At 35.8% G+C, this 142,679-nt stretch overlaps 6 protein-coding genes and 1 pseudogene across 11 annotated transcripts; 4 read left to right on the top strand and 3 right to left on the bottom strand.

The window, feature by feature from the left end:
* Positions 1–22,656: 22,656 nt before the first annotated feature.
* Positions 22,657–28,170, top strand: LOC113044724 (lanC-like protein 1; annotated as a pseudogene).
* Positions 28,171–31,339: 3,169 nt separating this feature from the next.
* Positions 31,340–35,332, top strand: mylz3 (myosin, light polypeptide 3, skeletal muscle). Its single transcript, XM_026204668.1, has 6 exons — positions 31,340–31,547; positions 31,924–31,954; positions 33,409–33,552; positions 33,654–33,824; positions 34,556–34,633; positions 34,845–35,332. The coding sequence occupies exons 1-6, from the start codon at positions 31,545–31,547 to the stop codon at positions 34,871–34,873; spliced, it is 456 nt and encodes a 151-aa protein (XP_026060453.1). The 5' UTR covers positions 31,340–31,544; the 3' UTR covers positions 34,874–35,332.
* Positions 35,333–37,337: 2,005 nt separating this feature from the next.
* Positions 37,338–40,503, top strand: pcnp (PEST proteolytic signal containing nuclear protein). Of its 4 annotated transcripts, none has more exons than XM_026204664.1 (6): positions 37,365–37,442; positions 38,211–38,237; positions 38,306–38,514; positions 38,766–38,840; positions 39,851–39,906; positions 40,012–40,503. In XM_026204664.1, exons 1-6 carry the CDS (start codon positions 37,397–37,399, stop codon positions 40,118–40,120), a joined length of 522 nt encoding a protein of 173 aa, XP_026060449.1. In that variant the 5' UTR covers positions 37,365–37,396; the 3' UTR covers positions 40,121–40,503. The 4 variants fall into 4 exon arrangements, with proteins under 4 accessions (XP_026060452.1, XP_026060451.1, XP_026060449.1 ...); XM_026204665.1 differs by having other exon boundaries at positions 37,382–37,442; positions 38,309–38,514; XM_026204667.1 differs by lacking the exon at positions 38,211–38,237 and having other exon boundaries at positions 37,338–37,442; positions 38,309–38,514.
* Positions 40,504–41,817: 1,314 nt separating this feature from the next.
* On the bottom strand, positions 41,818–47,516 carry LOC113044571 (interferon-induced GTP-binding protein MxA). Its single transcript, XM_026204663.1, has 12 exons — positions 47,318–47,516; positions 46,688–46,825; positions 46,455–46,609; positions 46,205–46,343; positions 45,204–45,402; positions 44,837–44,915; positions 44,625–44,747; positions 44,391–44,532; positions 43,974–44,132; positions 43,535–43,611; positions 42,856–43,116; positions 41,818–42,766 (listed from the first exon to the last, which is right to left on the bottom strand). Exons 1-12 carry the CDS (start codon positions 47,514–47,516, stop codon positions 42,542–42,544), a joined length of 1,896 nt encoding a protein of 631 aa, XP_026060448.1. The 3' UTR covers positions 41,818–42,541.
* Positions 47,517–70,055: 22,539 nt separating this feature from the next.
* On the bottom strand, positions 70,056–80,412 carry efnb2b (ephrin-B2b). Of its 2 annotated transcripts, none has more exons than XM_026204661.1 (5): positions 79,844–80,412; positions 76,523–76,812; positions 71,990–72,082; positions 71,506–71,619; positions 70,056–70,781 (listed from the first exon to the last, which is right to left on the bottom strand). In XM_026204661.1, exons 1-5 carry the CDS (start codon positions 79,954–79,956, stop codon positions 70,384–70,386), a joined length of 1,008 nt encoding a protein of 335 aa, XP_026060446.1. In that variant the 5' UTR covers positions 79,957–80,412; the 3' UTR covers positions 70,056–70,383. The 2 variants fall into 2 exon arrangements, with proteins under 2 accessions (XP_026060446.1, XP_026060447.1); XM_026204662.1 differs by lacking the exon at positions 79,844–80,412 and adding an exon at positions 78,342–79,186.
* Positions 80,413–81,600: 1,188 nt separating this feature from the next.
* On the bottom strand, positions 81,601–87,508 carry LOC113044569 (arginine and glutamate-rich protein 1-B-like). Its single transcript, XM_026204660.1, has 4 exons — positions 86,885–87,508; positions 85,199–85,424; positions 84,189–84,272; positions 81,601–82,510 (listed from the first exon to the last, which is right to left on the bottom strand). Exons 1-4 carry the CDS (start codon positions 87,217–87,219, stop codon positions 82,346–82,348), a joined length of 810 nt encoding a protein of 269 aa, XP_026060445.1. The 5' UTR covers positions 87,220–87,508; the 3' UTR covers positions 81,601–82,345.
* Positions 87,509–93,462: 5,954 nt separating this feature from the next.
* On the top strand, positions 93,463–97,624 carry en1b (engrailed homeobox 1b). Of its 2 annotated transcripts, none has more exons than XM_026204657.1 (2): positions 93,463–94,249; positions 96,814–97,624. In XM_026204657.1, the coding sequence occupies exons 1-2, from the start codon at positions 93,745–93,747 to the stop codon at positions 97,143–97,145; spliced, it is 837 nt and encodes a 278-aa protein (XP_026060442.1). In that variant the 5' UTR covers positions 93,463–93,744; the 3' UTR covers positions 97,146–97,624. The 2 variants fall into 2 exon arrangements, with proteins under 2 accessions (XP_026060442.1, XP_026060443.1); XM_026204658.1 differs by having other exon boundaries at positions 93,466–94,249; positions 96,826–97,624.
* Positions 97,625–142,679: the final 45,055 nt, after the last annotated feature.

Below are 142,679 nucleotides of genomic sequence, written 5' to 3'. Positions count from 1 at the left end.
GTTCACGGTATCATGGACAGATAGTTTGATTAAACTGTTGCAGTCAGAATCACACCTCTTGCCATCAGTGAAATACTCCTCACACTGAGAATGCACCATAGGCTAAAAGAATCATTATTAAAGTGACAGTGATTCCACTTCCCCCTCAGGTCTCTGTAAAGACTCACTATCGACGCGCACAGATGATTTGCTCATCAGATAAGCGGCTCTGATTCATATTTGCTGACCTTGGGGGGTCTATTAAATCACTCCACTGCTTTTCAAATACTTTTTGTCAGTCCTTTGTTGCTGATTAATCATTATATTACAGAATTCAGAATTCTAGGCCATGTACACTGAAAAGAAAAAATGGTGTAGGATTCATTTTGAAACAATTTTCGTCCAGAAATTCCTAATAAATTCCACAAATAATTATAATAATCATAACTGCAAAAATAATTTAGTTGTGTGATTAAGTATTGTTAAACTTTAAATCTGAAAAAAAGCATTTAGAAATGACAATAACTGTAACTAAATAATTTAGAATAATCATCTATCTATCTCAGAATCAGAATCAGAATCAGAATGAGCTTTATTGCCAGGTATATTTACACATACGAGGAATTTGTTTTCGTGACAGAAGCTCCGCAGTACAACAGAATGACAGCGACAGAACATAAAACACATAATAAAAGAATAAAAAATACAAATATGTAGATAGTGAATGACAATATACAAATGACAATTGTAGGCAGGTATATTACAAAGTGAAGTTATGTATGTACATATATATTGTGTGCAAAATTTAAGTGTATACTAAGTATGTGTGTTAGATAAATAAAGTGTGTGTGTATATAAATATAAAGTGTAGTGTGTTCGCCATTATTGTCAGCTGTTCATAAGATGGATTGCCTGAGGGAAGAAACTGGTCCTGTGTCTGGTCGTTCTAGTGCTCAGTGCTCTGTAGCGTCGACCAGATGGCAACAGTTCAAAGAGGGAGTGTGCTGGATGTGAGGGGTCCAGAGTGATTTTGACAGCCCTTTTTCTCACTCTGGATAAGTACAGTTCTTGAATAGATGGGAGGGTTGAACCGATGATTCGCTCAGCAGTCCGGACTACTCTCTGTAGTCTTCTGAGGTCAGATTTAGAAGCTGAGCTGAACCAGACAGTTACTGAAGTGCAGAGGATGGATTCAATGATGGTGGAGTAGAACTGTTTCAGCAGCTCCTGTGGCAGGTTAAACTCTCTCAGCTGGCGGAGAAAGTACAACCTCTGCTGGGCCTTTTTTACGATGGAGTCAATGTGAATGTCCCACTTCAGGTCCTGAGAGATGGTGGTTCCCAGGAACCTGAATGACTCCACTGCAGTCACAGGGCTGTTCATGATGGTGAGTGGGGGGAGTGCAGGGGGGTCTCTCCTCTCGCTCCGGTGCTGATTGTACGGGTGCTGGATGTGTATTTTCCCAGCCTCACTAGCTGCTGCCTGTCTGTCAGGAAGCTGTTGATCCACTGACAGACGGAGGTGGGCACGGAGAGCTGATTTAGTTTGGGCAGGAGGAGGTTTGGGATGATCGTGTTGATCTACCTATCTATCCATCTAAACTATTATTTATTTATTTATTTATTTATTTATTTATTTATTTATTTATTTATTTATTTATTTATTTATTATTATTATAAAAAAAACCATTTGAAGGTTTGCCGATTAGTTTTGCTTACTATTGACTTCCACACGGACAAAAACAATTAATAATAATGAAAAAATAACTAAGTTTGAACTAACTAAATGATTTTTTTTTTAAAGAGATCAGTATATATATATATATATATATATATATATATATATATATATATATATATATATATATATTGAAGTTCTGCAGAAGAAAGTAAGTTATATACCTTTCGAATGACTTGAGATTGACTATCCATCTAAGTAAGGTTATGCCTTAGTTTTTTTTTTATGCCATTTTAAATATGAGCAATATTAAAATCAGCTAAATTAAATGAAGGAAAATAACAAAGTTTTTTACTAGATTTAAACAAACATGCAAAACCGCATACTGTAGATGTCTGCAAACTTAGCATGAATGCTGGGTGAAATTCTACTCCGTTTCTATACTCTTAGGGATTACAGGGAAGCCCTGGAAGGAAATCCTGCATCAGTTCCACTCCGATTAGCTGTCAACCCTGTTGAAGCACGGTCACTGTCACACAGAAGCCAGGGTAATTTGCTTTAATAGCGAGACAACCCTGGGTCTGTTTGGAGTAATGAATACACGGAGTGTGCCAGAGGCCAGGGAGCGTGAACAGCCTAGGAAACAGGCCAGAAGGATCTGTGAAATCAAGCTTGTAAATACAGACTAGCATCCACTTCCTATTCTGGAAAGGTTTTTTGTATTTAAAAAATGAAATACATTTAGAATATTCAATAGGAAATATGTTAAGCAATAGTCTATGACACGAGTGCATCAGTGAAATTGAAATTGTTTGTTTATTTGAAGATTAAAGAGGGGGTGAAATGCTCGTTTTCACTCAATATCCTGTTAATCTTGAGTACCTATAGAGTAGTACTGCATCCTTCATAACTCCAAAAAGTCTTTAGTTTTATTATATTTATAAGAGAAAGATAGTCTGTACCGTTTTTTCCCGGAAAAACACGACCGGCTGGAGGCGTGACGTGTGGGCGGAGCTAAAGAATCACGAGGGCGAGTAGGCTTTTGCGTTGAGAGCGTTTGGAAGCTGTGACTTTACCGTGAGGAAAAACAAAACAAACCATGGCTAACAGTCAGATTCAGCTGTTTATTTATGATCCAGAATCAGATCCAGAGGCTGAAATTTAACAAGAGCAGCATCAGCAACGATGTCTCTATGTGGTATGTATTGAAACTGTGTATATTTGCTTAGCGGTTTTGGAAAATGACTAAGTTCCACTTTATGTCGTCTTTTTTTTTTTTTTTTTTTTTTTTTTATGACAACATCGCATGTTGTTTACTTGATGTGCTTATGCGCCGATAGCTAAGTTAACAACACCGCCTGCGGTTCCAACACATGATCGTGACCCTTTTTCGTTGGGACTGTATTATCCTTAAGAAATAAATGATGTGCAAATCCAGCGTCAAACTGGGCCTTGTTTGTAAAACAAGCATCTTCGAAATGCAGAGAACAAACACAAACACTTGCACAACACCGTTGATGCTCTGTAAAAATAAACTCCATCCACTGGTCCCTTAATGCTGTTTCTCTTTTGGTAATCTGTGCAGGGTTGTCTTGCCCTGGAAACACACTTCTTTTGTGACATTTCGCGACGCTCTCGCTCTGATCAGTGAAGTCTGTTGTGCTCTCAGTGCTCTGCTATACGGGAGCGCGCGCTCTTCCGGCAGACGTGCCCTCAGGACCCATATAAGGAAATTCCACTCCATCTAACGTCACACAGAGCCATACTCGAAAAAAACTTTCCGAAACTTGTGACCAGTGTTGCGTTGACTAAATATTTTCGTCATTATTTTCCGTCACGAATATATTTTTGCGGACGAAAGCGAAACGAAAACTAAAAAAGAAGGCACTGATGGAGACTAAAACTATGACTAAATTGATTGACATTATTGTCAACGAATAAAGGACGAGACGAAAATAGACTGTGACGAAAATCAAATCAGCAGATGGGAGAGATGCGAGGAATGAACAAAGGAACCGGCAAAACGGAATAGGCGAGACTGCATGAGAGAAGAGAACCAATCCGAGCCTGACTTATTGAGATGTGAAGCGAAGGTTTTCAGTTTTTAAATGAGCTCCCGGGAAGTCGGCATTCGAAGAGGTGATGTCTAAAAGAGCGACAAAATGTCCACAGCTCACTTCACGTTTGACGACGAACAAAACAAAACAAAGTGTGAAGCACGCGGAGAGCTCATTCGTGGCAAGAACACAACATTTACAGACGAGCCACCTGGACATTTTCTCAAATGTAATTTCACAACGATGTTCTTTTGTTTATTGAGCTAAGCAAAATTGGAAGACTGCAGTGCGTAAATGTTGTAGCATTAAATATTACGAATTGAAAAGTACTGTAAAATAGCCCCTTCTTCAAGTTAGATGAGAGCACAATACTAATACGTAATATTATGATACATACATTTGATTAATACTAATGTTTAGTATATTTTATAATGTTCTACTTGTTGACAATATCACAAATATTTCTATATTAGTCATGTGAAACGTGAATGTTCACATCCTATCATTATACATACTAATCTAGCAATATTGTAGTGTTTAAAACATACAATATTGCTAGACAAATGAACACCTTATAAAATCTTGTTACTTTTTTTATCCACCCAACTTATTAAATATTTACTTTAAATGTATGCACTTATTGTTCAGCTCAGCTGTAAGCTTTAAGGTCCTGGACCTTACTTTATTTTTCTTTTATTGATGGTCAATTGGCAGCTAGTTATTGTTTACATTATCATGACAGTGTTTGTTGCTGCATAAAAGCTTTTGAATCGAAATAAAGACACAGTTGTGTTGAAATAAAGTTGAATTTGTGTTTTATATATTTTGGTTAAGTTTTTTTCCTATACCAGCTGTAAAAAATTGTAGTAAATCTGTTATTGATTTTAGTCTTATTTTAGTCGACTAAAATACAAAGCAATTTTAGTTGACTAAAATACCAAGCAATTTTAGTCGACTAAACTAAGACTAAAATTAAAACAAATCAGATGACTAAAACTTGACTAAAACTAAAAAGAATTATAGTCAAAAGACTAAGACTAAAACTAAATAAAAATTTTGTGTCAAAATTAACACTGCTTGTGACAAACCGGAAGAGGTATTTTTGGAACAGAAATACTCCTTCAAACGTACAACATAATTTTTGAAACTTTGTCCATGTTTAGCATGGGAATCCAACTCTTTAACATTGTAAAAAACTCAGTATGCATGAAATAGCATTTCACCCCCCATTTTACATTTTTCAATAATCTAACCTCTTTAGTAACTTTATTGCGTCTCCTGTTTTGCCTTCTTTGTTTGAATATAACTACATATTTTAATCCAACATAAATAAAAAAAGAATCCATGTAAACCAAATTGGTTATGCAAATACTCTGAATAGAATCTGGACACTGCAGCCACACTACAACAAATACATTTCATTGCATTAGATAACAAAATATCAAAGCACAGATGAATCTCAGAGGTAACTTCAATTTTCTAACCCTGTTTTTCAATCATCTATTGTTACAGTTCTTAGTATTTACATGTTTTCACAAGTGGAAATCTATCTATTTTGTTATGACAACAGTATTTTGTCTTTGGATAGTCCTCCACCTCTAAGCTTGGTCAATGCTTGTTTAAACTTACCAGTTTATATTCAAATATAATTTGAAATGTCTTTTTGTTTTCTCATACAATGTCACGGGGGGGAAACTATTACAATGATAATAATAATAATAATAATAATGATAATATAACGTTGTTGGCCCTCACAATAAAATGCTTCGGGGCAATAACATTCTGGTAAATGTTTATTTATTTCATTTGAAGAAAAAAACAGCTATCGATGAGCATGAGACATAATTACCATGCAACTACATTTATTCATTTGGCAGCTGCTTTAATCCAAATCAACAGTGCATTCTAGCCATCCATTTTATCTGCTTGAGTTCAGGGATCAAACCCTTGGCCCTGGCATTACTCGAAAATGCTCAAAAGTACAAAACAGCATAGAATAAACCACAGTCTATTTCAGCTGTTTGGGCCACTGTCAGAGAGCCTTGACTCATGGGTTTGTTGGTACTGGATGATGATTATGTTAATGCCGTCTCAGCAAGCCATTCACAGCCTCCAGCAAGGAAATTACACGCAATGAAATAATTAAAAGGAGTCTTTCTTCGATGCCAGTATTGGACTCACAAATTATACATGAAACATCAAGCTTGAAAAATGCTGTTTCAATAGATTTTAGGGCAAAAGCCACTGTGTGTCATCTAGCAACGGTATGACTTCAGTGTGAGTTTCAGAAGATTATTAAAATGGTGCAGACCTCTGTGAAATTGTAAGTAAATCTGTCTCTTGAGTCATTTATGTGCATACATTATATCTTTACTTTTTACATGCAACTAGGTTTGTGAAAACCTGGTGAAATGTTCAGGTTGCAATTCCCATTCATTTCAATGGCAGGTGCTTGACTATTGTTTGACCAGCCTTGAAGAACACAGTTTGCTGCTCATTGCCATGTCATTTTCAGTTCATTTTGAAACAATCATCTGAAATGGAAGTTATCATTAATCATTACTCCACAGATGTGAATACATTTCATACTTTTAATAGCCTTCCAAAAACCAAGAGCTAGTAAAACATCTAATATTAGATAAAGAAATTCAATTTTACATTAACATTTTACATCAATAATTACATCAACAACAGTGTGTGTCTGTGTGTCAAAATTAATTTTTAAGTAAATAATCATTATAACTAAATAAATAAATTTAAATATGCCGTCGCTGATTTCTGCATTTATTTGGAGATTTAATATGAAGATGTGCAATCAGGAATTATAATAAAATGCAAAACGTACTAAAATAATAATAATAATAATAAAGCCTAATAAAATGCAATTAACATTTATACAGTGTGTGTGTTTGTACACACACACACAAAGGAATTTTTTAAAGAATTTACTGTGTATTTCATAAAAAATGAATTTCGGGGAATTTCACAAACAATCGCATAGACAAGAAGATTCAAACAATTAAATTATATATGAAAATTTGAAGTAGAAAGGCTGAATTTATATATATATATATATATATATATATATATATATATATATATATATATATATATATATATATATATATATATATATATATATATAATCCATAACTTCCATAACATTTTTTTTCTTTCTTTCTTTCTTTCTTTCTTTCTTTCTTTCTTTCTTTCTTTCTTTATATATTTGTTTGTTTACATATTTATTTATAAAGCGTGATTATAATGTAAATCATATAGAGAATCACCATCTACCAGCAGGGTCTTACTGGACCATGCCAAAATCTAACCCCATTGAATAGAGGTTGAGAAGACTGACAAAATATTGACCAATGTGGATGTTTAATGACAGATTCTGAACTGAAAATGGGCCTTAAGGGCATCCCTTGTCATATTAATTGCATCGCTAATCTTTTAAAACATTGCATTACTGCGTGAGAACTGCCATCAGTACGCCGCTGTTGCTGATCAATACCTCTTCGCTCAGCATTTTATGAGGGAGATATTGTGGTAGATGAGCCATTCCCGAGAGCTAGATCATTGGAGATGCACAGGCAGCGTTCCTATTACAAACCATTGAAGCAGCTCAGCCACTATCCTGAGCCAGCTGACAACCACCTTATATATAGCAGTCACCCCAAACCGCACAGGCAAGCATTCAATTACAGTCTTAGTCAGGTCAGCAGAGTCGAGCGCCGCTGGTAAAGGCATGTCATTTAGACATACGGTGGTGGCATCCTACCATGTCCGACCTGTAAGACAAGTAGTGTAGCGTTCGCAGTTGTGGATAAGGATAAATGTGCTTCTCCAGAAGATGAGCTGTTTGTGAAACAAAATGAATTTGACACACACGTGTATTGTGACAGCATGTTCTTGCAAGTTCACTATTTGTCAAACACACACACACACATATATAACTGTATTACTTACAAACTGTAGTCTGTTACTAATTGCTAATTATATGACCTATAATAGTGGCTTGTGTGTGTATGCAGTTTCATGAAACTGGAAGACCTTCAAATATTTTAGGAAGAAAAATTTAAGGGAGAAAAAAATAATAATTAGGCTGAATCTAAATTATGAATATGTATATAAGTAAATACAAAACAAAGTAATCTTATTCAAAGTAATTTTAAAATGTAATATAACCTAATAAAAAGTACTTAATTTTGGAAATCTGATTACATAATCCAGATTACTTGTAATAAGTTACTGCCCTGCTTTTAATTATATCAGTCTGATACACACATGCATTGTAAAGTGAATGGTGACCGTATGCATTTACGAGTTCCCTTCTTTGTAAAAACTCACACTTTTATATCTTAATTGCACCATACAGAACAATTCACGTAGCTGCTCAGTTGAAAAATGACAAGTGCACTCACTTATCATTTCAAAAGCTTGCGTTAAGGTTACCAGCAATTGTTTTAGAGAGGGTAAAGCAGTGTGTGTGTTGGTATTCAGACTAAATCTGTGGAAAACATCTATTGGGAAGAATGGCTGCCTATTAGTATGCAAGCAGGGGACAGCTGCCTCATCTGCCAGGCCCTCAGAGGTGTCCCTCGGGCATGCTCATGGTCAGCATCCCCTCACAGGTGGAGAGGAAGCTGACACTCACTTCAGAATGGGCCAAAGCCCCTTTGGCTGTTCAACACATTCTGCAGCATTTATGCAGATTGGCTCTGAGATGTAGTTCAGGAAGGGTCTGCATGAGAATTGTTCATTAGTCGCCTACACAGACAAACCCAAAGTTTGAAAGTGAAAATTGTACCATACCAGTGGTTGTACATCCAAGAATTAAATGCAAGGAAAGTCCCTTATACTTGTGAGCAACCACCTATGAGGTGTTTCTCAGAGGTTATAGTACATAAAAAAAAAATATATAATTTAATTTTATGTATGCCATGTGACCTGTAAATGCAGGAAAAAACTATTTCCATTTCGGTTCTGCGATATATTCCTTTTTAAAATTGCCTGAAAAACCACCTCATGTGTAAAAAAAAAAATAATAATTACATACATGCGATAAATGTCGTGTTTCCATTAGGCATATTTTCAATTCACATTTTCAATTTGTGCAATTTGGAGGGTAATGGAAACGCGAGAAATTAGAAATTGTTTTGGTAGAAATACACTGTCCAAATGCAAATGACACCCATTATTGACGGCCAAGATAAAGACAAAAATCCACAAAGGTAAAGTTTTTTTTTTTGTGGGGGGGGGGGGGGGGGTTGAAAAACTAATAATTGGTCATAAAATTGTGAACTAAAATATTTTTTTAATAAAACATTCAAAAGGCAGAGAGAGAATTGTAAACATGCAAACATGTTTTTAAATATATATTTAACTATTACCTTAAATGATCAATTAAATTCTACTTCAAGTAAGTTCTGGTTGCGCCTCGCATCAAGTTCAAGACATTGATGCTTGCTTATAGAACAGCCACAGGCTCAGCACCCACCTACTTCCACTGACTATTACGAATCTAAATCCCCTCCAGATCCGCTAGTGAGCGACACCTCATGGTACCATCACAGAGAGGCTCAAAATCACTTTCCAGAACATTCGCGTTCACCATTCCTGGCTGGTGGAATGATCTTCCCATCCCATCCTATCTAACTTTCTCTTTATTTATTCTTTCTTTTTCTAGCTTGTACTTATTGGAATAATGTCTAAAACTTGGCATTACAAGCACTTCATTTGTCTGTTTGCTTCTTTAAGAAGAATTGCTTTATGTATCCTCCAATTGTAAGTCGCTTTTGGATAAAAGCATCTGCAAAATGACTAAATGTAAATGAAAATGTAAATATTTTAAGTCAAAGTGGTTGGGCAACACCTCAGATATGACTGGAGCCTCATGTGAGTGTGAATAATTTTAAAGTACTATTTGGCTGTAAAACTTCCTTAATGTGCACCTTTAAATACATCAAACTCAACTTCCTGAACCCAGAGCTTAAATCAAAGGAAGAAGAAAAAAGGAGAAGTTGATTGTGAGCAATGGCTGGAACACTTAGGAGCTAGACAGCCATGCTGGTTTGTGTCTCGCTTCTCTTCATCTCACCTCCTGTGGTGTTCCGTTACCATAATGCTCATCATGACGGGACCTCTTGACTGGGCACGGAAGACCAGCAGGAGAGTGAGGAACACTGCTGAGACCTCGACTCTGAGTCACCGCCACTTCTGTCCATAACAACAGCATCCACAGGGGCGGCTTCAACAAGAGCTACAAGGCTGAAGTAAACTGAAGAGTGGGACAGAGATTAAGTAAACATAACTGAGAGTCAGTGCCTGCTTGTTACCATCTAACCAATCAGTGGAGTTCCCTTTATGTAAGCGAGTTCTTGTGGACTTGGTTAAACAGGAAAGGACTACAGCAGAGTCGTTGGGTCCTGGGGTGTTTTATGTGAAGTTTGACTCTCTCGCTGTGAGCTGAGGTTCGTAATCAAGACTGTCGAGCTTTTCGGCCATCATCAGCTCTCCACCTGCTGTTTTACTGATTATTAGCAGACACATCAATATAGAATGTCCAGTCAATCAAAACCAGGCTGACGACAGAACCAAAGGCCAATTTTACCATAGAGACGGCCGGTAATTATCAATAATGGAGGCCAGAAGTATGAGATATTGAAAGAATATTAAAATATTAATTATGAATTTACATAAAGTGGATAGGAAGCTTATGCAATGTTTTTGAAAAGGTTGGGATTGGTAAGATTTTTTGGGGAAAAAAGTATCTTATGCTTACTAGGGCTGATACAATATGCAGTAAAATGCAGTAAAATCAGTAATATTGTGTAATATTATCACAATTTATTTAACTGTTCTCTATTTGAATAAAGTTTAACATTTAATTTATTACTGTAATGATAAAGATGAATTTTCAGTATCATTACTCCAGTTTTCAATGTCAAATGATCTTTCAGAAATCATCCGTAAGCACCGGCGGTGCCAGGGGGGGTCTTGGGGGGTCTCAAGACCCTGCCAAAAAAACGCCTTGACCACCCATTTAACTCCCCACCCTCTTCCTGATTAAAATATATATATATATATATCCAGGATAAAGATAAAAAAAAAATTCTCTGCAAACTACGCAGAACAATAATTAATCATTTATTCAACATTTATTCAAGATTCGAGAACCGAGTTGCTGATGAAACTGCGCATGTGTGATTCAGCGTGAAACAGACTGTTACACAGAGCGTCTGAACCAAACTGTTTTTTTGGTGATTGATTCTGAACTGATTCTGTGCTAATGTTATGAGCGCAGGTAAACCGAAGGCTTGAATCAAGGCCAATCATCGCCAATGACATTACGTCGAGCGCAAAAGAACCGGTGAACCGTTTTTTGTTTTTTTCAGCTGGTTTATTGAATCGAACTGTTCAAAAACCAGTTCACAGAATAGAACCAAGCTTCCCATCACTACTGGTGATCTGAAAACTGATGCAACTGGATCTGGATCTTTGTTCATTATCTGGCTCGGATCTGTGTTCATCTTCAGTTCTCTCTTCACAGCAGTTCAGTCAGTGTACTGTTTGAGTAAATGAATTACTCCGGGATATTGGTTTGTTTTAACTCAGAGGAAGTGTCAGCCACTTTAAAATAGTTAACAGCTTAAGTCATTTGTGGATTAATGCGTATTGGAGACGCGAACCGTTTGAAACGATTCAGTTCGATTTGGTGAACTTGTTCAAAAAGATCCAGTGATTCGTTTGCGAAGCGGATATCATACACTGCAGTGAATGCGCTCACAACAGACACAGAAGAGAAGACCATGCTGAATAAAGTCGTAGTTTTTGCTATTTTTGGACCAAAATGTATTTTCAATGCTTCAACAAATTCTTACTGACCCTCAGATGTCACATGGACTACTTTGATGATGTGGACATGGACAGTAGACCGTACACATGTTCAGTGGGGGGCCAGAAAGCTCTCGGACTAAGTCTATAATATCTTAAACTTTTTTCTGAAGATGAACGGAGGTCTCACGGGTTTGGAACGACATGTGGGTGAGTCATTAATGACATAATTTGAATTTTTGGGTGAACTAACACTTTAAAGTTTGAACACATTGTTTGCCAATTGCAATTGATTAATCAATTAAAAATAAAGTTAGTTGATATGCTAGGTTGTTTTTGTTGTTTAGTAGCAGTAGTATGCAGTTATTAGCCATGTCCACTGTATTTTTTTTTTTTTTTGGTTTTCATAAGACCCCCCTTGAAATGACCAGGATGTGCTGATTTGGTGCTCAAAAACATTTCTTATTATTATCATCAATGAAATAATTTTTAACTCCAAAGCTTGCTTTGTTTGTTTGTTTGTTTATCCATCATTTAATACATCCTTGCTGAATAAAAGTAAAAATAAAATAAAAAAAATCTTCTTAAAATAAAGGGGAAAAATCTTACTAACCTCAAGCGTTTTGTAAATCTATTGAAGCATGCCTCAGTTTTCCCAAATAATAGCAGTCTGTAATAGGAGAAGAAAAAAATAATACAACAATTTTAACTAGCTTAGAAATACACAATAAGCCACTGTCATTGCAAGCTCTAAAAATTATATCTAAAATATACAGTAATTTCAAACTTGAGAAGTATTTCTGTATTTTCCTGAATGTTAAACACATTCACTTGGCTTTTAAACATGCATTCTTGACCTTAAAGTAAAAATGAAATGCAGCAGCTGAAGGCTATATTTGTTTTACAGAATAAAGATCTCACCCGAACTGACTAAAGTCTGAAGAGTTCAGGGTTTGCTCTTATGTTGATGCTTTCTGTGTGACTACAAACAGCTTCAGACAGTTTGCACTGAAACATACCTTTGTTAAAGGCATCCATTAATACATTTTTTTATCTCCCAGGCTGCAGAATGTCCAGAGTATGAAAGATACACACCACCCACTTAAAGCTGGTTCTTTAACAGTGAAAAAGCACTGGTTTTATTGAAGAGGGGATATAGAGATTGCTTTCAAGTTTGGTTACATGAGAGAGTAAAAAGGCAAAATAAGGTTAAATAATAACTGGCAGTGTATTGCAGCCTAGCAAAATATTGGTAACTGCTAGTGAACGAAGCACATCTGAGGCATTTTTAAAAACTTGTGCGCTTACCTTTCTACACTTGAGTCTTTTGTCATGCTGTGTAAAGGGATATCAACCCAGAAACATGTAGGAGTCATGGCGTCTAAAGAAGAATCCTCAAATCGAATGAGCCTGATGAAACGAGAAAGATCCCGCTGAGATGTTCGGGTGGCTTGAAATTTTCAGTGCTTTTCTGTTTTCAACTATAGACAGCTAAACAGCCTGAGCAATGCACCAGTGCCCGTTCAGCCCAGCATAAGCAGGGCTAAATGATCAGTTTTTAAAGCCCACCACTAGCACTATATAGCTATTAATCAAGCACTGTAGCTGGAAACACAGAGAGGCGCCTAATAGGAATTTAAAACAGTGTGTTAAGTACCTGCAGCCAATAAAAGAAGCAACAGTCATCTTTCACACTGTGCGTTACATCCTTTCAGCTTCACACATTTCAGTTAAATCTGCTTGGGTTCACAAGGAAATAATGCTACAGTTGTATTCATGTCATGTGTCTTGCGTGTTTAACTTGTATGGAGAATAAATTCAGTCTAAGACAGCACGACTTTAAAAGATTTCAAACGTCTCTTTCAAAACTTCCACAACAATCCAAGAATTCTACTGCAAGAGTCTTTCTCTATTATTTGAAATATGATCATATTCTGACTATGCATTTGTCATACAAAGACATTAAGCAGCAAAACATTGTTTCTTGCCTCAGTTTATTTGGATTATGCTGTTTATATAGGAATATCATATTTATAAACACTGCGGTTAAGTCTGTTTTGCTCAAACTGTGCTGCATATATTTGATCAAAAATAAAGTGATATTGTGAAAAATTATTCATTGCTTTGTATTATAATATTCTTAAAAACTGCCATTTAATACTGTGATGCAAAGCTGATTTTTAAGCATCATTACTCCAATCTTCAATGTCAAATGATCCTTCAGAAATTATTCTAATATGCAGATTTTCAATGATTATCAATGTGTGCTCGAACTATTAATCAGAACTGGATCTTATTCCAATTATGTACGCATCTTATAAACATGTTAACTCGATTTAGCCAATATCGCAGTATTTAGAAACCTAAATAAGACATAGGCAGCAACGAAATATCAAGTCCAATCCATTACCTCTCATTATTACCCAGCTGACCAAAAACCTTCACATTTATATTCTAAGAAAAGTTAATGAAAATACAGTAATTCATTGTTAGTTCATGCTAATTCACAGTGCATTAACTAATGTTAACAAGCAACTTTTGATTTGAATAATGCAATTAGTAAATGTTGAAATTAACAATAAATGGAAGCTTTAGCCAAAGTTCTGCCAGGAAGACTCAATTACTTCGTCACTAATTACCTTCATCATTATCCTATCACGTCTTTTATACTTCGGTGTATAAAAGATCGTACTTACACATGTTTGAGTTTGCAGATGCCGACGCGACAACAACCTCCACCCTCCCCACCACAACCAGGATGGTCCTGTCCTTACCTTCCAGGGGGGTCGGCTGCGCCCCTGCCTTCGTCTTCAGGCAGGAAATGCAGATTCGCTACCCTCGGATTACGAACCATGGACGGGGCCTTCCGCCAAAGAAATTTATTATTATGCTCGCTGAGTTGTCAATAAATGTATGCTTCATACATTTTATCTCCCGAGTCTTTCTGGTAGGACTAAGATTAAACAAAATTTGTAGAAGCATTGTTCTTGCTTAGTTCATGTTAATTAAAGTAGTTAACTAACATTAACTAATGGAAACTTATTCTAAAGTATTAGCAAAGTGTCAAATTGCTAAGAATTCTGCTCGTTTACAAACACAATTCTAAAAAAAATTCTTAAACCATTTGCCATATTTCCCATCATGCCAATCGTTTTCAATTACTGCAGAGATTTAGATAACTATGTGAAGTGCTTTAGTACGCAGGCTGTGATGTAACACATCAAAACAGCGTTCAGAGCTGATCCCACCGATTCAGTGTTTGAACCAGGCTGACTTTCTTTAGAACAAGGGGAAAGTTGGACTAGTTCAAGAGTCACTTCTTCCCCCGGGATAAAGCAAACCTCAGTCATCTTGGGTTCATTGCAGTATTCCTGAGTGTGCTCCATATTTGCCTTATGAATGCATATGTATGAATCCATCCATATAATGACTACAAGAAATGGAAGCATAGGCATAGATCTCATGTTAAGGAATTGATCTTGCTTTAGACTTCAGACTGCATGCTTTTAATTTTTTCTCTTGAGAAAAAGGCCCTAATCTCACATTTGTATCCTCCAGAGTTTCAGAAGAGATCTTAAATGTCACAAACAGAGCTCAGATTTGTAAAGATGAAAGAGCAAGTTCTGAGCAGTAAAGTTTTCCTTGGGGTGAGTACATTCTGTGCAAATTTAACCAATAAGTTTTTAAGTATATTGGGCTATGATACAGGAACCATTGCACAGAACTGTGTCTCATGTTACTTTATAATTAAACTGTAAGGTGAACTGACAGCTGATGTTTTATTTCATTATTTGTGATGTTAATTTTAATTTGCAACCAAAGTAACTTTAGTTCAAATTGAAATTAGCTATGAATAGAAACACAATGCACCCGGATCTATCAATGTTCTGTCAGTGTTCCTGATAAACTCCAGAGCCATTCGGACGAGTATAAAACATGACAGTATTGGCAGGTCCCCAGATAGAGAAGTGCTTAGCTTTCACAAAGTAGGATTCATAATAGTCTTCTATACTTCTGTACCATGCCCATATTGAGCGCTTGTGACACATGAAACTGCCAGGCCATGATGAGAAATAACCACTGTCAGCTTTTATCCGAGCTTCAAGAGATTTAAACCCCAGTGGAGAGATTGGACGGAGAGCTGCAGCGGGGCAGAAGAGATCACGTTCAAGAGGGGTGGTCCGTTTTGTAATTCAGACTCATTGGTTTATCACTTCTCGGTTGCATACTGTATGAGCTGGCAAATACAAAGTTATTTGTAAATGTAATATCTATATATTTGTTTTTATATGAATGCGCATAATGAAAAGTATTTTAAAAGTATTCATTTTATATACATATTTTTTATTATTAATTGTTACTTTGTTTATTGAAGTTTACAATTATTTGCATAAAAATAGAGAAATAATAATAAAAAAGATAATAACAGCAAAGATTTAAGAAAAAAAAAATTGATGAATAAAATTGTTCATTAACAACATACCACAAATTATTATCCCTACACAATCATGACAAAAACAGTCAAATGTATGTATCTAAAAACAATGAAATATTTATTTTCTACTTTAAAATTCTGCATTTTTTTTAACCCATACATTAATTTAAAAAAAAAAAAATCTGTCATATTATAGTTATTATTCAAAATATATTTGTATTCTATAAATTCTCCTTCTTAAAATGTATTAATCTTTATTTTATACCAAAGCTTGCTTGTTTGTTTGTTTGTTTGTTTGTTTGTTTGTTTGTTCGTTCATTAATTAATTCATAAATACATACATATCAAAAACTGGTCCTTGTTTTTCAAGACATATTTTTAATGAGAAATATATTTTGTTAGAAATATATTTTATTAGAAATTTGGCTTTTTAACATTTACAAATCTTTATTTTGGACCAAATTTGTATTATTTATTTGTTTATTTATTTATGCATGCTATTTACATCCAGCCTCTAAAAACTGTAGTATAGGTATTATCCAAATACAATTTTGTTCTATGAAGTCCACATCTTAGCATGTATTTATTTATTTATTTATTTATTCTCTCATTCATTCATTCTTTCATTCATTCATTCATTCATTCATTCATTCTCTCTCAATCTTTGGTATTATATCTGCGGCATAGGTATTATTCGAAATAAATAAGATATTTCTGCTTCTTATTTTCATGATTAACTCTTTTTTTTCTATTAAAATTATTTCATGTATTAAAATATGTAAACTGTTAATATTTTATTTGAGCTAAGCATCAGTGTTATATATTGAAAAATGAAGCCCTCCATGACGTTATATTCTGAGGGGAAAAGGTACACTGCACCTCGCAATGTTTCCGTAATTAACTTCTAATTGATTTTCATTTTCCATCATGCGTGCAGCAGTCTGTGTCCATATTTTCACAGGGAAGTTTGTGGATAAGTTAGAGCTCCCTCTCTCTTTGTTCTCTGACTGACATGTCCTTTGCTCATATCATCTCTCATTCTACTTCACTGGGGCTTCCATCCAGTTGTTTTCTTTATCTGTTTTCCCTCTCTCTCTTTTCTTTCGGTGCATTCAGATTCAGGTGTCTGGTGTGGAACAATAAGTATGGCTTTACCCCTGATTAAGAGTTCTCCCAGCGGGACCCTAAGATGGGGAGGCTCAGCCCCCCCATGCAATTAAATCAAGTTCTTTTTTAATGAGGAGTGTGTTTATTAAGTCCATTCAGGGACTTGTCCACAGAGGCTGTTAGCATTGCTCTCTGATTAGGAAGGCTAAGCAGTCTCAAGTGCTGGTAGCAAGAAAGTAGCGAGTCCTTTTTTGTTTTGGGGGGCAGAAGTTGTTAATATGGTGTGGTACACAATCTATTTTTTAACCGTTAGCACATCGGCTAGAGCCAAGATTGACGGGGAGAGAGAGTGAAAGACACTTCAGAAGGGAGGGTGGATACCAGTCTGGTAAATGAGAACCCAAACTGTCTGGTTTAGAGGTGTGTGGTTCACTGATATCACAGGTGTAGTTTCAGAGAGGGAGACACTGTGTTGGGGGGAGACAAAGAAAATGAGTCAGACCAAATAAAGCGTGTTCCGCGCTGGCGGAGGGAGCTGATACGGTGCTTATGGCAATACTGCCACCTATAGGCCTCCTACGATACGACATCCAGAGCTCCAGAGCTGAGATCAGATCAGGGAAGCCGCATCACGAATTGCTACAAGAAGTTGGTTAAGGCTAGAAGGGACACCGCTGTGGCTACTGGACATGCGAACATCAATATTGCATAATATCAATATATATTGATATTTTATAACAATATTGTTTTTGCTTTGCAATGGGTATGTCTTTAACTTATTGCTAGCTTCCGGTTTTATCTGTATCCCGTCTAGCCACTACACAAGAGGTTTGGTCGTGACACCAGTCTGCAAAACTCGCAAGATTCAGGTGTAGGTCTACTCTGAGATTTTTCACTGAACAAAGGTTATCATGCCTTGAAGACACAGCAGAACATTTTAGATTATTTCTTTATTTAACTAACTAAAAGGAAAATAAAGAAATCAATGTATAAATAAAAGTGGTCTAGTAGCGTAATTTATTAACTATGCACGTCATAAAACCGTCTTTTTAGGCAAGTAACAGACATTTCATATAATATATTTAATCAAATATTAAAAAAGGAAAATGAAAACATTGGAAGTTACTAATTCTTTAATGAACATGGTTGTTTAGAAAACTAATAATTAAATATACAAAGCGAGCAAAAGAAAAAGATCACTGACTCAGTCTAGGGCCAGTTTAAGCGCTCTTAAACAAACTCCTGTTTTAATCAGTGACTCTGTCTACAGTGTGAAATCGCATGTACATCTGCGCTTTGTTGTTTATGAGAAGAGAATTAATGAGAGTACTGAATTCAGTCAGCGGCCACACACAATGAACAAAACGTCAGCGCATCAGCCATGACTAATCTAAACCCCTCTGATTGGCCATTGCATCCATTAACTCAACACAGCTCAGTGCTGTAAAAACTTAATTGACACTTTTCATTTTGTTTTCACTTCATTCATGGCAGACGTCATAGATTTAGTTTAATAGTGCAGGGAAGTTGTTGTCCAATTTGGTTGCAGTGTGTACAGCGTTTGATTCCTTTGCTTGTTGACAGGGCACAGCAGCACCATGCACATGCATTGTTTACATGCAGAGGAACACATGCATGTGTCATGTTACTCACGATAATTGCGGAAGATGCATGGTAACTCAATATTTTTGTTTTCTTTGCGCACAAAAAAAAAAATAGCTTTGTAAAATTAGGTTTGAACCACTGATGTCACATGGACTGTTTTAACTTTTCCTTACTACGTTTCTGGGCCCTTGCTGTCTATGGAGCGTCAGAAAGCTCTTGAATTTCATCAAAAATATTTTATGTTGCTTTACAAAGATGAACAAAGGTCGTCAGGTTTGGAAGTACAGGAGGGTGAGTAATTAATTACATAATTTTCATTTTTTGGGCGAACTATACATTTTAATCTAAATTTTTGCTCTAAATTTTATTTTATTTTCGCTTTATTTAAATTCCAAAAATTTAACTTGTAGTGAAAATTACTGTAATAGGTAGAGTTTGCCTTATAAGCAATATAGGCTGATTGTTTTGTAAAGGACTATTTTTAATATACTGTAAAGGTAAAAAAAAAAAAAAAAAAATCAAGAATTCTAATTCAATTGTGAAAGGTTAAATCATCACAATCATCTCAAAATATCTTTGATTTGGCATAGAACAATCTTAGAATTGCCTTTGTTGTATAACTGTATTCTGACTGATTTGTAATTGACTCAACAGCCAAGCGGACATACACCGGAGAAAAAGAAAAGTCTGATTTTCATCCTCTTAATATAATTAATGTCTTGCTCTCAAACCCAAATCCTTTGTTTGAAGGGACACACACTAAGGGCTTTTCAAAAACACTTAATATTCATCTCCAAGTGCGTCTATTGGATATTTAAAACTTTTCTGAGTGGTGAGAGACAGGGATTATATACCTGTGCAATTACCTCTTAGATCTAGCCATTGTTCCCAAACTGCACAGTAATTATACAGGTGATTGCCACCAGAGAAAAGCCATTGTTCACTCTACAAATTCCATACAGCATCGTCATTCACAGAGCTGGAGTTAGCCAATGACACCAACAGTAATCATCCTGTACATATTCAAGCATAATGACCACCCACACGCTCAAACCCATTCAGCGACACTGTAATCACAAACATAACAGAACTATTCTTTGTTAAACCCGCGTGCCGTACTGTAGGTCGTTACGCACAAAGAACATTGCTGAACTTTGTCCTTTGAGGGTTAGTGAAGAATAGAGAGGAGATCAGTATTCAGGCTGAGTTCTTGCCATGCTTCTATTAAGTAGGAGAGTGGCAGTCTGATTATCCACATTGTTGGCAGTAGTGGGAGTGGACTGTACTGGGCCATTTTTGCTTTAACGTTCTGATCAAATTTCCATTACTCAATTTGGCGGAGGTTTGCATGTTGAGGATTGAGCACACTGGTAAAGTTCTAGTGCCTTTGCCCATGCAATGCACCTTTCCAGTGACATTGTCGATCCCATCACAATATCGTGAGTGTTTTTGTACTTACTGTATGCTGTTTGCTAAGAAGTATGATATGTATGTAATAATAGCAGATATAGTAATAATAATCATGAGACTTCACAGACAGTTATGGAGTTATGCTGTCAAGCCTGACACACACAGTATATATATATATATATATATATATATATATATATATATATATATATATATATATATATATATATATATGCATTTAGCAGATGCTTGTTTCAGTCGAGTACGTTTTTTTTTTTGTCTCGAAATATTACTAACAATATATCTCATATCTCACTTGTGCTATTTACGTTCCTACAGGTTGAGAAGAAGTGAAGAAAAAGTGGATCACATTACATTGAATGGTTTTTAAAGGACCACAGGGAGATTTCGCAGTAGAAAAATCTAAACCTTATAAAAGTTATATAACAACTTGGGTTGTACAATCATAAAAGTGCTCTTTTATTGTCAGCTCTATATGCATCTCCATCATTTCATGACAGAGTGACCTTTCAGGTAAAAGCACTGAGGATATTCCACATCAAATGTGCTTCTTATGGACAAAAATAAAGCACTGCTTTCTAAAACTGAAAGATAATGAATGGTTTCTATAGTCAATGAACTATAATTTTATATGGAAAGGTCATGTAAATTAAAAAAAATGTAGTTGTTGAAACATCAGAAGTATATTGTGTGTGTGTGTGTGTGTGTGAGGGAGAGAGAGAGAGAGAGAGAGAGAGATTTCTCTTGGAGTTGCATTAAAATATGAGGATTTACTTCAGTGATTTCTGCCACATTTGAGACATTCAAACACTAACAATTGTTTAGATCTATTCTGTGAGTTTTAAAAATCACAGAATTAGAAAGTTCATGGAAAGTTTGGATACCATGAAACATGCATATGTTTTCTTGAGTCAAATGCATTACTGAACATCAGTCTATCAGAGCTCCATCGCCATGGCAGCAACATGATCACGCTCTTCAGTGTTTCAGGATCCATCACTATCATTCAGTCCCTCATAAATGATTTAAGTTCTGATGAGACTCTCAAAGAGGTTAGAGCAAATCAGATGATACATATTCAAAAGAAATCATCTCTTACCAGTTATTACTTTCTCAAAGTTTCTTTTAGGTAATTCCTTTGTTAGATGTCATGCTGATTTAAATATCTGAACTTTGTTTGTGTTTCTCTGCTTAATAATATTAATATTTATGAAATGTATGAATCATTGGTTATTTGTCGAGCTGTTGCCATATACTTGTCATTCAGTGTGATCTCATATATTTTATATTATTCAAATTACTATCCTATAAATGATTGCAATATTATTATCGTATTATTATCTCTTCCCACTTGAAGCTATATTGTAAACCAGTGTTTCCTTTTAAAATAATTACAATTATGCATTTGATGTCCAAAATGTATAAACAAATGCACATAATATTATAAGGCATTCTGGTTTCACTTCATTTATTGTCTATGGTGTTATTCTTAAATATTTGCTATTATATTCTTCTTCAATTCTTATTAAAGATCACCATAATAAGTTGAATTATTGATACATTTTCTAACTTTAACTTTGGTTTGCCACGTTATGCACTGGGGGAAAAAAATTCATATTCAATCTTAACTGTGAAGTAACAGCAGTATCATCTCATTCTGGCCTCTTATGAGCTAAATAGTGTAGTAAAGTAGTAACCCTTCTCAACACCAGATGGCTGCAGTGAGCTGTTCACAAACAGAGCGTCCTGCGATCAGACGAGAAGAATTCAACAGTGCAGCTCTACAACAGTGGTATGTTGACTATTATTAAAAATAAAATAAGCGTTGTTTATAAAGTTATTTAGCAGGGTTGCATTTGATTAGAAACACGTACTGTTGATTTGTAGCTTGTAACGTTATACTGTACTGCGTGCGCATCCTATCGCATGACGCAAAAGGGGGCGTGTGTTTATTGACCCCAGTTTCATATCCCTAAACTTTATAATTTATGCCAAATAAGTGATTTGCAGGTTTATAGAACATCTGATTAAGTAAAGATGGAATAGTTACTATTGTACTGGTTTATAACGGGACTTTGGGCCTGTGTGTGTTCATGCGAAATGCCCTAATCGTGAATCAAAACATAATAGGCTTTTGAGCACTTAGTCTATGAAGAACGTCCCAATGCGTCAATAATGGGACAGAAATATTCAGTTCGGTCTCCTAAAGACACCGATAAGGTGCAAATTCAAGCTGCCCTCAGATGTTCGATCCTACTGTGCTAACGATGCCCAAAGTGTTCAACTGACATGCTTAAATTGATCCCGAAAATTAACCTGTCATGATCAAATGTTGTAACTGAACGCGCCTGTGATGCTCCAAACATCTTTTTTTGTATGTACGTGTGTGTGTGTGTGTGTGTGTGTGTGTGTGTGTGTAAGCAGTCACCTAATAAGTATTGAATACAACCAGTATTGAATGCATCTAACCCTCTGTCAATTTAAAATCTCCTCTTGTTTTATAGACTTCATTTCATGTCACTCCAAAAAATGTCTGAACAACGAGCCTTAAAGAATCCCTATCCAGATTACTCCAGCCTGAATGTGCACAACACCCATTTGACATGCAGGGAAATGTGAGTGATTGTAAAACGGGACTTGGGACAAAGCCAACAACATATTTTTGTTGTATTTTTTCTTAGAACACATTTTCTAACTCCAACTCATCCTTGGGCTTCAAGCCCCAAACTTGGGGAGACTTGGGCCCTGATTGTGAGAAGTTTGCGATATCTTTTCAGACTGATCAGACTTACAGTTTTCCTATAAATAATTATAATAAATCATACTGTGCTGTTCTTAGAATATAATACACATTCATTACCCTACTGAATTAATATGTGTTTCATAACTTTAATCATCGTCATATCTTATTCATGAATCTTTTGCTCTGTGCAGTTGACCCAGCATTGTGCCAGTTGTATAAGCAGCAAGATCAGTGAGCTTCTGGCAATCATGGAGCATGGACTAAAAAACGCTGACCCCAGGGACTGTACTGGATACACGGGCTGGGCAGGTGAGAATACACATACAGTACATGTGTGTTAAAACTGAAATAATACTGCATAATTTACTCATCCCTATCTACCCCATCTTTCCAAACCTGTAAGATTTTTTTCTTCTGATGAACACAAAAGAAGATATTTCAAATGAAGTTGATAAAAAATTGTATTATTATCACATTAATGCTTCTCATGTTCATGGTTGTATGTCATAAATTTCCTTGGCCCATATTGCTAAGTCCCTCCTCCCCCTACTGCAGGCATTGCCCTGCTCTACCTGCACCTCCACAGCATCTTTGGAGACTTCTCTTTCCTCCAGAAGGCTCTGGACTATGTCAGCCACAGTCTGAGGAGGTTAACAAAGCTGAGTGACCTTCCTGTGAGGGGATGCAGGGCCGCTGCCTGTTTCTGCAGTGGTCTATCATCGACTCCAGAAACCTCAAGAGGCTGAGGAGTGTGTGAACAGGTCAGATGTTGTTTGACCCTGCTCCAGAGTCAGTGACATCACTCTTCAAAGAATAATAAATTATATATGAACTTTGTCCCTTTGTCATCATCTCAGACATCCTTATTTGTCACTGACCCACATAAACTTGATTTACATTTGGAATTTAGATTCTTTTTTTAATCAAGTAGTATAGTTAAATATCATTTAATTTGGTCAGAAAAGGGAAGTTATGGAAGGAACGGCTATCAAAATGTGTTGTCTGCTGTCGGCTGTCCACATTGAATCTAATTTCCTTTGGATTGTTGGCTTGTTTAGGACTTATTACCACTTTAATGAAATTGAGCTGGAATTCTCCCAAGAGCCGGTGTTCATTAGAAATCTCATACTACGATTCCAGAACAATTGTGAAATGTGGAAGATTTCTTGGTCTGTAGGGCAGCTCAGCTTCTGTTTCCTGTTTCTCTTTCTCAGTCTTGACTGCGTTTCATTCCCATGGGATCTTATTGTGATCTATTTGCTGCATTGTGTTCAGGCTGTTGCATTTGCACCAGTCAGTAGTGCAGGGGAAAGGCAGGCTTCCTGATGAGCTGCTCTATGGCAGAGTGGGCTACCTTTACTGCCTCATCTTCATTAACCAGCAATTTCAGCAGGAGAAGATCCCCATTCAATATATTCAACAGGGCAGCCACCATTCTTTTGGCCTCAGACCTGACAGAATGCACATGACCTTACATTTAAACACAGGATGCATGTCTAGAATGAGTTATGTATGATAAAGACAATATGTTGCACTCAATATGATCACGATCTGCCCTTTCTAAATGCCCTGCTCTTATTGTTTATCATTAAAATATGATATATTTCCCAATTTCTGGAATTGCTTCTGTCATCTGCTGATGTAACCAAGGACATGCAGACAGTGAAATATAATACATTGTAAATATTTGTTGTTTATAGACAAAAACAAAAGATGATATTGTAGTCTAACTTTCATAATCCAATCCCAATGGATGAAACCAAGACCTCCATTATTTCTAGTGTTAAAAAGATGTTCGTTTGTTTTCAGTGACTGTAATGTAATGAAAGCAGACCAGATGACCAGTTGACACCATTCAAAGTTTGTTGTCAGTGATATTTTTTGACAGAAATTAATGTTCTATTCAGCAAGGAGAACAATTGATCAAAATGTATTAAACTGAACAAAAGTGGTAGTAAAACATAATTATTTATATTTAATATATTAAATAGATTATATATGAACATAATGTTTCTATTTCAAATATATATATGTGTGTGTGTGTGTGTGTGTGTGTGTGTGTGTGTGTGTTTGTGGTGTGTGTGTGTGTGTGTGTGTGTGTGTGTGTGTGTGTGTGTGTGTGTGTGTGTGTGTGTGTGACCCAGGACCACAAAACAAGTCTTAAGCATATTTTTTTCTAAATTTTGATTTATACATCACCCAAAATCTGAATGAATAAGCTTTTCATTGATATATGGCTAATTAGGATCAGACAACATTCGGCCGAGATACAACTATTTGAAAATCTGGAATATGAGGGTGCAAAAAAATCTAAATACGAAAATCGCCTCCAAATGAATCCTTAGCAATGCATATTACTAATCAAATATTAAATTTTGATATATTTATGGTAGGAAATCTTTACTTTATATCCTAATGATTATTGGCATGAAAGAAAAATCGATTATTTTGACCCATACAATGTTCTATTTGCTATTGCTAAAAATATACCCCAGCGACAATAAGACTGGTTTTGTGGTCCAGGGTCACACACGCATATATATATATATATATATATATTGCATTTAGCAGACACTTTTATCCAAATAGACAGTGCATTCAGGCTATACATTTTTAGTTAATTTATTTTTTTTAAAGTGTGTGTGTTCCCTGGGAATTGAACCCACAACCTTTTGCGCTGCTAACACAATGCTCTACCACTGAGCCACAGAAGGTGTTTGGTTGTTTGTTTGTTTGTTTTTTGTTTGTTTGTTTTATGGTCATAGTTAACTATGATATCTCTTCTCTGAATCAAAACTTTGTTGATATCAATGTTATAAATTAATACAGTTTGTTTTTGTGTACATTTTCTTGTTGTTGTGGGGTTGAGACCAGCAGAAACTTTTTAAAGCTCTTTCTAGTTTTTAGCTCTTGGTATTACACTGCCATCAAGTGTGAGTAAACAACATTACACACAAGCAGACATACAGAAGCATCCAGAAAACATAAGATTTCTTCTCCAGGTGTTTGGTGTGAAGCAGTATGTGGAGGACGCGCTGCGCTGTGGAGAGGTGATCTGGCAGAGGGGTTTGCTGAAGAAGAGCTATGGCCTCTGTCATGGAGCCGCCGGAAACGCATACAGCTTCCTGGCTCTATACAAGATCCTTCACCCAGGATCCCAAACACCTCTACAGAGCCTGCATGGTGAGTCTGACCCCTCTCGACCTGACAATACATGTTGTGTTATAAATAAAGATTCAATAAGAATTAAGATTTTTAAAGATACAGTAGCAATAAATGGTCATGAAGTACTACATTATATTTTTGATTCAAAAGACCTTGACTAACATTATAAGTGGACTCCAGGGAAAGCTGCAGTCCCTACATGAAGCAAAGTGTTTGTTCACACATAAAGTATTTCTAATATTTTTCAAACCACTTCAATGAAATGACTTTGTCTCCGGGTTAATTTATGCATGTTCTGTGCAACACATGAAGGCCGTTATAAATCATTGTGCTGTCAAGAGGGACCTGTCATTACCTGTTGTGTGTGCAGAAGGATGATGGGATTTGATGTCTTCTCATCTGCAGTTTGCAGACTGGTGCATGAATTATGGAAAACATGGACTCCAGATACACGTTTGAAGGTAGAGCAAATATTACACATGTGTATCTAGACTACCGATTTGTATTTGTATTTTTTTAAGCTCATGCAAGAATTCTCTTAAGCTTACCAAAGCTGCATTTATTTGATCAAAAGAAGAAAAAAAAACTAAGATTGTGAAATATAATTACAATTTCATAGTTTTTTATTCCTGTGATGCAGATCTGAATTCTCAGCATCATTCCTCCATTCTTCAGTGTCACATGATCCTTCAGAAATCACTCTAATACGATTTACTGCTCAATACATCCATCTGTCTGTCTGTCTGATCTATCTGATAGATGAACAGGTTTGGCTCTTGAATAATATTAAAATACCTCCCTGTCTATCATATTTCCTCTTGAAGGGATGGCAGGCACAATTTTTTTCCTGGCTGACTTGCTGCAACCGACTAAAGCCAAGTTCCCTGCTTTTGTGGTGTAAAGGTAAATATAGGTCTGCTTTTAAATGTTTAACTGTCTAGACATTATTATGCAAATAAAACCCTTGTTAACGTCTGGAAGTTCCTCATTCCAGACTGTTCCAGATGACTGAGCTTTTTCGCTTAAACTTCCTGGAGCCAGAAGAACTTGTCCTGTAATGGTGGAAAAGTACTGTCTCACTCTGCATGTGCCGCTGATCTGTCACAATTCACGCTAAGTCTTTTGAGAGCTGCTGTACATGTGGAGAACAGTACGCAGGAGATGTTATTTTTGCCTTTACTGGAAGGTGGATGGGAATCTAGGCTGTATAGATTAGGGTTATAGATTAGAACTATTAAGTTTTAAATAGTTCAATAGGCTTAACAGATTGCACTGATTTTGTTTGTGAATTTTTCATGTTGTTAGTATTACTTTAATTAAAATGACTCATTGAAAATCCCCCTTTTTTCTCTCTTGTTATATCAGAGGATGCACTGCCAACATGATTTTAGGTTTTATTAGGTGGTGGAATATTTTTTAGCATTTTCATTTGACTTTTTCCATCAGTATTTGTACATTTTCATCTGCACAGCAATAAAAATTAAGGGGAAACCAGATGTTATATCTGATAGGTGGTGTCTTGGCTTACAGTGACTGCCACAACTTTCTTCCACTAGATGGAGTTAAAAACTCTGTTGTTTAAACCATTTCGTACATCTTTGGGAAGTTGTGATCTTTTAATTTAGCTACACTTTCTGTAGATGTACGTGAGCTTTGTTTTATTTCAAAATGATTGAAAGGAGATCAAATCCACAGACCAAAATGTATACTAGCACAATTCAGTGTGTCACTATGTGTATTTTATATATAGTGTGAGAGAGAGAGAGAAAGAGAGAGAGAGACTTTTTTGTGGGTTGCAAATTTGGACAAATTCAGTCAGTGTGTAGCAACTTAAAACATTCCATTTTCCAGAAGTCTATCCTCAAAATTACTTGATTCTGGAAAACATTTGTGTACCAGTGCTGGTTTTTGTCATAGTTGGTATAGTATTATGTGAGCACTACAGGATGCTGTACACACAGGTAGTGAAGAAGTGAATCTAAGAAGATGCTGTGTTTTTCAAAATAATAAGAGTTAAGCTTCCATTTTGCTGTATGAAGTTCAATGATACTTGTATCTGGATATTACTTTACATTTAATAACACACCATTTAAAATTTAGGGTCAGCATGTTTTGTTTAGTTTTTTTAAAGAAAGAAAAAGAAATAGTATTTTTATCAAGAAAAGATTTGTTAAATTAATAATTTATATATATATATATATATATATATATATATATATATATATATATTGAAGTGTTTGTTTTCCACTTTTGATTTCTGAAGGAAGATGTGATGCTGAATGGAGTAATGGCTGCTGAAAATGTACCTTTGCTATCGCAGGAATAAATACCATTTTAAAATAGAAAGCTGTTTTTTTTCAAATTGCAATTATGTTTCACAATAATCAATGTCATATTGTATGTTTGAACAAATAAATGCAGCCTTGGTGAGCATACATTTGCTTTTATCTAAATAAAAAAGTCAAGGATGAAATAAAAACACTGCTTACAAATGGAGCATCCCACCAGAGTGATGCAGATATGCCTCGTTTGTTTGTTAGAATTGATTAAAGAATTGCTTTGCCTTTATTTGCCAATTTTCAAGAAATCTTAAACCTTTTAGATTTGATTTATACTCTGTATTTTCCCACTGGTTGGAACTTCATGTCCAATCATCAGCTTTTGTTCAATGCAACTCAAGCTTAATAAACCAAAAAAGAGGATATTTTCATTTTAATGTTAATTTAATTGTGTTTTTACTAAAATTGCTAAAAATGTGAAATTTTAAGCATTGGATTCAAAAATGCGAATTGGAAACTTTTTCACCAGTGCTCTCTTTTTTTGAGCCCACTATATTTCACATAAAGATGAGTGAGTTAAGGAGTCATTTACTCTCACTTGAAAACCCCCTTGCAAATCCAAATAAGGCTCACACTTTCTCAAGGGCTGATGGACAATGCTTGGCCCATACGATGGCTTTTTTTAAACGCTGGTCTCCTCAGTGATGCTTCCAGCTGATCTGAGGTCAGTCTCGCTGTGTGTGAGGTGTAATTGCACCGGCAGTCCCAGAGATCTGAGGAACTGATCCCACGTCAGAAGAGAGCAGTGTAACCTGAGCAGTCGTTTTACGATCTGGAGTTAGCTCGCTCGGTTAGATGTGGGGGTGTAAAGGGCTAAGACGTGTCAACCACCCTTGAGGTGCTACCGACTCTCTCAGAGAAGCTCTAGAGAAACTCTACACCTCCTAAAAGAATGGCTAAATATAGAGCTCATCTGCCCAGGGGCGAGGTCTTGAATTCAGCTCCATGACTTCTGCAGCATTCGGAGGACTGGAATGTCTCTGCATTGGCTGCACTGTTAGCTTGCAGTAACACATCTAAGTAGCTGAAGGGCAGTTACACAGCATGAAAAAATGCAATATTATGATATGGACCAGATTGCAAAAATGATAGTGATTGTTACAAATTGTGAGGTCATTAAGATTTACATTAAACTGATCAAAAGTGACAGTTTCATGTTCAAAATTATTTCAGGAATACATGGCCTCTCTGCTCATAGTTTGACAAAATCATTATGACATGGCAGATAATCTTTTCTTCATTCCATGATATATATAAAATACCAATCTCCATGCATACCCCGAATCACAAACATTTGACAAATAAATAAAACATCACCAACAAGAACAAGATTGACATTTGCAAATAAATCAGAATCATGTTTATTGCCAAATACTGTATGTATACATGTACAAGGAATTTGTCTATAAAAGATAAAAATATAAAATAAGTAAATAATCATGAACATTAACTCTATTTGTGCAGAATATGTAAAGTGTGGGGGGGGGGGTGCAAATGTTCACAGTTTGCAGCGAGGAGCCAGTGCAAAAAGCTTACAGTCTGGGATGTGAGAATATGAGAATAAATGTAGCTTGGTGTGCATATGGGACTTCTTAAATAAATAAATAGTCTTATAGATTCTAAACTTTTGAGCATTATGCATGTTTTGTGACTTAAATATTCTAATTTGTATTTTTCATTCCACTTTTTAAAGCACTCCCATTGCAAAACCATTAACATTATTTGTGTGTGTGTGTGTGTGTGTGTGTGTGTGTGTGTCATTCTATTTTTTCTTAATATATATGTAAAAAAAAAAAAACATGTTAGCTTGTTTTTACATGTAAAAAAAAAAAAATATTTCTTTTTTTTTTCTTTTTTCAAAAAGTAAAAAATGAGTGCCTTGGGGCAAACATTGCTGATGTATTCTTGATAAACCAAGGCAGCCTAATCAGTGCCTTGTGTTGCATAAACTTGTGTGTGGCTAATGATTTATTTATTTAGCTGTTCATTTATTTAACTAAATAGTCTACGTACAGCCCAAATGATGCACAGAACTACAGATCTTCCAAAGCCATGTGATTGCTCTGTAGTGTGTTATGTGTCTTCTGAGGAAATATGACAGCATAAACACAGCATAATCACATGCGAATGTAGAATGAGATGAAAATAAGGATTAGCAAAAATGTTAAAGAGCTTGTCACATGAAAGACTGAATGCGTGCACTGTGGTGCTACAATCCCCACGTAAAATGTCTTAACAACATAACTCTAATGAAAAACACAGAGCAATACTGTAATGACTGATCTGCTAACTGCACGGGTTAGTTCTAGATGTTTCACCAGGACATTCTCATAGTGAATAGCAGACCTCGTATTTGTAATGTGATATTTAACCCTCAATGATTTTCTTTTCATGAAAATACTAGTTAGTGTTGTTGCACTGGCCTAAACGTTCCTGATTTGCACACACAAGGTATAACAACTTGGCTAAAAAAGAGAGGTAATTTTTGTACTTTTTGAGGATTATTCCCACTTTTTACTAATAAAATATCTCATTATTGTTCTATATTATTACCAAATCTTGGATTCAATCTTTTTGTCAACTTGTTTTCTTTCAGTTTCATAGGCCTCATGGACTGATCTGAGTGTAACAAAAATACACATTTTTAACATGGAAAATGTCCTATTTTAAGAGAGAAATGTAAGTGCATTCATGTTGTGAAAAATAAGCTTTAAGAGCTGTATTTCCTGACTTCCCATATAACCGTGAGTGGCCGAGACCTCCATATACAAGTTAAAAATATCAACATTTGTAATCAAAAGACTTCCGGAGATGTTGTGTCGGCATAACAAGCGGCATAAGGATTTACATTCAATCATCCCTGACTAAGGATAAAAAAATTCCGACACAATACATCAAATCAAAGTGCTGACCGAGGCCAAGGGCTCTTACAAGCAGCCTGGAGCATAGTCTAAAAATACCGCCACACATGTACACTAGAAGAAGCAGCAGCCTTCCTTCCAGCTTGACCTAAGAAAGTTAAAGAAGTTCCACAGCATCGCAAGATCCGCCCCGTGACATCATTAGCATAGCATAAATAAGAAGGAGCTGCTCCATGGCTCAGGACCACTCTCCTGGGACTCCGGCTTCTTGACTTCTGCCCCTCCGCTCCTGCACCCCAAAACTCCATCATGGTGTGTACTTGGATTACTCTTGCTGTTTTATCGTTCCTTTTTCATATTCATCTGGCTCAAAAACTGGCAATAAGCCCACTCAAATGAAGTAGGATACCCTCTTCGATTTTCAAATTGACTTTGGTGGGGCAAGACACAACGGTGTCATATAAAGAACCCCGGTCTGTTTGTCACTGTTAAAGAGAAAATCATGCAGCTGGTCTGTTCCCCTGCTGGATATACGTGCACTTTCCAAGCTGTTGTTTTGCTCATGTCCAAAAAGGGCTTCTGTTACCTGCTGTCTTTTAAAATAATCCCTTATATCAGACTGTTATGTGTGTTGTGAGATGTTGGCAGGTTTGCCAGTGGGATTGATTCATTGTTGTCTTTCTGGCAGGCTGGAGAATTCTCTGCTGACCAGATTGAGGGTGAGTCTTTGCATATCGGAGCACAATATGATTTGGAAATGGTTTTATGACTGTAGTATTTATTGTTATCAATGTAATGGGGATGATGGAAATGTATGATGTCATGAATTTATGAAGGGCAGTTCTTCCTCTTAAAAACAAAATCATAGCAACAGACTTAAAAAAATAAATAAATAAATATATAAAAAAAAAAAAAAATATATATATATATATATATATATATATATATATATATATATATATATATATATATATATATATATAAATATAAAATGAAGATCAAATGAAGTTGAAATTGGTCCTAAATGTACTAAATAATACCTTGGAAAGCTTTTAAATATATACAGACATTTTTATAACTGGATGAATAAGAGGTTAAAAAATTATTTGTATTGGAGAATAGAAACCAAAAAATTATAAATTAGAAAAATACTTTTTTGGATTATTATTATCATTATTATTATTAATGTTAGTTTGTTTATGAATTATAAATAATATAATATAATTTATTACAATTCATATATATTGTAATTTGAAGTGCAGACTGCTCAATAATAGTTAATAATATAATAATAGTTTATTATTATTATTATTATTATTATTATTATTATTATTAAAATATTCATGATAAATCTGAATATTTGAGACCTTGATTGCAAACCATGAAGCAAGATTAATTTTAAAACATATTTGTTTTAGTTAACTGATAAATTGAGTACTTTGTCAGTTGGTTCAGTGTGCCTGTCGAATGAATTTTTTGATGTAGTAGATATTCAAAAACATTTCATCCATATATTTCTCTACAGAAAGAATTCATGAGCCCCAAACCTCACAGCACGGTGTTGCTCATTTAGGTGCAGAAAGTATGCGGTTGGTTGTAGGTGTAGGTTACGTTGCTGTCAGCATTCTTGTATTTGACTATGGTCAGTCGTAAAGCAATGTAACCATGTAAGGCAAAAGCTACTTTCTGTGAGGGTATCACCTGTCATAGGATGCTATTTTTCTGTGAGCAGATCACTTTCAACTTAGTCTCCCTCACGGCCCTTGGAAATGCAGTTGCTATGCTCTTTTTAAACTGGCTTCCTTCCTCCTCTGCTGCACGTACAGTTGGCAAAGGAGAAATGTGGGAGAGGAGGCACTGCTAAGATACCATGTTTCCTCGACTTTAACTCATTTTAAAGCAATGATGTCCCTAAACTGTTATAAAATAAAATAAAATAAAATAAAATAAAATAAAATAAAATAAAATAAAATTAAATTAAATTAAATTAAATTAAATTAAATTAAAATATTTTCTAATTTATTTATTGTTATTTTAATTTTTTGTCTGGCTATGTTGTGAGGTAAAATGCTGTTTTCTGCATTCCTATGTTTTGCATTAGTTCAAATTACGACATTATAATCCACCCTTAAAATCTACTCCCAGGTAACCTTCTGCTGTCCTTCTGTTACAGACTTCAAAGAGGCCTTTGGTCTCTTCGACAGAGTTGGTGACAACAAGGTTGCCTACAACCAGGTTGCTGACATCATGCGTGCCCTGGGACAGAACCCCACCAACAAAGACGTGAAGAAAATCCTGGGTGACCCATCTGCTGACGGTGAGATATGTACTTTATATTAAAAAGGAATGGGCATAATTCTAAATGCTTAACAAACACTTCATGATTTATGATGTGTATGTGGAACTATATGCACACAGATATGGCCAACAAAAGAATTGACTTTGATGCTTTCCTGCCAATGCTGAAGACCGTTGACGCCGTCCAGAAGGGTACCTATGATGACTACGTTGAGGGTCTGCGCGTCTTCGACAAAGAGGGCAATGGCACAGTGATGGGCGCTGAGCTGCGCATTGTGCTCTCAACACTGGGTGAGTGAAGATGAAATGATGTTGTTGTTCACACCACACATGGGAAAGTAATTTGCAACAACTATTTAACAAACTATTGCATCTTGGCACAGTTTTCAAATGGTAGTGTCAGTATTTTGATTTACTGTTAAAAAACAGAAATAATCAAATGTTTTATTGTTTTTTTTTTTTTAATAGAAGTCACTAATGCTCACAAAGGCTACATTTATTTAATTAAAAATAAAATTTAAATTATGAAATGTTGAAATATATAAAAAAAATTATGTAATTATATAATTATATATATTTTTTATATAATAATAATAATAAAAAGAATTTGATGTGACATACAGCCAAGTATGATGACCAATACTCAGAATTCGTGCTCTGCATTTAACCCATCCAAAGTGCACACACACAGAGCAGTGAACACACACACACACACACACACACACACTGTGAACACACACCTGGAGCAGTAAAACTCTCGAACCACTAGGCCACGACTTTCTAATATTCATTATATTTTTATGTATTTTATCTATCTATCTATCTATCTATCTATCTATCTATCTATCTATCTATCTATCTATCTATCTATCTATCTATCTATCTATGAATGAAATAAATGTGAAATTAACATGACCATGGTGCACGTCCAAAATAGCATCTAATACTGTGATACTTTTTTATTTAGGAAAAAGTATCTGAAATAAATTATTCCTAACCAATACGTTTCATGGCACCAACAGGTGAGAAGATGACCGAGCCCGAGATCGACTCTCTCATGCAGGGACAGGAGGACGAGAACGGCAGTGTCCACTATGAGGGTATGTTCAGATTCAACCCTTCTAGCTTCTTTTAAGACACATTGCTTAACGGTGACTGTACTGAGTCTTTTCGGCACTAATTAAAATGATATAATTAGCTCACCTGTCACTGAATCATCCCGTCCATTATTTTTAGCAGCCCCCTCAGGCCTTGTATGGCGAGTCAGTAGGGATGATCATTCCTTATGCATGTCTGCTTCTCATCTTACAGATTTCGTCAAGCACATCATGTCCGTGTAAGAGGCCGTCCGCTGAGAGAGTGGTGAAGAAGGCTGAACTATATCTGCAGACCCCATGGTGTCAGGACATCCATTCTGTTTTGAAGACCAATAAATAAAAGGACTATGGGATGTCACTTCTAAACCATTCAGTTGTTCCCCTTTATTTGTTTTCTCCCCTCTCGCCCACTTTTTTTTTTTTTTTTTTTTTTGAAGTTACATCGTCCTTTCATGCAGTTGACCCTCCTTGCCTTCTGTTCCGCCCGGGGCGGCCTTCCACAGTGGGATGGAGACCGGGGAAGAAAGAAAAGGCCACTCATGAAGTGAGGGTTGGTTTCTTCTTTCTCCACCCATCCAGGGTTACAACAGCACCGCTAGCTGTGTGTTAAAGGCACATGACATTGCTGTGGCCAGGCTGCCAGTTTCCCCCATCCCGATTTTCACACAGTCATTTCACAATAAACTTTTTTCCAAAAGTACACAGAGTTGTTCTTTTGTGCGCTAATTTGTTTGCAACATGAAACACAACTGTATCTGTTTAAATACTATATAAGAGACAACTATGTGGGTGATGCAAGTTTAAAATCATCTTACATCATTTGCAGGTCACTGACAAAAGTAAAAAAATAAACATAAAATTGCTAAGAAAGTGTAAGATTTTTCTTATGTCGGAGGTAAATTCCCCTCATACTGGAAGTTTGTCTGAGGAAGTGTAAGTAAATGTACAGCCACACATCAATATTTATTTTTTTTATAAAAGATCACAGCTGGTTATTAATATAGAGGATCTGAGTTGTATATGTTAATTTCAGCATAAATTATTCAAGTCAAAAGATAATAGCTTATTTAATACATGAACTAGATTTTTTTTTTATTTGTGTTAACCTATGTTAGGAAAGATAATTAAATAATTATAAGCCAAAAAAAAGAAAAAGAAAATAATTGTCGGTCAGTGCAGTTGATTTAGGTTAGTGCATTAACTGATGCTAATTAATAGGATCTCATTGTAAAGTGTAACCGAAAAGCAGATAGATAGATAGATAGATAGATAGATAGATAGATAGATAGATAGATAGATAGATAGATAGATAGATAGATAGATAGATAGATAGATAGATAGATAGATAGATAGATAGATAGATCTGATTATTTATTTTTTCTAATTGTTTAGGGTGGTTAACTCAGTCTGTACGCTAGAGAGCGCTGTTTTTACACTCGTCGAATGGTGTTCCTAAAAAACAGGAGGGTTTTTTTTTTTTTTTTTTTTAATGCTTTATTTAGTGACGATTCCCATACAAATGAACAATAAAAGCAAAAATATAAATACTGTATATTCAACCTGACAATAATTGTGGAAAAAAAGGTAAATACTAAATAAATCAACAAACAAAAAAACAAAAATAAGAACTATATACAGAGGGGTATGAAAAACAAATCCATATCTCCAACTACAAAATAAGTATACAAAAGTTCCTTAAAAAGGATAACGTTTCAAGGCTTTACAACAATCTATAGTCTTTTTTGCTTTAGAGTTCCTTACACATTCCATCACTTTAAGATACTACTGAGGTAACTCAAATTCAAATTGTAAAAAACTAGGTGTACTCTTTGACCATCGACATTTATGAATGTGATATTTCGCTAGTATAATAAACAAATTAATAACAAAATAAAATGTATTCTCTAAAGGCTTATCATAATAAAATAAAACATTCGTTTCTTCTAAAGTAATGTCAATTCCTGAAATCTCTTCAAAGAAGATCCTAAAATCACACCAGAATAATTGAGTACAAATACAATAAAAAAAAGATGACATATACTTTCATCATTCAAATTACAAAAAAAAAAAAACACATTTCAAATCAATATCCTTCTTAAATCTTTGAATAACCTCATTTACTGGATAAATACAATTAATAATTTTAAATTAAACCTCGCGAATCTTATTGATGACACAGTATCTCCTGCAGATTATAAAAGCCTCCTCCCAATTAATGTCCTTAAAGCGGGAATTCCAAAAACTTTTAGCTGGGGGTATTCTAAATGGCCGACAAATCTGTCTAAGAAAATGATTATTGCACTTTTTATCAAGAATACTTATACCATCTAACTTTACATTTAAGTCACTAGTTATGTTCAAATCAAAAGCATCAGGAGCTCGCATCAACTGAAGAAGACCAGAAGGTATAGCATCAAAGACCACTGCATAATCCTTTGCAGAAATTGGAAGTTTAAATGTATTTAAAAATTCTCCATATGAGAGTAAAACACCATCAGGACGAAACAACTGTGTCACCAATATAATATTATTTCTGAACCAATAATCGAAAAAAAGTGTCTTATTCTTATATTTAATATCTTTATTGTTCCAAATCAAACCCCTGTGGGGAGACAGGAGGGGTTTTTTGTTGCTAAGATTACGTAAAGCTATAATAATCCATGCTCCGGTACAGTAGGTGGCGGTATGCACCTGACAAATTATGATTGTAATCCGCCATTAAACTAAAAGAAGTAGAAGAAGCCGTTCTGAAAACAGATTCTAACGATGGCGAGTGCGAAGTGCTGCAGCGAAGGCCCTTCACAACAAGGAGGTGAAACTGACAAAACTGTTTTTGTTTACAGTTAATTTACAATCGAAAGTCTTCGAGAATAACTGTAATGCTTGTATTTGTAAATGTAGGTTTAAAGTGAAGTTATAGCTATAGATTTGGACTTTTCTAGCTAAGTTTAGCACGCTAGCTACGTTAGCCGGTAACGAGCTGTTTTTTCTCAATTTTGGGTTTTCTAATGTAGATATGTAGTATTTAACGCTAATGTTGGATTTAAAATATCAATGCAAAATATATAAGTTTGTTGCATATAATAAGTTCAACAAAGTTTTACTTTGTAAGGCTTTGATCTATAAACTAATATAAAAACGTACCATTAATAGTACCACTAACGTTACTAATAAACACATTAGTCATTTTTTCAAGTGCGCTGGTGTACCATGCAAATACTATTGCACATGAATTAATACCATGGTATATATAAAATTACCTTTGTATGCTATAATTGTGGTTTACTTGGAAAAACATAAATTCTCTTTCAGTAATACTTTTAAAAAGAACTATGGTATAGTGAACCTACCATGGTGTACCATGTAAATTAAATAGGTGTTATGGTGATAATTCAGTATCATGGTAAAGTATTACCATCTAATACCATGGTACTGCTGTATTAATGTTTGTAATTATAGACAGTGGCACATCTCAGCTTTATTGATGTGTCAGTTGAGGCTATTTGAAGACCGTTAGTGCTAATCAAATGAATCAGACTAATCAATTAGATTTTAAGCTCAACAGCGTCTCTCTGAGCAGGTCCTCCTGGCATCCCTCGTCTTTCAGGTAACTGTAGCTCATCTTTGGTCTCCAAGCCAACAGTCGCTCACCTTGGTAAGTTGTTTCGCCTCCAGCAGGACCGGAAGAGAAGGGAGGCAGTGTGAAAACTAAGACTGTCTCTTCCAGCACGGCATCAGGAGACAGTCTGCGAAAGCGGTCTGCTGATGAGATCGGCCTCGAAGATGAGTCTAAAAGCAAGCCAGCACCATCTAAAATATCTAAACTGGGGTTTAGCATGACTGCGAAGAAGCCTACACCAATCTCTATCAAGCTGGGAGCAAGTGTATGTTCATTTTATTATATAGCCTGTGTGTGATAGATAGATACAATGTTATTTTATATATATATATATATATATATATATATATATATATATATATATATATAATATGTGTGTGTATGTATATGTGTGTATGTGTGTATATCTACTATTAATCTCTTTTAAAAGAACTAAAAATAATGCTTGCTTGACCATTAAATTTAACCATTTAATTTTGAACATTTAAAAATTGTGTTTTGCTTCTTCTCTTTTAGAAACCTAAAGAACCCACACCTGCCTTACCTGCCAAGAAAGCTGGACTTGCATCAGTTTTTAATGAGGATGATGATGTACGTATTATTCTGTATTCAAAAGGATCTACTTCGGTACCAGCTGGTACTGAAATTTTAAAAACCATTATTTTAAGAATTGGCTCAGCAGCGCTCAAATTTGAGCTGAAATGGATGTTTTTAAAACTTCAGTACAGACTGGTACTGAAGGGAGTGGAGGGAAGAGGAGAGGAAACTTAAAACCTAGCAAGATTAATAGTGTCTGGGCTGCTTTCTAGTTTGCTTTTTGGCAGCAAAATATTTGGCCTTTTTGTCTCTCTGTTTGATGAACAATGTACAAATGTATTTATGTAATGAATGTTTACACTATAAAGCATCTTTTTATTGTAGTTTGACAAAACTACCTTATATGTTAAAAGATCAGGACCCCTATTCACAAAACATTTTATCTTACCACTAAGAGTTCTACAGTAGAAGTTTTTAGCTAAGAGTTTTCTCTTAAGCCTATTCACTAAGCTGCTGAGACAAACTTTTACAAAGGAATAGAGAAGTCTGAAGCTAAGAGTAAGGGCGGGGTTAACCTCATTGCTATGGATGATGTCAGTATGCTTACTAACTATGCACACAGTTATTGGCTGATAGTCTCTGTCAGAGATTTATTCATAGAAATATTAAAGAAAAAGGTTTAAAAATTAAAATGTTGCCACATTCAAATAAAGATTGGAGAAAAATATTGGAGTTGGGATAACCTTTAAAACCAAAGGCGATACCTTTCATAAAAGCTCATTATCGTCAAATAATTCTAAAATGTTTACATTCTGAGTCAACAGCCATTTTAAGGATAGTATGTTTGGTCTTTCTTAGGATTCCTCTCTTCCCTACTCCTAATGTTACACAGAATTAGGAGCTAGTTTTAAAGATTTAATGATTTATGAATTACTTTTAGAGCAATAATTTAGGACTTATTTTTAAGATTTTCTGCTAAATCCGTGAGTTACAAGCTACTTTTAGCCTTAAGATTTTTTGTGAATATGGACCCAGTGTCCTAAGCTTTTTATTTTCCGTTTCAGAGCGAGCCTGAAGAAATGCCACCTGAGGCAAAGATGAGAATGAAGAATATTGGCAGGTTGGATTTACACATTTTTAAAACTTTAAATTTTAGATTTCATTGAAAGTCAAAATATAATACAGATCTGTTTACTACATCTTCATATGTTATTTTGATATGCAGAGAAACGCCCACATCTGCTGGACCCAATTCCTTTAACAAAGGAAAGCAGGGATTCTCAGACTGTCAGAAACTCTGGGAGAGGAAGTTTAAAACCCAGCCAGATCAATAGTGTCTGGCTGCTTTCTAGTTTGCTTTTTGGTAGCGAAATATTTGCCCCTTTTGTCTCTTTGTTTGATGAACAATGTACAAATGTATTTATGTAATGAATGTTTACACTGTAAAGCATCTTTTTATTGTAGCTACTTTGATTTTTTTTCTTTTACCACATGGTTAAATAATGCCTTCCTGTGTAAGATGCAAACCACAACAGAGAAAATTAGAATACTCTTTCTCGCTGTACAATATGGTTTGTGCCACACCGACCTCTGTTATCATTCTCTTTTAGTTGAATTGTTCTCCAGAGAAGGAATGTAGTGTCCCAATCATTTAGGATCGTTTCATCAAGACATTGTAGTTTATAAAGTCATTAATAAATGAGAGATGTTGAATCACTTTGAAGAGCTTTTTTATGTTGTAATCAATGTGGTAGACAGTTAAACAACATGAAGATAAGTTAATTATATATTTTTTATTTCATATATTATTATAAATTCATATATTACCCATTCAATTTTCCTTTTATTGTACATCAAAGGTAATTGTTTGGTTATTAAGCAGAAAGAATGTAGGTAAGGTAATTGATTGGACAGATTTGAGTTTGGTGATGATTGTAACAAAGAGAGGTTTAAAACTAAATGAACTGATGGTTGGAAAGGTTTGGTAAATGTAACCTGAAGAAAGTCTGTCATTTCAACATGCATTTTTACTATAGATTGGGAAAGACAGATTTTCATACCTACCTTAAGAAAGCTAAAGGTGTTGTTGTTGTTGTTTTTTTTTTGGTAACCAAGTTTCAGAGAAATGGCATGATCAGTTATAAGACATGCAAATAAAACTACTAGTATCTAATAATATTTTTTATTAATGTAGAGACTACAATGACTTTATACTGTTCCTGAAATGTTGGTCAACAATTGCATGAAAAAACCGTCATAATAGTTATTATAACAATTATGGATTTCTGTCATTCCGTTAAGTACAATGTTAAATCATAATTTGTTGAAAAACAAGTTTTGCTACATCACTGATATTATGAAAAGATACTACAATTGATTAAGCCCCAAAACTAGTACAAGTAACTTTTTTCAGCACAGCTTGGCGTTTTTGAGGACAGTGACTTGCAGTCATTAAAATAAGCAAAGGAAATGACTTGAATTTAATGGAAGAATATAGTATTTAAGAGAATATTCGTTGCAGTATTCCTATTTAAAAATGTATTTATTGATAAACTACAAGAACTTTATTTCAGAAACTTTGGTAAAACGTATTAAACTCCACTTAATCCATTATTATTATACATTTTAGGTGCAATGAAGGGTTTTTATATATAAAAGTTGACACTTCACTTAGATACTCTTAAGATACAACAATGTCCAGCACTAGACCCAAAAGCAGTACAAAATTTGACACTGAACAATAAAAAGTGCATTAATATTGCCTTAAGAATTTCTTACAAATTTCCATGTAATGCCTTTTTTATTGATTGTTTTGTGATCGCATTACAGTTCAAGTACAAAACTGAGACGATACTTTAAAATTCATAACAAACAATAAATACAGTTTTGGTGCTCTTTAATGCGTCATGCGCAATAGCTCAAGCGTCTCAGTTCAAGCAGCAAGTAACCCATTTAATGAACATGAATTAACCTCAAAAGGTAGGTTATTTTATGAGGGCCTACAGTACATCTAACTTATTGCAATGTAAAAATAGTCTACATTTACCTCAGAATAAACATTTGGTGTCCATAAGCTCAGTCAGCTAGAAAAGTAACTATAAAGAAGAGCATTTTGCTATATTTATGCGCTATTGCATTTTTCACTTAACCTGTTGTCTACATGATTCTACTCTTCCTATAAAATAAAAGTTTACCAATTAAGAAAAACAGACTGAAAGTGTGAAAAATTATACACTCTTCTACAAGAGTAATTTCTGGTTCCATAAAGAACAATTCTGTCAAAGGTTTTTTAAAGAACCATCTCTTTTTCAACTTTTTGTAATCTGAAGAACCCTCTTCCGCCACAAAGAACCTCTTGTGAAACGTAAAGGTTCTTCAGATGTTAAAGGTTCTTTACGAAACCATTTAGACAAAAAAAGGTTCTTCTATGGCACTCTGTGGCCAAGTGATGATGCTTATGGTCCATGATATTGGTACAGATTCTATGTAATAAACAATGTGTGGCTGTATATTTCAAGTTTGAAAAGACATTTCAGTATGATGAAATGCCAAGAAATGGCAGTATGATAGAAATATAAAAAATAATAAAATAAAACACGTTTATTCTGTGACACCCAAAAAATATATATTAATTTTTTTTTCTTATTGGAGCTAGTGGCTCCGTACTTGATTTTTTTTGTTTGAAGCCCTGCATTCTTTGCTGCTCTTAAGTGTATATAAACAAAATAGTTGCAGTCGAGTATTTGAAGTGAATTCTAAAAGGTAACCAAAAGGCTGCGTGCCTTCATCAGCCGTTTCTGCCGTTTCAGTAAGTTCTCCCGCTTTTGGCCAATATCAGAGTCTTCTTTAAGCAGGCTGTCTATGCCATCTTTATGATGCAGTAACTGCAGCATGTTCCTTTGCAGCTCCAAAGCTGCTTCCTGGAGCAGCAGATAGCGGATCACCATTGGGATCTGGTCAGCTAGACGCTTGCTTGCAATCTAGTAAAGTAGATAAGACAATGTTTCAGATATACATTTAAATTCGAGCTACCTCTGACAGTACTGAAAGTTTTAGTTAGCACACTTACCATGTAATAGGACTCAAGATGCAACTGCATCTCACGCAAAGTGGCATGATTATCTGTGCCAATGTCTACACTCACAATACTCTTTTTCGGTTTAGATTGAAGCTTGACATTTTCTTCCTCTTCCTGCTTGTCCTTTGCATGTTTCAGGCTCTGGCTGTATGTGCCATCTTGACTGTAAACAATGAGCTCCATCTTGAATTGGGTCTTCAGCATGGATTCTGCCAGGCATTCTTTATCCTGCTTGATGGCTTCGATCTGAGTCTAAGAAAGTATATAAAAGATATGTTTTGGTAAGCTCTAGTGAGACTAAATTTCTATTACAATTAAATGGCATTATTGAACACTGAAAAGTAATGTGAGTTATCATTTAGAGCATTTATAAAAGCCCATAAATTGCATTTCTATTTAGCACCATAGATTTATAATGGAGAATGGTGAGATGGGAGGGAAGCAGCACCCTTTCGTACGATCATTACATAGCCTGTCTTTCAAACCAATGCGCTTCATTTCAATATATCCAGCACGCTTTACAACAGTAGTCTAGAAACTGCTGAACACATTTACAAGTTAATTTATTACCGATTCAGTTTATATAGAGCTCTGTTTACTAATGCCTCACCTGGCCCAACTGATGAGTTATGGCTGCCAGAAACTTTGCCATAAACACACAAAAACCTACCTTTGCTATTTTCAGAAGATTAGGGAACCCAATGAAACTGTACTGGGCCAGCTGGATGAACTTCCTTTTAACCACATCTGTAAATGCAATCCAAATGTTCATTCATTTTTGTCACAAGAAACTTCACTAATGACTTAATAGCTACCTTTATTCTGAATTTCACAATGCCTTTAATAAAAAAAAATGTTTAAACAAATGCACCGGGAGCAATCTTGTGTTACATGATTTACTCAAGAACAGAATGTTGAGTTCATGGGTCATCTTACAAGGTGTTCTTTGATACTCATTACTCGGTGATTTGAGATTTAGATGTTTGAAGTTTCGCCAATTTAGTCATGTATGGAGTATAATCAAGTAGAAAAGTACTGTCAGAATAGCTTTACAACATGCACTGTAGCAACAACCTAAAAATGTATTTCAAATAGCATACAACACTAACCAGAGACAGTCTTCAGTGTCTTCAATGCAGGTTTCTCCAACAGCTTGATCTGTTCCCTAACAAGCCCCTCAAAGGTCTTGTAATTGATGAATCCCGGAAGCTCTCTTCCACGATACTTGGCTTCATAGTTATCCACTTCTCTCTCAATCTTCCTGCTGACTGCAAAGGGGTTTTTGAATACAAAAAAAACACATTCAATCAAACAGCTTCTAGAGCTTCTAAAAGTGTGTTTTTTGGTGAAATTAAGCAACTCAGATTACGTTAGAAGTTTAGTTTGGTAACTAATTGTTTGCTATTTTGCTAAAAGGGGATGCTTCTGATTTTAAAATGTTAAACCTTTTAAGCAAAATCATAACATAGCACACTGGCCAAAAGCAGCAGTGCAATCAGGAGATACCAAGTAAATGCCTCACTCACAGGAAACTCCTGAATGATACAAGAAGATATTCCATTCTGCAAATTCGTTCCGAAGTTCTGGGAAAACTAGTAGATCTGAAGCACATTTAACTTCCTCCCCAGTGGTCAGGTTGAACATATCATGAGTGAAAGCTGTAACTTTCTAAATGTAGTGATGAGATATGAAACATTTCAATGACTTTTTACTTAAATATTAATACTTTGATATAGTAGCTGTGTAGATTCCATGCTCACATCAATGAGAAAGCTCAGTCTTTCTGCAGGGTCTGATGGGGGTCCAGTGCCATATGCCTCCAGTTCCTTCTGTGTTTCAGCCAGTTTTGTCTCGATTTGTTCTTCTAAACGAGGCAGGGATTTCTACATAACATATTATAAATATGAGATATGTAATTACGAGTCCCAAAAAGGCCATAGTTTACTTTTGGTAAAAAGAACAATAATTTCACCTGAATGTGATGCACCAACTCAATTGTTAGTTTCTCAGCCAACTTTGGAATAGTGGCAAAACCTTCGTCATGAAGTTTGCTGGGGAAAAAAAGTGAAAGTTAAAGTGATGTGACATTCAGCCAAGTATGGTGACCCATACTCAGAATTTGTATGAATTTGTAATTTCTGCATTTAACCCATCCGAAGTGCACACACGCAGATTGACACCTTTCGATTGGGAGTCCGACTCTCTAACCATTAGGCCACGACTTCCCCAAAATTCCATATATACATAATTAATTACATTAACTAAATCCCAAATAAGAGGTACTAATCTGTGTGTGCACCATGTGGGCATACTACAGGTGATTTACAAAAGCAAAGAACCTAAAATGAGGATGATCTTTGAAGAAGGCATCTTCTGTTGCTGTGGCCTCATGGAGAGTGACTTGATCTATAATCTCTTTTTGTCCTCTGCACCTTACAATCATGTAGCCTTTAGTAAGATGAATGACCTCATTGTGCACAATGTCTACAACTGTCTGTTCAGTGCCCTTATCCACCAGATCCGGCTTTGTTAAGATCCCTGTAGATAGACAAATGATCAGAATATAGGCAAGGCAAGGCAAGTTTATTTATATAGCACATTTCCTACACAATGGTAATTCAAAGTGCTTTACATAAAGTAAAATAATCATGAAGAAAAATAACAAAAATAAAACCAGCAATTTTTAAACTTTTAAAATGATTAAAAAATGTACTTAAAATGAATTTAAAAACAGTTAGAAAATGATTTTACATTTTTTAAAAAAAACTGTGAAAATATAGTGCAATCAGTTCGGACATTGCACAGTGCTCATTCAATAAATGCACAGCTAAACAGATAAGTCTTAAGTCTAGATTTAAATGTGACTGGTGTTTAAGCACATCTGATCTCTTCTGGAAGTTGATTCCAACTGCGAGCAGCATAGTAACTGAAGGTGGACTCCCCTTGTTTTGTGTGAACCCTTAGTATTTCTAACTTACTCGATCCTAGTGATCTGAGTGGTCTGTTAGGTTTATATTCAATATATAATCAGAAATCATATGCATGGCAACCTTTGGTTTTACTGACTCTGTTTGATGTATACACCTTATTTTTAATGTAAGAGTAGACGTGGCCATTGTTAACTTGACTGTGCCAGATTTAGAGTGTCATTTTCATAGATACCTGTGCATGTACAAAAACAGTCCTATTATTAATAGTACCTTTTACAGCACTTTGTTAATCTACTTATTCACCTATAGCAGGCGGTTAATTGTAAGTCTTGTAAATTCAAAGAAAATAGCTAACTTCCGCATTTCAGAAATAAGGTGGATATCATTGAAATGCAATTAGTAATGCATACCTAATGTTCTTTCACCCTCAGGATCCTCCTTCTGAGCCATCTGTAATGCTTCTGTGGTTGCAATGTCAACGTTGCATGGCACCACAACCAGGTTAATCGTTTCTTGCTTTGTAACAAACTTCTTGATCAATCTCTTTATCTAAAAGAAATGCATTTGTTTGATGTATCAGTATCTCTCTCTCACTAAAGTCTTTTTTTTTTTTTTTAATAAAATGTGATATGAAGAAAATAGTAAATATAAAATGTTTACCTGATCTCCAATATTCTCAGGCTGCCCCTTGACTGCCACCCGTGCGATACCAGGGAGGTCAATGAGAGTGAGGTCAGGAACACTGGCAGAGGTGATCTGCAGACTGATAAGTTCATCACTAATACCAACACCTTTTCCAGCCATCTTATCCTGGGCTACAAATTAGATACAAGAAAGAAATTATATACACTCTTTTGTAAGATCTCCAGATCCATTCTAAGCAGTCACTCTACCTTCACAAATCTTTTTCTCCACTTCTGCTGGGTCATAAATATCTTCCTCTGTTTCATTGTAGCTGATTCTTCCATGCCACTTATCTTCATCTTTAGTTCGTATCATCTTGAGTTCAAGAGGGCATCTTGTAACAATTCCTAAACAAAACATGAAAGGGTGCAGACATTGTTTCACCATGCTGTTCTTTGAAGTGTCTTACAGTACTATTTATCCTGCTAAAAAAAAACGGAATCCATTACAGAAATTATAATGGTTTCCACAACAAATATCATTAGAATCAATCAACTATTAACCACTAACACCATTAAAAATGCTTACCTTTAACTACCTGTTTTGGAAAATATTCCATTAACATTTAGCAGTTTTAATAAGCCACCAATAGACGGCGACAAATTTACCGGTAGAGACCCACAGGGACATTACAGTATCCATTAAAAAAAAAAAAAAAAAAACATTACAAATTCTGTGATGGTTCCTAATGTTTTTTCAATATGGTAAACTCCAAAAGTAATGCAGCTTTACTCTGCCATTGAACATCCACAGCATTGGCGGGATTGTCTGTATTACGTAAAAGTAATATAATTTATGTTATATACTACGTATATTAATTTATCATATGTTGTCCTTACCACTACCCCTGGGTAACGCTACTCCAGACAGCGCCTCGAGAACTGAACTCTTTCCTGAGCTCTGGTCTCCAATGACGGCGATGGCAGGCAGCGCCAAGTCCTTCTCGACTCCCAGAGACCGTAAACTGTCGATGGTGTCGATGCAAGGACGGATTTTTTCCTCATATTGCTGACTGAACGTGTAGCTCATTTTCTCCATCTTTAAATAACTTCGAAATATCAAAATGACAGAAATCCTTCTTTCCACAACACGACAAGGTGCAGTCGTTTTGAACAGAGTGATGATGTATCCCGGCTGTAAGCTGAATCTTAGACCGGTTTTGTGCGCTGCTAAGTTTCATTTCCTAGATACAGTACAATAAGTTTCGTTTCAACAAAAATAAAACTCAGCGCTGGTTAAAGGAATGCAGATCAAAGCAAATATACAATTACAATGAAATTGAAAAAAAAAAACGATTAATTTATACCTAACAAAAGAGTACTTAACCTCCCAAATAAAATTTTTTTCGCACATAGCATCAACCGACTGGCTTAGAAGTTACAAAAAAAAAAAAAAAAAAAAACGTCGAAGTCACCAAACGTACGGGCACAATGATGAGGCCTTAAGAATATTAATTAGTTATCTTATTTAGCATATTAATCCCTTACATTAAGTTATAGCCATATTTGAAATTAATGGTTAGAGTTTAACAAGCCTAGATGAGATACTAATAAACAACAATAATGTGTTGTTATCTAAATACATTGGTATTTTAAAGAATATATTTATTTATTGTAAATTTGCTGTATGAATGTTTATGTTAAATTTGTATTATTAGGCTGTGGTAATAGTTCCTGTTCAAACTGTTTTCTGTAATATCTGAAATATCCTCTAGAGGGGAGTGTTTAAATGTAATCAGTTATGTGAACAGAGCAGTACTGTCTGACTAGCAGCTCTTTTGACCTTGACCATTCAAGCACCAGGAATAAGTGATTTGAGGTTAAGTTTGAACCCATATGTGCTGTATTATGTATCATGACTTAAGTAAAAGCATTTAAAAGTTAAACCAATTTGTCCTAGAACAGCTGAAATCAATTCCCTTTGAGCTCACTCTTGCCAAATGCAAATTCTTTCATTCTACAAGTCATCACATCATTTTTAGCACTGTAAACTGTCAATATATTGTGCCCTGCATAATTTCAACTATGAAGTTTTCATAAATTGTTACAGAACAAAAATTACAGCAGTTGTTTATGCTGTTTGTTTGCCAAAACTGCTTCAAAGAAGTGTTTTCATTCATTCTGTTCTTGCATTTGGACAATTTTACTTCCCAAAACCCACAAGGCACAAGTTCAAAGTAATGCACCGAGCTCAGCTCAATGCCTTTGAGAACTGTTAGTATCACCAGCTGTTTGACCAGAGTTTATTGACCAGAACACATTTTCAGGGACATTGAAAGATGTCGTAAATATTGTTGTAAATTAGCTTTATTTATTCTGTGTAAGATATTTCCCATTACATCTAGAGTGTTGAAGAAGATTTATCGACCATATTTGATTGTGTGACTTTTTACATTAGCTGGTTCTCAAAGCAGAGCACATCCAAGACTCAATCTCAGGCCTTGCATGCTGTACTGTGGTTTTATGTGTCTGGAAAGTCTGAAAACAAGCCATCCTGAAGTTTTTGTTTGATTGGACACTCATATTGATCATATTTTCACAACAAAAAATTTCAATTAAATTTACAATAACACAATTGACAGATGTTTTTATCCAAAGTGATTTGCATTGCACTTAAGATCCTTTTTTTATTTATGATTAATGCATTACCTTGGAATTGAACTGATGACCTTTTCATTAGTAGCACAATTTTTCACATATTGATCTAAGGACATAAACTTTTGCGATATTTCTTAACAAATGTTAAAAACTATGGTGCGTAACCACAGAATAAACTGTGTTGTGCATTGCCTTTATTGGATGTGCTATCTGTTGTTTGCAGGACAATCTTCCAATTTTAGCAGCTACTTATCGTCTGTCATTCAGTACTTTTAGAGTCCAATCAGGAAAAGTGCTTTTTTTTTTTAATCTTTTAGAATCCTCTTTTTAGAAGTTAACATCTTGTAAAGTAAAAAAAAAAGCTGCTTTTCTAAGAAAAAATTCCAACAAGGCATTTATATTTTAAGCATTGCTTCATTAAAAAAAAAAAAAAAAAATTATAATAACACTTCATTAATGTCCTGTTGCCTCAAAACATGCTTCATCTGCACATTTCTATCCTATTTCAGAGAAATAAAACATTTTGATGGATTTGTTTACTATGAACATTGCTTCACGAGAGGGTTCTGTAAATTGATGGACTGAAGTCATATGAGTTAATTGTGGATTATTTCAATGTTCTTATCATCTGTTTGTACTCTCTGATGGCACCCATTCACTAAGATGACCCATTAGTGAGAGAGAATGAAGGTTTTTTTTCTGAGTATGAACTTTTTTTCTTTTTTTTCAGAACCTGGCTTTTTTTCTGTAAAGTTTGCAATTCCAGACTTTTTGTTCACAGATGTTATTTTTGACACTCTGAACCATATGTGCTTGAGTAACCTACAATGTCCAGTCTGTTATGACTTGAATCTTTCCCATGCAAATGAAACGCACACACACACATCTTCCCCTCATTGAGAAATGCTTCCTTCCTTTTCCCAGATGCTTTTGTATGGAGAGCCACCCAGTTATTTAAAAAGTCCATCAGGCACTTGTTTAGAGAGCCTGAGATTAAAAATAACAAAAAACAGGCCTAGAGTTCAACATGCTAACATCACATGCTGTATGCTGCATGTTTGGGCATTTGCACAAGAATCTGGAGAACAAAAAAAGAAATACCCGGAATTAAAAACTACTCGCAAAGACAATTTCAATGTCTAGTTCAAAGTTATTATGTAAAAAGGTCAAATCAACTTTGACAATGGAAAGAAGACTAGTCTAAGCATATGGCCCTCCCCAAGGGACATTTTTATACTCAAGCATGTCAGAGCTTAATCAGAGCTGAATTTGACATACACCAGGAGTGTTGTTTTTTTTTTTCTCGTTTTTTTTCTCCCCCTTTCTTTTACCACAGTCTAAAAGAAATACATAATGACATTATTTTTATAACCTCTGTCACTATCAACAACATATTTAAGAAACAGCATTAATTTTGTCTTTCTGTATACTTGATGCACAAGTTCAGCTTTTAAAAACAACAGGCTACGTAATCCTGCCTGTGCATGTTTCCATTTCCGTTGTAGCTTTAGCTTTGATCTCACTAAAGTTAATGCATGATAATGGTTATGCATCCTTTCCAACTATCTGTCATAAGAATAAACACTGCAACAGTTCATTGTTGCATATCGTACTTCTTTACACTGTTGTCGCCCACCACACACTGAGTGAAGGTCCCTCGGTTGCCTGGAATCATAGATGCTGGCAGGCTGAAAATGGGAGGCATGACATAGTCCAAGAAGCATGAAACTGTCTCACCCACGCGCTCCTGCCTGATGTAGCCCACAGAGACCATGTTGTCCTTCATATTGAGACTTGTAGCTACCTCTAAGCTGAAACGTCTTCCTCTATTTCTGCCTTTGTTTGGTCACTTTGTCAAAATCTCTTGAGTGGGATCACCACTTTTGGCTTAGTGATGTCTGTGCGTCTGGGCAGGCTGTATTTTTATGCATTTGTTCACCACAAGCTGTTATTTCTTTTTATTAGAACATGAAACGCCTCATTCTTTGGATTCGTTACTCGTCTATTTTTTCATGATTTATGCGATGCATATGTAAAGCCATGCATTAAAAGAATTCTCTCCTGATTAATCACTGTAATACTGTCATAAGTCATTTGCAATAACAACTGCCAGTTTGCTTATGTTGCTGTCTGTGCTGTAATATAGAATGGTCTCATATTGCTTGGCAATGAACAGATGTGTTCCCCTTCGCTGAAAACGTTATACAACGACTTCTTTCAAATCATGTCTGAAAGAGTCACTGCAAACGTTGACCGTCTTTTAAAAAATGATTTGTTATAAACTTCCAAATCTCTCTGGAAAAATTACCTTTTAGTATTTTGTAAGCGATTCATCATGAAACTTGAGTATGGTACTTGATTATATTTTTTGAACGTTTTTCAAATAACCGTGCTTCAACCTTAATGGAAATTGAATGCAAATGAACTTTTAGGGTCTATAGAATGTATATTTTGCTCTAATTAGTTGGCCTTACTGAGAGAAAAAGCCATACAGAATGCCTTTATAAACATACTTGTTAAAAGCACTTCTGTAATCAAATTAACCTAATCTGCTTTTCCAAGGAAACTTTTTGTTTGTTTGTTTTGTTCTCTTTTGCTTTGCAAGGATGAATTTATCAAAAGTGACATACATACATATATATTTCAAATAAAAATGAACTTTCTATTCATCGAAGTTTAAAAAAATATATATCATGGTTTTCACAAAAATATTAAGCAGAACAACTGTTTTCAACGTTGAGCAGCAAATCGGCAAATGATAATGATTTCTGAAGGATCATGTGACACCTGAAGACTGGAGTAATGATGATAACAATTCAGCTTTGAATCAAAGGAATAAATTACATTTTAAAATATATTCAAATAGAAAGCAGTTTTATTGTCAAAATTGTAATAATATTCCACAATATGACTGATCTCATTGGATATTTACACAAAAAAAATGTAAGTATTTTTTTAAACCAAAGAAGTTGAGGAATGTTGAAATTGCAGTTTGTTTCCCAACATTTTTAAACATTTGAATGAAGTTTAATTTGGATAACTTTGTTGTTTTTAATTAGTAATTAAAATTGAAACTTGTAAAAACAGAAAAATTATTTAATCTTTAATTTGTTGAATTACACATGAGATTAAGTATTTACAGTGTACAGTAAATCCGTAACTAATTCTAATTGAGAACTCAGTTTCACTAATTTTAAGTTGTTGTTGTTGTTTTTATTTTATTATTATTACTTTTTTAATTACACAAAAACGCATTACATGCAGACATTTTTTTTTTTAGATATATGATTAATTCACTATGTACTAACAAGACCAACCAACAGCATAATAATAAAATAATAATAATGTTTTAACTTTTTCGCAAATAAACAGAAATTGTTTTAGTTCGCTTTCAGTAAAGTAACTTTACATTAAGCAGTAAGCAATCCAAACAGTGTGCTCATGCCATGCAAACCCATTAGGCTAAATAATGAAGACAAGGCTTTTCCGTATTTAATGTGTACAATAGTCTACATGTTTACACCACATTCATTTCCCCACCAAAGTTTGTAAATAGTACTAAATCATAAATGTCTGCCACGCCATGGGTATGGGTACATATGGCAGTCACCTGTTTACAGAGCCCATTAAAGCAGTATCTTGTGCTTTTGAGACCTCTGTACAACACGATGAAGAAAAATTGCTTGTTTTCTCTCACATGAGAACCCTCCAAAGGTTTGGCACGATGCCGGCAGTTTGATTTGTGTACCGTGTTACAGCCCACAGCTAGATTTACAAATTCCCTCTCTCCGTCCTGGCTCTGTATGAAACACAATGCATTATGAGGCAGGACTTCCCCTATTGTCTGAGTCCGGGTGTGGACCAGAGCACTCTGTCGCCACATTGTGCCTCCTTTCCTTTCCTCTCTTCCCTCTCTGCCTTGAGAAGCAGCAGAAAGAGAGTTCTGGTCCCTTCTTATCTTGGACAATATTTGTTATGGAGTTAATTAAAGAACTCAAACTGAAAAGCAGATGAAACCAGGATGAAACTGGTGGCTGGATCAAGCCTAGATATTTGCTTAGCAACAGTCTCTTCTGTGTTTGTTCTTTAAACACAGGAAAAGTGAAGTCATTTATTAAAATGACCGTTTTAGAAGCTCACTGGAAATATCTCAGCCACAATATCACTAAACACAAAACTTTCCAAGAATTTACAGTACAGATACAATAGTTTTGTTTGTTTGTTTGTGAAGAGGGCAACATTTTTCGTGAATAATTATTACATTTTCAGTGTTCCTCACATAAGGATATATTGTATGGTTTCAAAATAATTGGTAACATGATTAATGTGGACTACTATATATATATATATATATATATATATATATATATAATATATATATATATATATATATATATATATAGAATTTTGTCTTTACAGTCCAAGATTTTCCAGTCAATGAATGAAAAATAGCATGCATGAATATTTTTCAAAAATTCCTCTTTCATGCTTCATGAAAAAAAAAATCCACAAATGATTTTGGAATGACATGAGGGTAAGTAAATATATTTTTAATTTTGACTGAAAGCTAATTTTATCTTTCACTTAATCATTAGATAGGCTCATACATATACACACACACACACACATGCACAATAAAATCAGTAATACTGTGAAATATTACAATTACAAATAACTGTTTTTGAATTTGAATTTATTTTCAAATGTCATTTATTCCTGTGATTCCTTCAGAAATTATTCTACATTTGCTGATTTGCTACACAAGAAACATTAACTACCAATGCTGCTTCATCATTTTGTGGTTGTTTGACCATAATGCAATGAATTACATCATACCTAAGTGAAAGAGAGCGCAAATCTGTGTTTCTGCCCCTGAATGCACTCTATATTTGTTTGCATGTGAACACTATTTATGTACAGTCACTGCACATCAGCATTGCAATTCATATTCAGATTTCGGGTCAAAGGGACACTTGTGCTTCAGGGCAACAGCTCTTACAAACTGCTGAGTTATAGTCCTGCTCCATTAGCAGAATCTGGCTAATGCAGGCTTGAAATAATACAGCGAGTCTCCTCTGGGGCGAAATCATTTTTCCTGCTCCCTCGTTCACACACACACGCACACCTCAATGCCTTACAGACTTCTGCACCTTTCAGTGTGCAAACTCAAACTGGAGCGAGTGTGATTGTGCCAGATCCTCCGTCAGATGCTGAAATGCTCACCTGACAAAACTGACAGTATCTCCTCCATGGCTTCACAGATGTTCTGCCACAGAATCACACGCAATCCAACATGCTAAAAAGCAGAAATGGAGAGAATCTCACGGCCACATTGTCAAATCTGTCATGAAGGAACAGGGTTGAAATAAACCATCAGGACCCGAGGCAAACACACCGCACTGTAATTTATGGCTGCTGAGGCGAATGCTGACTGCCTAGTCAAAGTAAAGCGGGAAGGCAAAACACAAGCTGTGAAAAGCATTTATTAACTTTCACTCCCTAGACGCTCGGAGCCTGCACTTGTGACAGTGAAATGTTTTGTTAACCCCTTTTTGCAAACGAAACAGTCTAAAACGATTTTTGTGACTTATAATTATATATTTTTACAGATATACACCAGCCATTTTTCTCTGACATGTTGAGAATGTCCCCCATACAAAATATACATTCTGTGTGATTAAATTGGAACCTTCTGGACTATGAAACGGTCCCCTCACGGCAGGCCTGGAAATCCGTTCACATACACAGCTCGCTATACAATTACCACACAAGTGGAAAAAAGGTATTTAGGTGCAAGTGCAATGCACATAGAGACTTTGAGAGGAAAAGAGAGACAGAAAGAAAGACAAATGAGACAAAAACGACAAACTAAAGTCTGTTCGGAATGCAAAATTAGCTAACTACTCACTAGTGTTGCCTATTCTATTTATAAAAATAAAAAAAACACGTGAACGCAACGTTAAAAGTTTCAAGAAGACGGATGCTGCATTATTGCCACGTGACCTCTTTAATGCAGTGAACAACTTCTAGTGCAGTCAAAAAATTATTTTGCATTTTTAATCCAGTTTAATGTAAAATTGTGTCTTATTAATTAATGAATGAAAGAAAAAGCTGATAATACTTCCAGAACATTCCACACTAGTCAAGCCCATTGCATCATGGGATGCAATATTTCACTCAGTATGATCTGTTAAATTCTGTACATTTTGCATTTACATTATCCTGCAATTTACATATTTCAGAGTGCAAATATGTGCTATGCATTTTTGTATAAAGCCTATAAAAAAGTACTTAAGAGCTCATGATTCCTGTGTCTTACAAAGAAATTCAAATATTTTAATAAAAATTTTTGTTTTTATTTAAACATATATATGATTAATAAACTGTGCATTAGCATTGGGACTAAGTAGTTCAGCTTCTTTAAAACATAGTGTAGATTTTACAGTTTGCTGACTTATTGTCATAATACTTGCGCATGTCCCTAACTTTCATTTATAAAGCTCTGAAAATGTTACTGAATGACGTGAAAAAATAAAGGGTCTCAATTAAATATGTACAGTGTCACATGGATAGTGCAAATTGTCACATGACAATTACTTCCTGCTGGCACCAATTGAAGGTTATGGCTGCATCAGAGATCCAAAACAAAAGGCTAGTAAAGTATGTTAACATAAAGATATGACAAACACTTTTGGTAAATTTATTCTCAGAGGTGTTTAGCATTAATATATGAATTCAGAAATATTTAGTTTTGATGATTAAACATGTTGATGGCAACAACAGTGACTGGTGGGATTCCAGTCCATTATTATTATTTATTATTATCAGTTTTGTATAAGGGATTTAATACATAATAACCCTAGAATATGACGAAACTGATTTATGCTAAATTATATATATATAATATATATATATATATATATATATATATATATATATATGTGTGTGTGTGTGTGTGTGTGTGTATGTATATATGTCTTATATTATTGCTTATATATTATAGTTATAGTAGCACTGCCGTGGCATGATGTCAGCCTTGCTACAACTGCTCTCTTCCCTTCCCCCTCACTGCAGAAACCAGTCAGAGGAAATTATGTTTTTTTTTACACCGAATATTTTCCAGGCCTACTTTTTCTGTCTTTTTCTCTCTGTGTGTTATTTTCCCCTTTATCTTTTTTCTTTCACTTCTCTAATTTCACTCTCTCTTTCACAGTGACTTGTCTTTTGCTGTAACTTGCATATTTGCATGCACTTGCAGGGTGCATGTGTTGCACCTTATGAACTAAATGCTAGGCTGCTGCATATAGTACATATACTTCTGCTCCTTGCTAGCTTTGCATCTCTATTGATATAAAACCTCTCTAGTACCAGAACTACTGCTTGGTCTTCACATAATAGCTGTGTGTTTTGCAGCCTCAGGCAAACCTACCACGGGATCTTAGAGAAGCAGTGGGCCCTAGAAATGCGCCCATGCAAGTCCAGTGTTGCGCGGACACACCCTGACAGCAATCAACCTTTGCCCCACTGCCTTCTGGGTAATTCTAAGAAAACAAAAGCTATGGAAGCACACACATGTTCTGAAAAAACAACACAATTTTGAAGAATGTTAAAGGTCCCGTTCTTCGTATTCCCATGTTTCAAACTTCAGTTAATGTGTAATGTTGTTGTTGGAGTATAAATAATATCTGTAAAATTCTAAAACTCAAAATTGAATGCCAAGCGAGATATTTTATTTAACAGAATTCGCCTACAATGAACAAACCTGTTTGGACTACATCCCTCTACTTCCTACATTAATTATGTCACTATAAAAGTTTTTTGACTAACCTCTACCCACAGGAATACACAAAAAAGGGGGGCGTGGTCTTGTTGCGCTCCGACAGAGAAGAGGAAGAGTTATGTTTGAAGAGTGCGTTTGTCACCATGTCGTCGAAACGCTGTTTCATCTCGGAGTCCAATCACCTTTGTTTGGGCTTCCCAGGGACGCTGTACTTAGAGATCAATGGTTACAATTAATGTTTAACTCGGTTCTTGAAAATTATAATCCACAACTATGTGCAGCACATTTTGCTGAGGACAGCTTCCTCAATCTCAATCAGTTTAATGCCGGATTCGCACAAAGATTATTCCTGAAAGATGGAGCAGTTCCCTCTTTGTCTGGAGAAGGCGTTGCTTATGGACCACAACCGGTAAGTGTATTTTATTATTTAAATTGGTGCCCTTTAACAGTTTCTGTAACTTATTACACAAAGGGCAACGCTGTTTAACTTTGTTAACTAGATGGGCTGTTAAAAAAATCGAATGCGATTTTCATGCGCATCTCATTAGTAAAAACGCTTCTGTGATTATAAGTACATCTCCAGCACATGCGTTCTTTTACTGTCTATGGTTCAGATCAGGATTGCCAGGTTTTCAAACAAATCCTACCCACTTGCTTCTCAAAACTTGTCCAAATCTAGCCCAATCGCGTTTCCAGGAGAGAAGCGTGCACTCAGCTGCTGTCGAATCACAACACAGGAGCCGCTGGCGCAATCAGAACTTGTTACGTATTTCTAAAGGAGGGACTTTATAGAACAAGGAAAACATCAGCTCGTTTTTATGACAGTGAAAACAGCGGTATACAGGTAAGTGAATTGTGTGAAAAATACTGTTGTTTTTTTTTTTTTACACGCGAAACATGAACACGTTATATTGCACACAGTAAACACAATCAAAGCTTAAAAAAAACCCACGAAAAACGTGACCTTTAATAACCAATCAGTTGATACTGATACATTTATTGAAACCAATACTATGATAGTCAATGGCTACAGTCAACTGTTCAGTAACATTCTTCAGAATATCTTCTTTTGTGTTCAAGACAAGAAAGAAATTCATTTGGGTTTGGAGCAGGTGGTCGATGAATAAATGATGGAAATAAAAATATGTTAATTTTTTGGTTAACTACCTTTATGCAAGATAAGATATAATTAAATCCTAAAAGAAGCATGCAACTTAGGCTACTGATAATTGAAGGAGGAGGAAGAAACATTTCATAATCGATTCACGGATTTGTTCTAGTTAACTTAACCAAAATACAGCCGTGATAATTAGTAATTAGATAGATAAGAATCTGAACCTCAGGAGTCAAAGCAGGATGTGCATGTACATTGGGCAGTATGTGGCATGGCTGTGGTTTTCTGTGATTCATGGGTTCCATAGACACAACAGTAGTGGTCTCTTTTTCAAAACAAACACAGAAGCTGCAGAGTTTAAACAAAGTAAAGATGGTGCTTGTGGCTAAGCTGGAAAAATACTGTGGCTTTAAATGTTTTAAATGGGGATGGATCGAAAGTGAAGAGCAGTATTGACATGGCCAATAGCAATTTATTTCAACATGATTAAATAATGATTGTTAGAGACAAAAAACTAAAACAGCTTTTAAAAAGCCTTTACTCAGTTTGATTTACTGTCTGATGTAGCGGCCAACATTTTTGATTTACTTTTCTGCATGGAATCAAAATGGACTCTATTTACTTTTTTAGTACACATTACTGGTCTTATTGGGAATGATTAATCAGCGCATGCGATTCCAAAGAAAAAAAAATGTTTATCTTCGTGATCCATCATCCTCCAACCACCTGTCATATAGAGTCAACTTTTTGCAATTTAAATAATTCCCTGTGGGAAAAAGTGCCTTTTTTTATTTATTTCCTCTTACACTCAGAAATATGTCATGAACCATTAAAAATTGTCTGCTAATGACATTTGGTTACTTTAATAATTACTTTGAAAGTTTAATGTGTGTAATGTAGCATATAGTTCACAGCACAGTTTCTTCATATTTACATATGACAGATTTAATAGCTTGCAAGTCTGTGTTAGTGCATACTGATCTGAATTTATTAAATTGGCCTGTTCATTTCATTCAAGTTTTTACCACGTCTAATCATTTTGCAGGTATACTGGTTCAAATACAAATACAAGGTAAATTAAATTAAATTAACCAAATTAAAAGCCTCAATTAATTAATTTTTTTATTTGTTTATTTATTTTTATGGATGATATGAAAAAATAAACAAAAAATAAAAAGTAGAAAATCTTGGGGGTGGGGAGTATAGTTTGTAATGATGTTTAATAAATAAATCATTTAATTAACTAAAACAGTGTAGTATAACATCTTTTATTATGACTTTTTTTTCATTTTACTATGACAAGAAAACTATATGTGTGTCTTACTTTCTTACTTTCCATTGATCCTCATGTAGTAGAATTTCAAAAGTCATTGGCTGAGATCTTCATACGTGACTTACAGTAACAACCTACAATAGAATTTGTCTTCTTTTGAATGCCAAAGCTTCTTTCATTTATTTACTTTATTTTCATGACTATAAAGCTAAATATTAAAACTGTAATCAGGACTATCTAAATCCTGCAGCCGTGCAGATCCACCATATTCCACTGAAACATTGTAGTCTCTCCCGTGCAACAACTCGGGATGGATTTTATTGTTTGTTTAAATGATTCAACGTCGTGTCTTGCTGTGTTGAATCTCTGGAGATGGTAGGAGCTGGAATGATCACTCAGGTGTCAAGCAAATGTGGAATGGATGCTCTGATGTTTCCTGGAAGCCGTGTGTGTACCGTAGCGTTAACACGCTCTCCTCTCTTCTCTAGCCCGCTTCCCAGGGTGCACACAGAGACTTCATCAGACTGTAGCGTGTGGCAGATTGGGTGGACTAATTCAGGATTAATTGCATGCTTGTTACAACAGGGCGCCCATATGGCCTCAAGCTCACTGGAGTGGCACTTTTGTGTCAAATCGCACATTTGCTTGAGAATGGGGAGGTTGCTGGTGAACCGAGTTGCGTTTCTCGATTCTGTCGAATCGGCAGAAACATCCAAAATCCTGCTGGCACGTTCCACAAATCTTCCTGAATTGCCAGCGGCAGTTCCGCAAGATTGAAAAGCCCGTGATTGAACATTATTCTCAGGCAAAGGATCGCTCACAATGGAGAGTGATAGGTTGTACTGTGTATTCAATCAGAAATCGAAGACGTTCGAGATGAGGGAATTCATGAGCATGTGAAAGGCACGGTGGAAGCCATTTAAGCCTGTTTAGAGTCAATGTCACACAGATGTTCAGCATGGGATCTGTTTCTCAGCAGTAGAAAGTTATTAGAATCAAAAGCTCCCCAAATGCTTGTTATCTCCATAGTCATAAATCCTTGATCCGATTCAAATTTTCAGGAAGAATGCTGTCATGATTTATATTTCACTCAAGAGGCCACTTTTGTATCAAAGTGCTTCAGTGATGACCGGTTTTGGCTTTTCGCAAGAGAACAACATTAGAAAATTCACCCTTATTATTGCTTCTCCATTACAGTTCCTTTTTCCTTTAAACAGATTGCATTTAACATTTTAAAATTGCTTGCAAATTACCCAAGCTTCATTTTACTTATTCTTTTGGCAAGTCTGTACTTTTTTGGACCCTGAATATTGGATGTGACATGTAACCTGTGGACTAAATGCACATGCAACAGTGCCAGTGCTTTGCAATGAAAGTAGAGGTTCACCAGCAAACCTGTCCATTCGATTCCCGTTTACCTGTCACAACAAAGAAACATCAACTCTAAATGGAAACTGGTAATATACTCGCTTGGAAAAATGGTGATCATTTGCAACAGATGTTTTTATTGCGGATTCCACATGCTAGCTTTTATCATCGAGACGTAACCTTAGCAGGCTCTAATTCAATTATAATGTGGCAAACAAAAGGTTTGCAGAGTTGTAAGAGCAAATGTTCAAAGGTGTCATCTTCTTTTGTGGTCCACACACTACCAATTAGAGCTGCTTCTATCTGGGTGTGAAATCTACTAGCAAGAGTGATTTACAGAGCGAGCGACAGCAGACAAACCAGTTGGCTGCGAGGGTAGAAATGAAGGTGGCAGGCGGACTGTTTGTGCTGTGCCGTAAGGCTCTCACAGCGTGTTTGGCTCTCACCTGTTTCCATGCAAACATTTCACACTTCTCTACAAAGCTAATCTCTCTATAGAGGTTTGATCTGGGGGCTTTGTTCCCTCTGTCTTAGCTGTTTATAATAAAATAAGTAATTTTTTTTTTTTTTTTTTTTTCTCTGAAGAGCTTAGAAGTGCTTTATTGTACAAAACCCATCTACCATGCTGTTGAAGTTGGCTTGACATCTTTCCCAGTGTTTTCTATTCTCTTGCCAAGGTGTTCTACATGGTTTCCAGAACATTCTGGTGGTTGCTATGTTGTTGCTAAGCTCTTTTAAAGACGTCTCCCTAGCTTACAACCCAAAGTCAAAATAGCTATTTGGACCCCTCTTTCAGTGCACTTCTAAGATATTGTTCAACTCTGGCTCATTGAGGAAAATGATATTACATGCAAAATGATACTATGTTGCTTCTTGCACATTTCACCACTTTATAAAGTGAAATGTCAGGTTAATGGAGCTTTAACAGAGGTGAACGTAAATCTGGCCGCTTTATTACGCAGGTTTTTGTATGTATCTATTGTATGTATGTATTTTTATCATAAGTTGTATTTCATTGGATTATCTGAGTGCTCTGCATTACAACTGTAGTGTTGTACCAGGTGAGCTACTGAGCAAGTTTACATCAGAAAAGCCATATAGAGCTGGTTATGTGATACAAACATCAAAATGTATTTGTTTACACATCATGCATTATGTTTTGAGGTCATAACATAGTGTTGTGCAAGAAAGCACACAGAAATAAGTATTTATTCATTGATAATCTGTTTCTGTATTCATAATTTACCTTGAAACAGAATAAAGGTCGTTGGTGTTTTACTTCTTCTACTGTTCGTTTTAGCCAAAAACTGCAGACAACTATACTCGTAAGTAGGTTTTTTTTTAGTTTTGTAGGTATTTTCTGTTGGTAATTTTTTTTCCAGTGAGGCTATAGGCTGAGATTTATTTCCTCTTATTTCACCATAAGTCTCACATCCTCCAATAATTTATAAAACTTGAGAAGTCATTCATGTCTGTTGCACAAGCGATGTATCAACAGACAGACGGACGGACGGACGGACGGACAGATAGATAGATAGATAGATGAACATACGTTAGATTGTTTCTTTGGCGATCTGATTAGATATTCATCCCCTCCCACCTCTCATTCTTCATAATGATCTGTAACAAAATGCAATCAGATGGCTTTCCAATGAATGGTCCTCATGGTTTACGAGGTCAGCTTCGAGGGGTTGAACTCCACTAATTGTTTCCCTAGAATGATGTCTGCATCTCTTTCAAACTGCTTTCATTGAGTCATGTTTTAAATTCAGTGCTTTGACTAACTTTACAAAGACTAAATTGCTGACACCTTGAATGAAGCGGCAGATACTTAAAATAAAAAAAAAGGCCTCCAGACAAGGATGTCACATCACAGCTTTAACAGAAGGGGAACTCCACACCCTTGGGCAAAAGTCTTTCTAGAGCCAAATAGACGACAGACAGCACATCTGGCTGTCAATGTGCGTTCCTTTCAGCTGAATGTGGGTTTACTTTTACTGGGTGGTGGAACAAATGTAGAAGCATTTGCCATTTTAACACTGGTTGTGATGCTGCTGTATGCACAAGATTTCTTAAAGGAAGACTGATTTTTTTGACCTCGAGTCCATTGGTATGAAGTGCTGGAAAGGCGGCCAGATTTAATCGAGCTTTTAACCCTGTGCCCTGTGCATTAAGTGTAGTCGAGCTAGAGAATGGACGTGTTTTTTAAATGTTTTCACACCCTTTATTAAACCTTGAAGTTGCGGGATGCACCAAGCCGTTGCCAGCAGTGACACTAGGCTCTAGAATGTGAGAAATGAGATAAAGGCACAATCAAAAAGGTGACACTGGGGCTCGGTGGGACTGTTAGTCATCTGCTTGGGTGAGGATGGTTGGGGTGAGAGGAGGCAGAACGCCTTTTCCTTCTCCATTACTTTAATTGTTTCCAAACCATTTGGCCTTGAACGTGCGCTAGTCTATACTCAGCACACATGCTTCAACCACACTTAACATTCCTTGGTGCACAAGCCCTTAATCTTTCCTCCACTTTCCCTGTCACTTGAACGTTAGGAGGCTGATATATGAAGTTGAGAGACAGACTGAAATTTCGGGTAACTTTGAAGGCTTCATCCGCAGGCAGTTTGTCTGCAGGTCTGAGTGATTGCGTTTTTTTCTTTGGTGCTCTGCATTTACTCGCAACTTATTGCTTCCAATTTAATATTGGGATATTGCTTTTAGGAATGGCTTCATACATATATATATATTTAATGTTCCCTATATGAATGTACTTAAGTTGTGGCTACATTTTACTAATTTGTTCTGTCTTTTTAGGTCAGCTGCCTGTGACCACTTTGTACTAATTTGTTCCATGATCCTAACATGGCCATGGAATTCATTTATAATTTGTGACCTTGATATCTTATTACTTCCTCCCTCCAACTTATGTATTGATGTATTTTCCAAATTAGCATGGGAAAATTGTTAGGTTGAGTACTTTGTGCAATTAATCAGTATGTGACCCTGGACCACAAAACACCATAAGAGTATATTTCTTTTATAGTGAGCTGAATAAACAACCTTTTGATTTATGTATTGTTTATTAGGATCTGACAATGTTTGGCAGAAATACAACTATTTGAAAATCTGGATCCTGAGGGTGCAAATAAATTGAAATATTAAGAAAATCGCCTTTAAGGTTGTCCAAATTAAGTTCTTGGCAATGCATATTACTAATCAAAAATTTATTTATGACATATATATGGTAGGAAATGTACAAAATATATGTCAAAATATGACCTTTACTTAATATCCTAATCATTTTTGGCATAAAAGGAAAATTGATAAATTGGACCAATACAATTTTTTTTTTTTTTTTTGGCTATTGTTAAAAATATACTTCAGTGACTTAAGACTTAAGGTTTTGTGGTCCAGGGTCACATATTATTTATTGAACAATATTTGAACTCATTAAATTTCACAATAACTGAATTTAATTCTGTCATCATTTGCTAACATTAAAAAGTTAAAGTCGGTTTAACCAAATTCATAATAAACTGGACATCCAATTGTGGGAGCAAATGTGGAATTACAGTGATTTTTGTAATGATGTGACATCTTATATAAAATTATACTGAAAGTGTGCATCTCATGTTTTTCCAAACCTGTATGACACTTTTCAAAATTTCAGTCTTTGTTTGTGAGAAGAAAGAAATTCGTACAGTTTTGGATCTTTCAAGAGAATAATGATACATTTATAGATTAGCGATAGCGTCTTATAATGAAAATACTATACAGACATGCTTTTGTAGCCCATTATTAGATCAGGTCTACTAGACATCTTGTGGAGTCAAAGTGAGCACCTCGATTTAGTCTAATACAGGTCAAGCAACTTCATGTCGTTTCAGGAATTCAAACCTGTGTACAGTAGTGTATTCAAACAGACCTTTAGTGACAGGTCCGAAATGATCTATAGCTCTCCTTTGGAATAAAAACATACTTGAGGCCTTTTCCTCCCTTTTCTTTTCTCACCCTGCATGACAGATGTGTCTCCCTTCCCCCACTACCTCCCCTCCAGCACCCCCACTTTTCCTCACTGGCCCTTTATTTCATCCTACACACATTGGTGGGAGGAAATGTGCCTGCCACATGATGATATCTTGATTTTTCACAAAAAGTTTCCCATTTCCTGTGAGTCTTGACTCACAGACATTAACAAAAAGTGCACAATCGGCCACGTCTCCAAAAGTTATTCAAATATGGCATAAGGCATTGTGAGTAATTGTTCCTGATTTTTAACCAGCTGTAAACGTGGGGAGCGACTAGAAAAGGTCTATTGTCATTTCTAGTCCAGATGTGTGCTTTCTTCCGGATATGCGAGTTCAGCTGTGCTCTCTTTGATTTAATGATGCATTGTGTGTTGCGGATGATGTATTTCACTCATTGTAAGTAGTTTTTAGGTAAAGAGCATGGAACAAAAACTCTCAAGATATCCATACTTCGGTGTAGGAGCAGATGGCAGAATATTGGGCTGCTAGTTTTAATTTCCTCACAGGTTCAAGTCAGGAAACATTGCTACAAATTTGAGCTTGATTGATATGGGTTACTAAAGGCATAGTTACCCAAAAATTAATATTGTCAAATTTATTCACCCTCATGTTGTCTTTTATTCATCTGCTAAACACATTTTTGATTTATGCACTATGTATTTGCATTGATCAGTGTTTAATATGTGAATAAAAGCTTACATCAAATCCGATCATTATTAAGGTTCCTCTTCAAAAGACTTGATTCATACAGTATTGTTCAAAATAATAGCAGTACAATGTGACTAACCAGAATAATCAAGGTTTTTAGTATATTTTTTATTGCTACGTGGCAAACAAGTTAGGCTCAGTAGATTGTCAGAAAACAAACAAGACCCAGCATTCATGATATGCACGCTCTTAAGGCTGTGCAATTGGGCAATTAGTTGAAAGGGGTGTGTTCAAAAAAATAGCAGTGTCTACCTTTGACTGTACAAACTCAAAACTATTTTGTACAAACATTTTTTTTTCTGGGATTTAGCAATCCTGTGAATCACTAAACTAATATTTAGTTGTATGACCACAGTTTTTTAAAACTGCTTGACATCTGTGTGGCATGGAGTCAACCAACTTGTGGCACCTCTCAGCTGTTATTCCACTCCATGATTCTTTAACAACATTCCACAATTCATTCACATTTCTTGGTTTTGCTTCAGAAACAGCATTTTTGATATCACCCCACAAGTTCTCAATTGGATTAAGGTCTGGAGATTGGGCTGGCCACTCCATAACATTAATTTTGTTGGTTTGGAACCAAGACTTTGCCCGTTTACTAGTGTGTTTTGGGTCATTGTCTTGTTGAAACAACCATTTCAAGGGCATGTCCTCTTCAGCATAGGGCAACATGACCTCTTCAAGTATTTTAACATATGCAAACTGATCCATGATCCCTGGTATGCGATAAATAGGCCCAACACCATAGTAGGAGAAACATGCCCATATCATGATGCTTGCACCTCCATGCTTCACTGTCTTCACTGTGTACTGTGGCTTGAATTCAGAGTTTGGGGGTCGTCTCACAAACTGCCTGTGGCCCTTGGACCCAAAAAGAACAATTTTACTCTCATCAGTCCACAAAATGTTCCTCCATTTCTCTTTAGGCCAGTTGATGTGTTCTTTGGCAAATTGTAACCTCTTCTGCACATGCCTTTTTTTTAACAGAGGGACTTTGCGGGGGATTCTTGAAAATAGATTAGCTACACACAGACGTCTTCTAACTGTCACAGTACTTACAGGTAACTCCAGGCTGTCTTTGATCATCCTGGAGGTGATCATTGGCTGAGCCTTTGCCATTCTGGTTATTCTTCTATCCATTTTGATGGTTGTCTTCCGTTTTCTTCCACGTCTCTCTGGTTTTGCTCTCCATTTTAAGGCATTGGAGATCATTTTAGCTGAACAGCCTATCATTTTTTGCACCTCTTTATAGGTTTTCCCCTCTCTAATCAACTTTTTAATCAAAGTACGCTGTTCTTCTGAACAATGTCTTGAACGACCCATTTTCCTCAGCTTTCAAATGCATGTTCAACAAGTGTTGGCTTCATCCTTAAATAGGGGCCACCTGATTCACACCTGTTTCTTCACAAAATTGATGACCTCAGTGATTGAATGCCACACTGCTATTTTTTTTAACACACCCCTTTCAACTAATTCAACTAATTGCCCAATTGCACAGCCTTAAGAGCGTGCATATCATGAATGCTGGGTCTCATTTGTTTTCTGAGAATCTACTGAACCTACTGGTAACTTGTTTGCCACGTAGCAATAAAAAAAATACGAAAAACCTTGATTATTCTGGTTAGTCACATTGTACTGCTATTATTTTGAACAATACTGTATATATATATATATATATATATATATATATATATATATATATATATTTTTTTTTTTTTTCATTTACAAGCTCTTTGAAGTGCCAAGGTTTTGAATGAGGGACAGAAATCTGTCAGGTTTTGTTAAAAATAACTTCATTTGATCTCGAAACTGAATTAATCTCATACGTTTTGAATGACATAAAGGTGAGTAATTGATGACTGAATTTTCATTTTTGGGTGAAGTAACCCATTAAATGCCAAATAAAACAATTCAGAGATGGTAAATTATATGTATGTTTTGTTACACCATATTTTACCCAGGTATTTAAAATCTCAAATGACACAAAGAAGAACCTTACACACCAGGCTTTATCAGCTGTTTCTGTCAAATTGGAGTATATGAGCTGCTTAATCATCTTGGTTGACATTTTGGCTGGTCAGTATCAGAAACCATATCCAACAAACAAACAGAGACCTTCTGACCAACCTCCAGACATTGGTAGCATATCCATATAAACCTGTGTGCAATAAACTGCCATTCGTGTTTCAATGATTGAGGAGATGAGAAAAATAAATTTTGCATTTGCAAAAAAACATCAGAAACTATTACATTCCAGGATGCGGGATTTTTGTAAAATGACAGAAGTGTTTCTTTTGGCCGAATGTGATGGGCAGCTGGCATGACTTGTAGATTTACCACCCCATTGTTCTGTCCCTCAATAACAAAACACACCGTTTCCTGTTCTGCTCTACACATGCTTAGTATTCAAGGTGGAATATTGTTTGTAACATCAGAGGGTAGAGGAAGGGTCACAGATAATGTGCTGTGGAGGGTTAGAGGTCCTTATCTGAATCTGTAAGAAAAAGCGCAAACGCGGTGTGAGAACGTTTGTGCGAAGCCAGGATTGTGTGAGACGGTTAAGTGTGTCTGAGGTCATGAGGTGTGAGTGCTTCTTTTGAAATGCATCACACTCCACTCCCCACCGTGGGAGAGGGATGATCCGACTGTGACCCAATGCGTCATTTGGAAATGAAACCAAATGATATGTGCTTCCTATGTAGTCGCCAGGGAAATGGAAAACTTAACGAGTGGACAGGCTTGTTTTTGATTACTGGTCCAAAGCTCGTTGAAAGTTGCTATAGGTATTGATGCGAATGAGGCTAAATCTCACTAAATGTCAGAAATTAAAACAATTACATATCACCCAAAAACATTTAGCAGAAAATGTAAATAATGATTAAAATGGTTTAAAATGTAAAATAATAAAATATAAATAAATGTAATAAAAAGGGTTTTTTGAAATGCAAATACAATTTGCTTCTAAAAAACAGACCTTGAATTTTGTCTACAAAATATGACCCAGACACATTCTTTCTTTCTTTCTTTCTTTGATTTTTTTTTTTTTAACAGTAGTGCTTTTAGATATTGAGTCAAGATTTGTGTTTTGACTTTGAGGCCACTTATTTTATTTGAACAATAGAAACCAAATTTTTTTAACATTTCAATCATTCATTCAAACAAAACTAAAAAAAAAAAAAAATAATAATAAAATAAAGATTAAGAGAACAGCACCAGCGACTATGGTGAATCATTTCATTCAACCTTGCCAGCCATCTGGAATGTGAAATTCCCTCAACACACTATGGGCTAGAATCAACAAACAATTTTAAGAAATGCAAGATTTAAAAAGAAAGTCCATTAGAGCCAACAAGTCGCTTCAAGTCTGCTGAAGTAAACTCCTGAAGTATCTGAACAAAATCAACCGAACATTCAATGAAGAAACGTAATGGATGAGCAATGTCCAGATTCACACAAAAAGCATAATTGAAATGCTTGGCTATTGTATTTACATTACCAAGTCAACAAAGGATCTTTCTGTATGTTGATCTTTAGTTTTGTTTGTTTGCTGTTTGAATAAATGTTTGAAAAGTTATAAGCAAATGGGGATAAAAGAACCACATGCGTTTTGGACCACACCGGCTTGCACGTCAACAGCATAAGGGTTACAAATGTCTGAACTGACATGTAATATGCATCCATCAGGCCAGCTTTGGGATGCAGACAGTTCATATCAGCTTAAATCCAATTGGATGGATTCAAATACATTGAAGAATTGCAAAGTACAGGAATAAAGGCCTCTTCTCGTGCATGAGTGGGAGTTAAGAAACATAAACAATAAATAAAAAATAAAAAAAGGTATTTTTGTAACAAAATCGGTTGGTATTCGCAGATCCTCCACATGAGATGTTTATTCATCATGACTTTCATGTTCATCTGTAAGATTGTTCTAGGCTTTGAAAGTCATCCAGTTTTAAGGTATAAACAGAAGAGCAAATTCCCATGTGCACCAGCATCTAATCCAGAATCAAGTCTCAAAGCCAAGTTCTTCTGAATTAGACAACACTTCAGCCCTTCTAGCATCCAGCTAATAGAGCTAAAACATCTGCCACAAGCATCTGAACGTCAGAGACGCTTCATAACGGTGATGTCCATCATTTGAAACAGAGCTAGTCGGCTTTTCTGTGTCCATGCAACCCTCTACGGACACCTTGGCAACTGAATCGCCATTGGCTAGTAAATATTTTAGTTTACTCGCCAGACTGAATTTGAATGCATATTAGTCATTTTAATATTAGTGGTGGTGGTGCTTTTTAGATCATTCAGTGTTTATGTAAAAAAAATAATAATAATAACTTTGGGGAAAAAACTAACAAAAATAATGATATGATAAGAATTCTAATAATAAGAACTATGAAACAAACTAAGGATAACTAAGGATTAATGAGCTGCTGGATTAATGAATATTAATCAGGTTTTGTGTGTTCGCTCGAACTGATTTGCTGAAATCAAAACAGGGGCAATAATAGGTGAGCGCCAGCCAATGAGATTGCCGTTTGCACATTAACTCCGCCCACTACCGGAAAACCTGGCTGTTCTTAAAAGCTGAAGACCTCCATAGGATCGCTCTTATTTTGACAGGAAAATACAACAAATAATATTGTTTAAATGTATTGTGTCAATTCAATCTCTCTCTCTCTCTCTCTCTGTCAATGCGTGTGTGTGAGAGAAAGTGACGTCGATTTGCGCGCCTTCACACTAGAGTTTATGGTACATCAAATACAGGTGTGTATCCATTGAGATGAACTGAGAAATATCACAGATCGCCTGACGGAGAGTGAAACTCTGAAGCCCTCTCAGTCAAAGAGTGATCGTGAAAATATATCTGTGTTAACTTATACTTAGCCTCCAACTAACACACTGGCGAGTAAAATCTGAGAATTTATGCCATTGGCTAATATTAGACATCATTTAGTCGCCAGAAGGAAGATTTAGTCGCATATGCGAGTGATTTACTCGCAATGTAGAGGGTTGCCATGGCTTGTTGTCCAATCTCTGTCAAACTTTGTAGTAAATGTTTGCAGGATTTTGTGGTGGCATTTCTTGGACGATATAGACAGGGTGGCCGTAGTCACCGCTGACCTTCTCGTAGTGCGGGCAGTACATGCTTCCTGAGGTCTGCAGAGGAAAGATGATGTCACTGGGCTCGGAGCCGTTATTGTTGCTGCCTCCAGTGGCAGCACTTCCGCGTTTGGGCAGCGTGTTTAAGGGCAGCTGGGCGGAGCACTGCGCCGAGTGTTTCTGATGACGCCGATGCAGCAGTGCTACCAGAGCGATGATGATGATGATGAAGATGACCGCACCAGATGCAACACCAGCAAACAGGGCTACTTCTGATCCAGCGGATCCTACAGACTCTCCGCTATTGCCCCCGGACTCACCATTCTGCATGGCGTCTGGGGAACGAGAAAGAATGGGGAGTTCATGATCAGATACAGTTTATTATTTGGTGGAATAAAACATAATGATTGTGAAAGTAAAATATCAGCCTTTATACATGTAAATGATTTAAAATCATGAGAACAAATTAGGATATGCATTCCCATGTTAAACTGGCAACAATTAATTGTTTTTATTTATTTTGTACATAAATCTGAAACTGTGATACATATCCAAAAAATTTATAGTTATTAAAATTTTTTCTCTCTCACACACACAAACACACACTATTACAAATTAAAAAATCTCATCTATATTAAAACAAAAACTATATTTAACCTAACTAATATATAATAAATCCTAATCTATGGTTTAAAAATTTGTAACCTTTTGACATCTGAGATATATCAAGCATATTTTATTGAATAACTAATTATTATAGTATTTGATATTATAATATAACATACTATATACTACGCATTTAATTATTTATTATTCAATTTATATAGATTTTAGTTTTGGGGTGAATTTGGATTTTTATGATGCATGACTTTTATTATTAGATTTTATTATTTTAGTAATTTATTAATTATTATAGCATTTTATGCTCTAATATATTGTATATTATCATCTAAAATATAGTTTACTGCATTAAATATGTTTAATAATAATTAAGGTTAATACTTATTTCATCATTTATGACATTTATTGAGATTAACCTTTGTATACATCAATACTTACCAACTCTGTTGCCAGCATCGTTTTCTTTGCTGAAGGTGTTTTGTTCCTTACTGTCAGGGTATTTTGGAGGATTTCTAGTTGGATAGTTTTTAGCTGAGAATGAATCTGTAGGACCTTAAGGACAGAGAATTAAATATTAACAGACAGCAACTAAAATAGTGGAGCAAAGCAGTACAAAATGTTCAGCGAATTGAAAAAACTGATCATAATATCGGACCACCCTTACATCTTTTTGGTTTCTAGGCATTATGCCTCAGCTTTTGAGAGAGAATTTAATGAATTGGCGGAAAACTGCAAATATCTCCCCACAAGCCCAAAGAAGGGACAGCTGGCATCGCCACAGGAAACAAGCTCACATGACATTTCAATTACACGCTGAGGCACACTAGCATGGACACCCACTACAAGACCAGTGACATGACAGACTGTTCTGGAAGCAGTGATCGTCATCGATGCAGGTGTAGGTATGGGAGCTAGTACTCACTCTGTCCAACTCGCAGAACCAGCTTCATAGATTTGGTCTTACAAACACCACCGTCGTGGTTGTCCAAACCTTCTAAAGTGCTGTTCGATGTGGCTGAAAGAGGGGAGAAAAAAAAAATTATTAACCGTTTTCATCATTTTGTTAAATATATATATATATATATATATATAACATCACACAGAACATGTCTGGACCACATTTTTCCTAATGAAAGCAATGTGACATTATTATGTATGGAAGCCCATTTCTGCCACTGAGAAAGATAATTGCAAGTTTAATCTCGCAATTCAGATTTTTTTTTCTCACAATTGCGAGAATTTAATTGAAATTCAGAATTTAGATATAAACTTACAATTCTATAGTTATAAAGTCAGCATAGTGGGATATAGATATTAAGTCAAGATTCTGAGATAAAAATTCACAATTCCGACTTTTTTTTTGTGCAAATGTGAGTTTGTATCTCGCAATTCTGATGTTTTTTTTTTGAATTGCATAAAGTCAAAATTGCAAGATAAAAACAAAAATTCTGACTTTTTTCTTGCAAATGTGAGTTTGTATCTCACAATTTTGACTTTATTCTGATCTTTTTTTTTAATTGAGAGAAATAAACTTGCGACTATAAGAAAAAAATGACCTTTTTTATTTTTTATTCAGTGGCAAAAACAGGCTTCCATACAATAATAAGATAATTAAGCAAAACAATTCTATCTATCAATTCAATCAGTTTTCTATCAATTCACACTATAATAATCATTCAAAAATTCATTTTCATTTCTAGAATCCAACAAAAAGTATATTCAGTATTTAATTGTAGTTGTTACATATTATAATTCATTAGAATTTGGTAATTATAAAGGTCTTAAAACATAATTTGCTGCATTGCTGCTGTAATACAGTAAAAATTGCAGTAATAAAATGTTTTTAATCATTTTAATTGCGAGAATTAAAATGCATCAGCATTATGCTGATTATTACATAATAACGTGAATCTAATAAGAATAAACTTCGTGAATAATGAGAACTACATGTTAATAGTGAAACATCCACAAAGCAATATTTTAAAAAGAAAATAATAGGAAGATTTCAGTTCAGTTTTCTGGGATTCTTTTTTTGTGAGCTTCATCCAGCCAACATTTAGATGTCTACATCTCTGATGTTGAATATTTAAAGCCCATCATCCATCTTAAAAACTTCAGTATGCCACTGAATTATTCTTTCCTCCCGAGGCCCATTTCTCTTCCAGTCCTGTGTGTGTATTTGGCCATATAAGGTTTAGCAGCACTAAGTGAGTTAATTTATGAACGGGTCAGCTTTCCACATGTGTCCCCACAGGTGCTCTAAAACCTTTCAACTGTTCCTTGTGGACATTTGAGTCATGTGTTCATCAGTCACTATGCATGCGTATGCAGAAGGTGAAAGTCCAGCTTGCTAGTACAACAAGAAAATCTCACTTTTGCGGCACTCCAAAGCTTCTTAAAAGCTTCTGTTTGTTTGCCATTAAATCCTTACTCACGTGCACGCTAATTTAGAAACCCCTCATACTGCGAGTAATAAGCACCGCTTAATCACATAGGTTTGAACTTTATAGAAACTAAGCACATCACCAAAGCCTTTTCACATCATTATCACAGAATATCAAGGATTTGCTTTAGTCACCAATCCACGGCTAGTGGAGTGGCTTGGTCGAACGATTGAAATGCCATTGTGCCTGCACACCCATGCTGTGTCCTCTGATAGCAGAGCTAAAGAATTCTACTGCGCCGTAATCTCTCTTTCACTGCGAGGATTAAGACCAATCCCACATGAACAAATGGACTTCCCCTCCAAACTGCTTAGGGCACCGAAAGTACCGAGTGACCAGAGAGTGAAAGGGCAAGAGAATGGGGGGTGGGCAGAGAAAGCCAACCAAAGAGCTAAGGAGAGAAAAACAGAGGGGGAGAAGAGAGCACTCATGTCCCAGTTCCCTACAACCGTTCCCACATTCATCTACAGCGGCCGCTATAGATGTGACCTGACTCTTCGGCTTGAATGAAGCCCGCTCATTTCCTAACCACAACAAGCACATTCAGCGCCTCGGGCCAGCGCAGCTCAGCCAGTCACGAAAGCAGCGACGAGCAACAAAGTGGAGGTGGAAAATTGAAGTTGCGCACATACAATAAAGCAAGTGTATCCAAGCAGATGTTATGGTTTTTGCAGGTTATTTTTAGATTTTTGCAGACATTAAGAGACCTAACTATCCTAGGGATAATATTTCAGCCACACATCCACATAGATGCATATCCTGTCTGTGTGTCTGGAAGAAATGCAAATTTTTTGTTGGAAGTTGCAGCAGGACACAATGATGTTTTGTCCTGATTGCGCAGGTATTTAAAGGTTGCTCCTAATTTTGTCATTTTTATTGGCTGATACACAGGGGCGTCGCATCCGTGGGGGATGTGGGGGTTTTAACACCCACACTTTTCCCGGTGAGAGGGTTCGACACCCGCACATTTTCTGCAGTTTTCCCGCAGTTTTGCACAAACGCCTTACTACAGTCGTTCCTCCGTTTCTCTGGCCGCTCTGTGTCTGCGCTCGCCGCGGCTGCCTCCTCCCCCCTCCCTCTCAAACTTGAAAAAAGTGTATATTATTTTAATGTTTAAAAACAGTAAATTGTTACATTATTTATACCACCAGAGAAAAAGCTTTGTGTGGGCGTTTTTTTTCTCCCCTTTTCTGATTTTGCGTTTTTTTTTCTCCCCTTTTCTGATTTTTTTTTTATTTATTTTTTTATGTAGGATTATTTTTTTCCCAGCCAAACGCTGTAAGCCGGAAATCCCGCACAGTGCCAGAGAACTTTAAGCCCTGCATTTTGTACCCCTCTGTCAATGTGTTCATCATTTTTATTGTTTATAAACAAACCACATCCATCCCCCACACTTTTGAAAAGCTTGCTACGCCCCTGCTGATACACACACACACTCAATGTTTTTATCTGAAACACACACACACTCAGTGGTTTTATCGGAAACACACACACACTCAACGTGTTTATCTGACACAAACATATAAATGTAATAAATTTAAATCTATTTTAAATATACTCTTTCTACTTTCCTATAGTCAAATCTACAGTAAAATATGTTCAAAATAAACATTATTACTTGTAATTATAATAACCTTTGTACTTTTACTAGTTTTCTTAACTTACTGTTTTAAAAAATCAATAAAGAAATAATTATTGTTAATGCATTAATACATTGTGTCTCTATATAAACTGAAAATCTAGTACCTTGTTAATGAGCAAAAATACATTTGCTCACCGAAGCTGCATTTGTTGAATCAAAAATACAATAAAAACTTTTTTTTTTTTCTAAAATTAATATTTTACAATTTATTTTATTCCTGTGAAGCAAATCTGAATTTTTAGCATCATTATTCTAGTCGTCAGTGTCACATGATCCTTCAGAAATCATTCTAAAATGCTGATTTGTTGCTCAAGAAATATTTATTATTATCAGTGTTGCTAACTTGCTAAGGCTATATAAACTGTGATCTTTTTTTATGATTAAAAAAAATTGAGGTTAGAATAGAATAGGAAGTTCATATGAACAGCATTTATTTGAAATAGAAATCTTGTGTAACATTAGAAATGTCTTCTAATCATCGTCTAATGACTTCAATCAATGAAATGCACCCTTGCTGAATAAAAGTATAAATAAATAAAAACTTTTAAACAGTATTGCAAATAAAGTCTTTCCAACATGCCTAAAAAAAGTTACATGCACACGTTCTGACATTTGCATGCACACACACGCAGACACTGAGGTAAGTCTCTTTAGAATTATTTAGCTCAGATATCAATGTCCCTCGGGCAGCAGGCCAAGCTGCCTTGAAAAATCACATCACTCCGATCCATCTCATACTGGGGAAGGATTGAGGGATTTGGAGCGTGTAAATCTTAAAATCACATAAACGGCCATTAAGGAATGTGCCAAGTAAATAGGGGCTGAAATCAACACACGCTAAACTGAAAGATAATCCCTTTTTCAAAGTGGTCAATTGATACTAATGACATTCATGTAAAGGGCCATCAACAAGTCTTCTTCCCAGAGAACACTGAACGCTTGTGACGTTTCCATCCCCAGAGGGGGAGAGGACAAAAATAGGTTTGGGAAAAACTACATTTTTAAAAACATTTAAAAAAAAAGATATATATGCAAGCTAAACAATATAATGATTAATGTTATCTTTAAGTCTATAACAAAGACATCTTGTGTGGTAAACACACTTGCTAATGGATTTAACACATTTCCATGAACTATAAACTTGATTTGTGCTCTATTTTTGGAGGGCTACACTAGTCAGTCACCTTCCCAGATGAAAACACAGAGAAGATATCTTGGGAGACAATGGCGGAGGCTGAAATTCCCACGGGTGGGATCAGTTCTGCATTTGGCTCCTTCTGCACATTGTTATAGCCGGCAAGGGAGGTGAAAAATGATCATGAATCAGCACCTGAAGTAAATTCTTGAGTAAGCATGGCAATAAACTTACAGATAATGTGATAATCCTTTTCTTTGTAGAACTCCAGGCCCCACAGGTTGGGGCTGAACTCTTGAAACTTGAAGGTGAACTTCACATCCTGGTCTGGCTTGTCACAGTTGAGCAGTAACATGTCACCTTTAGTGACTCGACAGGTCTCAAGTTGTTCTTTGGGAACAAGATAGACCCGGAAGTATTCAATGTTCGTCTGCTCAGTCGAGCCTGGCTTGATTCTTGGACACACAATGTCCATTTTGTCTCCGATCTGAGGGTATAGTACTACACCCTTTCCTGGGACAAACCTGTAGGGAACACGGCGATGTTAAACATAGTATAAAGTTACAGAAATGGGAAGAACATACTGATTAGCATGCATAATAATGAATCAATTCTCTACAGTATATTAATTGGGCATGAGAACCTTAAAGTGGATGTAAAATGTATTATATTTTGATAATAAATTTATCCACACAGCAAAACTATTAAATATTTGTAGCTTGTTGTTTCTTCAGGTAACTGAATTAACCAATTGGTCATTGGCTTCATTAATGTTTTTTAAGAGTCAATTCTAGATCCAGTCCTGTATGATTTAGTTTTCTTCTGAGTAAAAGAAAAGATGACATTTTGAATGTTGTAAAAGATTGACTTTCATTATAAAAAATTTGACATTTTTTCCAAATACATTTGACCCATGGTTGCCACCCTCCATTTATTCTAAAACAAGCAACTCAACGCAATGGATTGAGACAAGCAATTTCCTTTGGCTAATTTTCAGAGTTCTGTCTTGAAGCAGAATGCAAATGCATCTAAAGCTTTTGGGACCTTGGCTTACTTGCACATTTTTTGACTAATGTATGCAACTTTACAGGCTTATGTTTTTCGCCATTACATACTTCTCTACTCTGTAATGCATTTGCACAATTAACAATCACTCACTCCTGACCGCTTGCTGGCAGTCCTTTCCTGCCCTTGATGTTTATTACAACCTCACTATATCACCTATTACAATGTTCTCTTCTTGTAAAAGTGTTCTAATATTGACCTTTCAGTTATTTGCAGATTCTCAGATTAATCAGATTTCTCTTTAAACACACAAATCCCATTGTAAGCAGGCCTTTGTGTGCACTGGATTTGTCCTTCATTTTCTAAATCTGCCATGACAAAGTTTGACATGGTCTCATTCTCTCCTATGCTTCCCTAAACACCATAAGGCAGAATAAGAGAGTCACTTTCTATGACTAGCTTCCATCCTCATAAAGTCATTAAGATCTAGAAAGAAAGGGACCCTCAAACTTCTGCTGAGGGTCCTGAGAAGACAGGAAGCTTTAGTGCCCCTCCTCCGCCCCCTGCAGTACCAACTTCTGTATGGCTCAAACCGGGATGGGGGTTGAACTGTGCCTTCATCCCAGCGCACCTTTTGTCTCCAAAGCTCTGGGACAAAGATGACCCACTGAGCTACTGGAACTCATGAAAACCGATTACAACCTGAGGCAAAGCCCCACTACACTACAGCTTAGCATCTTAAAGAAACGTTATCCTGAATCTAAATAAATCTGATCTATTAAAATACAGGTTCACCGCTGTGAAGCCACCAAATCAACCAGTTTCTATTGAGTTGCCACATTGTGGGGGAAAACATTTGTAATAAAAAAAATGGAAGTTAAAGTTTTTTTTTTTTTTTTGGTGAATATAAATATTAATGTTAATTTAAAAAAATCTGGTATGCTGACCAAATGGCAAGACCACACTAAGGCAAGAAGAGAATGCGTGCTACTTTGGCAGCTGAAAAAACACCAGGCTGGGTGTTTCGATCTAAAAAAGAGGCACTTACCCTAGTTTAGCAACTATTTGTCCCGACACAGAAAGGTGTGGTGGGGAACAGATGTATGGACCTCAGAGACATACTTCACAGTGGAAAACAGGAGCTCAGGCAACTGATCTCTCTATGGCAATCTGCAAGAGACTGTGATCCACTCTTCAATTTAACATTTCTCAGCTTATAATCAGTCCCAAATTTAGGTTGTGGCTCAGCACTCTTACACGATATTAACCATGATGTAAGGTCTCCACAAGTTTGATTGCTCTGAGTGCAGATTCATTCTGCAGCTTTTCCTCAGTAAATACCAAGACATTTCAACCTCACCATATAATTTCTACAAAACATCGCATTTACCCACAGTTTCTGACAGGGCACACACAGGGTAATTGCTTAAATTATGTAAATTAACATTTACAAATAGTGGAAATGGCTATGAGGTGGAAGTTCGTTTTGGGGAAGGTTTATACAGTGGTCGCCATTCAGCTTCATTTTGCAAAAGAAAGTACTTGCATCTCAATGTTGCTGCCAATAAAGCATCATTGTAACTAATACCCTGCAGTCTGGAAAGGTGGGTGGTCCTCCAACAAAGTGCCATGGATTACAAATGTTTTGTGGTCTGTCTTTTGTTTAAATGACTATGACAGGGTAATAAAATCAATAGAGAAATCAGTAAATTAAAACAGATACATTTAAATCAATGACTAGTTCTTCCGGGACCTTCATAACACTCGAGTAGGCTGTTTTTGGTTTTTGAGGTGTCTGTGTGGTACTTTAAAGATTAGAAAAATCAATAGGGTTATTCCTACCTATCAGCATATTGGTTTCCTAAAAGTCCTAGTGCATATTTTTTGACTTGGATCTGTGGTTTAGATATCAACTTACGACTATTTTGTATACAATAATTATTTCTCAATCGTATTATAGTTATACAAGCGCTTGTTTATTAAACAATAATGCATATTCCAACTTGTACTACTAATATTTAAATCTCTCTAGCATGATCAATAATTAAGCCATTCCAACTAGTAATTTCATATGACAAGAAAAAACAGTGGAAACTAGTGGACTAACTGGAATACACTAGTTTCAGAAAAGGGTATTAGTAAAGTACAATTGGAACAATAACTAATACAGTTACAATGAACCACAGATCCCCACGTAATTCAGTGGTAAAACATTTTGCAATTTGTTTTCAGTTACAATGGAATAGTTCCGTGTCACTATAGTGACTGTAAAGGCGATTAAAGCAGGCTATTGAAGAATTACAAGTGACTGATATATAGATCAGTCATTTTTGGAATAAATATTCACTGTATAGAGATAGAAACTAGTCAATGTTATAATTAAAATAACAAATAGTTAAAAACATAGCTAGATAGCTAGATAGATGTTATGGTGCTAGATAGCTAGATAGATAGATAGATAGATAGATAGATAGATAGATAGATAGATAGATAGATAGATAGATGTTATGGTGCTTGCAATACAACGCTTTTTGGTTAAGTCCTACTTACTTGGTGTTCGAAGTATTCCAGTATATTGATTCTAAAACTGTTGATCGAGCTAGTTTTACTCGACAAGCAACCATGAAAAGACCTAATATATAACTCCACATAGTTGTATCCATTGCGATGCAAAACAGTTCACCAGTGCAAATTTGATTATAACAGTGAGAGATCCACAGGCACTAATGCGAGCAGATCCGATGTTGCTTGTCGTTCTCTGCTGAAAACGCGTTTGATTTCGAAACGAAAAAAAAACCATCTATTTGCCAAGACCTCCAAAAAAGAGCTCCTTCAAAACTGGCACTCTCAATGACAGATTAAACAAAACGGTGTTTGATAATCCATCAGGTTCTTTAGACATTAATTTTTTAAGTGCACATCCTTTGGGAAACAGTGGCTATGAACATTCTTTCGAAAGCGGATAAACCAGTTAATTAGTGCAGGTTCCGCGGAACGGCAGCAGAGATGCGAAATTCGGATGTTGCTGAGGTCTAATCTGAAGGCAGTATCAGAGCTTCTCCTGTTCTTCGTCTTTGCATTCAACTCTGCTAGTCTCGGAGTGCCCTCAAGACGTGCTCAGAGAGACTTCTTAGGACAACCCAGTGTTGTCGTTAAACCCCGCCCACATTACTCTCGATTGGATGACGCTGGATGAGTGACACCTAGTCGAATGGAAAGAGACTAAACAGGAGTCTGGAAGCGGTACTGCTTTATTAAACATTAGCCAACCACCTGAGTTTACCTGAGGCGCAAAGCAGCGCATATATATATTTTTTCAAACAGTGGTTTTCAACCGGGAGGCAGCAACCCACTAGAGGGCCCTGAATTTACGTTATGTAAAAAAAAAAAAAAAAAAAAAAAACTTATATATATATATATATATATATATATATATATATATATATATATATATATATATATATATATATATATATATATGTAGAGAGAGAGAGAGTTTAAGTCTAAATAAGATTGAGACAAAGACTGAAAACTACTGGTAGCCACGGCGATATTTTCATTTCTGAATAAATTTTGTACTTAAATATCGCTATGTAGCCTATACACAGACCAGATAATCGGTAACTTACATGCGTTTGAAATTAAATAACTAATCTTTCATTTTAATCTAAATCTTCTTGTAAAGGCATTCTCCACGAGATTAATCCGCTTACTCACGTAACGTTAAAGATCAAAAGGTCAGTTTTGCTCACACGGGTGTGGGTTGTGTCTCAAACGTTTAATGACTTTGACAAAAGCTGCTTCCTCAGAATTATAGCTATTACCTTACAGAATACATATAGATAAACATTTAGAAAATAAGCCATTGAAACATTTGCTCGGTGGCCCAGGCAACTTTTGTGTATTGTCCTTGGCGTGTTTGGACAATAATCAAAAGGGTAAACTAACAGGTAAGAGATAATTGAATGTCGATCGGTGTTAAGGTGTGATGTGTGTGCACTTCAAACGTCTGGTCTGCTCTGAGTCCTTTGTGTATTTGCGCTCTGGCTTGTGTCGACCTAACAGAGGTGTCAAGTGAACTATTAATTATGCTGCGGATTTAAAGCATTAGGTTATGATGCCATCCTGACCTCAAAACTTTAACCCACTTTGAATTGTTTGCCCCATGCTTTCTTACAACTAGCTTTTGTCACAGACAATTAATGCACATTATTCCTATTTAATTTTAAATACTTGATTATTTTTATGCATTGTATTTAATGTAATCCTAATAACTACACAAGTTAATACAAATATGAAAGCAAATGTCAGAAACAAGACACATTCATGGATTTATTGGAGATTCTTGACAAGTGGGTCAAATATTCAACCACAAACACAAATTCTGGCCAATCAGAAACCTTTCACTCCATCACATCTAAAAGCATCTCATCGCTAACATACACGCAGTTCACTGACATGCAACGACCAGGTACCGTTTATAACAGCATCACTTTACCTCTTGAATGGTCAATTATTTACCTGCAAGTTAAAATGATAAAAGGAGGTCATTCTCATTTTATAATGCTTCTTGGTTGGACTGGTTAACTGATAGTGATCTGTGCTATTCAAAATAGAGGGATGTAATTCCAGTTCAAGCTATTTCCCTGTCAATCTTTCCTTCTAATTATTTTATACTATGAATAAACTATTAAAAAAATAAAAACAATTCAATCAAATCAGCCAGGAAAATCTGCAGAGGCCTTGAATTTGTGAAACCGGAAACCATTTGGATGAACGAGCAAGATCCCTACTGGTACAATGCACTGAATGTGTTTGCAGAGATTACATGGAGGACAAGTGGAGGTTATCTATACAAGAGTCAGTTATACAAAACAGGTAAAACAGGAAAAATATGAAGGGTATCTGACAAATCTGATTGTTCCTGTTGTTCTGAGAATTTGAAACACACCACATGAAACCTACGAAGAGGACCCTGTGCTGCAGCACGATGTCTCACACGAAGAGGTGGTCTGGAGAAAGTCTGGACAAATCCTGGCCACATTGTTTTCATCACTCAGAGGCCTTTAAAGAGAAAGAAAGTTTAGGCCTCGACTTCCCTTTCCCCAAAATGATCTTCTGTTCTTCTTTCTGCTGTTTCTGTCGCTCTTGCTCCAGCTTCATACGCTCCTCGTGTATTTTCCTCTGCTCTTCAACTATTCGTAGTTGTTCCTCTGCCTGTAGGACAGAAAAAACTGAATTAAGTAGGAGCTAGATATCAACATGTGAACAGAACTGTGATCCCGATGCGTCCACAGCATCGCCATCTTGGAATGGTCATCTTTTGGGTTATGATGCATGCCATAAATTGTTTGTAGCCAAACAAATAAATTATATAAATATAAAGTACATACAATTTAAGACTATTCATTAGTTGACTGATATATCAGTCAATTTGGGATTAAAAAAAAGATTAACATTGGCTGATAAGTTTTTCTGTTTGGCTGATGTTTGAGACTTTTATTTTGACAACACTTAGAATGCCAGCTCCTGAGTCCCCATTCTCCATTCCATTTCAATGCTTACAAGATCACCACATACACTGTTGTTTACAGTATTTACCTTCTTTTTATTTATACATTTTTAACCATTTCTTTGTCAAAAAATATTAAAATAGGATTAGAGAAGCCATTCCAGCAAGCAGCGCTTTAAGTATGTCTTCTACAATCTTACCCCCCCCCCCCCTCCCCCAAAAAAACCTGTTTTAAGTCGCTGGGATATATTTTTAGCAATAGGCAAAAAAAAAAAAAAAAAACACTGTACTGGTCAAAATTATCAATTTTTATTTTATGCCAAAAATCATTAGGATATTAAGTAAAGATCATGTTCCATGGAGATATTTTGTAAATTCCCTCCTGTAAATATATCAAAACTTAATTTATCATTAGCAATGTGCATTGCTAAGAACTAATTTGGACAAATTCAAAGGTGATTTTCTCAGTATTTCGATTTTTTGCACCCTCAGATTCCAGATTTTCCAATAGTTGTATCTCGGCCACATATTGTCCAATCCTAATAAACCATACATCAATGGAAAGCGTATTTATTCAGCCTTCGGGTGATGTATAAATCTCTATTTCGACACTTAAGACTGGTTTCGTGATACAGTTGCACATACATGTATTTATTCATTTTCTAATTATCATATGAATACATAGACATGGAAAACAAACACATTCCAGCAGTCATTATGCATAAGCTTTTACTATCTTGAAGTTAAATAGTGGAATATTGTAAAAGCAAATCCATATTGGTCATCCACTAATATTTATGCATGGATTGTTACAGGATAGTCATGATTTATTGAGAAATGCATTTATAGTCATTAATCCCTCACTTTAATTAAATCCTTTAAACTTTTGGCCTGTGCTCTGATAATGCTCAATATACTGCACAAAAGTATTTTACAAACAGTCTGTTTAATTTCGAATCTTATAGCATCTGCGACATGTAAGACTGCATCTGTCAGATCACTTTCATGTGCAGACAGATGACTCTTGACCTTCATAGCTTGGAGAAGAGACCATCCCTTATATAAGCTGTTTTGGAGCAGGATTCATCATGATGAGAACTAAACTGCAGTCTCTTTTTCTTCTAAAAGACTGCTCTACTGAGAAAGAAAACTCCATAATAGAAAACATGTCAAGTAGTGCTTATGCAACATTAATGGTCCACATGGCCACAGCCATTCATTCTATATGAGAAGGCTAATCTAGTGCTTGTTAGAAAGGCAAAACAAATGTTTGTGACCCTACTGTTCTTTTTTTTTTTTTTAAAGAAGTCTCATTTTCACCAATGGGAATGGATTTCAATAATCAATTAGCTTTTTCTCAATTACACATTACTAGACACATACCAGTTTAGCTTGAGCGTCGGCTATCTTGCGATTGTTATCCACCAGAATCTTCTCCAGTTCTTCACGCTTTGATTTCTCCTCCTCCTGTAAAGGCAAAGTGCTTCAGTGGAATCATAGTGACACAAATCAGAATTATTCCCAAAAATGAGTGGCACAAGTTTAACAAACAACACGCAAGAGTAAATAATGAAGATACATTCAGCTCACCAGACATGGGTAAACCTACAGTAAACTTGTCCTTCACTCACGAATAAACCGTTCCTAAAGGAGTCAGGGTCAAATTGGGAATGTGTTCTTCTTTTTTTTTAATTGCACAATGTACCACCAACCAGCAAGGGAGGTTCTTTCAAACCACTGACCTGTGTTCTCGGTACTTCTCTACTTACATCTCACTCTGAGAAAAAAGCCACACAGTGAAGTGTCGTCTGAGGAGCAGTCAGCTCAAATGGTGTTTAGGAGGAACAGAAATGTGAACAACGTTCATCACTTCTAACCGTAAGCAACTGAGAGATAGTGAAGTTCAGGCGAATCGCAACAAAGGCTCATGGAATTGACGGCATGAGCTGATTTGTTAAGAAAACTGTCAAGGGTGAAATATGAAATTTAAGGATAACAGAATGGTAGCACTATGTCATACACAAAGATTCTATGATGAATTAAAAATTGTTAAAATTTGAAAAAAGAAAACCTATTTCGCTTTTAATTTTGAGAGGAAATAAGCTAAAACCTGTTTAACACCACATACTTTTTCTAAGGCTTGCGTTATGCTTTCATGTCAGTAACGTTCCAGCAAATAATGCAGCAGCTCCAAACTGAGAAAAATATAATTTCTGGGTTTCTTTGTTGAATATTTCATTTGCTTCTATTATACTGGAAATATGGGATGCAAAATATGTGTATGTGGTGTGAAACAGGCGTGCTTCCAGCAGAACTACAGGAAATCCTACCCACTGAATCAGCATTAATAAGAATTTCTATTTTTTTGTTTTGCCTGTTCACATGCAAGTTACCTCTCGAGCTTTCTGAGCGGTCAGCTCCGCTTGTCTCTGTTTTTCCAGCTCCTCTAGCAACTGCTTCTCCATGATGCGTTTGGCCTCCTCCACCCTCCGCAACACTTCTCTTTCAATCTCATCCTTTCGTTTTTCCAGTTCCTCCTCCACACGTTTGGCAACAAGTTCTTCTACTCGCCGCGCAGTCTCCTCCTCAATCAGACGCTCCTCTATCTCCTGCTGTCGACTAAGGAAGACAAGATTAACGTCAGCGGTTTCATTTAGTATGATACAATAAAAACACATTTAATGGCAATTATGAAATGACACAAATGAACAACTTTAAATACAACGCACATGCTATCTTTCACTGTGCACAGAAAATCACTCAACTACAAAGCATCACTTTATCAGAAGTGGTTCACCTGTATGTTTTACTTTTCTGCATGTTTTATGATGGAGATCATTCAAAGTTATTATTCGTTACTGTTTACTTCCTTAAATGAAACAAAACATTTATTATTTTATTTATTTATTTGCCAAAGTCAGATAAAGTAATATATATATATATATATACACACACACACACACACACACACACACACAGAGAGTGGTGGCCAGAATTGTTAGATCGCCTGACAGATCTGAAGATAGATACTGAACTTTTTTGGCCTCTAACATATGTTTTAATTTCAAAATGTTGATGAAACATGCAGATGGTTGCTCTGAGCACAACTAATATTAGATGAAGAGAGTCATACTGTTTGTGTCCACTTTTAACTTTAATGTTTAGTAACTCCACCTTTTGGAGCAATTACAGCAGCACATCTCTCTATCATAATGTCAATATTTCCTGGGAAGATCAACACTAATGTTATCCCACGCTTTCTGCAATCAAGCCAAAGGCTTTCTTTTGAATCTACAGTAGATCTGTCCAGTTGATCTTCCAACCTGCCCCATATGTGTTGAGGTCTGGCCTTTGAGGGGGTCAATACATCATTTTCAATGGTCCAGCAGATTACTTCTGTTGCACGTAGTTTCAGTAATGCAGACACATTGTTTAGCATGAGAAAAAGGGTGCAATATTGATGTGTGCATGCGCAGTAAACCCAGGTAGGAAAATCTGGTAGGTATGATAAAATATCAGGACACCGGCAATAGTTCATTTTATGGGTATTGTAATGGCCAATTCAACCAAAACTACTGAAACCTCTTAAATATGCCATGTGTTCAAACTAACTATCAATAAAGTTATTGATTTTTCTTTAATGCAAAAGATCTGCCCATGTCCCGTGAAGATATGTTGTATTCCTACCGTAAATATATCAAAACCTACATTTTGCTTAGTAATATGCATTGCCAAGCACTTCATTTGGTCAGCTTTAAAGGCAATTTTCCCAACATTTAGATTTTTTTACAATCTCAGATTCCAGAATTGAAATGTCCTATCCTAGATGATTTATTCAGCTTTCAGATTCAGAATTTCAAAACATTTACCCATTTTGACAGGTTTTGTGGTGCAGACAGGGTCACATTAATGACGTACTATTGCACTGAAATGCATGCATTTTCATGGCATTTCCACATACCACCCAGAATACGATAGAGGTACGTTGGTACTTCAGTAAGGGTCCTCATGTGGCTCACACTGTTCAGGTGATGTTTACATCTGTGACACGTTTGCTTGTGGAAAGTGCAGGTACTCACATTCTCCTCTGTCTTTCCATCTCGGCTTTCTTCTCTTCTTCCTCCTTTTTCTGCTTTTCGTCTACAGCACTCCTCTTACTTAACGCCCTGCCGAATATATCGATTCTCTCCGGCGGGGTGACGGCTCTTTCCCGGTCCCGGCGAGACGCCTTCAGGGCCGTGTTAGATCTGGACCGAGAGCGAGAATTTCTCTTCCGATTCCGTTTGGACTCTCGGGACTTCGAGCGCCTCTTCTTTTCTTTGTCCCGGGACCGAGAGCGGCTTCGCTTTTTACTGTGCTTGCTGCTTTTGGAGTGCTTGGTGCGGGAAGAGCTGCGGCTCCGCGAACGACCCATTTCACACACCGGTAGAGTTCAGGAACAGAAACCGGGAGACTGGACGGACACCTCTAGAGCATCGGATAGACGAGTGCAAGCACCTGAACGTCTGTCAAACAAGCCCCGAAACGCACACTTAAGGAATCAGCCCAGACTGCATGACAGTAACCCTGAAGGCGAAACTCTTATTTACAAATAAATGGTTTAATAACAACGTGATCATTTAACTGCACGAGACCACTTATCTTGTATGGTTAAAAAAGCAAGATGGAGGCTGATGTCAAAGCCCAGAATGCAATTTCTTATTTTCTTCTTCTTTTTTTCTTATGTTATGACGCTCGTTACTTAGTTAGAGTGAACACTGCCATCAACTGGCGTGGAGCAGAAACGAGACGAGACGAGACGTCCCTTCGTTTGGGTGAACCGTTTGGACAGTTTGTTCACTGAACCGATTCACAACTGAGTCATCACTCCTGGCATTTTATCATTCTATATTTATAATTTTTATATTTATAATTATACAATTATTAATTATAATAAGTTGTTCCTCGTCATTATGTGTTAACTCATGTTACACAGCTAGTTTTTGTAAAAATATATAACAAACAAATAGGCTAATTAGACATACATAATACATCAAAGATTAGCTTACAACATGTTAAAAACCATATACCTAAAAAAATAACATTTGTATTATTATTATTATTATTAAAAAGAAATATTTATTATAGCAATCTAGACATAAAGCAACCTTTAAAAAAACATAGAATGATTTCTGAAGGATCATGTGACACTGAAGACAGTATAATGGTGATGTAACATAACGTTTTAAAATGTATTTAGAGGGAAATCACTTAACTGTAACTGTATTTTTCAAAAACATTATTTTTAATATTCTTATAATAATAATATTCTAATTTTGAACAGTTTGCAGAATTACAATAATAGCTAGACAGCATGGATTCTTTTCTTACTTACTGTTTTTAGATGCAGTAAATGTGGATAACTGGTTTATTGATGCTATCAACCACATTTGGCCTATCATTTCATATTACGTGTTCTAAACAAATTTGATAAGGAGCCTAGCTGACTTGATGTAATCTAATACAGGCCTTGTCTGCAATAGACATGTCCATCAATTATGAAAGAAAACAGTAGAATATTTAATGAATCTACTCAAGTGCCAAAATAAAGAGGCTGAAGCAATATCTTGCAGGAGAATCGTGGAATATTCTTCATGTAAAAATGAAAAATTATATTATTTTTATATTATTAATATTATTTTATCATAGTTTTTTTTTTTTACTAATTTTTAATTATATTAGAAAGTTATTATGATTATTATTGTTGTTGTTATCATTATCAATGAGGTTTAGTTATGTTCAATTGAGTGTTTTGTTTGCTTTCCAACACAGCTACAACATTTTTAGTAATTACTGAAAAACTGAAGGCAGTGACAATAATCACAATTATGACAGTCAAGAAATTATGTTCAACATTCTCGAATGGCTGATATTAGAATAATTGCTTTTGGAAGTTTAGGTGCTAAAACTAAATCCATGTCAATAATGCATTTTTTTAAAGCTCAAATTCATAATAATAACGCAACACTACCCTGACACCTGCTGGTCAAATAAACCTACTGCAAGATTCGGCCGAGCGTAAATTCAATTAGTTCAGTTCACATAAATTACGCCACTTAACTCCTCCCACACGGTGCCACGTCAGCAGCATACGCATGAGAAGCACCTGTGAAACCCAAACGTTAAGTTCCATATGAAGAGTCGTTTTTAGATTTAAGAGATTAAACTAGGAAAGATATTTAAGAGATTAAACTAGGAAAATTGTTATATTTAAAAGAGGTCTGCATAAATTATACAGGCTATGGTGTTTTAAATAAATGTTTACAAAAATGCTTATGATGCTTGTACAAGTAAATGTGTATTCTGTCTCTTTTAACGCTTATAATTGGTGTTGGGTAGAGTTACTTTTAAAAGTAATGCATTACAACATTGCGTTAGGCTACTCCCTAAAAAAAAGAAAAAAAAAAGAAACACGAACTGCTTTATTTAGTTACTTTTTACACAAAGTCATGTGTTGCGTTACTTTTTCCTTATCTGGGCTGATTGCTTGTTTGATTTTAATATTAAAAAAGTTATATTTCTAGAAAATGTATAGGCCTAAGCCTTTCCACATTAAAAGTGAAATGAGTAAAGGACGAACCTCAGACAGATTTCTGTTGTGCTGCATTCTGGATTGCATGAAGAATAAGCAATTTAGCAATGAAACACACATTTTGCGTTTATATAAGCCTAATGCCATTTTTGCTTAAGTTACATGGTATTACATTAGACATTCATTTAATATCAGCAGCAAATACATTGGTTAATTATGGGATGATATTTGAACCCATTTAATTATTGCAGGTTTGCATAATATTTTGAGTCATTAAATGAAAAAACAAAGTAACTGACATTAGGCTTCATATGAAAAATTAATGCATTACTTTAGTTCGGCTACTTGAAAATGGTAATCCGATTACTTAACTCACGCCACTTCTATTGCGTTAATCTAAAACTGCAAACATTGATTGTGTCAAAAAGTGTGTCCTCTCCATGTGGACGTTAATTCCTTTGACCACAAGATGGCAGTCAGAGTTCGCCAAATGGCATTATCTTGTTGAAGGAAAACGTTACTATTTTCAGATAAGTATAAATATTCGGGAAATGGGAACTTTTGTTTTGTTTTGTTATATTTTATTATTTGTGTCCAGCCTTAGTCCGATGGATTTGTTAGAGGGGGCAACAGACTCTTATAGCCTACATTTCATTAAAAACATAGGCCTACATTTCTTCTTAATTAGGCCTACTAAAAGGAAGCCTACCAACTTGTTGCTGTTCTTTTGTAGTTGTGTTTAATTAATTTATATATGTAGGTCTATAAGTATTCAGAAATCATTCATTTATGATGTTGCCTTGTTTTTGTTTTGTTTGGGTTTTTTTGTGTGCGTTTCATCAGATCTCTCCCTGTTGTACGCAGAACATCCATTGGGAGGCGTTCACGTAATTGCAGAAATCCACTTGACGATGAAAACGACACCTTTTGACGTGCAGCAGCCCATCGTTCATTGGGTTACCTCTGTTTTACATATTCACAGCAGGCCTATATATTAACACATATTTATGAGCATGTGAAATGGCAAAACATGAAATAAAAATACCAAATGGTGGACTATAATTTAAGCTATAAGGACATCAATTAGCCTAACTTTATAAAGACAGATCTTTTTAATACAGATCGCTTATGATGAACTCAAACTTTAGCTATTTAAAATGGGTCTGTTTCAAATAATAAGGCTATTTTCACCTATACCAAACTTGTCATATAAACCCCGTATATTGGCTAACATTAGTGACAGACATGTTTGCTGATGTAGGCTAAAATAATAATAGCCTATATATTTTTTATTTTATTTAACGCGCTTAAATTTATTTCGTTACATCGTTATTGTGAACCACTGCCTAAGGTAAAACTTCGCCTTTTATTTTAATGCGAGATGAAAGTAGCCTAAAAACGACCTGTTTTAAAAACTCAAGTTGAGCAATGGAAATAACTGAGTGTACGAGTAAGATACAGTAAAATCAAGCTACCCATGCTATGCAAATAGTAACATCTAACAAAACAACCAGAGAAGCAGCTTACAACTTGGTTCAAGAAACTGTGACCTTCGAAGGAGAAAATCGTAGCATTATCAAACGTACGTCAAGAAAGATTCAGAATTATTTAAATCTATTTTATCAACCTCTGATAAGACAACTTTGGACAACTATTTGCACCAGCCTCTTACTGGATGACAAAAACTGAACTGGACAATAAGTAGGCCTAGGCTATATCTGTTGTATAGTCCTGTATGCCTGTTGTTAGCCCAGATTTGAAAATGGACAGGTGTAAAAGTTGCTAGTTAAACGACAACCGTCTGGTGACTAAGAAAGAAAAAAAGAAAAAGTGAAAAAACGAAATCATCATCGGACTTTTATCTGTATAGGCTATAGGCTATATATTTTATCTATAGGCTACATGTTTAATTAAGCAGCAAAGCATCCACCTTAGCTGTTTCAGTACGTGTTAATTGAAATAATGCAACCGGCAGCGTTTCTCCTTGATTTATTTTGCACGTAGAGGCTTAGCTACAGTAGTTATTTTAATTTTATTTTAATGAAGGCAATTAAGCTATTAACTAATTGGCTATAACAATTCTGAAAAGCACAACTAAAGCATTTCATAAAACACACCTGGAGGGAAATGGGCTCAAATTCGTTAGCACGAGCAGTAATGCAAATGGCTGAGCAGAATTTTTTATCCTTTCAGATGCGTTTTGATAATCATTGGTTTCGCGTGTGTTCCCTGTTTTTTATATATTAAATATGATTGTTTATCCACAAATATCCCATTGTGTTGTTAGGTCCTCGCTGTGAGCGCCTGGCCTGTTTCATAGAGGAATTAAATATCCAGCGAGCTATCACTGCAACAGAGCTATTCAAGACCGGACAATATTTCAACCTGTCCATAATGAAATTAAAATAGTTACAACTTCGATTTTTGCATGATTTTCGAGACATTTAGAGAAGGGCGTGTGTATTACATTCAATAATGCGAGGTGCGGCCCGTTGCCACATTCATCATCCCATTACTGTGCCCAATCCAGGTACGAAACGTGAAGGGGAAAATGAATTACCGACGTTAAAGTCGTCAATAAAGTCATTTCAGAAAATGGTGTCTCGGATGACTCCGGCATTATTCAACGGGCTTTATCAGCACTGGGGAAATTACGTCGCCTCTACACCTCGTGTAATACGACCCTGCTTACCTTGATAAAGCGCCCTGCCAGCGGCTAGTGACAGTGCTTTTGACCGGCTTTTATTCAGTCGCTAGTGATGAACGCCAAGCTGATCAGGCGGAATGGGCGCTAATTAAAACCTATAAATTATCTTTTGCAGCTCCTCTCAAGACGTCGCATGCAGCCGAGATAAGAGCTGGAGTGCTAATTTACCGCCTGAAAAGGAGCGTGCCTCACAATGGCTACTTGGCTCAAATAGCATATTGATAGTGTCCTAATTAGAAATTTATTAAGTACCCACTCGAGCTTTTCGAATAAAGATTTCAACCCAGTCTGTTTTATATGAATAAATGCTGCATGTAGGCTACTAAAATTCCATGTCTGTGCTAATTATTATTCTGAATGTTTTGTGTGCGTTCCTTCTTCGTTTTCTGGCGTAACGCATCCAGGGCTATTAATTTGAGTTCTTTGCTCACATTTTTAAGACATTTACTTATTAATACGTCCTTGTCCTGTTTTTGATTCTGTGATTTGTAGCTACGTTTGCTGCACCATTTTTATTTATTTATTTATTTTATTTTATTTTATTTTATTTTGTACTGATGTGGTCATAGCATGTGTGAATCAGTTTTTAAGGACAAGGGTATAGTTACATGTAAACGGATTGTTTGCTTTTACTCAAAAGTAAACATTATTTAACTTGGCTGAATTAACCTGGCCAGAAAGTTTGTTTAATTAAGATATAGGTCAGGTAGATATGTTAGCCTTAAGGTAATAATTAGCCTATACATACTTTCACAATTATCACTTTTAACAGTGTAGCTACTTGCCGGTAAATATATTTCAAATGCTGAGAATAACAATAATGCGGTCTAGTCTATTTTTTTATTGCAATTATTAGGTTAATTATAGCTATACCTTACATGTTATTATAAAATATCCCGGATATATTGTGGTAGATTCAGTTCATTTGCCTTAATTTCATTGCTTGATAACCTTGTCCCACATAATGATAATTCCATATGATGAAGGCTCACTCCGTCGCCTATCGCCTACCTTCACTACTAACAGTCTCAAAAAAAAAAAAAAAAAAAAGCAATTCGCGATGTTATTAGTGTCTAGTTTTGGCACACACAAAAATGCAACTGAAATAGTGAATTATCTTGCTGCACCATCAGACCTTTTTTCGGTCAAAAGCCAATGCCGATCCAGAAACATCCAGTCCCGATTAGAGTGGATTTTAATGTTCGCCAGATTATTTGGTCTTGGAGATCCATCCGTTCTTTATTTGCATTAGATTTTAAAAGTCTATTGGACGTTCTCTGCTTGTGACACCAAGGATGTTGGTACCCCATTGGTCCACTGCACGTGTGTCTCGCTCACGTGCTTCCGGTTAAGGAAAAAAGTATGAGAGGGGCACAGTGATTTTAGGAAGAGTTTGTTAAGCGCGAGCTGTCACACGGGGCAGCGAGTCAGGGACTGCGGAGCATCGCGCGATGTATTGTCTGACATGAATAACGGGTGTGTTCTGACACTCAAAACGCTTTGATCGCGGAAAGCATTCCGATGCTATGACTGTCGCTCCTCTTAAGGTATTTCGTTTACCTTTATTTTAACACTATAGACTGCATTCTTGTTTGTTGCTATCCGGATACTGCTCTTTGCAACAAGTGGAATTTTGTTGTGCAAACCACGATCCAGCTGTCATGGAGGAGCAAAAGGATCAAAATAGTCGTGATTCGACTGAGTCTGACAGCGCCTCGCTCTCACCCAATATACCATCTCCTCCGATTTTACCTCACCAGGCTGCGCAGCAAGCCCACAGAACAACGAACTTTTTCATCGACAATATTCTAAGGCCAGATTTCGGCTGCAAGAAAGATCTTGGGAGTAGGGACCGGGCGCAAACCTCGGGTAGGGAGAATGTTAACCCTATGGCGATAAGGCCGTCGCATAATAGCAGCCTTTGCCAGGATTCAAACTGCAGTAGTGACAGCACTTCTTCGTCCTCGTCTTCTTCGCCATCTTCAAAGCAGACCTCTGCAAAGCTTGTCGAGGGAAATGGGACTACCTCAGCAAGGTACGGGGAGAATACGACGTCGATAATGGTGGTGAACGCTAACGGGGGAACTTCGCAAGCGAAAGAATCGCAGCCTTTACTGTGGCCCGCGTGGGTGTACTGCACCAGGTACTCGGACAGACCCTCATCTGGTAAGGCGCTAGTTTCTTAATTGCACTATGATTCACAAACAGCGAGTGACTCTGCGCGCATCAAACTTTGTTGAGGGCGCACTGTTGATTTTAATTTTATATTTTTTTTATTTTTATTTTTCTAATCACTGGGTACCTACATAAAATTTTAGTAATTTCTCTCGTTTTACGCAGCGTCTCCAGTTATCGCTTATATTCAGCTGATGAGCGAACTATTGTCACTTAGGCCGCAAACCAAAGTAAAACTATTTTGTTCACTTGAGCCGTTTCTGGAGAAAAACGGAAATGCAAAGTATGTTCATTGTGGCATCAAAATTCTAATTCTGGTTCCCACTAAATTTCTAAGCTAATTCTATACAAAATAATTATTGTGGCCTTCTATAACACCAACTAGCTTACCATCAATAGAAATGGTGAATACTAGACTATGTAACTGTGCTAATGTGAAAAATATAGATCATATTTATAGATTAATATTTAGATAATAGTAGTTTTTTCAAATATTTTTCTATCCAGTTTCTCAGCGTAGGCTTTTGTTATTGTTGTAATGAATCTTTTCACTGTAGCATTTCATTATTAGTCTATGGGTTGTGTTAATATAAAATATGTGTTTATAATGTCAGCCTACAAATAGCTTAAACTTAATGAAGGAAAGAAAAAAAGAGGTGTCCTTATTTAAGGCATAATCAACATTGTTTAGTGGCGTTCTTCTTTAAATTAAGGATTTCCTAGCTGCTAACTTCAGGCTATTTGTAGTTAAATGATTTTAGTATATTCGATAGATATTTAATAGGCAATTTATTTTGTGACAAACCAGTTGAATGTTGAATGTTATAACTCTTCTTACGTAAATCACATTGTGTGCACTATATACCTCTAGGTTCTATTTCTACCTGCTCAGACCCGCAAACTCAATGTCAGCATTTAGATTTCAATAATTTTAAATAATCTACTTGACTTGAATAAAGCCGGTTCATTTGGAGGTTATCGCATGAAGTAGGCTACATTTTCTGACAAAACATTTTACAGTGCATACCTGACATAAAGTCAGCTGGGCTGTGGGAAAAGAGGTTCTGATTGACTTCACTGATTGACTTACTGATTGAGCTATCAGACACTGGACTTTCACAGACGGCAAGCAGAATTTCGATCATCCGAGTGAAGTTGCCTGAAGGAAAGACGTAGGGTTCTGTTCAGTTGTTGATTGGTAATGCAGAAAATAGTTTTCATGACACGCGTGTAATACCACATGCGTGTTGATAGGTTTGCCTTGCATTATACTGTTAACAGTTTTTTTTTTTTTTTTTTTAATTGCACCTAGTTTGCATGTATGGGTTTACAGATAGGAACAGCATTATTCGCGGACATATTAAAGGTAAATAAATAAGTAAATATTTGCAGAACAATAACATAACAGTTGTTGCAACTGAGCAAAACGAAGGCCTACACATGCAATATTAATGCCGATATGTAAAAATATAAATTCGGCTCATTTTCTGTAAACACTTCTGCAATTAATTGCTCGTGTGCAGAGGTAAAAAAATTGTAGATATTTTATGTACATTCCCTGTCTTTCAATTATATTTGACACAATGGTTAGCATTTTAAAACCTTTTATTAATTTAATATTCATATCAAAATAACACAGTTTATTACCAAATCGCGTGACTGTTTTATAAAAAGGGAGAAGCCATAGAACAACAACAACAACAACAACAACAACAACAACAAAAAACTGATTAACCTATCGATTTTATTTTTCTGTGAGTGACAATAACATGGTGATTTCGAAATTAAGAACTCCTTATGCCATTGTTTTGGAAAACGGAGAAATATAGGCTACTACTGATATGTCGACAAGTTATCATTTTGTCTATGATGCTTGCAATAATAGCTATAGCCTACTAGCCCCAAAAATGTCGCTTATGTAGCCACCATAAGCCATTATTGGAAATAATGTTGGTTTATATGGTTCTTTCTCACTCTGTGAATTCAATGCAAACTAAAATTTCAGAAAACGATGAATAGCTTTAGTAAGAATAAGAAGACTCGCATAAAGCCTCGTTCGGCTTTCCCGCTATTTTCACCGGAAGCGCTTTAGTGACAATCGAGGGCTGAGGCCTACTTTCAAGGTTAATTTGCAGATCTACATATGAATTGCTTATGATTAAATACCTTATGAAGTTTAAAGTTCGCTGCTATTTGCGTTTTATATCTATTAATTCTGCAGCAGTTGTGTTTCCTGGCCTTCTTGGCAATTACACATGCACATGTCAGCTAAGGTCATTCGTTTTACATGGATTACAAACACTCATCGTGATGTTTCACTGCAAACACCTATTGTTTAATGCATTATGAGCGAGACAGCGCTGTCGGATAATGAACTGCAGTATGAATTCGTTGAAGAGAGTGCAGTTGAAAATACCTATTCCAATAGCTCCAGCAGTGTCAGTGTTAATACCATATCAGTGTTTCACTTACCTGCCAAGACATTGTCCGTCAGGTGAGGTGTGTGGGTATTGTTCATGCTGCTTTATGATATTTATGTCTTCGTTTTATTGTTGTTTCTACACTAGGCCCAAGGACACGAAAATTGAAAAAGAAGAAAAGCGAGAAGGAAGACAAGCGACCGAGAACCGCTTTCACGGCTGAACAGCTGCAGAGACTTAAAGCCGAGTTTCAGGCGAATCGGTACATCACGGAGCAGCGGAGACAGTCGCTGGCCCAGGAACTCAACCTCAATGAGTCGCAAATAAAAATCTGGTTCCAGAATAAGAGGGCCAAAATCAAAAAGGCCACTGGCTATAAGAACGGCCTCGCTCTTCAGCTCATGGCTCAAGGACTCTACAACCATTCCACAACAACAGTTCAAGAAGATAAAGACGATAGCGAATAAAAATGGCCCTGCTTCTCTCCTAAGAAAAGGCCATGGACGCTGACGCCGACAAAAGTGATTTTTCATATTTTTATGACTCAAATGAAAAGGAAATGTCTTCGAATTCGGCGAAATGAAGATACGATATTTAAGCAAATTTCTGTTTATCATACAGTATATGGACATGCATCTAAATACGAACACTATGAAAATTTATATATAGCCAAAACTGTAAGATGTGTATATTTAATTCCAGGTAAGGGGATGTCTATATTGCTCCTTACTTGCTGAATATTTCTAACGTTTCTTCTCCTTTCCCAATGTGGTTGCTCACCGTTCCAGTAGGCCTTCGTGTCAGGCTTGTTAGAGTTTTTGTGATAGCCCTGTCTCCTAAATTCCTTATCTCACAGTTCTTCAAATGCGTGACTGAACCAACGCTTCAAGCCAAAGATTTTAATATGTTCAGATTATGTTGTCTGAAATAAAAAAGGTAGAATGTGCCATTTGTTTTTTTTTTTTTTACTTTTTTTTCAAGTCTACAAAATCTCAATTAGCCTAAACGCTACGATGACTTGTAGCTAGTTATCCCAATCCCCTGAGAGATTTTTTTTAAAATAAATATATCACAAAACGATGCTTTTCTACACTACTCAAATTTTCTTACCGAGGCAGTGGGTTGTGGTTAGACTGTAATAGGACGTTATATGACGCATTGCAATTGTTATGATGGAAGATATTATAATATTGACAGAATTCTTTAGAAGTCGGCTTGTTTTAAGGTTTAGGCCTAATATGGTTTTAGTGGAGTATAAACCAGAAAACTAAATTTGATTTTATCTTATAAGGGCATTTTACATTTACCTAATATATATGCGATATATCTAAGCCTGGCTTGCAGTGTAGTACAAAAACGTTATTATTCCAAATTAAAAAATATCTTGGAACTTTTTTTCCCTTGCTTTTTCTAATTTTCTGCCTATGAAAATAATGGACTAATGAAGTAGATGTGATCTGGGAAATCTGCCACCCTAAGGAATGGAATTTTTAGAAGCATTCTTATATATATATCATTATACGACGTACTCATGTGTTTGACCACAGATTATTTTAATGAACTGTTTGAATGTCGTTTATCAACCATAAAAATAGTTGTCTCATGTTGCTGACTTCGTGCGATGACAACAGCAGTGCAGAAAAGCGCTCGGCTTTGGTTGTCTTGGCGAGGCAGCCTGCAGGATTCTGTCTAGGGATCAAAGAAAAGATTGAAGAAACTCTCCAGTCGAGGTTAAAAGGTCAGGTTAAGCAGCCAAAACAAAATCGTGGATGTTTCATAACACGACATTCTCTCTGAACAGTTTACGTATTATATGAACAAAAAATAGCATAGACATCGCGTTCTAAATGTTTCGTGGGCAATAAAGAATCTCTTGCGAGTTTTAGCATCACAAATGTTGCCGGTATGTGAGCTGTGAACATGATTACAAAATTATTTGGATGAATAGTAAACATGTTTATTTTTAGGCTGCATGAAACTTAATGACCATCAAACGCGGAGAACATGAGCAATGTGTTAGAAATTTTATACAATAATTTTAACCGAGGGGTTTAACAGTCCAAAATATTCATATTTTTGTAGATATAGCTTATGCATTGCGTTAACTGTATAGGCTACACATTTTTGCACAGTATTTTGACAAGTCAGTCGTGACTAAAACAGTAAGACGGGACTATTTTCGAGAAAATGTAAATTTAACAAATGTACAAATGTAAAATGCGCTGTTCAACACCGGTGTGCAGGTTTTATTGGGACGAGATTTCAGCAATAGGGTCGTTTAACTTGTTATGGTTAATTACTAGTTACTCCTGAATATTTACCCCATAGTAAAATACGTCACGAAGAAGACTTTACAACAACAACAACAACAAAACAAAAACAATTTTGGTGATCAAATGACAACAACAGAAAGGCATCGCCTTTCTAAAATGTGATATCTTGACTGTGACATGTCTATAAATAGAAAGAGTTCATATCAGAGGTTTATCATCACTTATTGGTCGGAATAAATTGTTTTCGGAATATAGTGTTGTCAGTAAAAAAAAAAAAAGAGAGAGAGAGAGACTGTTATTTATAAGCGTGTGGGACTGGTGTTGTGCTGTTGAATGTTTGGACGATTAGTCATCAGAATATGTTGCAAGTACTGCCACAAATCTTTTCACGTTTAATTCACGGTTTTCTGCATAAAATTGCTCGACAGTTGTCATTGCACAATTATATGCTTTACATTATTTAACCTATTTCATAAATATGAAGCCGGGATCATGTAGGTCGTGAACTGAGATATAGGAATGCTTGCTTGATCGTTATAAATATGTTATTATGGCAACAGGCCTTTAAATATGTATTTATTTATTGAATTACAAATACATTTCACTATAAATTAAGCTATATTGCAAAACATGCTAAATTGATCAGACACCAATATTGATACATAATTTAACTCTTTTATGTTTTGGAGTAAAACCTACTTGTAACAAATGACACAATAAGCAGGGAATTCAATGACTAACTTAAATCTGCTTTCTTTCACTCTTATTATATAGAACAGACTATAAAATAATTCCTGTAATTCTCTAAAGTAAGGAATTCGTTGATTAATAAAAATATTTGCCATTCCCCGTGGAATTCGAGGGTTTTTCCACCACAGGAGCCCGTGGGCGGCTTTTATTTTTAATTATTCTGCTGCTAATACAACTGCTGCGCATTATATTGAGTGGATTTAATCACTCGCCATTTCTAAAACACCTTTACATTAAATATTAAATGCCATAAACCAATTGACATTACTTATTTAAAAAGGTTAGAACGATGGGGTTATTTCATTACAATTATTGCAGCATTCATTACTTGAAATTAATTTGCTTTAGCACGAGCCAATCCCTCGTGTCTTTCTGTACTTAAAAAAAAATCTAATGTGTATAGGGCTTATAGTATTATGTATTTTAAATTGTACAAAAATAGAAAATAAAGCCCATGTCTTTCAACTTACAGTGCTATTGCAAATAAGTTTATAACAGCGAGATATTCAATGAGAATCTTGGAAATTATTTTCCAAGTTTTTCCAATAATTATAATGTCCTTAAAATTTGGTGTTTTTAACAAATCTTATTTTATACACAATCGTTTGCGAAAAGCTTTTATGTCATAATGCGGAGCAAACTTGTTTACGCATGATTCATATAACAAAATATTATTCAGTCGTTCATCCATGTGTGTGTTTGTGTGTGTGTGTGCGCGCGCGCGCGTGTAGGTTTTTTAGGCTCAAATGAAAGAGTAAAGTGACTGTTCACATCAGCATTAAACATAGGCTAATTTAAAGGGCTTTTCTATAGCCTGTAGACTATGACTGAAAGGGTGTTCAAACTAATCTGTTTTTCATTGTTGTCATATTGATTTTACTAATCGTTTACTAATGTAGGGATTTTCAAGTTGTAGTGTATATATCTTTAAAAAATCATTTTTTCTGTCTTTTTTATTTGTTATTTTTAATCTAGGCTGCTATCCGTATGATGATGTGGGCCAAATATAACACAACATATAGGATAACACATTTACTGTGAGGACCATAATAACATTGGCATTGCCTTCTGAAAATATACAGCACGCATTCAAATACGGCTCAAAACCGCCTTGCGTCGTTCAGCAGGTGCTTTGCTAAAACAAAAGGCAGCTGAGATTGGCGCATGCTCGGTACACTCTGCCCTGCAGCTACCATATACAACATGTATTTAATATATATGCAAATTAAATCGATAAAAGCCGAAACTATGGAGATTATTTAGCAGGGTAGCTGCAACACCAGAAACATTGAACTTTAGATAAAGATAAGAGAACGTCAGCCAAATTCCAATGAAAATTGAAGAGGGAGAGGATGTTCTTCGAAATGCCAAGAGATAGCAAGGCTATGTCGTTAGGGTTGAGGACAGGAAAAGCTTGCTGCATCGCCGGTGTTCTGACACCGGCACAAATTTCACAGCCTCCCTTGGTTGTCTCGGTTTGTGCCCTCGTTGACCAAAGGCGAACGTGCATCATTGATCAAAGGAGACCGGAAGAGGCCAGTGACCCTGAATAGGACTAAAGGATGCAAATATAGGAGCTAAGTGATTGGTAATCCTATTAAAACACGCCGTGGGTGGGGGCCATGGGTTCAGAGGCTATTCGCGTCACAACACTATCAGCTCTCGATGCTTGTACACACAAGCTGACAAGCGTTTCTGTTGTGCGCACGCGCGCGCACGCACAGGCATCATCGCTGCGATCACAAACCAGCACTGCTTAACTCAAATGTAATCCGCCATGGAATTACTGAGCAGTAATGTGTGGTAATCAGTTTGGTTTTCTGTAAAGGATCAAATCAGTGGGACTTGCATTGGAAAGAGGATGTCTTTCTGCCACAAACTTAAATAAAATAAAGCACAATTAGAGATTGACTAATCTAATTAACGAATCTAGACCTATATGCATAAACAAATAAGTACCACAAAACTATTTTCCCTTTAGAAAAGGTGCTTTGAGGTCAAACCTCTGTTCTCCCATTTAAAGAATTTCACACAAATGCACTATCCTATTCTAAACTGGTTCCCCCCTTCCTCCAAGGTCCACATCACTTCAGTTTTTGCTGTTGAAATGTGTGACAAATGTATACAGAGGCAACACTGGTGGGGCGATTCAACAAAAGACGGCATTGAATGTTAACCTCCCAATGTGCCAGTGTAGGCATTAGGACCACTGGGAGAGCAGCCACAAATGTGGGAGCAGATAAATGAACATTACATGGTGGATACAACCAAGTACCTTCATTCCCCTCCACCCACCCCCAACTGGTCAGCTGCACAGATCCAGACACAAACACACTACTGCAGGATTTGCAAATGGAGAGCATGGTGACATATGCATATATCAATTGAAAAAGTTCTGCACAACTTTATCAGTTTCTGGCTGACTTAGCTATCTAAAAACAATTCTGTTATTGTTTAAGTTATTCCTGAGATTTATGTTTCACACAAAGGAAAAGCAGAGGAAAAAAAATTGGTGCAAACATTCACTTAATTAATAATTAAACCATTCAGTGTGTGTGTGTGTGTGTATGTATGTATGTATGTATATATATACAATTTCTCAAAGTAGCCTACTTGGAAAAAAGAATATAAAAATAATATAAATAAAATATACTTTTATTTATATTATTTTTATATTCTTTTTTCCAAGTAGGCTACTTTGAGAGATTACACTATTTCATGATGTTGATAAAATTCCTATATAGGCCTTGGTTTTCACGTAGATTGGCTATACTGAGAAGTTCTTCTTCTCAAAATAAGAAGATAAGCAACATTAAACTATTTTGGGTTTTCAGTGATCCATGGCAGCCTATTCAACATCCCCAATACCAAGTGTAATTTGTGAAAGGCCCTTCAGTGGTAGCTATGATGCAGTCAAAACACTTTTGCCAAAACACAATTGTCATTTTGTCACACCTCCATTGAATGTGGTTCAATTAAAATTAAGAATGACTTGAAAAGGGGCTTAATTTTCATAAAATGGTCTAAATGTGTGTGTTTTTAACAAATGACCTTGACACAATTATGATCTTATGTGGTCCTGTCACATGACAACAAAATGGCTTCCTAAGGTTTTTTAAAAAATAAAATTGTAATTAATATTGAAAACATTTTAAAATATAATTCATGGTATTTTAAAGACAGGAAAGTCGCCTGTGTTTAGGCTAATATTGGCATTTTTACATAGTCTATTAGGCTACTCTGCCGGTATAGCTTTGAGCAATTGCCTACAATTAAAAAAAAAACATCCAATTTCTACAAAGTCTAAAACTCTGGTGAATAATAATAGTAATACATATAATGAATAATATTTTTTTATATATATAATTTTTACTATAACTCCTATTATAATAGCATATAATAATTTACCATTATTTCGTAGTTTCAATATTATTTGAATATTGAGACCACATAATAGCCTAATAGAAGTATGACATTTCCCCTAGAATTTTAATTAAGATCCAGTAACAACACCCAGACATTTCTCCACACAAAAATCTCAATATTATCGATGTTTATTTTAATTATGAAATTAGTTTTATTCAAGCTATTTGTTTTAATTTTGTTTGTTTTAGGTTTAACTGCATTTTAATGTAGCCTTTTTTTCTTTTCTTTTTTTACCTAAAAGATTCGGACAAAAACGAGCGTCACGTCATTGACCCATATATGAAAGGAAGAAGAGTTGACAAGAATTCTAATTACAAACAGAAGGGGTCCTGTCGTGGGACAACGGTGGGTGTTCACCCCGTTCACAGTGGCATCTGCTGTGCAGATTTTTCAGAGCCCATCCCTGTCAGGGCGCTTTTTTATATAATGAAGGTACACGCACAAAGAGAACAAAGCGCGGGACACCTGGTATCATCATATGCGATGGGTGGTCAAGAGGCTCTTCTCTCGGCGTTCCTCTCACATGTGGTATTACTTTACCGTCTCCAGCAGACGCAGACAGACAGACAGGGCCTTCCACGATGCGCGCTAGCATTAGCGGCTATGTTTTCACCGGCGCTCTTGCACTTCAAAAGGCGGCTAAATCACGAAATCTCCTTCTCGGTCTCTCATCGCTGGTTGTGCAGTCCCGAGGTGGCGAGAGGTGAACCGGAGAACAGTTCGTCATATTCAATTAGCACACGGCTGTCACAGCCGCTCTTAACGGGCCGTGATGTCATTCCCCGCGAGAGACTATGAACCATTGTCCCACCTTTGAGAGGAGACGATCTGAGAAACACGAACCACTACAGAGCATCAGTAAAAATTGAATATTAAAACAATAAGCCTATTCTTCACTAGAATGATTTTAAAGATAATCACAGAACCATACTTAAAGGACATTATTATTATTATTGTCATAGATTGTGTCTAAAAAGTTTAATTTTCCTTCATTTTAAGACTATTTTGAGCTTGTCCCCAAACCTAACTTTTAATTGTCCTTCTCTGTTAAAACGTTACTTGAAAAAAATGTCATAAAAATTGTTTAAAAAAGTTTTCCAAAGAACGTTCTCCCCCTCCGAAAAGAGCCATTATGGCGTTGCCATCAGTGAATGTTCATAATTAGATCCTTATTCCAGGAACATGTGATTTGTTTAAACATGGATAAATCATAGTTTAATTATCTTTTAAACTGTGATTTAAAGTCAAAAATTGAGGAACCCATAGTTTTATCATATAGGCCTCCAACTACCCATCTCTTTGCTTTTTATTGTAGCGCATAGACTGATCAATTATTTTAATTAAATGACACATTTAACACTGCTTCCATAAATCATAGCCACAGATACAGTACAAGTTTTTAAATGAGAAAATATATGGTAATTTTTGGTTTTAAAAAATGCACATTGTATATAATGTAAAATACACAATAGCTAAAACAATGCTTTCAAAATGTATATGGAGGGATCTACCCTTAATCTGACAGATTTAACCTAATGTAATAGGGTTGGTTCAGTCATAATAAATCATATTTTAGAATTGAATAATGAAGGGTTTTTAAGATGTTACACACAAACACATAATAGATTACTTGACTTTTTTTTCTTTCTCTTTTTTTTTTTTTTTTTTTTTTTTTTGCATCGTGGTTTGCACATCTCAATTTATCTAAGAGCAAAACCATAAAATGTTTCCTCTCTCTATACAGTATAGGCCTACAGTGTTTAAAGACCATTGACAAAATTATCTTATATATATGCGAATACTGCAATTTTCATAGTCTTAGCCGAAGCTTTGCATGAACAATAAACCAGATTCTTAAATTACCTACAATAAAAAAAAACAAACAAAAAAAAAAACATCTAATTTCTACAAAGTCTAAATCTCTCTTGTACACAACTTAACTTTAATGGGAATTTAATTCCTATTCAGATTATGTGACATCTATCCAGCTTCTAAACTGGCCACAAAGAGACATTTAAAAAGCTGCTTGTGACTTTAAAATGTCTTTGTGTCGATGTCTGGTTTGTATTCATTACTGAAGGTTTATTGAACTGTGAAAACTGATATAAAGAGATAGGTCTGTATGTTGTATAAGTGTCAGTGGTGAAACATGCCTGTCAGCGCATCTGCATGTGCCTGTATCATTACCCGATAAGGTCCTGTTCAGGGACTACTTTAACCTCACCTAAAATCCATATGATAATCTGTTATGGCACCAGCTCGCTCGTCAGCTCCATGATTTACGGTTTTGCGTCAGCCAGCCCTCCTGCACAGGGAAGTTAAATGATCCGAAAATAACATTAATATGTACCAGGGTCTGATGGAGTACCGTACAGGAGGGGTGGTCTGCGGCGTTGGCTTTCACCCACAGGAATATAAACTTGAGAGTCAGTGTGGGTCAAAGGGTGGCATCAACTCTACAACTGAAGAGCAAAGCTGACAGAAGAGAAGAGAAGTGCAAACCATCCTCAGGCTAAAGATGATTTAATTTGGAGTGACCAGAAGATTAATGTTGAATGAAATATCGGACGGTAATAAAATAACTTTTTGACAAACACATCATAATGCAATTTCTGTTCATAACTGCCTTTTAGGCGATTTCACTTTATTAAGAGAGAGAGGCTTAATTTATTTGGCAAGAACGGGATAATGTGTAGACGTATGATTGTTCTTCTTTCTGAAAGTATCCCTTTAATTTAGTTCAATTGCTCTGGAATAAGTCACAGAGATGAACTAATCGTAGAGGAAGTAGTTTACCATGCACTAAATGAATTAAATGAAAGAGAGATAAAAAAATAAAATTCAGAAAAGTACAAATAATAATAAACAGACCAACTGAAATAATTATGCCTTTCTCTCCATTCACATTCACAACTATTATTATTTTTTTTTATTATTATTATTATTTTGAAGACAAGAGAAAGCATTATTTAAATTTAGTGATGTGTAATAAATGTGTAATATTTGAAGGAAACACTTGGTTCAAATTCTTAAAATTTGTGGTCGGAGTGGTTTAAAAAAAGGAACTAATACTATTAAGACTCAACAATAATTAATTTAGTTCATCAAAACATTTATGATGTTTCATTAGATCTCAGTTTTTAGATTATAACAAGGAATGTTTTTTGAGCCCAAAATCATCATATTAGAATGATTTCTGAAGGATCATGTGACACTGACGACTGGAGTAATGCTGATGAAAATTCAGCTCCGCCATAACATGAATACATTTTCAAATATATTAAAATAGAGCTGTAGAATAACAGTTATTTGAATAATATTTGATAATATTAATACTTATTAATAATACTTATTGAGTAATATTTCACATTATTACTGTAAAGATAATTATAGTTTTTACTGTATTTTTAATAAAAAAAAAAAAAGCCTTGGTGACCATAAGTAATGTTTTTTCTTCCAAAAACATTAAAACATATCTTACTGACTCCAAACATTTAGTTGGTAGAGGTAGTGTATAAATTTAACAAGTATGCATATATAAATATATACTTAAATAAGTAGCAGTCATTTAGTAGATAATATTATTCATTCTTTGGGATAACCTGGGATCTTGCTTAAGGGCAAATATTGATTTATGAATTTCCAGTTCTGAATTTCCAGTTACGAGCTTTAACCAATACACCACACTTGACTCATTTACTCATTCACTCACTGACTTATTCCTCATTTCTTTCAAATGACAGAACCAGCTCACACTGATTTCTGTGGCAGCCGCACAGCATTGAGCGTGAAGAAGTCCTTTTACACACAGCCTGCGAGATGTGTGGTCCGAAGGACGCTATCCCATTGCCCTCTCTTTGTCTTGTGTGTGTAAGCTCACTGTGTGTCTGGCCAGAACAGACACACACACATGCACACATTACAGCAACAACTGTTCCATGTGAGTAAATCATTTTATGGATGTTCAGGAAGTTTGTGTTGGGATCAGGGTGGGATGGCTGGACTAGCGTAAAGACGGTAATACGCTGGAATGCATCAGGGTTTTATCAGAATTGCATGCTGATCTGTCCCATGACAACAGGTGCCAGTGTCTGAGACACCTGTAGTCCTGAGGCATTTTCAGAAGTGGAAAAATTGTGCCTTTTATGATTTTGTCTTTCTAAAGCCATCGGGGTTTAACATTTACAACCAATTCTCAGTCATAAAGCAATTTAAAATCATACAAATTTACTCAAATATTTATATCTTGTCCTGTCTTTTCCACTTTTGCATTTGTTGATTTGTAGCATTGAGCACTCGCAGATGTCTATAAAAAAAAAAAAAAAAGATCCTGACACACACAGCTGCTGCCCAAATCTGTCTTGAATCAACGGGACGAACTGTGTCACACACTTCACACATTCCTTTCAAAGTCACTTTTATGCATGTAAACACTGTTTGATCAGAACTAAATAAGGTATTATACCCTATTAGGTATCATTTTTGACTGAAAAAATAAATAAATACATTTTATTTGATTTTTCATTCAGCGTTGGAGGAAGTGAGCATGGAAATACTTGTGGAGGAGGCCCGGATGTCAGTTCCCCCTCTTGCCCTCTACAGAATAGACCTCCAAGCAGCGTGACATTGCTCTATCAATCTGTGTTTAAAGAGGAGTGTGTGTCCGCAGTGCAGCATGTTAACAGGCATCTCTTTCTCTTCACGTTCACGTTCAGGCACACACAAAAACCCACATATGCTTGCATGCTCATCTATTTGTGTTTCCATCACTCTTGTTCATACACACACACAAACACATCTCTCTCGCAGTCTTATCTTTTACCAAAAGCCTCGTGAACACAAGAGCACTTGTCAGCCTTCACTCTATCAAACCAAATGTTCGGCTGCTGTCACTCAAAGAGCAGTATCTATCTGTCCATTGCAATGAGATCTACTTGTACCTTTCACATCAGATCTCCATTCTACATCTGTTTTAAAGGTCACTGGGGTTAGAGGCATGACACAGTGGACGTTCACTGGGATCAAACTTCAAATCTGCCCCCAAATCATGCCCTGAACCCTTTCCCCCTCCTTCTTCCTCTACTTTTCTGTCCCTTTTCCATAGATTTTATACGAGCATAAAAAAAACCTCAATGCTCCATGCACATACATGCATGTATGACAGTTATTATAGTGGATAATAAAATATTAAACCAAGTGCCATTTCTTTTTGAAGCAAAATATCAAATGCATATTTTTCACCAAAGCATTTCATAAAATAAAGTTGGTCAGAAATCTGTCAGACTCTGAGGTCAAGTTGGTTAACAGTAATTGCAAGCATAGCTTGTAAAACTTTCACTACCATCCAAAAGAAATGAATGCTTTAATTCAGCAAGAACATATCAAATTGTTCAAAAATGGCAGTACATGCATATCTAAAGATTTCTGTTTTAAATACATGCTTTTGAACCTTCTATTCTATTATACAAAAATATTAAGAATACCTGTTTGCAACACTGATAATACTAAATAGCTCTTCACCTCCAAATCAGAATATAAAAATGATTTATAAAGGATCATGTGACACTAAGACCAAAGTAACGATGCCAAAAACTAGACTAGAAAACAGCTGTTTTTATATATTTTATTTGTATTTTATTTTATATATACACCGATAAGCCAAAACATCAGTGTTTATATGATTTTTAACAGGCACTTTTTCATTCACAAGATCATTCAACAGTGTATTCCCTATATTCCTCAGGTAATGAGCTGATCATATTAGGCTGCTCTTATTTATAAACCCTAAATGCTTTAATGGGGTTGGCTGACCAACTGGTTTTCCATTAGTGTAAACATTAGGCAACAGGTCGATCCTCCACTCATTAGCCATTACCCTCAAGTCATTAACTCCAGCAGTCGATCACAGTGGTGCAGAGTTCAAGTAAACACAGACCATCTCGTACTGAAGAATCTTAATTAGTGAACACACTAACAAGACATTTACAGGATCGCTGGATATTGTTTTGACTATGTACATATATTTCTAAATAAATAAACAAACAGTTCTTCAAACAGTAAGATCATTTAGAGATGCTTTAGAAATACAGTTTAGACAAAGTCAATTGGTGCACACTTAGTCTCAGATCAGAGGCAGGAAATAATGATGAAATGCCTGTCTAGTGTATTTTTCATGTAACAGCTATTTTGTCATTTACACTGTAGCGTACTGTGCTAACATGCGCAATGCCTGAACGCTTCAGCGCATATTACAATACAATAAAACAAACACACACGTAAATAGATTAAACAGAATCTGCCATACTCCAGGGATCGTCCTGAGAGATGCTGGAAAGCTGCAAACCTGCCTGAGAATATTTGGTAAGGTAAACCCGGAGGAATAAGAGAGGCAACATGGGAGATGCTAGAAAAAAAGCAACGTGAAGCAAAAAACAATGTGGGGTCTGGAAACACAGATGTTCAGAGACACTTATACAGACTCGGGGGGTGCACAGAAACTCCCTGCCAGATGTGGATGCACACCACGTAATTTCACAAAAACTAACTCTACCCAGTCAACGTGAACCGATGAGTAGCCGTTCACTCATGTGCTTCAAACTACATAATATTCCCAAACAGTGAAAACAAATTTAGGGGTAATGTCAGCACTTACAGTATTGTCAGAAGTTGATGACAGCACTGAAGAAAAACCGCATCATCAAAGAGCTCTCGTAGTTCTTGTCAAAACTGCTTTCATGCTTTCTCTATATTGTTTTCGAAAACTTCCAGCAAAGTTTATTTTACTAGCAAAGGGTCTTTTACAAGTGTGTAATGGTATATGAATATTGCTTAAATTCAATGCCTATCAGCTGTTAAAAGGATGGTTTACCAAACAATTAAAGATCTGTCATCATTTACTCAACCTCATGTCATTCTAAATGACTTTTTTTTTTCATCTGTGAAACATAAGAAGATATTTTAAGGAATGTTTTTATCCATACTAATTGCACTGATGGTTTAAAATAAAAGTTCTTTATTGGCATCTATGGTTCCATGTAGAACTTTTTCCATGCAAAAAATGTCCTTTAGATATTGACACGTTCTTCACACTAAGAACAACATGGTTCTTTTATAGGAATAATTCCCTAAAATGAAAACGTCTTGTTTCACAAGAGGTTAATTGATGAAACAAAGTCATGACGATTACTTGTGGATGATCATGTTTTTATCAGCTGTTTGGACTCTCAGTCTGACGGCACCCAGTCACTGCTGAGGATCAATTGGTGAGCAAATGATATAATGCTACATTTCTCCAAACCTGTTCCAATGAAGAACTAACTCATCTACATCTTTGGTGGCTCGAAGTAGAGTACATTTTCAGCCAGTTAAAATTTTTGGGTGAACTGTCCCTTTAAGAACTGTTAAATGAAAGGTTCTTCTGTGGCAGTTATTGCCTTTTTTAATGTAACTTTCAAAACTAAACTGGACAGCCTAAAGAGAATGTTATTTATTATTATGTTTTTTTTAACAAGATAAGTAAATAATAACAGGATGAATATTTTTTGGGTGAACTACCCCTTTAAGTTACAGACTAACTATCAATAACATATTATTAAAGTGAAAAAATGGTTGTCCATAGAGGACTTGGTCTTCTATTGATGACAATGTAAAATAAATATCTTTGAATATAATCTTTGTACTTGATGAGATTATTGAGCACCAAAAAAACAAGGAAGCTTAATTATTTATTTGATGCGTACACATTCGTCTGATGCAAAGCAATTGAGTGCTGTTTTCATGTTCAAGCCTGACTAAGTAAATACTGAATCACTTGATTGGATTGCAAAGGATTTGTAAAGGACGCCGAATCAGTATTGATTTTTTTCTAAAACAATCAGTGAAGTGGTCTGATGAAAAAAGTCTAATTAAAAAGTAATAAATAAAACATTTCATCACTTTGAGAGGAAGTTTGTTGAATCTGATTGAACTAGAACGAAGCGTCTGTTTTGTGGTGCTTCACATGTGATGTCTGGGACATGTCCGAAGTCTGTGAGAGTGTGTGAATATCAGTTTGCTGCACAATGAGTGTGTGTCTGTGTGATATTAAGATACATCTGCATCAGTTTAACCCATTGGGAGCGTTTCTCAGCAAGTAGCTGTGCTTTCAGCTCTGGGTCGGCACAAATCATCTGGACAGCCAGGAGCGTGAAATCTCTCCAGGCCTCTTTTCCAACACTCTCTGCCCTCTGCAGGCCTAGATAAACGCCTCTGCTTTAGTGTCTGCTGCCTGAGCTGCCCAGTATCCAGTCCTAGGTGGCCAATCATTATTGATGTTGTTGTGATGGTCTCTCTTTTGCAAGGATATCTGATCAGAAAGCTGTTGATGTCATCTACTCTAAAAACTCTGAAGAACTAGCTAACCTGAGTTTAGCACCTGAAGCAGATTAAAGTTTATACTGATATTCATTTAATAGTTCTGTAATACAATGTGTCTCATTTAGGTATTTAAACTATAATTATGTACAGAAAGGGGCCCCAAAACCCGCTTTGAAAAATAAATATGAATTTGTACTGAAATGTAACTACGCAAGTATTTGCACATTTATTTAAAATAATATATAATATAAATATAACTTTAAAATGTATACATTTACTAAATAAATAAACTAACCAACCAATAACGTAGATGATTTTTAAAAAAATGAATGAATGAAGGAATAAATAAAATATATAATATATAAATATAATATTCTAAAATAAATAAATGTAATTAATTAAACAAAAAATATATAAACAAGTAATCTAGAATAATAAATACAGATAATAATAATAATAATAATAATAATAATAATAATAATAATAAATATAGTAATCTAGAATAATAATCTATATAATGAATATAATAATAATAAATAAATAATTTTAATGGCAAAAAGAAAGAAAGAAAGAATGAAAGAGCATTTCTAATAAAATATAATTTTATATATTATTAATATATTAATATATATATTAATATTTTAAAATAAATAATTTGAATGATTTAAAAATAAATATAAACATAATCTAGAAGATAATGCCTAGAATTTTGTGAAAGAAAGAAAGAAAGAAAGAAAGAAAGAAAGAAAGAAAGAAAGAAAGAAAAAGAAAGAATGATCTAGAAGATAATCTACACTTGTGCCCTACTCCCGAAAGACAGGATTCCACAGTGCTATCATAGTCTAACACCTTGAGTTACAACATGCAGTGAGCAAAAGCAATCAATTACATCCAAGCATTTAATCCTCTCATAATCCATGGTGTTAGTGTGGTATTAGTTCTCACAGGGGTGACTAGACATCCCTGATCCCTAGAGTCCCTTTCCACTGACAGGATCTACTTTAACTTAAAACCTCACTGGAGACCAATGTGAGACCCATTTTTAGGTCAGTGAGTCAGAGGTTAAGCAGGAGGACATACGATGACAAACTGAATTTGATTGACAGAGTTTAAAAACCACATTGTCTCAGTACTGTGAAAGCACTGATAGGGGGTCCGATATAGAAATAGTTCACCCAAAAATGAATATGCGCTGAATATTTAGTCACTCTCAGACCATCTAGGATGTAGATGAGTTTGTTTCTTCACTGGAACAGATTTGGAGAAATGCAGCATCACATCACTTGCTCACCTATGAATCCTCTGAAGTGAATGGGTGCCGTCAGAATGAGAGTCCAAACAGCTGATAAAAACATCACAATGATACACAAGTAATCCAGTCCATCAATAAACCTCATGTGAAAAGCTGTGTATTTGTACTTTTCACTTCACAAGATGGTATTTTATGGACTGTCATGTTGTAGATTATTGAAATGGGTTTTATCAGCGATTTGGTCTCTCATTCTGACAGCACCCAATCACAGCAGAGGATCCATTTGTGAAAAAAACAAAAACAAAAAAAAAAAACACACACACACACACACACACACACACATAGAATGCTAAATTCATCCAAATCTGCTCTAATGAAAAAAAAAAAAACCCAACAAAGACTCAAATGTTATTCTTAAGAATTTGGCCATTCATCTCTTATTCTATTCATAAAGCCTCTGAGAAGATTCAGATCACGTCAGCTGTGAGTCAGTAAGCCGAAGGCTAAAATATGGTGACAATATGGTGCTGCTCCTGAAAGGAAGAAGTACGCAGTTTGGTATTTTTCTTCATGAATTGTTTTGCAACATGACCCTCCCTTCAACCAGAACTTCATATGTTTACTCACAGGGAAGCTCTGCAGCTACCAGTGTTCCCACTGATTGAGATAGTGCTATCTTTGGCTATTGGGATGGATGGCTTGATGTCCTAATAGAACACAGGTGTGTGTCTGTGTTAGCTTGCGGGCCCCACTGAGAAGAGAAGGGTGAAAAGTTGAACCACATGGACCAAGCTGATAATGAGGAGACTCTATGAGTTTGGCTCTCAGATGAACAGAAACATACAACGTACAACGTACAACTTCTTTGTCCTTTTGTCATTATAATTTGCGTAGAGACAATAAAAATGAAAAGCATGCCATTTTTATGTCATTTTGCATTCGTAATAATCTCAGGAACAGTGATGTGCATGCATGCATATACCCATTATCATTCAACAGTTAGCACATAAAATCAGCTTAGAATACTGGGTATATTACCTGTTTCTTGTTTTGTTATTTTTCAGATTATATGCATATGTTAGACAATTATGCTTAATACTGTGATGAAATGTAAGGTCATGTAAACACCATAAACAGTGTTCCTTTGTCAGGTAAAGGTCATCAGTTTAAACAAATCACATAAAGGTTTTGTTCTTGTCTCTTAGTTTTACATGGAAGCACACTCATCATCTTGTCCATATTTAAAAAGTGAATTCTAAAACTCTATATATTGAATCACAGTCAGAAATTAGTTTTAAAGGCAAAGTATCCATGACTGAATGAATGAATGAATGAATGAATGAATGCATGCATGCATTACAAAGTCATGTGTTTGATTGCCATGGAATGTATAAACTGAGAAAATGTATGCCTTGAATGCAATGTAAGTCAATTTTGACAATAATTTAATGATAAAAAATAAAAATAAAAAAAAGTCGGTAAGGAAGTAAGTCAGTAAGTCAGTAAATAAAATTAATAAACCAACCTGCACCTGCTCCTGAAGCAGTGCTGTTTGATTCACAGGGAAGGCATGAACTGATAAAATGTGTGCACAAATTTTATTGTAAACCCCTTTGGATTAAAACACACACACACACACACACAAAGCAAATAAACAAACAAACACATATAGAAGTGTATTCCTATAGCGATGCCAAGATCTTAGGTTTGATTACCAGGGAATGCATGAACTGATAAAATGTATGCCTTGAAAGAATTGCATGTCATTTTGGACAAAAAAAAGCAAGTAAACAAAAAAAAACAAAAAAACAATAAATGTATGTTTGTAGAAATGTCAGTGTCATGAGTTTGAGTCTCAGGGAGTACGTGAACTAATAAAATGTATGCCTTGGATGCATGGATATAGCTTTTGATACAACAAAGCAGGTAAGTAAGCAAGCAAGTAAATAAATAAATAAACTGAGCATCAAAACTTGAGAAAATATTAATTACATTAACACTATCCATACTGTATATTCATAACAAAAAGAGTTTTGAATAAAGTTTTGGATCTGTGATCTTGGTTAATGTTTTAGCACTATTATATATTTGTCAGTACATAATCAGTTAACAGGCCTGAGCATCTCTTGATGTGGAACAAAGCCCCTGGCCAAATTCTAAATCAACCCAGTGACATTCCTGGCTTGTTAACCAATCTGTCTCAAATCGGTTAAAATAGCATAACAGTCATGACCATTTTACAGAGGCTTTTAAAATCACATTTTTGACAGGATGATGATGTCATAACCATTTACAAATGCATGCATGCACAAGTGCACATGCCCAAATAAATGTCACATACAGTAAAAGCATACATGCACCATTGATCAATGATCTTAAAATTTCTGATTTTAAAAATCAGTAATATGAATTGGCTGATCCATTTGCAGTCATTGATATTTGTCTGCTGTGCAAGATTCATTTCTCACATTTAAAAAAAAAAATACAATTTTGTCAAATAAATGAATATATAAATTCTGCAGTATTGAAGAGAGCCCATTGTTTGCTGTTCTCTCAACCGTTTGTCTCTATAAGTATCTCTTCCAGGCAGGAAGCCCTAAGACAGAGGAACTGAAGGGTATTACCACACTGCATTCATCAGGCCAACTTACCAGTCCACACACACACACTGCTAATGAACTGGTGAGCGATCTTTATGAGGAATCACTTACCAGCAAGGCAGATCACTAACAGATGCCTGCTGGCATACGAGCAAGTGGTGGAGCCACACTGGCCACTGCTCTGATTCCAGCATATGAAAGACTGGAATGTCAAAGTGTTCACTGATCTCTTAGCCAGAATGTCCACCTCTCCATACAAATGTATCTTAAAGGAACAGTTCACCTAAAATAAACACATTTGGAAGTGTTCACTTGTTTTTGTAAATGCATTCTATATCAGTACATATAGGATACAAGATTACAATATAAAACTGTATATTTAAAATATTTAAACTGTTTGTTTAAATATATACACACACACACACACACACAGAGAGAGAGAGAGAGAGAGAAATGCTTGGGGAAAAATGTTGGAACTAAATTTGTCAGCATTCTAATCAACAACACGAGTTGGCTTAACCAATACAGTTTACAGTGGAAGACACGGAGAGTGTTCAAGAAAACTGTTTGAAGCCAGTGATCATTTTTGCAGTTTTGTTTAGTTATGCAGAAGTTGCATACACCCATTTTTATAAAGAAAAAAAGTGTTGACAAGACAGACTTAAAAAACTTTTAGGCTACTGCTTTAAAGTCAGGGATCCGTAGCCTATAGAAATGTAATGATCATGTTTGTTTGCATGTGGCCTCCTTATGCCTGTGTTTAGAGCAACTTCAGGGATCGAAGATGAGCATGAAAGGAAATTATGATGAGCTCAATACTCCAAATGTCAGAATCTGCTTTAAATTACACTGGGAGCAATATCAGTCACTGCTTCTCCCTGCGCTGGGTTCACGACTTCCTTCCAAAACATGGCCAAGTGAGGAGAAGAGAGCGGGCAGAAATCATTAAAGTTCTCTTTTGACATATGGGACATGGCAGTTATGCTAATTCACAGTCTTTTGGCAGCCTCTTTTGCCTCTCTGTCCCCTTTGAGGAATGTTTGGTTAAGGGATGGATGAAAATCTAATGGGTGATTGTGGGACAAATGAAGTTTAAATATTGGGTTAAATGGAAGTTGTTTGTGTTTGTCTGAGTTAGTGGAATTTGGGTTTGAGTTTTGGACAGTAAGCTACTGCTAGCACAGTGAGAAAAGCTCTGCTTTCAGCAACCATTACTGTCTTCAGTGTCACATGATCCTTAACATTTCATGTCACATATCACATTTCTTATTATTATCATTGTTGAAAACAGTTGTGCTATTAATAATATGTTAATACTTTTGGGGGGAATCTATGCTTTTTTTGTAATCATACTTTCATGAACAGAATGTTCAAAAGAACAACATTCATTGGAAATGTAATATAAATGAATGTCTGAGATGCTCAAACCAATAGTCAATGCTTCAAAATCACCAGAGAGTCACAATGTTTATACTTTTTGGTAAATTTATATGACTTGTTCTTGTTTCTGCATATAATCAAGAGTGAATTATCACAAAAAATGCACAAATCACTTTTAATTAGACTATAACAGAGTTCTCAAATTATTAGTCGCAATGACATGTGTTTAACTCTTTAGAACCCACTGAAAATCTATGTTGCCTTATTAAAAAAGGAAGGGTGCATCTTTGCAACACATGCAGAAAACATGTGAATATACTGATTCAGATCACGGTCTTATCCTAATTCATTTGTCAGGACTCATCTGATGTAAATATTGTTATTGCACCACTCCATCCCATCCATCTGTCTCTAGTTCATTCGTTCTCAATTTCTACATCCCATATTCATATACTATCCACATGCCTTATATTTAAGATTGGCAGGCTCAATTGCATGCACATGCTTAAGAGTCAACTTTGCTTAATTTGAGGACTCCTGAGTGTCAAGCCTTGCTACAGGATCATGATCCCAAATCAGACTTAGTAAATGTCTTCATCCTCCTCCACAAGACAAACAAACTGTCTATATGAAAACCAAAAAGCACTTCACAGGCACATCTGCTCATAGAGAGCCACTCATTTCTGGAGTGCAACTTAAAAAAAAAAAAAAAAAAAAACCATAGGAGAATAATAAGTGTGGTGGAATTTGTGTCAGGCCAACTCAGGAAAATAAGATATCATGTCTTTCTGTCAGCCTTATGTCAGCCCCGCAGATTCAAACCCAAATGCCTCATCTCCAAGCAACCTCCTAAAGCAGTCTGCCAGAGTCAGGGGTTAGCCAAAGTTCATGACTACAACCTCTAAACAGCTCTCACTTTCTCACTTTACTATCTATCTATCCATCTGTATGTCTATCTATCTATCTATCTATCTATCTATCTATCTATCTATCTATCTATCTATCTATCTATCTATCTATCTATCTATCTATCTATCTATCTATCTATCTATCTATCTATCTATCTATCTATCTATCTATCTATCTATCTATCTATCTATCCGTCTATCCATCTGTCTATCCGACTGTCTGTCCGTCATTTCATTCATCCATCTTTCATCCTTCCTTCCTTCCATCTATCCATCCATCCATCCATCAATCCAGGTAGAATTTAAGAATTGGATCCCTTTTAATTAATGACTGTGACTTTGAATCAAGAAGCTGAATGATAGTAAGATGAATTTACTGAATTGCATTTCTAAGTAAATACAACAGCCACAAGACAAAGGAATCTGTCGAACACAAACTTTGTGATAAAATATAAATAATTATATAATCTTTACGTAATATAATTGTTTTGTTTTTTTTGTTTTTACAAATTATGCCTATTTATACCCTGATATGTAGAACACAGTCAGTGTGCATTACATGCATATAACAAAAAAAAAAAAATTATGCATATTTCAGAACCAATAAACTGTGCCCGTGATGAGAATTTTCATTTAATCCCCCATATCATAAAGAGCTCAATCATCTTTATTAAAATGAAGAGGAGAGTACAAAGCATGGGATTCCTGACATTTAACCAAAGAGTTTAACCAAACTCTTTATTATAGTAACAGGAAGGGACTACTCATATAGTGAGGTTTTGGTAAGATTTAATCTCAAAGCCCATCTCAAGTCATTGTTTTACTATGCAAACACACTACTGAGAAAGCTGCATGCCTGTATTTCTGTTGCCCAATCTCTGGAACATGCTTTCAATTTTCTTAAATCAAATTCGTCATTAAAAGCGACATATCAATGTCCATATTGATACTATTAAAGGGCAAAGATAAGAGTGACTTTAATATATGCTGAGGTCTGTCTAAGGATAGATCGGGCTGCTTTCTCCTCTCTGCTATACATTACCAAGATAGATACACTATGTTCGATGTCAGATCAAATAGACCATGGTAATACCTTACAATGCAGTATCCCAACATCTGCACAGTTGCGTACTCAGAAATGTTTGTTCAAAGCTAGTTTGTTCAAAGTTGAAGCTGAATTCCACAGCAGAGCTGGTTTTTATAGAAAGCTTGTTCAATTGTCTCAGGGCAAGTAGCAGTGTGTATTTAAGGGACCATAGGGGTTAAAACAGTCAAATACAATCAAAGTGACTTCCTGTCAGCAAATATGCAAACTAACTGTGCAGCATTATGAAACATTGGTGATTTTGGGTCACACTTTAGTTTAGGGACCAGTTTTCACTGTTAACTAACTATACATATATATATACAGGTGCTGGTCATACAATTACAATATCATCAAAAAGTTTATTTATTTCACAAATTCTATTCAAAAAGTGAATTTTGTATATTATATTCATTCATTACACACAGACTGATATATTTCAAATGTTTACTTATTTTAATTTTGATGATTATAACTGACAACTAAGGAAAATCCCAAATTCAGTATCTCAGAAAATTAGAATATTGTGAAAAGGTTCAATATTGAAGATACCTGGTGCCACACTCTAATCAGCTAATTAACTCAAAACACCTGCAAAGGCCTTTAAATGGCCTCTCAGTCTAGTTCTGTACCACCATGGGGAAGACTGCTGACTTGACAGTTGTCCAAAAGACAACTAGTGACACCTTGCACAAGGAGGGCAAGACACAAAAGGTCATTGCAGAAGAGGTTGGCTGTTCACAGAGCACTGTTGCCAAGCACATTAAGGTGAAGGGAAGGAAAATATGTGGTAGAAAAAAGTGTACAAACAATAGGGATAACTGCACCCTGGACAAGATTGTGAATCAAAAATGTGGGGGAGATTCACAAAGAGTGGACTGCAGCTGAGGTCAGTGCTTCAATAACCACTATTCACAGACACGCAAGACATCGATTTCAGCTGTCGCATTTCTTGTGTCAAGCCACTCTTGAACAACAGACAGCGTCAGAATCATCTTGCTTCAGAAAGGACTGGACTGCTGCTGAGTGGAACTGTTATGTTCTCTGATGAAAGTAAATTTTGCATTTCCTTTGGATATCAGGGTCCCAGAGTATGGAGGAAGAGAGGAGGGGCAAACAATCCACGTTGCTTGAGGTCCAGTGTAAAGTTTCCACAGTCAGTGATGGTTTGCGGTGCCATGACATCTGCTGGTGTTGGTCCACTGTGTTTTCTGAGGTCCAAGGTAAACACAGCTGTATACCAGGAAGTTTTAGAGCACTTCATGCTGCTGACCAACAGGACTTTACACCTGCACACAGTGCCAAAGCTTCCAGTACCTGGTTTAAGGACCATGGTATCCTTGTACTTAACTGGCCAGCAAACTCAACCCAACCTTAACCCCATAGAGTCTATGGGGTATTGTGAAGAGGAAGATGCAATATGTCAGACCCAACAATGCAGAAGAGCTGAAGGCCACTATCAGAGCAACCTGGGCTCTCATAACACCTGAGCAGCGCCATAGACTGATCGACTCCATGCCACGCCGGATTGCTGCAGGAATTCAGGCAAAAGGAGCCCCAACTAAGTATTGAGTGCTGTACATGCTCATACTTTTCATTTTCATACTTTTTAGTTGGCCAAGATTTCTAAAAATCATTTCTTTGTTTTGGTCTTAGATAATATTCTTATTTTCTGAGATAGTGAATTTGGGATTTTCCTTAGTTGTCAGTTATAATCGTCAAAATTAAAAGAAATATAAACATTTGAAATATATCAGTCTGTGTGTAATGAATGAATATAATATACAAGTTATTTTTTTGAATGGAATGAAATAAATCAACTTTTTGATGATATTCTAATTATAGGTATATATATATATATATATATATATAATGTAGGCATGAAGTTCCACCCCTAAACATAACAGTCACTGTGGCTTAAGCAGTTTGTGCGAAACTTTATGAGATAATACAAACTCATATGAATTAACCAATTTGCCTCAACTTTTAATTACAAAGTTTAATCAAACTGTGATTGTGTTGGACTGGCTGTATAGTCATGTATCCATTTTTTAAAAATAAATTAACATTCACCATTCCATATTGAATGTTTTCTGTAGCTCAAACAGTAAAGTATTGTACAACGATGCTGAGGTCATGGGTTCAATTCCCATGGACAGCAAGAACTGATAAGATTTAAAATTGTGAATCTTAAAAGCAATGGTAGTCGCTTTTCATAAAAGTGGCTGCCAAATGCATGAAAAAAAAGTATCCATGAAGGTTTTTCCCCATACGTACCTCTTGTATTTTTATCTGTCTGCGTGGCTTTGTTTTCTTAGGGACTGCAAGTCAGGAAAAATAAGTATATTCTTTCAATCCCAAAGCTTATATCTTCTGACTCATACAGCACAATGAGGAAGATCTGGCTTCTATAAAGACATTGTATAAGATTACGGCTAAATCAGTCTTGCGGCTTTTCCTGGGAAAAACTTATGAAGTCCTAAAACTCGCTCAGTTATGAGTGGGCACAGCAGGTTCGGGGGCAGAGGAACACAGAGTGAAACATAATACAAGTATCAACCATGCTCCAAATAATATTGTACTGTCAGCAAAGAATGATAACATGATAACTCAAGGAGGCTTCACTATAGCTTCCTGAGGAGCATGACCCGAGCATTGCCTAGAAATCATTCGGACAAATATGCAAGACTTTAATTCATCAGCTGCACATCATTTAATAGGGAAAAAATGAAACTTTGGGTACACTGTTGCACATCTGGTTTAGAATCTGTCAGACTCTGGCATTTGGAGCATTCTTTTGTGTTATACGGAAGATGGAAAGAATTATTGAACGTTTCATGTAATGAAGAACTTTGCTGCCACTGTTGGTTTAAGTGAAATCAATTTTGCAGCTAGTGGGGTTCCAATTGGATGTAAGTTCTATCAATCACACGCTGCCACCAGATTTTCATTAAATCGAGTTTCACAACAAAGAACTGGTGCGAATTCAGCGCATGAACTTAAATGAGGGAGGTGCATATATTTAGTCTAGCACTCGAGGCCTTTTAAAACCAGGATCAAAAGCCAGACAAAGAAGCCAAGATCAACAATTAAGCATCTTCTTGATCAATATGTCATATCTGTTTATCGAGTTTAGGAGTCAGTTTTTGGTGAAAGTGAATCTGGCACGACTTTTTAATGTGTAGATTTTGTTGGACGGCCGTTGAAAGGTTTTGCGGGTGGCCTGTGTGCAATATGTGGCCGTCTTCTGAAGTGTGGAAAGTTGTGGAGGAAAAGATACATAAGCAATCGCTGCTCACATGATATGTTTGACTTGAAATGTATTCCTTGGATCGAGCAGACTACTTGACCAGTAGCAGTGTTTTCTCTTCAGCTTGACTTCCCTAAACCAAAACTGCAAAATGCTTAAGTGCGCCAGCTGTTATTTTACAATAATGAACAATTCAGTATATGAGTTCAATGAATGTTATGGCTGTATCCTTCTTGTTTCTCATTTTCTTTTTCTAAACCATATTCTGAAATGAATTTGGTTCAATTCAGACATTGTGACAATTACATTCTTCAGCCATCTATTTCGGTGTTCTGTATTAACTTCTTTTAAATAAAAGAAGTAATACAGACATAAATAATTAATAAAGAAAATTAAATCTCTGTTATTATTACACTCAATAAATAAATGCATAAAATAAGTAAGTTATGGCCGAAAAACAGTACCTGAAGAAACAAACAAACAAGTAAATAAATAAATAAATATAAAGATATTTTTCAAAGATAGATAACTAGATAACTAACTAACTAACTAACTAAAGTAAGTAAGTAAGTAAGTAAGAAGGAAGGAACGGCCTTCCAAAAAACAAATATGTAAATAGCAAATAAACAACAAAACGATATGGCGAACAACAAACAACAAACAACAAACAAAAAATCAATCAATTAATCAATCAATCAATTAATAAAATACTTGAAGGGTAATTAAAATAATAATAATATAAACAAACCTATTTTTTTGTACTGCTTGTTTATTTTTAGAAATATTCTTACAGTGTTTACTATTCATAACATTGCCAAAAGCACTGTGTATTTTGTAAACTATTAAGTCCTTTGTAATTTAATAGGAACCTTTAGTTCAACAAAGATGGTGTGAATGTGTTGATTCTCCAAACAATACGAGGGTCCTGACAAAAGTCATATTAATCAGAATTATTAATTAATTTACAGTGAACCAAAGCCCAAAACCTAATCTAAAATTTAACACTATTCTTTTGAGGCCTTCAGGAAATGCAAATCCAGATACGCATTCCTCCTTGCTTCAGCTCCACAGACGATACTGCAGCAACCGTGAGACATACAGATCATATAGAGGTTCTTCTCCGAAGTCATAAGTCAAAATGATCTCAGTGTGGAGGCAAGCGAGGCTTAGTTTTACCTGCTCCCAGAGACGTTCATTAGACGTGGATGTGGGGGTTCCCTTTGCTTCGAGTGTCATTAATCAAAGCTCCCACAGACATACTGGAGATCCGATCCTCACTGTGGACACTGCGCTACAGCTGGGAATAATCATCTTTTTAGCTATCGTACAGACATAGAGTACCACGATTCTGAGAGATTGGGCGACACTAGATATCTTCTCTCTTCCTTGCGCAAAAACAGAGGGCTGCATGTAGATTTACGTTGTCTGTCTGCAGAGGTGTCCTCAGCGTGTGATGATGATATATTAAAGCCCTATAAAGTATTTGGACCCTTAAACTACACTTAAAAATGTATAAATGTCAATGAATTATATAACATGAAAAGGGTTTTGTTCAAAATTGAATTTAGAATGACTTATTTGAAATGACAATTCCTGAAAAACAAAAAACAAACAACAACAAAAAGGTTAAGGATAGCTTGTGCACATATTTTTCACATATTTAACCAAATAAATGAATAGATTTTATACATGCGTAAAAATATCCACAAATTATTATTTAAAATCTCACTTGCATTTGCACATTTGCATTTTTTTACTGTATGAACGACCTGACATACCGTCCAGCAGCTGCAGCCCTGAGATTAGCAAGGAACTGAACAAGATTCCAAACCCACAATGTCCTTGCATTTGAATACATTGTGTGTTTCTTCTGTGTCTTTATTGTCCATGTCTAATATTTCCTAATCAACACCAGCCAATCAGTCACATCCTGCATGCTGAAAAAAAATAACATTTTATGGAGCCTATATGCCTCGTTCACATGTCTCACATTTTCTGTTTCGGTTTAGCAACATTGTTATAGAGCGTGTGAGAACGGCTTTGGTTCAGGCACCTCAGTGTTGAGCCGGAGAACTGTTTTGGAGTATGCTTGGTATCCCTGTCCCCAGAGTCGAAAGGTTTTCCAGGCTCTTGGAGTCATAAGGAGTTTGCTTTCACATCTGCAAAACTTAAAGGCTGAGCGGCTGGCCAAAAATAAAGTCATGGAGCTGGGCCCCCAGCGTTTAAGAGAATCAGCTGCAACACAAATGCGAGACTTCTCTTTCTTGGTACAGTGAACAATTTACATATTCATTATTTTGAATGTCACTGCACTGACAATCCAAGTTCTTATTAATATGTTACTTATTAGAATAAACATTCATATGTCAGCAGTGTTGGCATATGTCAAGTGACTCATGTGTTTCATGTGACATGAACGTGCTACACAGAACAATGTCTAAAAATGGCAAAAGACCTAATGATTTTCACATGAGAGTCCTGAGTACTATACCTGGGCTCACACTGCTGCCTTCATTATGTTAACTGCGTTACAAAAAGGAATAGAATTACTAACACTTCGTTCATTTTATTCACTTGTTATGCTATCTGTATTCATGGTCTGGTACCAATAAAGGTCATCTGTAATCCATACTGTTATGGATATGTTTAGTGTAAAATTATGTAGAGCATTTCATTTTTGTTGTTGTTTGTTGTTAACATCAGATATTATCCCCGCTCTGTATCATTGCATTGCGGTCTCGTGAGCTGTACAGTGAAAAAGCTATCTGACCACTGACAGCATCTACAGGAACAGACATCATAATCAACTTTAAAATCTTTAATTATTTCTGATTTATCAAATTATCAAATTATTAAATTATTAAATAAACTATTATTTAATTTTAAAATGTTTATACTGGTTTAACCGTGGGTCTCGGAAATCATGATAAGGCATATTTATGCCTTATCATTTTGCATAAATCGCTTTCCTGATGGTGCTATTCCTGATCACTGAGGGAGGAATAATCCTTTACCACTCTCATTTCAGGATCCTTGCAACCTTTGCATAAAGTCAATAATAAAATATAATGTAATTATGCTATTGTAATGCTCCTCCTGTCTCTCTCCTGCACATCGCACCCCACCTCTCTATTTGAATAATGAATTATACTCACATTAAAGTGGCAGGTCTGTGCTGTGGAAAAGTAAAAAGCTATTATCCAGTTGTCAGCTCTTCCCTGTACTACTCAGGAGAGATGAGGGAACACTGCTGACACAACACACACACACACACACACACACACATACACAGCTAGATGCATAAAAAGTGGCCTATGCAAGTGAGTTTCATGCAATATGGAATTATTAAAATTTGATTTGATTTTTGTGTTTGATATGTCTTCTATATATGTTAGATGTTAGTGACATAAAGAGAACTATAATGTTAAAACAAATAAATTAAAAAAAATTGTAAAAAAAAGAAAAAAAAAAAAAGAAAAAGAGCAATTCTTTCAATAGTTCCAAATAGTAGTCATCAACAATGTTCTCCATTTTTTTGTGTATCCATTTTTATAGGTGAAACATCTCATGCAAAGCTGACACTTTCTGGTTGGGAACTCCATTAGGTCTCCTGGGCTATGAAAGCTTAGCCTCTGAGCAGTAATATTTTCTTCTGGAGTGCTGTTGATGCTAGTGAAGTCTATTCTAAGACTGCAGACAGCAACTTAATCTGCCTGCATGTTTATTAATCATGTAAAACATCGCAGATTGTGTCTGACTCTATCTAGCTATCAACAGGATGCAATAACTCCATGTTTGGATGTTATCCAAGCATGTTATGTCAAGTAAGAACCACAAAACATTGATCCATTTCAAATAACATCTTGCATTCTTCATGATTAGAAACAAACAGTGGAGGAACATCACATGTATAGACTGGTAGAATCAGTATGCCACTGGAAATATTCTAGCAGATTTTATTTTATCTAAAAAAATAAAAAAAGAGACAAGGAATTCAAAGGCAAATTAGTTTTGGACAGTAGCGTAACTGTACCTCCAATGAAATATCATAGCATTGTGTACTGTAGAGACGCGTGCCTTCAAAAAGATGTCAAAAGGTCAGTGTCCTCACAGAAATGCAGTCTGTTTGGCAATATGTTCAGAAACATGCCGAAAATCTGTTTCCTCCTGAGTATTGCTCCATTTTGGAGATATCCTGGCACACGGCCAGTGTTCTGCTTAGCATTCTACACTGCCAGTGGGTGGAAAACCGTCCCAATCTGCTTGTCCCCTCTGTTACCAATACAACAGATCAATAACTTCTCTTCAGTGACAGTGTGCAGGCTGTGCATTGGGGGTTGTGGTAATAACTGCTGGTAACCATAAAGTTAGTAGTGCACAACACAACGAAATCTCCACAGCAGAGCGAAATCTCAACAGCACAATGGAAATAAGTTGCAACTAAATAAAATTAGCACAACACAATGGAAACAAGATGCAACACAACAAAATTAGCACAACAAAAATGGAAACAAGTCGAAACACAATGGAAAAAAGTTGCAACACAAAGCAAATAACATAACACAATGGAAACAAGGCTCAACACAATGTAAATAAGTCACGACACAGCAGAAACAAGTCTCAACGCAATGGAAACAATCTGCAACAAAACAAAATGATCACTATACAACGGAAACAAGCCACAATACAATGTAAACTAACCGCAACACAACGAAAACAAGTCGCAACCCAACAAAATCAGCACAGCACAACAGAAACAAGCCACAACGCAATGAAATTAGTCCTATGCTTTGTGTTGTGGAGATTTCGTTGTGTTGTGCACTACTGGGCCACCGTACTATTGTTCATACATGGGAATAAGAATGTTTGGTGAATAATGCATCACACATAATTGGTGTTACAAACATGAATTATACCTCAAAAATGGAAATATAATGAAAAGAGGTGTTCATTCCCTTTTCTAAGCAATCTCATTTCAATTGTTGCATTATGAGCGGTAATATGACAAGAAAAATCCCAACTACTTACTAACTACCAGAACACCCTAGCTATTACCTATTGACCATCTAGAACACTGTAGCAACCACGTAACACAAAGAAACTGTCAGAACACTATAGCAACCACTTAGAACACTGTATCAAACACATAACTACTCCCTTGCAGCCACATAGAAGACTGTATCAGCCGCATAACAACACCCAACCAACCACTAGAATACTCTAGCCACACACTAGTGACCACATACAACACCTAGCAATGCCAAGGTCATGGGTTGATTCCGAGAGAATGCATAAAGTGATATGTATACACTACCTTGAATGCATTAATGCATTGCAAGGATAAAAGCGTCCACTAAACTCTTAAATGCACAGGCAATCAGCTCTCTCATTTTCTTTCTAAAGTGAGAAGTTTTTCATTTTTATGCTGATTTGTCCCTGACTTCTATAAATTTGAACAAACAAATAATGCATAGAATTGACTAAGTAACGCAATGTCTACAACTTACTACACAGCAGCCTACCGTAATCTATGAAACAGCTAGACACAGCCTGCAGAATATGGCTTGATAATAAGGAGCCTCTTTCCAGCGAATAAAAGACCTAAACAAAAATGTGCCTCATTACAATACACCGCAAAGCTGGCACTCCACACAATCCAATTACAACATGCAAATGATGCTGGACTGTTTGAAAGGAGCTGCAGATAGGCCTACCTTTATCGTAAGACACACACACACACACACACGCACACACACACACACACATTCTCCTTCACAGTCTCTTTCTCTCTCAGATTTTCTCTCTTTACACATACTCATACTCTCTCCACACTGCCATTATTGACACACTCCCATGGCCTAGGTTGTGTTAGCCAGGTGGTGAGAACAGGTGTTGAGTGAGTGTTGCCATTTGAACGCCACTGCGCACTTGGCTCGCCACCAGTCAGCTGGAATGGTAAAGCTGTTCTTCCCCTGTTCACATCTCTCCGCCTTATTGGCTGATTACAAGGGAGAACGTTTGGCGCCGTGTTTGTGTCATCTGCAACAGCGACTCCTCCTCAACCTCCCATGCGATACTTTTGTTTCGTTTAAGGGTTCGCTTCTCTGCCATGCATGGTGAGGCAAGCTACTGACATGGGATAGCAGATCACTTATGCTTTAGTGATGCTGCAAAGAATGGTAATTTATACAAACAATGGCAGATCCAGGGAGAAGACGTAGTATAGACAAAGTAGGTGACAGAAGAGGAAAATGACTTCTAAATGAGGAAGAATGAGAATTTATAAGCTAGAGAGAGAGAAATGGGGGAAGTTAGCAACATATGGAAGAGAAAAATGTTATGAATAAAAATGGATTTGCTTGCTTTTTGTGCATTATTTTTTTCTTTTATTTAAGACAGCTCAGCCAACCATGTCGTGCTATTTTTCATTTCGCTGAACAATGTAAGAAATAAATTTGAATTACAGCAGAGATAAAACCAGCATTTTTGCATCTTTTTCATCTATTTGTAGAGATGCATCTCTAAAACGCAAAACCTAGACACCCCTAAACATTTAGATGTATAGCCCTTTCATAATACGAGCACAAAATGCTATTACTTATTGTTTCTGAGGACACAAACACATTTTTCAGGCTTAAGAGACTAATGAATTTGAATGCATTACTTTAAGGAAAAATTATGTAAACTAATAAAAAAAAAAAAAAAAAAGTTATTTACATTCATGGAACCTTTCCATGGCACAAAAAAGGTTGTTTTGTGGAAAAAAAGGTTCTTCATATTATTAAAATGTTTTTCAAGTTCACTGAAAATTTGGGGAACATAAAATGGTTCTTCTGTGCTTTGCTCTGAAAATGTTTTTATTTGGACATTTATTTTTAATAGCGCAAGTCACAACAATGTAATGTTCCTGAATGTATTCCTCAAACATTACTAGTGCTTTTAAATGTTTTTTATGTTATCTCACATAGCCTTTTAACATCCCACAATCTAATTCCAATCCTCCATAATTCCAAAACTGTAATAAGCTCCATTGACTATTTGAAAAGACCCATTCATGTTCTACTCATCCTGGTGTTAACGACACAAAAAGGAAGTCAAATTTGACTGACAGCTCCTTCCTCGCTTTGAATAGTGTTCAGCTATATTATCCAGCTAGATTCCCCCGTGCCCCACCCCCTACATTATCATGGGCTGTCCCATCTTTATCTGCATATTCCTTCCCATCTATGCAAATGGATCCTCTCTTTCGCTTAATAGGGGTATTAATCTGATATCAGCCTCTTAAATACTGCTCAAACAGGGTATGGCTGAGATGAATGAGTGTAAGGCAAGTACACCACGCCATCAGCATATAAATGTCATGGAGGCCTTAGATGATTTAGTGTTTTTTATTTGTGTAATTATTTAGCTACTTTATTTATTACCTTTTGTGGTTTTAATACTATCCAGACAATTAATTATTTTTTTAGGTATTAGATTTATTTAGATTATAATATGTCATCATGCATGGTTATTGATTATCTCCCCATAATAGAGTGTGTGAGAACAAGCTTAAATTTCTTAAAAAGCTGGCAACTATGCCCACATAGTTTTTTAAATGTCTAAAAAATCTTTCACTATTTTCCAATCATTCCCACTACTAATGTCCACGATCTCATCTGGAGTTTAATTGAAATACATGAGGGGACGAGTGGACACATTCAAAGCAACTGGGGCCAGTGACACTAGATGAATTGGCTAAATGGCATTTGATTAATACGATACTTGACCCCCAGTAATTATGTCCTTTACAATAGACTGGTGACACCTATTAACCGCAGTAATCACTTTTGCTGGTGCGGTGTGTCGGAGGAGCTCGACATATGGCCACCTTATTGAAATAGATGCTCAGAATGGAAGAGAAGGGAGGCAAGGGTCCTCACATTAATGTCTCCTCATTCATGCAGTCCCAAAGGAGAAATATCTGACAATATGTACAATTATTTAGCCTTCTGTGAGCTTCATGGGAAACTGGAGGGCTTTTTTCCCCACTGCATACTATTTGTGGGGCTGATGACATTCCATTTGCACCGATTTTAAAAGACAGGAAATGACATCGCTAACCTTGGGACTCACTTAAAAGGATTTTGTGTCTTTGAGACTGCGACAAAAGTTGAGGGATAGTTTGAGGACAAGAAAAATGGAACAAACAACAAACCATAGCGAAAACATCTTTGCTTGGAATGTTAAGACAGTGTTGAATTTTAATCATGCATAGTTTGATGTTTTATTAACTCAGTATGGTCTGGATTTATTTGGCACGGCTTTACAAATGCATTTGAATTCATCTTTATTTTGTAAGAGTGAGGACATCTGTGGTTCCAAGAAGAACCATTAACATCCAAAGAACCTTCCATATCACAAAAGGTCCTTTTAGTGGAAAAGCAATATATATTATGAACTGTTCCTGAATGATTATTTTATGTCATTGCTGCAAAAAAAAAAAAAAAAAAAAAAACCTTTTGGGACCATAATTTTAAAGAGTACATTGTTTATTATTGTACATTGCAGTACCTTCCTAGTGACAGATTTTTTTTTTGTTTTGAAACAGAGAGAGAGTGTGTGTATTTTCCAAAATAAAGTTAGCAATGGAACATGCCAAACAGTCCCATCCATACCTGCTGAATCCTTCAGCGCCCAAGTTCATCTCCAGGTGTCCGTTCGGTCCTGCTGCACACTTTGAGAGACTTGGGAGTGGTCGTCATGGCCAATCTCTGGTCATTCATTTGCAGGTAATGATTTTGGAACAGGACTGCTAATAGGGCATTATGGTAGTCCCTGGTTCCCCTGACAGCTGATTAATGTCCACTGTGATGACATCAGCTCTGAGAGAAACTAGATAAAAGAACACTTGTATTGGACCGAGCAGGATGATGAACGAGCGACCATGCTAGCGACTCATCTCATTACGAACTACAGACTGCTGGCCATTTAGCTAATGTAGCGAGTCATTGTGTGCCCAGGGACCCCGGGCCGCAGGTTTGGAAATTAATGACACGGCAAACGTGCGATATGGAGTTTGACCCTGCATAATACGCAAGCATATAGGATTAACCTTGCCTTGTCAGACGCCACTATTGTTATCCCGAATGCGGCAGCGGAGTACACAAGCAGGGGAAAAGAGATATTTATACCAATACCTGTACATGGATTTAAGATTCATTTCATGGGTCGCGGCTAAGCTGCAGGGAAGGATTAAACAGATAGTCATTTCTTTTGAGAGGTAGTGAAAATAAACCTCTCATTGAATAGGGGAGAAAGCATAGTGAAATATATCAGGCGGCGTAGACTCTTTATTTTCACCTTATAAAGCTTGCAAAAGCTAATCTAAAAGCACATAGACATTTGATGAGGAACAAATGGCTTAGCATCATCAGTATTATGGAATAAGACAAACATTTTTTTTTTTTTACATGTGTGTACGGTTAGTGGAAATATATCCACAATCAATGGCAATCTGTACTTTTCAACCCTTATGGATTACTGTATGTTTTGTGTCAGTTTCACCCATGTTGATTTATGAGTTGTTGGAAATAACTTTTTTTTTTCTTGATATTTGTTGGCTTTTCCTCATAAAGAGTAATGAACATGTATTCAAAGTTTAGAACACTCTGATGTGATTATGATTGTGATTATGATGTCCACAGGTCAGTTGGGCCAAATCATTTAATGGGTAAAAACAGCTACACAACAACAAAAGTACCCTCTAAGGGCATTTATATTTATATTTACGCATTTGGCAGATACGTTTATCTAAAGAAAGTTACCTTGCCTCAATGGTGTACATGCGTGTTAATTTTGCTAAGAAACCAACTAATGGTCTTGCTGATATATGCATGTCACTCTGATATAGTGGCATGTTTCTACTGTTTGAAATTTAGACAAGCTCACAGAATAATTAGTTTCCACTTGTCTTTGGTTCAAAATGTTAAATTGTTTTAAATGTTAAAAAATGAACAATGCTGTTTATAAAATGAACTTTCTCAGGGAAATAAATAAATAAACCAGATGTAAAATAGCCAATAGTTTTAAAAATCATATGCTGTCAGGTATGCATGTTTATTTATTTAGTTAGTTTAATTTTCATATTGGGATTTTCAGGGAATTAAATGACATCCAGTTAGGTTCATTTTGACTCAGAACATTACAAATGTACCTAGAATTTCAAATGACATCCAAAAATCATAAATTAAACATTAAATATATATTCCAATTTCCAAACAAATTATGATTCTCAAGTTATGAAACTAGAAATGCCAAGGTCATGTGTTCAGTTCCCAGAGATCACGTCTGCCCAATGAATATATGTAATTAAGAGAAATCTACCACAGATGAGAATCTAATTTCAGTTTATTAATGTGGGTGAATGTTGTGGATGTGCTTCAAATGAACTTTAATTTTTTTTTTACATTTACTATATACATGGGCCTGACCTTTTAATGATAACTAAGCCCGGTTAATACCGACATCCTCAGGAATATGACCCGTCTGTCTTATTAGCCTTTAAGACTTCCTCTTCTTTAACCTTTAATCAGGGTTAAGCTGAACTCTTGCTGTCGGGACTAGTGTTGTAATGAGCATATCAATCAAAGAATAAATTAAGACTGCTGACTATATTAGCAGGATTAGACATTCTCAGTTTAGCTTTTGACCATAATTTAACTGTCTAACATTTGGGACAAAGCACAGAGGAAATGGACACATTGAAGGGATAGTTAAAAAAAATTCAGTCATTATTTATTCACTCTCAAGTTGTTACAAACCTGTAACCTTCTTCTGTCAAACACAAAAGAAGACATTGTGGAAAAAAGTCTCAATGTTTTTATACATACATGGAAAGTCAGTTTGCTTCAATGTTGTTTGTACACATTTATCTTCTTTTGTGTTTTGCAGAAGAAAGAAAGGTCATACAGGTTTGGAATGACATGACGGTAAATGAATTTTTGAGGTAAACAGTCTCATTAAAAAAGTGTTTCATTTCAGTTCCAATAGCGTCACCAATCTGAGCTGTCTCTGGTCTTCAATTGGTCAGTTGAACTGATTGTCCCACCCAACTCATGCTATTGGTTCAGCTAATGTTTCAGATTGGTCAGGATGCTCGAACTAACAAACGACTCATTTATAGTTATCTCTGCATTTTGAGTTTGAATATCACCTTTATGGATATGACTTGTCAAAACAGAGACCTTCGGGTGACATTAAGTGTTGCCAATCCTGTCTTAAAGAAATAAGAACAGCATTTACGGTCTGTCTAGATTGACACAATCAGTAGGTTAGAGCTTCACAGCAAGAGGGGGCTATGTATTTAGTCACCGGTCACTCTTAATGGCTTCAAACCATGCAGAAAATTATTCACTGACCCTTCACACACCTCTGCGTAGGGAGCAGCTGTAAAACAACCCAGCCTTTGTCAAGGATTATAACGGGCGGAAATCTGGCCATATTATTAAAAAGCCTGGCGATTTTCGCCCCCCTTTTCTTTCTTTTCAGCTATCCAATATTCATTAAAGTGGGATTTCGGCACATTAGCAAAGGAGGAGAAAGTAGCCCCTGGAGACTGTGTTTGCGTTTTCAGCACTGGCCCTGTAATTCTGTCAGACACTCCTGTGAAGAGGAGGAAAGGGGAGGGAGGGAGTGGCTCCACTTAACCGGGATTTATTACCACGACCAGCTGCCCTCTTCTCTCTCTCTCTGTAAAAGGTAATTGCATCCAGTTGTAACAAGCTAATTGATTGCTAATTAGATAAATCAGCACTCCAAGAGCTGTCAAGCACTGACGGATGGTAACAGAAGTCATGTGCCCCGATGTAATGGCGGAAGGGTAGGCAGATTGTTGTCACCCAACAGAAAGAGAGCAGTCTGGGTGCGCTACCAAAGGTCGAGGGGGAGCGGACTACACCAGGAAGATGGGCAGATGAGCGCCAACCACAGAAAAAGAGGGGGTCCTGAGCGTAGTGACAATGCAAATCAAAAAAGGCAGAGTAAACATGATTGATTCAGGCAAAGGCTGTCGGAGAGGGGGAAATTGGATTCAATGGACAGCTGGATGTCTGCAGCGACTCCCTGGCCACCAGGCAGCACCCGGCACTTTCTCATGCTAATGCATCCTGGGCTAGTGTAGCACTGAATGGATGATACCAGCCCAAACAGGAACTGAGGCCAGGGGGGTTTGCTTGGGTTGAGAGAATAAGAATGAATGAAGGGGGAAGGGCAGCACTTAATAGGGACTACCGCTTAGTACGATGTCTCAAGCATGTGTGTTTCATAGATTCATACATGTACAAATTTAAATAAAGGAAAATACAGCCCGTTCCAAAGATTTCATTCATGGAGTACCAGCTACGGTCCCTCTGAAAATCACAACAATATTCATAATGACATGAAAAAGACACGATTGAGACATATCGTATAGGTTAATATCAATTTTAGTAAGAAGTAATCAGATATACTACCAGTCAAAAGGATGGAATTATTAAGATTTTTAAATGTTTTTGAAAGAATTCTTTCCCAGGCTGTATTTGTTTGATCAAAATACAGTGGAAAGTGCAATATTGCAAAATATTTTGATGATTTAAAAGACCAGGTTTGCTGCTTAATATTTTGATAAAGCTGTGATACACTAGACAAGAAAAGGAAAAAGAAAAAAGGAAGTCATATTTCTATTCAGCGAGGATGCATTAAATGGTTCAAAAGTGATATTGTATATATTACAAAGCATTACTATTTAAATATAAATGCTGTTCTTTGGAACTTTCTGTGCAAATACTGTTAACAGATTAAATGATATTATATTGGGAGTGGGGGAAATGAAACCTATTTTCTGGTTACCTTTGGAGTGTATGTGGACGTGTATATAATATATTGAGAAAACTGTACACCTGCTGATTCGTCTTACAATTGTTGTGTCTGCACAACTGTTGTTTTGAAGAAAAGAAAGGGCTGTTTGAACAGTATTATGTAAACATGTTCCTCGGGCCGCCCAATAAGACTCAGGCCACACCTTTGTTTCCGTTTAATCGCTCTGATTATGCAGACATCACTTAGACGTTGCCATGGACACGGAACATGGTTGGCAAGCAAGGCTGAGCAGTCTCTGTCTGGTTAAAATCAGCACATGGAACGACGCCAAAGAAACACCATCACCTCATCGATTCTGCTTTCTTTGACCATATTTTACATTTTCAGCCATGTATATTTCCAAAATGGAAACAAAAAATTATACATTTGAGAGCAATTCCAGAACACAATATTAATTTGCATTTAATTTACATGTCTAATTATGACTTTGACTTGAACTAATACTTTATTTGAATATTCCACTGTCTTGGCTTCAAGCAAAACATTTAGTAACACACACACACACACATATACACTCACAGATCAGGTTACCACAACGAGGTGTTGGCCCCTGAAATGGGGGATGTGATCCCTACAAGTCTCCCTACTCCCAAACACACACACACCCTTTTCACCAGCTGACCCATGAGGGACATGCAGACCTATTGAGTTCCAGCTTTGCTGGCATGCGACATGCCCATTCTCTGCATGCTGCAGCGGCACAGTGGGTGGCATATCCTGACACAGTTGCTGCACAATTTACAGCCGAGCAGGTCGGGGGTTTGATAGAATGAACCAGTTAGTATGCACCTAAAAAAAGGCTGATCCTCTTCAGTAGTCACAGATTTATCAGTGTGTTAGCACATTTTCTAGAAACACCTCAAATTATATTACTCCTCCAAAAAATAAAATAAATACATTAATAAATTAAATTAAATATAATTACTCACCAAGGCTACATTTATTTGCAGTTATATGAAATATTTTTGTAATTTAAAATTCTATTCTATCTTAATATTGAAAATGAATGCAGTGGGTTTTTTTATTCTGAGCTTTTTGATTGTGCTAAAGTGGAATTATTGCAAGTAGGCTATACTTTAGACTTATAGTTAGATTATTAAGACAGATATCTTGGATTTAAAGACCAATCCTCTCCAATAGTGACATTAAAACACATTTTAGGCTTATTATTAAAGAGCATAAATCAAATCCTGCACACTGTAAAAAAAGATCCATTTATTCATTTATTGTTGATGGTTCGGTCACATGGCCTTCATCAGGATTTTTATTTATTTAGATTTTCTTTTTGCTCTTTTTTTTTTTTTGCATAGATAGTGTGCGGGACTTGTTTTTTGCTTTTTTAGTTTTTGACCTGGTTGGTCTTTGTTCTTTGTCTCCAATGCACCTATTGCCATCAGGTGTGCAGAGTTTAATTAGTTAATAGGCCTTATATTAAGAAATATGCATTGTGCGCAAGTAGTAGTACGAATAACGTTTGATTATCATTTTTATATCAGTAAGTGTCGAGTGAAATGTCAATAAATATGTAAGTTTGAACTTCTATATACTTAGTATAAAATACATGTATTTTAAATAAATTCCTTTTTTTATTGGGGATGCTGATTTGCTGCTATTGTTATCAGTGTTGAAGATATTTTTGTGGAGACCATGCTAAAAAAAAAATCAGTATTCTTTGATGAATAGAAAGTTCAAAAGCACAGTATTATAAAAAATATTATTTTGTGACATTATACATATATTTACTGCCACTTTTAATCAATTAAATGCATCTTTGCTTGGGAAAAAAAAGTATAAATATTCTTACTGATCTCAAACTTAAGAATCTAAAAAGACCAAGATGAAACCCTTATTTTTAGAAGTTTATTAAATAAGAAATGTTTAAAAGGTAATAGGTTTATTATTGCTATTATGCATGTTTCAACTTGATATTTGTGTCTTATGTGGATTAACTTCTGTATCTAGCTATGCATCATAATCTCCTGTCATGTTATTGATGTGTTGATGAGAATGTGAGACAGTGCTCTGTGGAGCCACCTTTGCTCTTTATCCAGACACAATAAAGTCCGCAAGACCTGGGATATGATGGGAGGTAGCTTATTCACAGTTAGACCTTCATGACTGAGCGTGTTTCCGTGTGTGTGTGAGAGAGAGTGTGTGTGCAGTTTTTTTTTTGATGATTTTTTTTGTTTTACTTTAAACTATTCAACATTTAATGAATTTCAAGAATTTTATTGAAAATTTGTGAGAAAATTTTTTTTTTTTAGAAAAAATATTAAAAAATTATATATATTTGTAAATTATGGTACAAATATTACATTGCAGACATAATGTTAATAAAGATCACCGGAATATAATAATTATATAATAAATATATAATAATAACAATACATTGATTAGCAAGTTCTAAGTTAAAACTACTTATATTTTGCAGTGTACATTAGTGTACTTATGTAATATTTAGTTTAGGGATAAGTTGTTGATTTTGAAACAATTTCAATGTAATACAGGAATATTAAAGCAATGAGTTTGAGTCATATAAAACAGAGTTACAATGCAATCCAGCAGTGTCTTGAGCTCAGAGCTCGAAATCTCTGCAGTTTTCAGGGGGGTAGAAGGTTTTCAGCTCCTCATTGGAGATCATTTTCACACCTCACCCTTTCATTTGTTTTGCAAAAAAACTTTTGGGGTGGAACATCGCTGTCTAGACGGGGGACATAAAAGAAGCAGCAACTGTTCATGCGTGTCTCTTCCTCACCATTGTCCCTCATCCCCTCCGCTCTCCTCCATCTTCTTTGCCCACTGTCTGTGCAGTATTGTTGGAAGACAATGCTCTGTCACTGCCGCTTCCTAAACTTGTTGGGATCTTGCTCTTCACCATGACGTGATCAGCAGGATGGCGGTGGCTACAGAGCAGCAGTGCCAATCAGAGAAAGTTCAAACTCATAGAGAGTTGAGATTCTAGCTTGTATATCTGGCAGGTGTCCACAGAGAGGATCAGAAAACTGTGATGGATGTTGATTTCTCTTATGGGAAGTCGATGCTCATGGCTCTATAGGTGACGTGGAACCAAAAATTGTTCTTCTATAGCATCATTGTAAAAAAACATTTGTGGAACCATCAGGAAAGTCTTTGTTGTTTACCCAGTTATGCTGGAGAAGGCAATATCTGATGAATTTAAGTATCTTACATTTATTTCAAACATCTTTTAAGCTTAGTAAGATGGAATTGAATTTTGTTTTATGGTTTGAAAAAAAAATCTGCGTAACAATAATATTATTTGAAATAATAAAGTGTAATAAATCCTAATTTTAGCAACATATGGCAACTAGAGCTTAACCAAGATAATCTTTAAATTATTATTATTATTTTTATTTTTTTTTTATTTATTTTTTTTCTATACAAACCTAAGTTTCAACTGGGGCAACAGAGTGACAATTTAAAAGTGACAAGCTTAAAAAAATAAAAAATTTCCTAAATATTAAGGATAATGGCATCATAATATTTATTTATTTATTAATTAAACAAAATTCTAGAACTTATTTCACATATTTTATTTTCATAAAAATTTGCAAATTTACTAATACAGTTAGAAGCTGAAAACACTGTGGACGGGCCAAAGCATCATTCTCATCATAGAAAAACAAACAGCTAATCATTTTTGTAATTTCATAACTCCCACTGTTTGGCCAAAAATAGCACTTGTTTTATAGAGTGACTCATATGATAACACTATGTCAATAAACAACTGTTTTAGAGGATTAATCTGTTCATCACTGCTTGGCATTTAATGCAGGACATTTATTTTTCTCCTTCATGCCCTCAGCAGTTGCACAAACTACTATTTTTTATAACTCATGCATATGATACTATACATATAACTCTATACGTATAAGAGTACACATACATAGGGCCACATATAGCTATTGTTTTTGTAGAATGGCTTATATAACAACACTAGGTATGTCAATAAAGGTCTGTTTTAGTGGATTTAATCTGTTCACCTCGTCTTAGCATACAGTGCCGGACATTTAATTTGTTCTCTCTTTTATGCCTTTAGCAGCCACTCTGAGGTCTCCGCGGACCAAATCATTTGATCAGAGGCTTTGGCTTCAAATAATTTGGAGTGAATGGAAGGGCCTTTTCCCTTTCACTGCCACTTATCACCAGTCTAATGACTACATCTCTTCTGCATGCTGCAGCGCGACTTACCCGGGTAATTTATTCTGGGTCGCCTAAAGCCTTCATCACAATGAGGCGCCTCACAAAACAAATGCAGACAAAGCCAATGTTAATTTTCTTATTATCAGCCCCTTAATTATTTGTTGTGTGTGATAAGTGCTTTCAGCGCATGTGATATCAGCAATAACCTTCTGGCTGCGGCGTCAAGGGGCCTTGTTGAGTTTTCCCCTCGTCGCATTCTCCTCCATTATTAAGACAATGAGGAGTGAACACAAATACCCTTCATTGCGCTGCCTTCTTCTCGAAACAGAGGAATAAATATTATAGATTAATTAATCCGTGCTGATTATAATTTAATTATGTTGCCTCCAGAGGCCAAAATACGCTTTCTCCCTTCAAATTTGTTATGTGCCAGGCTGAACATTTATAAGAGCGCGCTCACTCACAGGCACTTGGGACCTTTGTTTATGAGAGCATTTTGGTTGCATAAATTTATTTTGTAGATGTATTACAAGCTTTGCGTTTGTCGCCTGCAGTCACAGTCCACAGTTCAGACTGACGTATAAAATTAGTCAGCGTCTGATCAATTTGGGAACATTTCCAATTAGCTCCAGGGTCTTAATTTCCTTAGATGATGTTTATGAAAAGAAAACGTTACAGTGCTGCTGTCACTTAGAGTTATTATTAATATTAAACATCCCTCTTTAGAAGACTTGTTTCTAATTGGTTGTTTGTGACATTCCGCATATTTTTTAATTGTACTGACTCATCACCACCACTTTTAAAATAAAGTTCCATCTGTTAACATTGGTTAACTGCATTAGTTATCATGAAAAATAATTCTGACACATTTATTTGTTCTTAATTAATGTTGATTCCAATATTTACTGATACATTATTAAAATCAAAAGTTGTATCTATTAATGTTATGTAATGGACCTGAGCTAACATGTACTAACAATTAGCAGTTATATTTTTAGTGATTAACATTACGAACCCTTAATAAATACTGTTCTAAATGTATTGGTCATTGTTAGTTAATGCATTACATACAGGTGCTGGTCATATAATTTGAATATCATCAAAAAGTTTATTTATTTCACTAATTCCATTCAAAAGCTGAAACTTGTATACTATATTCATTAATTACACACAGACTGATATATTCAGTATCTCAGAAAATTTGCTGGCCAATTAAGAACAGGGATACAATGGTCCTTAAACCAGGTACTGGTAACTCTGGCACTGTGTGCAGGTGCAAAGTCCTGTTAGGAAAATGAAATCTGCATCTCCATAAAGTTGGTCAGCAGCATGAAGTGCTCTTAAACTTCCTGGTATATGGCAGTGTTGACCTTGGACATCAGAAAACACAGTGGACCAACACCAGCAGATGTCATGGCACCCTAGACCATCACTGACTGTGGAAACTTTACACTGGACCTCAAGCAACATGGATTGTGTGCCCCTCCTCTCTTCCTCCAGACTCTGGGGCCCTGATTTTCAAAGGAAATGCAAAATGTACTTTCATCAGAGAACATAACTGTTGACCACTCAGCAGCAGTCCAGTCCTTTCTGAAGCAAGATGATTCTGACGCTGTCTGTTGTTCAAGAGTGGCTTGACACCAGGAGTGCGAAGCTGAAACCCATGTCTTGCATACGTCTGTGCGTAGTGGTTCTTGAAGCACTGACTCCAGCTGCAGTCCACTCTTTGTGAATCTCCCCCACATTTTTGAATGGGTTTTGTTTCACAATCCTCTCCAGGAAGCGGTTATCCCTATTGCTTGTTTTTTTCCTTCCCCTCGACTCTCTATTAATGTGCTTGGACACAGAGCTCTGTGAACAGCCAGCCTCTTTTGCAATGACCTTTTGTGTCTTGCCCTACTTGTGCAAGGTGTCAATGGTTGTCTTTTGGACAACTGTCAAGTCAGCAGTCTTCTCCGGGATTGTGTATCCTACAGAACTATACTGAGAGGACATTTAAAGGCCTTTGCAGGTGTTTTGAGTTAATTAGCTGATTAGAGTGTGGCACCAGTAATCTTCAATATTGAATCTTTTCACAATATTCAAATTTTCTGAGAAACTGAATTTGGGAATTTCCTTAGTTGTCAGTTATAAACATAAAAATTAAAAGAAATAAACATTTTAAATATATCAGTCTGTGTGTAATGAATGAATATAGTATACAAGTTTCACTTTTTGAATGGAATTAGTGAAATAAATCAGCATTTTTATGATATTCTAATTATATGACCAGCACCTGTATAGTTAACAACTTTAACCTTATAGTAAAGTGGGACCATTGTTTAAGCATTTTAAATGCATGCAAAAAAAAAAGAAAAAAAAAAAAGAAAAATCTTCTAGAGACCTGCTATTTTAGGTTTTATGGTTTCTTTCACAATCATTTCTATTTACTCCATGACTACAAAGCCACAGTTCAAAGATTTGGAGTAGGTATGATCAATAATAGAGTAAAATCAGGAATATTGTGGAATTTTATTTCAAATAATAATAATAAAAAAAATTCTTAAGATATTTTAAAAATTCATTTATTCCTGCTATGAAAGGCTGAATTTTCATCATCATTACTCCAGTCTTCAGTGTCACATGATCCTTCAGAAATCATTTTAATATGCTGATTTAGTGCTCAAGAAACATTTTGTGATCAATGTTGAAATCAGTTGCTGCTTCATAGTGAGGAATACTGATAAGCTCAAAAGGACAGCATTTATTAGAAATTAGTGCTGTCAAATAATTAATTGCTATTAATCGCAAAAACAAAAGTTTTTGTATTGAGTGTGTACTGTGTATATTTATTGTGTTTATATAAATACACATACATAGAGTATATATTTTGAACATATTTATGTGTATATACATTTGTATATTTATTTTCCTATATTTTATATTATATATAAAATATTTAACATATAAACATAACATTTTTCTTAAATAAATACATATATATTTTCCTATAATAAGAATCATTTTTTATCAATTTAATTCATCCTTGCTGTATAAAAGTATTCAGTCATACGGACCCTAAATTTCTGGATGGTAGTGTATCAGTGTCATCTCCACCACTTTAATGTGTGTTTTTCCTTACATTTATTGTTTTATTATTATTGAGGTATAAAAACAACATATTCAGGTTCTTTCTATACTAATAACTGTCATTAAAAGCCGCTTTAAAACAACAAGTTTATTCCAAACCCAACTGCGTCAACTGGTAGCTTGTTAACCTTTGCATAAAGCATGACTAATTGTGCAACCTGCCTATGTTTACTGATCTCTGGACTGAACAGACCTACACCTGTAAGTATGAAGGAGCAGGTGGTTGAGTGTGCCAGGAAAGTCTATGCAAATAACCACATCTTCAAGACCCTCTATTTTTGCAAGTGAGAGTGTGTGCGTGTATGTGTGTCTAATTTAAGCCAGCTCTCAGCTGCCCATCTGCTGGTGTCCACTGGTGTGGGCCTGCTTCAGAAGCTAAACACACATTCCTCCTGTGGCCTTGTGCTAGACTTGAAACTCTACCCTTCAGTACAGGTGCAACGTGCAAGGTGTCTGTCTATCTCCCCCTGCACCATACATCATCATCACCGCTAAAGCATTCCACAGATTCCTCCTGCCCTTCACATGCTGGACCA

Source organism: Carassius auratus, chromosome 26 (assembly GCF_003368295.1).
Source record: "Carassius auratus strain Wakin chromosome 26, ASM336829v1, whole genome shotgun sequence".
NCBI lineage: Eukaryota > Metazoa > Chordata > Actinopteri > Cypriniformes > Cyprinidae > Carassius > Carassius auratus.
Note: the sequence above shows the minus strand (reverse complement) of the source record. Positions and strands in the feature narration are given on the sequence as shown.

Excerpts from the sequence above, each read along its gene's own strand:
- mylz3 (XM_026204668.1), top strand. Across the intron at positions 33,553-33,653 it reads GGGTGACCCATCTGCTGACG|ATATGGCCAACAAAAGAATT; the intron begins GTGAGATATGTA and ends ATATGCACACAG. Across the intron at positions 33,825-34,555 it reads CATTGTGCTCTCAACACTGG|GTGAGAAGATGACCGAGCCC; the intron begins GTGAGTGAAGAT and ends TGGCACCAACAG.
- pcnp (XM_026204664.1), top strand. The coding sequence starts at position 37,397 with ATGGCGAGTGCGAAGTGCTGCAGCGAAGGCCCTTCACAACAAGGAG. Across the intron at positions 38,238-38,305 it reads TGGCATCCCTCGTCTTTCAG|CAGGACCGGAAGAGAAGGGA; the intron begins GTAACTGTAGCT and ends TTTCGCCTCCAG. Across the intron at positions 38,841-39,850 it reads TTTTTAATGAGGATGATGAT|AGCGAGCCTGAAGAAATGCC; the intron begins GTACGTATTATT and ends TTTCCGTTTCAG.
- LOC113044571 (XM_026204663.1), bottom strand. The coding sequence starts at position 47,516 with ATGGAGAAAATGAGCTACACGTTCAGTCAGCAATATGAGGAAAAAATC. Across the intron at positions 44,748-44,836 it reads AGTTGGTGCATCACATTCAG|AAATCCCTGCCTCGTTTAGA; the intron begins GTGAAATTATTG and ends TATGTTATGTAG. Across the intron at positions 43,612-43,973 it reads GACACTGAAGACTGTCTCTG|ATGTGGTTAAAAGGAAGTTC; the intron begins GTTAGTGTTGTA and ends TTGCATTTACAG.
- efnb2b (XM_026204661.1), bottom strand. The coding sequence starts at position 79,956 with ATGGATACAACTATGTGGAGTTATATATTAGGTCTTTTCATGGTTGCT. Across the intron at positions 72,083-76,522 it reads AAAGGATTATCACATTATCT|CCACATCGAACAGCACTTTA; the intron begins GTAAGTTTATTG and ends CCCCTCTTTCAG. Across the intron at positions 71,620-71,989 it reads GGTTCTGCGAGTTGGACAGA|GTCCTACAGATTCATTCTCA; the intron begins GTGAGTACTAGC and ends TCTGTCCTTAAG.
- LOC113044569 (XM_026204660.1), bottom strand. The coding sequence starts at position 87,219 with ATGGGTCGTTCGCGGAGCCGCAGCTCTTCCCGCACCAAGCACTCCAAA. Across the intron at positions 85,425-86,884 it reads ATGGAAAGACAGAGGAGAAT|TCGACAGCAGGAGATAGAGG; the intron begins GTGAGTACCTGC and ends TGTCTTCCTTAG. Across the intron at positions 84,273-85,198 it reads CCGCTCAGAAAGCTCGAGAG|GAGGAGGAGAAATCAAAGCG; the intron begins GTAACTTGCATG and ends TTGCCTTTACAG.
- en1b (XM_026204657.1), top strand. The coding sequence starts at position 93,745 with ATGGAGGAGCAAAAGGATCAAAATAGTCGTGATTCGACTGAGTCTGAC. Across the intron at positions 94,250-96,813 it reads CTCGGACAGACCCTCATCTG|TTTCTACACTAGGCCCAAGG; the intron begins GTAAGGCGCTAG and ends GTTTTATTGTTG.